Source organism: Delphinapterus leucas, chromosome 13 (genome assembly GCF_059928025.1).
Source record: "Delphinapterus leucas isolate spDelLeu-1000000601 "Yukka" chromosome 13, BTC_Dleu_Yukka2, whole genome shotgun sequence".
Lineage (NCBI taxonomy): Eukaryota > Metazoa > Chordata > Mammalia > Artiodactyla > Monodontidae > Delphinapterus > Delphinapterus leucas.
In genome coordinates, this window is record NC_143141.1 from 64,052,108 (window position 1) to 64,196,286 (window position 144,179).

At 40.2% G+C, this 144,179-nt stretch overlaps 2 protein-coding genes across 2 annotated transcripts; one reads left to right on the top strand and one right to left on the bottom strand.

The window, feature by feature from the left end:
* Positions 1 to 7,658: 7,658 nt before the first annotated feature.
* On the top strand, positions 7,659 to 16,821 carry CYP1B1 (cytochrome P450 family 1 subfamily B member 1). Its single transcript, XM_022574059.2, has 3 exons — positions 7,659 to 8,120; positions 8,698 to 9,741; positions 12,593 to 16,821. The coding sequence occupies exons 2-3, from the start codon at positions 8,699 to 8,701 to the stop codon at positions 13,179 to 13,181; spliced, it is 1,632 nt and encodes a 543-aa protein (XP_022429767.1). The 5' UTR covers positions 7,659 to 8,120; position 8,698; the 3' UTR covers positions 13,182 to 16,821.
* Positions 16,822 to 47,938: 31,117 nt separating this feature from the next.
* Positions 47,939 to 116,993, bottom strand: RMDN2 (regulator of microtubule dynamics 2). Its single transcript, XM_089923267.1, has 13 exons — positions 115,823 to 116,993; positions 109,218 to 109,685; positions 94,646 to 95,350; positions 86,530 to 86,704; positions 85,415 to 85,517; positions 81,406 to 81,466; positions 75,614 to 75,689; positions 74,645 to 74,722; positions 66,094 to 66,192; positions 59,909 to 59,962; positions 59,740 to 59,820; positions 48,245 to 48,294; positions 47,939 to 48,139 (listed from the first exon to the last, which is right to left on the bottom strand). Exons 2-13 carry the CDS (start codon positions 109,667 to 109,669, stop codon positions 48,034 to 48,036), a joined length of 2,040 nt encoding a protein of 679 aa, XP_089779393.1. The 5' UTR covers positions 109,670 to 109,685; positions 115,823 to 116,993; the 3' UTR covers positions 47,939 to 48,033.
* Between the last annotated feature and the right edge of the window lie 27,186 nt (positions 116,994 to 144,179).

Below are 144,179 nucleotides of genomic sequence, written 5' to 3' on the forward strand. Positions count from 1 at the left end.
TAAATGGAAGACACATGGTTCCTGTGGCTACATCTGAGAAGGGGTGGGAGTATGGGCTTTCCTATTTTTCTATATGTTCTTATATGCTGATTGAATCTTTTGCAACAAGAGTCTGTTTATATACTATATGTGTGTGTTTTAAGAATTTACAAAAGAGAAAAATAATATATATAAATTGTATAATATATAACATTATATATTAAATATTTAAATATATGTAATACTGTGGATGTATAATAATGTGGATATATAATATAAACCATAGTCCAAAGATTTTTGGCCTAGAAGTAGTCCAGAGGCCAGTGGTCACCTGGCCACTAGACTTGCTTTCCCCATATTGTTTTCCTGCTCCTGTTCTGGTCTCTGGCCCTCAGAGCCCATGACAGTAACAACATGGCCTCCATGGACTGGAAGCTTCAAGATATGTTTAATAGGAATAAATGTAAAATCTCATATCTAGTTTTTTTTAAATCAATTGCATACGTGCAATTAAAGACTCAGAATGGTTTTAAGTCTTAAAAGATAAAGACTTTAGTTCATCACAAGTTTGGTACAACAGTGGATGCAGATACCTTAAAATAGTCCCCAAACTTAGTCTGCATTAAAAGAAACACTGTGGGAAGTAACCACATCTCTCTGGGCTGGACAGGATGTCACCTTTGGGGTATTGTGTTTAGTTTCAGGTACACACTTAGGCATATTGAAGAATTGCTTTGTCTAGAAGGCACAGATAACCTGGATTAAGTACTAGAAATCAAGTTGTTCAAAGAATGATTGAAAGAACTGGGGCATTTCTTAGTTGATGGGAGGATGGCTCAGTGGCAGCACAAGAGCCATCTTCAAACACATGAAGGGCTGCTGCACGAAAGGGAAACTAGTCTTGGTTTATGTTACTTCAAACGGAGCTTTAAGTTCAGCAGAAGACAAGAACATTCACTCCAGATTCTTTCTCAATGTTGGAAAGAACGTCCTAACATTCAGAGCTTTCTAACCAGAGCAGTCCAACAACACGACAGGACAGTGTTGAGAAATCAACATTTCAATAGTAGGATGGAAAAATCCTGCTGGGGGTTGATGGTCAAAAAGCCAATGTATAATTATCCAGCCCTCATGTTCTCTTTTGGGAATGTGTAGGGTAGGAATAACTGCTTTCGCTATTTAACCACCAATTATTTTCTCAAGCCCTGGATGTGACTACAGTTTTTGACCTGAATTTTTGTCCCTTTGTGGAAAGAGAAGAAAACCTGTAAGGGAATATAGATCTAACCCTAAAAAATAAGAGTTAACGGAGAGAAAGAAGACTGGAATCTGGATCCTCAACCAAGAATCCGTCCCAAGTCTAGAAGCTGTACCAGTCAACACGTCCTGGCTAGATACTGTGATTTAACTGAACCCAAATGTACATTCTGTCTTTTTTTTTTTTTCCTGGTACTTATTGTTGCTCTATGCATTTTCTTGGTAACCTGGTAAATATTTATTTTTGTGAAATAAAATGAAAAACAACATCCTCTATCTGCGTAAAGATTTTCTGTGCTTGATCAAAGAATTAGGAAAGTAAAGTTTTTCTCTGTTGACCAAAGTAGAGGACAGCAGCCCCTCAGTTCCACTGCTACAAAGGTGAATTTCAGGAAGTGAATGGGGGTGGTAGCTGGAGCCTGTGGAACATATTTGCAAAAGCAACCACAGACCTGGCATCCCCTCCCTTCCTACAGAAACAGTGCTGTCTAGTATTATTATTTTTGAGTGTCATTGATGCCTTATTTACATGCGTCACCATCTTTTTACAAACTAGATTGGGGTTTTAAAGGGAATACATAGGGCAATACCTACAAACACCAAGAATGTTAAGTACTGCATCTCTATTTCATTTGGAAAGGAAAAGATTCCCAAATCAAACCGGTTTTGATCCTTGAAAGGGAAGGTGGGAGAGTTAATTCATGGCAGCATATGGATAGACAAAATCCTCTGTAAGAAGGCAATATGATGGTGTTCGCTTTGAAAGAAGGGATGAAGTGCTTTAAAGCAAAGCATCAACTGAGTTAGTGAATGCTTCATCCACAAATATGGCGCAGGAGGGACTCAGATGGTGGCTGAGCGACCAGACTAAATGATCACTGAGGTTGTCTTTCAGCCTTGGTGTTTGATTTTTTGCCCCCTTTTCTTTCCTTAGTTGTTCTGGCTCCCTGATCCCTGTTCTTCCTTTCTTCACTCCCACTTCTCTTGTCTCCTTTGCCCCTACTCTTTACTCTTCTGTGTGAGAGAGAAGGTCAGCAGGAGGATGGAGAGAGAAAGGGAGACAGTGGAAAGCAGAGAAAAGAGTGGGGGTCTCCCAGCCAGGGCAGGTGAGGAAGAGGTAGAAGTGGACTCAAGGAAAGGGAGAACGAAAGAGAATGGGAGACAAGAAAGAGGGAAGAAGGAAGAGCCAGGGGAAGACAAAAGGCAGGGAAGGAAGGAAACTAAAGGAAGCAGGAAGAAGCCTTTAGAGAACAGGACCATTTGCTACACTGATGAAGCACCTCAAACTGGAAGTGGATTATCTCCTTAAAACAAGGACACAATGAAGCTAAAGGGCAGGTATTGTCTGCATCTTATATTCCTCCTCTTCTCAAAAGGAATTGAAGGAGGCTTACAATAAAAGACAGATACACTTGAACCATTCCAAGAGCAAAGGCAACAAAGAAGGTAAAGGTGCTACCAGGTAGTGCTGAGGAAAACTACTGTTAACTGAGCACAGACTTTTTCTTAGCCTTGAACTCCTAACAGCAACATATCGTGGGGACTTTGAACGACATAGCAATCCAGATTCTTTTCATGGTCCTTTCTTCTCAGAGACTCTCAATAAAAGGATAATGAAAGATCATCATGTTATGAAGACATTTCTTTCTTATGCTCTTTTTTTAAAATTTTTAGTAACTTTAATTTTGATATAGTTTCAAACTTACAGACAAGTTGCAAGAACATCACAAAGAACTTTCATTTACCCAAATTCTCCAATTATGAATATTTTACCACGTTTGCTTTATCATTTTCTTCTCTCTCTCCCTACCCCCACTTTGTCTTTTTTCCTTGAACCATTTGAAAGTACGTTGCAGACACTGATGCCCCTTTACTTCTAATAAATACACGTGAAAGTATTTTGGTGGGAAACTACAATAATAAACTACAATAATACAATATAGCTTTGTGGCTTTCACTAATACCAGACTATATGGAAAGAGCTTCATGGGGCAATTAGGTTGGAAGTGGAGGAGGGCTGAGAAACTTGTCTTAAGCTACACTGAATTAGCAAGAGATTATCTTCTTCTTAAGATTTATTGGGTTGGCCAAAAAGTTTGTTTTTTTCCCGTAAGATTATGGAAAAACCAGAACGAACTTTTTGGCCAACCCAATATTTAGGTTGATAAAATTAGCAAAATCTTCCAAAGCTACTTCTACCCACACTTTACATAGGATTGAGAAAACATCAATTATCCATATCAAATAATATAAAAGGCAGGGGAGATGGCTTTGGAAGGTCACGCTCCTGGGACTACCCCATCTGAGAAACCTCAGGGCCACCACTGCTTAATACAAAGGCAGAGAATCCAGAGGATCATTGCTCACATGCATTGTGCTTTGTTGAATCTAAAACACACTTTAAAAAAACCCATTTTAACATGTCTGAAATCAAAATACGTCTTACAACAAATGGTGTAATTACAATTGGCAGTCCTGTAGCCTTTATAGGAGTACAGAAAATAATGGTGCATCCTATAAATGACAGCTGCTTAGATTAGATGAAATAAGATGTATTTTTAGCTCTGTGGTTCTCAGCCTGTGTATTACCAGGAAGAAGGATGCAGAAGCAAGTCAGCTGGAGCACAGGGTTTTGGTATCAACTCCTCTATCCTCTCAATTCCCCTTCACATATTTAAGCTGTAGGATACTGTAGCTGTGCAGTATCCACAGCTCTCCCCTCTGCCATGTCCTTAGTCACTGCAGCCACTTGGTGTGTCTCCTTATTCCTGTTTCTCTGCCTACTAGCATGTGTCTGATTACTGATTCTTGCCCATCCCACATGTCAGACTTGCCAGAGATTGCTGCTTCTACTCCACTGTAGAGCACATTGCTTAGCCATAAAATCGACACAGGGATTATGCTAGAGAGAAATCCCATGAAGAAAACCCATAAGACTGAGCTTTCTTGGCTACTGGTTCCAGGCACAAGGTACCTGTCTCATGTGCTAATTTATTATTATTTTGGGACTGACCCAAAAGGGACTGATGGACAGAAGTGGGATGCATGAGGACTGAGGGTACTCTTATCTTTGGTTTCCTAGCATGTTCCCACCACCCCCATCTCTCCTTTTCTGAAAACAGAACTAGCCCTTTGGCCACAAGGGTGGCCTGATGCCAACCTGGAACAACAGAGTTCTTCCAGGGGCCTGGGTCATGACCTTGAAAGAGACATATTCTCTTTCTCTTGGGGTAGTTAATTTGAGGCTGACCATGGCCAGCTTTCCCGCTACATGAAGAGAGTATCTGGAACGAAGCCCAAACAGAGACCAGCATACTAGACAGTGGGGCGAGCAGCCCCAAGTCCTTCCATCCTGTGAGGTACCACCATTATCCTTCCCTGCACATGAGCCAGTGCATTCCTGTCCTGCTTAAACAAGCTTCAGCTGGATTTCTGTTCTGTGGAATCAATACAATACAGGGTATTTTAAACCTCTGCTTTGAACTATCTCTCTAGCTTAGCTGTTCTTTTGAAAGTTATTTGTACCAAACAATTCAAATTTGAGTTTTGGGAAGGCAAAATCCCCGTATTGTGTGTTGTTGACTGAAAGGAGATCCCTAGGCCTTAGCCACTGGCTTTGGTTGAGGAACTGAGATAACTTAAAAGCCTGATGTGGATTTTCACTAGAGTGAGGGCTCCACCATGACCTGGATCAGGGGTACCCACAGGCCGCTTTGGATTTACCCTTCGTTTTCATCAGATACCAGATGGACCCTCTAACAAAAGTCTACACCGCAAAGCCTGGGAGAACCTGAGGCCCGGCGTTGGGATATCCAGTCATTTTGGCTTCGGCTTGTCATAATTGATAAGGTCTATCTTTCTGACAGCATTCGCCCAACTGGTTCCTCTGTCTTTTGAAGGCATGTCCTACAAGTGCTGAGCCCAAGGCATTATGGCTTGGAGGAGGGTTTGCTTGAACTATTTGCTGTGGTAGAAAGGTATGTATCTAGTTTACTAAAAACTATATGACATTATTCAGGAATTAAACAGGAGATCTTAGGAACAGCTTTGTTTGTACTTTTTAAGATAGAAATTTACTTGGTTTAAAAGCACCTCCATCCGTCTGATTCTGGTAGAGATATACTGTGATAAAAGCTTTCAGGAATGTCGATAGCTCAAAATTGGCATTAGCCCATACACAGTTCTTGTCTACTGAAGTCTAGTAAGAGACTGATACATTGTGACAGTCTTGAATGATTAGACAAAGGTCATACTAAAGCTGGATATTGTAAGGTTGCTACAAAATTCATTTCAAAGGTTATATATGCCAGCACAGCCCTGGGAAACCAATGCTTATTTACTCAGTTGCTCAAAAACTAACTTCCTTACGGAACTGAGTACCCCATCATGAAGTGTAAAATCATTTCCAGAGAACCTCTCAAAAGCTACTGAATGGAGAATTTTACAAAAAGTCATTTTCTTATCAGATAAGATATTTTAATGTTGGTTTCAACCTTTCAATAAGTCAGACTCTTAAGATACCCCTTTATTTTTCTTTAAAATTTAACCAGTTATTCCAAAGTCAGCTATGAAGCAGGCCTCCCTCATTCAAAACCAATTTACCTGCAGAAGGTTAGCATACTATTTCTTTAGGATCCTCAGAATCCTCAATTCTGTAAAACAAAACAAAACAAAACACCCCAGAAACTATTAAAAATATCTGCCCAGCTGATTTTTTTTTTTAAGGCGGGTAGGAAAGAAGGCATTTGTGCCTTTTATCTGAGGATTTCCTTCCGCGTAAACTTGTATGATCGATCTGGAGTGCGACTTCGTGGGTTCAAATTCTGGCTCCACTTCTTACTAGCTAGCAGGAGGCAGGGTGGGAGGGTAGAAAACCGCCCCACTTTGCCCATGCAAGCATTTCAATCATTTACTTGGAAAGAGAAATCATTTAAGATTATATCGTTTGATTGTAAATGTATTACTATAGTGCGTGTGATCTTGGGTAAGTCATATAATCTCTCTGAACCCGTTTCCTCAACTGTAAACCGGGAAACAATAGAGATTCGCAGCGCCGGTAAAGCTCAAAAAGCACAGGGCTGTCACGTGGTAAACGCCCAACTTCTTTACTTACACTTGATAACCCCGGAGGCTCGGAAGTACACTTCCTACCTGGGTAATAACTATACATCCCACCCTTTCTTCGGGCTCGTCCTTTCCCCAACCTTGGAGAAAAGACCATTTCTTTCCCGCGTCTTTAAAATACTTTGTACTAGCTGACTGGAAAGGGCGCCGCGGCCGGGGAAGCTACCGCGGCCCAAGCGCCTTGGGCTTCCCCTTTGACAAGAGAGTCCCCACTCCGAGAGCAACGCGAGCCCAGATGCGGCCTTCGGGTGGCGGCCCAGGCGGGCGCGGCTGTGCGTGCGCCGCGGAGGGTGGTGGCGGTCCGCGCCCGCCCTCGGCCGCCGCCCCCGCCGCTGCCTCGGCGTGTCAGGTGCCGTGAGAAGCGCCGAGGGACATGAGTGGAGCCGACTTTCCAGAAGCGGCGCACGCAAGGCACAGCTCCGCACGCAAGGGGGAGGCGACAGCAGAAGAGATTTTTCAACCCAATAAAGTTCGCAGGCGCGCGGAGATTGGCCTCCTCCTCGTCTACCCCCCACCCCCTGCCTCCTCCCTCCAGGAATCTTCAGAGTGCCCTCCCTCCCCTCCTCTCTCCAGTGTTCGTCCCCGCTTGGCTCCCCCGCCGGGCGCCAGTGCCTCCGACGCGGCCAGCGTTGCCCCGCGCTCTCCAGTGGGCGGCGCCACCTGGAGGAGTTTCTACGAGGGAAACCTTGGGGCCAGCTGCAGTGCGCCAGCGCTGGCTGGCCTTTGTGTGCCAAGGACACTCTGGGCCCCGGGGCGGGGGAGCGGCGTCCTTCAGGGATTCTCAATCTCGCCGCGGTCATGTCAAAACTGACATGACCGGCCGATTTGCTTGCGAGAACGTTAAAATAAAAATAAAACAATTCGGGATGCAGTAAGGCAAACCGCTACCACAACCGAACTTTCTTTTCCAAACGGACAGGTTTCCTTTCCCGGTTCTGGCGCCCAAGGATCTCGAGCGGTTTTCTCTCGGGGAAGGACGCTCAAGCCAGCGAGAGGGAAGGGAGGTCGTACGCTCGGGGCGTGGAGGCGCTCCCACCGAGAGCGCAGGGAGGTGCTCAGGCACCGGGGAAACTGTGCGGCCTCGATCTGGGGCGACTGCGAGAAAAAGTGGTTTTTGGGCAAACGAAAAGTTCACACCGCTGCTTCCAGGAAAGCCGCCAGCTACTGCGCCAAGGCCGTCGGGGCGCTCCGGGGCCGCCTCGCGTGACTACCCGCGCGCGCGCGGCGACCCAAACTGTAGTCCGAGAGGCTTGGACTGTCCCGGCGCGCCCCGCCCCCCGCAAGCCCCGCCCCCGTCAGGTCCCGCTGCCTCCTCCCCAACACAGACCTTAAAAGAGAGAGAAGCGGGATGGCGCGTTTTGACTCTCCCGAGTGACTGTGCAAACGGGCCACGCCTGTGCGACGCCAGCTGTCAGAGCCGTGCGGGGGGCGTGGGGGCTGGGAATTGACTCTGTTCATCGACCCGCAGTCTCAATCCCCACGCCCTGAGAAAACCCTGACTTTGCCGAGGCCCAGGTGCAGCGGGGCTCTGCAAAGAAGACACCTTTCTCCGCCCCCATCCCAATCCAAGCGCCTCTGGCTCTGACGACGCCTAGAGACTCCAGAGTGGGCGCTAAAGTTCCCAGACCTGGCAACAGGTGTCTAGGGCGGGCCTCCGACCTCCTGGAGACACTTAGGTTGCGGTCTTGAATCCCACAAAGGCCCCAATCCGTCCTCGGAGCCGGCCGTCTGGCGCTGCTGGAAACCGCGCCGCCTTGCAGGTCAGTCTGTCAGCGGAGCCGCCTTCCTGCGGCCTCTTGTGATGGATTCTCGCAGATCAGGGGTGACGGGGGGCGCAGGGGCCGGGGTGGTAGGCACTTAGAGGGAACTGAGCGCCACAGCCTTGATGCACTCTTCCTCGCAGTCACCCCAGATCGAGGCCGCACAGTTTCCCCGGGACACAGCCTAAGCACCTCGCTACGCTCTCGGTGGGAGCGCCTCCACGCCCCGAGCGTACGACCTCCCTTCCCTCTCGCTGGCTTGAGCGTCCTTCCCCGAGAGAAAAGGCATCAAGGCCTTGAATTGCAGCAACCGTTACGCGGCTGGGGCGGGGTCGGGGGGAGTCTGGGTCACAGAGAGGTAGAAACACGACCCTTCCCTTCGCTTTTGGGGAATGGGTTTGGGATGGCAAGAGGCGTCTTCAGCGGCGTCTCCAGTGAGCTAGCCCTGACCTGACCTACGCACGACCCCCTCCCTACCCAACAGTGCATGGTAGCCCGAGGCCGGGGGTAGGGGCGTAGGGCGCCCGCCCCTTTCTCTGCCTACCTGAGTGTCACGCCTTCGCTCTTCTCTCCCCAGCATGGCCACCAGCCTCAGCCCGGACGATCATCTGCCGCCTATCCCTCTGTCGGCCCAGCAGACCATGCTCCTGTTGCTGCTCTCGGTACTGGCCGCGGTGCACGTGGGCCAGTGGCTGTTGAGGCAGCGGCGGCGGCAGCCGGGGTCCGCGCCCCCGGGTCCCTTCGCTTGGCCGCTGATCGGAAATGCGGCGTCAATGGGCCCGGCGCCTCACGTCTCGTTCGCACGCCTGGCGCGGCGCTACGGCGACGTCTTCCAGATCCGCCTGGGCAGCTGCCCGGTGGTGGTGCTGAACGGCGAGCGCGCCATCCGCCAGGCCCTGGTGCAGCAGGGCGCCGCGTTCGCCGACCGGCCGCCCTTCGCCTCTTTCCGCGTGGTGTCTGGTGGCCGCAGCCTGGCTTTCGGCCAGTATTCGGAGAGCTGGAAGGCGCAGCGGCGCGCGGCGCACAGCACGATGCGAGCCTTCTCCACGCGCCAGCCGCGCGGCCGCCGGGTGCTCGAGGGCCACGTGCTGGGCGAGGCGCGGGAGTTGGTGGAGCTGCTGGTGCGCGGCAGCGCGGGCGGCGCCTTTCTCGACCCGCGGCCGCTGACCGTGGTGGCCGTGGCCAACGTCATGAGCGCCGTGTGCTTCGGCTGCCGCTACAGCCACGACGACGCCGAGTTCCGAGAGCTGCTCAGCCACAACGAGGAGTTCGGGCGCACGGTGGGCGCGGGCAGCCTGGTGGACGTGCTGCCCTGGCTGCAGCGCTTCCCCAACCCTGTGCGCACTGCCTTCCGTGAATTCGAGACGCTCAATCGCAACTTCAGCAGCTTCGTCCTAGACAAGTTCCTGAGGCACCGTGAAAGCCTTCGGCCCGGGGCCGCTCCCCGCGACATGATGGACGCCTTCATGCTCTCGGCAGGAAAGGAAGCTGCCGCGGGCTCTGGCGACGGCGGCGCGCGGCTGGACGAAGAGTACGTGCCGGCCACCGTCACAGACATCTTCGGCGCCAGCCAGGATACTCTCTCCACCGCGCTGCAGTGGCTGCTCGTCTTCTTCACCAGGTAAAGCCTCCAGGAAGCTTGGGATGGCCTTCCTCCCCTCCTCTGTAAAAGGCAGAATGGAATTAGAATATGCTGAGGTCGCGACTAGCGCGCAGGGAGGGTTTGGGGTTTCGCTCCAGGTTCCAACCTCCCAAATCTGAGACCGCGTCCGGAAAGCGCGACTCAGGAAGGCGCGGTGCTGGCCGAGATGGGCGCGCACGCCCGCCCCACCCAGCGGCGCCCGGATGGCTCCGCATCTCTGATCTTGTCGCTACCCGCTCCGAGGGGGGGGGCAAATTTGTGTGAAACCCCTTGGAAAAGCAAGATTTGTTTTTCAGTGCCCGCTGATCATCCCCGATCTCCCGCACTGGCACAGGAGAAGCAAATTTGGAACGGTTCCGAAGGAAAGGGCAGCACAGTAAAAAAAAAAAAAAAAAGTTAAATAAACACAGCAGCCTAATCGGCTAGGCCAGTCTTCAGCGCGGATCGGAAGCCGCCCGGTCCTGGAGCCAAAAGCCAACCGTTCGTCAGGGCTTTGTACACCGGCAAAGGTAGCGATTGGCGGTCGGGCCTCACGGACTGCTAATCCGAAACTTTGGGAAAGCGGCCAGAAACCAGCGGATTGTGCTGGGTTTCTAAATCCGCCGCGCTAGAAGTGTCAGTGTAAAGAATGGGAGAAGCAGTAACTGTACCGAGCGCAGAGCGGCATCTAGAAAGGCAAACTGGGTATCCGGGAGGCACCTGCAGCCCTCTAGGATCCTTGGGCTCGGCTCGGTTAGTTGGACCCCAGTCGCGGACCTCTGCTAAATTTGTACACGCACGAATTAAACAGGTCCCCGGTATCCCCAGATTGAGCAAATAAAAAATAAAATTTACATAGGGCATAGTTATATTAAAAGATTAGCCGCTGTTTATCTGAAATTCACGTCTAACTGGGCAGCCTGTATTTTATCTGGCAACCTTACCCCAGGGGTAAATGTCTCATTCAAGGCAACTCTTGATTGCCTTGAGACACCAGAAATCCTGGTTGTGCAATTTCTTGGCGCACAGGTAAGCGATAGGAGAAGCTGAATTTGCTGGCCCCCTAGAAACTGGAAGGTAAAAACAACTTCTTTTGTTGTTAGAATCCACTGCATTAGAATCCTATATTTCCTTATGTACTGTACAACTGCTTTTCACAAATCCTTCTTTTTTTTTCTTTCTTTCTTTTTTTTGGTTATATTTAAAATCACTTTTCAGTATTAATATCATGGAAACACATATGGGGGAGGGGCAGAAATCGAAAAAGAGAAGTCAATAATAACAGGTCAGGAAGAAGACAATTCCAGAATGGGATCAATAAGTCCTTTGCATCCTCAGATAAGCATGTTATCTTTTGAAACAGCCTTTCTTTTTTTCACTAGAAACCGAATTGTAAATCGTTCTCCGGGTACCCCAATTGGGCAGCAAAAAGAAGTAAAACAATTTTGGGATCACTTTCAATTCGGTATAGCTAATGAGTCCTTTTTTCTTCTTTTTAGTGAAAAAATACGACAGGGGTTGGCAAATTACATTACCTGTTTTTGTATGTAAGTCTTATGGAAATACAGCTATGCCCATTCATTCTTGTATGGTCTATGGCCGCTTTCACACTACAGCAGAAGGCAGAGTTGGATAGCTGGGAGGCAGAGGGTTTGATCCACAAATCCTAAAATATATACTATCTGGCCCTTTATGAAAAAGTTTGCAGACCCCTGAAGTATGAAGCTAAAGAAGCGATTTTTTAAATCACCCATAATTTCACCACATGTGTGCTTAATTTTTTTTTCAGATTCGCAAGAATTATTTACAAATGTTTTGACTTCTGACATTTCCACTCACTGTAGTGGACATTTCCCTGTCTTTTAAACTTGATTTTAGTAATTTTTTATGGCTACATAACATTTTGCCATAGTAACTGATTGTTATGTACAATCATTTCTTGTGTTTTAATGTTGATTGCATTTTTAAATTTTCAGCTATTGTGGTTATGTTTTTGTACCTGCTAAGTTATTTCCTGAAAATACATTTCTAGATCACTGGGTTTTAAAAGGGTGGGGAGGAGTTACCCTTATAGATCTTGCTTTGTTTTCCGAAAGGATTGTACTAGTTTTATTGGCAACAGTGAATAAGTATTACAATCTGTACCGTAATCTTGTGAACATTGGGGATTTGCTTTTAAATTTAGAAGATATGCAGCTTTATCTCTCGGGATACCAATTATCTTTGTATAAAACGAGAACAGTGTGTCTGCTGGAATTGTCTAGGGAGATGAGGAGAAAAGAAGAACTCACTTTGAGGGTTACATTTTAATTTTTGTGGACCCCGGTGCTTTTGCCTTTGTAGATATCTTACTCAATAAAAATTTTTTAAATTAAATTTTATGACTACATTGGTATAAAGATTAATATATTAAAATTATATACTGAAACATTCTCGTTGACCTAAAAGTTTATTTTCTTCTGATAAGAAATGAATTTTCATGAGTCCCTCAAAAGTGCTGTGGGTCCTAGGCACTGTCCCTGCTGTACCCCATGGAGAAGTCGAGCTTATCCATTGTTGTGCTTTTTCAGGCTGAGAAAACTTAGACCTTTTTTTGACTTATGATGGGAAAGAGAGCTTGAGCCATGGGAGACTTATTACAGGAAATATAACAAACTCCATCCTGTAATGCAGTGATAAATTAGGAAACCATTTTAGATTTTTTTTTTGCTGGAAATCTTAATTCAGTTTCTGATTCAGATAGCCAGTTTAAAGAACAGTGGTATTAAAATAAATTGTAATGGGCTTTCTAGATGAAAGAAGAATTAGTGTTCCTGACTTATTTTCTCTCTCTGCATTAAAAACCAAACAGGTATCCAGAAGTGCAGGCTCGGGTACAGGCAGAACTGGATCAAGTGGTGGGTAGGGACCGGCTGCCCTGCCTGGACGACCAACCGCACCTGCCCTACGTCATGGCCTTCCTTTATGAAGCCATGCGCTTCTCCAGCTTTGTGCCCGTCACCATTCCTCACGCCACCACGGCCAACGCTTCTGTCTTGGGCTACCACATCCCCAAGGACACGGTGGTTTTTGTTAACCAGTGGTCCGTGAATCATGACCCAGTGAAATGGTCTAACCCAGAAGACTTTGATCCAGCCCGATTCTTGGACAAGGATGGCTTCATCAATAAGGACCTGGCCAGCAGTGTGATGATTTTTTCAGTGGGCAAACGGCGGTGCATCGGGGAAGAGATTTCCAAGGTGCAGCTGTTTCTCTTCATCTCCATCCTAGCTCATGAGTGCAATTTCAGGGCCAATCCAGACGAGCCTTCGAAAATGGATTTTAATTACGGCCTGACCATTAAACCCAAGTCATTTAAAATCAATGTCACTCTCAGAGAGTCCATGGAGCTCCTTGATAGTGCTGTCCAGAAGTTACAAGCTGAGGAAGACTGCCAGTGAGAAGCCAGAGGCAAGCAGAAATTTTATAAGTACACAAGTCTTGGGGGATGGAGAGTAAAATTAAGGTTTGCTTTTCTTTTTCCTAGCTCCTCTGTGCCACTTTCTCAATTAGCCTCTAAAGTGAGCATAAACCAACTGACCCACAGATGATGTGCTTTGTACACATGTCCTCAGAATGGCACCTCATGAGCAGTGGGCTGTGTAGGAGCTCCAGGAGATATTTTGAGTCAAAGAATTAAAGGACCCAAAGAATTTTTATACATATATTGAATGTTGGTAATCGTAATTTCTTGAGGGAGCATTCTTTGGAGTTAAAACACACATGTGCATATATACAGAACTACCTAATAAAGAGGCATATTAGTAACCATGCCTTGTCGGGTGGGATCCAAGATGGATGTTCTGTGTGCTGAAGTCTGCTCCATCGAAAACCGTATTAAGCAAAGTTTCAGGAAATACTGTTGAATATGCAAAGGCAAATAATTTCAGTGTAAGACATGTGATTTGGGGTGATAAGCGAAAAAGTAAAGACCAGAAATTCCCTTCTCACCTTTTCAATAAAATAGCTTGGTTAGGCTCTAATATCTATGGATGGATTTATCTTTTTGCCAACTGATGGGCTTCCTGTTACTTTTCTGGATGAGTCATAAAGTTATTTGCTTGGAAAGAAATTAATAGCAGTTGATTTAGTGGGTTTCAGTGATTTCATGAATGTTAAAGTGTAAATTGTAAAAAATTCCAAGTTGAAGTCATACTGCTCTTGGTTGCCAAAGTACAGAATTTCAATCAGAGAAAAAAAAGTTACCAGCTTAGCTAAGCTTTAAGTTGTGTGATTGTAATGTACTGACTTCAGTAAATCTCATAGGTTAAAAAGTCACCAAGTAGTGTTCAATATGGGTACATATATTACATAATTATTCAGAAGCAATATGTATTAGTTATTTTATTATTAAACAGTATTAATTATTTTGGTCAAGAAAGGGTTGAAAAGTGTCTATTATAATGTCACAGCAAATAGAAAAGTACAACTAATTTAACCAATTTTGGTTCAAATACATGGTATGAACTTGATTAAATCAACTGTTTTTGACATCGTGGAAAGCAAGTTGAAGCAAAGTCTCTTCTCTCATCCAAAATTTGAATGAAAAATCTCAAAATTAGATCTGCAAGATGTGTTCCTTATCACTTTATAACATGCTTATTAAAATTATATTCACAATACAGAATCTTTTTTGAAATTGATCTAGTTAATATGTTTTAATTCCAAACTCTTGACGTGCTTAAATTTTAATTTTATTTTAAAGCCACTCTGATTATTGAGTTCTAGGAAGTTACTGGAAATCTGACCATTAGCCTGTGAAAGGCAGAGTGATCGAAGCTGTGTCTGCCTGGGGAATAATGAAAAAATGCAATGAATTATCTGCATGTTCTTTATTAAATAACAAGGGGGGAAATTCCCATTATAATGGACCTAGTTTCTCTTTTAAATGATTTTCAAAAAATAGCATTGGTGTTTGTGTTTTGGAAAGTCAGAATCAGTCTTGGGAGATTGTTTGGAGGATTGCATTGCATTTCAGTGGAGCCAGTCAGATCAGCTGTGCTATTTAAGATGGCCAACCCAGCGAGCAGTCACTTTGGTAACTGTGAAAACATAAAGCTTGAACAAAATATATATGTTCGGTTTATGTAAATAACCTGAAAACCATTTTTAAAAAGTGATGGAAGATTGACAATGTACAAAGTGAAGTTTGGAGTTTTAAGTTTTTTGCTTGCAAACATCCAAAAGAAGTTGTGCAGTGTCCTAAAAGCTTACTGCTTGTTACATTTCATTAAGCTTTTAGGAAACTTTTTATCAAAATTATAAAGGGAGGAGTGTATGATGGTTGTGGGGTCTGGTAAGAGAAAGGAGTGGAAAATAAAAAGAAAAGGAAGAAAGATGGTTAGACATTCTCCTACTCCTTCAAAATTAATTAGTTTGAAGTATGAATATTTAGAAGAAAGATGTTCCACGTGCCAGTGTTGAATCGCAAGTAGATTTTTAAAAATCTACAACATAGCAACTCTATTTTATAATTTGGAATTTTTATTAATAAAAATTTTATATAATTTTAATTAATAAAATCTCACAGCTGTACCTCTTGAATATGAAAACACTGTGCCAGTATTTTTAAAGGCACTAAAGTCAACTGTGGAAATCAGGCTTACCCAATACATTTCAATTTGGGGGGTACTGGCTATTTCAAAACATTGTTACCCACCCTTCCCTGCACCCCACCCCCTGCAGGGCTGAGACAGTAATTTGGCGCTGCCCTAGCCTGCTTACTCTGATAGATGGTGTGGTAGCAAAAGTAATCATGTACCAATCTGGATGCCTGCTTAAGTCAACCGGGTCCAGATGTGCTGTAGCCGGTTTTATGTCTGTAGGCTCGGTTCATCTGGCACTTTCGGCAGTGGGCTGAGGTAGAAGAAAGTAAGGTGGGAGATTTCCTGGTTTATTTAATATGTTTGTAACCCAGTTAAAGGAAAGAAAGCAAAATCAAAAACAAACAAATAAAAATAACCAAATTGGGGGGCTACCGTAATCAGGTTACTAGCTTGATCAGAAAATCTAATATTATTTCTGCCAGAGAAAGAATGTACTTGCTGGTCACCATTTTACTCAGAACATCTAATCCAGGTTATTAAAATAGTTAAAGTATATTGTTTATTAAATGCTTCATTTATATATTAAAGCTTTGACTTTGTAAGGAAACTGCTTTTTTTCCAAAACAAGAGGAAGATGTCTCAGGTTTGTTTTGTGGATTATCTAAAAGCTTTCATGTCTCAGAACTTAGCCTTTACCTGTGAAATGCTATTATGGCCTTACTATTTTCATATCACATCTATATTAGATCAAATAGTTGCACAGCATTATGTATTAATTTGTATGTTTTTTAGCTATGACACAACTTTGTAATACAAAGGTATACTTTAGTAGATGTTTATAATTCAAGGATAACTTCTTATTTAACCTTTTCTTGTTTTTGTATTTTATCATGTATGCTTTCCATCTGTACATAGCAACTGTAATACATAGTTGTAACCGAAATAGATTTGGGGGACACAGCATTAATATGTGGCTTTTACTGTTTGATATACCAAATTTTAAAAATTCTACACCTGTAATTACCTGTAATAGGACACCATTACCAAAATAATAAAAATCACTTTCATAATCTTGTTAGGAAGTTTTACTTTACGTTATAGCAAACACAGTCTAATGTATTTATTTATTTCAACTACTATTTGTAAGTGCTTGACTTAAAATGTTGCATTGTAAATATTTTCTTTCGCCATTCTACATTTTAAGCAGCTTGCCTTTTTCTTTTAAACAGGCTTTCAACATCCAGTCTCCTACCAGATTCTTGATTTCTCCTTATTTTTTTAAACTGAAATACAGTTGGCGTATAATATTAGATTAGTTTTAGGTGTACAGCGTAGTACATAGATTCAATATTTTTATAGATTGTGCTCCATTTAAAGTTATTACAAAATAATAGCTATATTCCCTGTGTTGTACAATATATCCTTGTAGCTTATTTATTTTATACATAGGAGTTTGTACCTCTTAATCCCCAACTCCTATTTTGCCCTTCCCCCCTTCCTTCTCCCCACTGGTAACCACTAGTTTGTTCTCTGTATCTGTGAGTCTGTTTCTGTTTTGTTATATACATTCACTTGTTTTATTTTTTAGATTCCACATATAAGTGGTAACATTTTTGAATTTATAAGAACTAACTCAGAAGTTAAATTTCAGTGGCAAACACCTGGTAAAGTGGCAATTACTTTCTAATTTTGAGAGATTGAATAGATTGAGATTTTAAGATTCTGAACTTATATTTCTGCTTCATCTAAAAAATGCAGGACATATTTTTCCCCCTCAGCAGCACAGCAGTCCTTTTCCTTGAGTATTTCATTCATTCGTTTTTTTTCTTTTGACAGGAAAGCTTTTGTTTTTAATTTGGTTGGTAAACATTTATTCATTCATTTTGTAAGGGACGTGTGCCTTAATTAATAAGTGCCATTAATGTCCAATAAAATAGAATGGATGAGAGTATTCTTTAATACACTATGTGGAAATATTTTTCTGCTGACATTTTTAACCTGGTAAAAGACTTGACTTCCCAGAGCCCCTGCTGGCACTCCCAAGCTTTCACTGCCCCACCCTCACAGATGGCAGGGCGGTGCAGTAATCTGGGGCTGCCCCCTATTTCTTCCAGAGTTTAGCTCCCATTATTGTGAAATCAGGAAAAGTAATTGTAAAGTATAATTGCACACAGTGTCATTGATCCTTTGACTTGAGAACATCATTTTGGAAGCTGAAAGGTATAGTTAGGAATTGGTTTAAGAGAATACTCACTTGTTTTCCAGATGTACTAACTTAGGATCTTGGAAATGGTCATAAAGGTTCAGGATGAATGAAATAAATATTTTCGTAGGAAAAATATTTTTTAACAAAATTGTAATTGGGGTCAGGTGTTTGCAAAAATGTCAAGCAGAGTTGAATTCCACCCAATCAATCTGGTAGAATATAAGACTAGAATGCAGGGTGGGGAATGAATGCAGCTTTGGACATAAAACAGGCGTGAGTGTTGCAAACTCATAGAGATTGTTTCTATAACCTCAAAATCGGTCAGTTTTCCTGCACAAGTGCTACAGAAGTTTTGGCTGTTAACTTGCCCTTATTTTGGTTTAGTGACTCACATACTCTCTGCTCTCAAGTTTTGATCTATTAGTTATAATTCTCGGAGAAGGGAGGAGAAAGAAAAGAAATTAATATATTCAAATATATTTGGAAGCAATTATTTTTAATGGGAAAGATTGGAGGAAAATAATCTAGTTTAAACAGGTAGGGGCAAGCTATGGGTAAACAACAGGTTTGTTTGTAGCTCCTTTATTCACTCACACAGAGGCTACGTGGTCTTCAGTAACACTTTTCAACAGGGGCCAAGTATGAGGGGAAGAAATGAAACTCAGATACGTTTTAAACTAATACTATGTTTCATCACCCTGCTAAGCGCGTGAATGCATCATCACACAACAGTCCTGTGAGGGAGGCAGTAATGTCACGGGCCAAAAGTCTACGTTGAAAAGTGTCAGTGTCTGGATGTTCCCTGGAGATGAACTGACTCCAAAGCCTGCTGTCTTTGGACTAGAGAGCTTGTCACTTACCAAGCTGCCCATGTTTGGGTATACAGGCTAGTCCGTCTGTTTTTCAATTCCTGTGATCCCTGGAGTTTCACCAGCAGTGCCCCTGCTTTGTCTCGGCCACATGCCACAATGACAGTGTAAAGTGCCAGGAAGACTCACAATACTCCTTCCTTCTGAGAGAAGCATCCTCAAGCAAGAAAAAAAGAAGGGTGTGTGTGTCATGCTTTGTTTTTATAATATTAAAACTTCTCTCCCATAATCTGTGAGCCAGGAATTTTTGCCTGAAGGCCATCCATAGGTTGGACCAGATGCCTGATTTGAGAACCCTCTCTGGTAGGAGTGGAGGAGTGCAGCACACTGGATATTGGCTCATGTGACTAATCAGAACCTTTCCTGCTCTCAGAGACCTTGAATAGGATTAAATAGGATACTCTCTGGCTGGAGAGAGAGAGAGTGCGCAAAACCAAGGCATGAATGAGACAGGTGTGTTGACGGGAAGCCTACCTTTGAAAACAGTGTGACTGGAGCTACTGGAACTGGTTTCGGACCACTTGAGATCCCTTTAGGTGATAGAAAGGCTACATAAGCTAACCAACTAAATATGTTAAATAAACAGCACACTATTACACAAATTACGCAATATTCCAGCACACACCTAACAGCCCCTGAGAGCCCTGCAGGTCAGGGGTTAGGAGTCGCTCCACCAGCCTGAAAAATCTTCCAGCTTCTTTAAAAGATTTTTAATTCTGCTTTTATTACTATTTGCCTACTTTTGTTTCTTTCCCTCTCCATCTCAATACTGCCTAATGTGTACTTCTTTTTGTACGCGTTCCAACGAAATGTGTATGATTGTTTTGTATACATGTTTTTTTAAAATTTTATTTATTTTTGGCTGCTTTGGGTTTTCGCTGCTGCGCGCGTGCTTTCCTTAGTTGTGGCGAGCGGGGGCTACTCTTTGCTGTGGTCCCCCCGCCCCCCCGTTCACATTTCACTGCTGCTCGCCTTCAGTAGGCACCTTGGGTCTTCCACTGCCCTTCCCAGCAATCACCCTTTCAATTTAAGCCTCTACAGTTCCCACAGCCCCCAAGCAGATCCAGTTGGCACTCTGCTTTCCTAGCACTTGGCATTGACATTGAGGGAGAAAGTGGGGAAACAGGCTGGATAAAGCAGTGAGAGAATAAGGCTGAATTTTCACTGTCGTGTTTTCCAATGTGGTTTCCAGAAACTTATTGCAGTAAAAAGCAGGGTGAGCCTGTCTGCCACTTAGTTTTAATTCCTAACTTCAAGAGATGGTTCTGGAAACTGCTGTGGAAGCTTGGTTAATATAAACCACCACCAACAAAAAACTGTTCGCCTTCCTCATCGCCCCACCAGGCTCATTTTTTTTGTGACAGTGTGCCAGGCAGTTCAGCTCATGATACAGACTTGCCGTTTGGCTCTGCAGAGTTTAGTACCTTTTTCACTTTCTTTGCCCAAACTTCCCATCACCTCCCTGTAGTCAGAGCTCAGGTTTCATCTTAATAAAGCCTGCCTGGAGCTCTCTGTTTAATACTCAGCCTGGCCCCTTCCCCAGGCACTCTCAACTCCCTTACATTGCTCTTCTTCTGTTTTTCTTTTTTATAGGACTTATCTCCTGTTAATATAACATAAAATTAATCTTTTAATCTCATTCATGATTCATGGTTTATTGTCTCTCTTCTCGAGATCCCACTTCCCAGGGTGTCAATGTGGCAGGGGTGGGCATCTTTATGTTGCTTGGCAAGTGGAATATCCAATCATCCTGCTGCATTTCCTACCCAACAGCCCCAACAAATGATTTGCACTATATTTTAAAGTCAGATGGTGTGATCACTGCCTAAATAATCCACTCACAAAAGGAAATTACTTATTGTCCTATAGACCTGAGCTACCCAATAAGGTAGCCATTAGTCACGTGTGGCAATTTAAATTTAAATTAAATAAGATTAAATAAAATTAAAAGTTCAGTTCCTCACTTACACCCGCCGTATTTCTGGAGCTCAGCAGCCACATGTGGCTAGTGGCTACTGTTGTGGACAGTGCAGATGAAAAACACTTTCATCAGAGCAGAAAGTTCTATTGGACAGCACTGCTATAGATGAATCAGTTTGTCAACTTAATGGATTTTTACTTTTACTCAATATTTAGTATCTACACTGAGTAAGGCACCGTGATAGCTGTGCAGGGAAGATTCAGAAACCTTGCTTCCTTCAGCAAGTGGGTCTGAAGATAAATATAATATGAAGATACATATCAAGAGCCTTGAGAAGAGATGGATAAAGTGCTGCAGAAATTCAAAGGAGGGAGAGATTTGTATTTTCCAGTTCAAGGGAGAAAATCAAGGAAAGCTTCTTGGAGGAGGTGAGTCTGAAACAGAAAAGTGCCTATAATCTCAGTTCTGAAGCACAACACACTCAACACCTCAAGACAGATAAAGGAGAGAACCTGTACCAAGTAATATTCTGGTGGAAAAGTTAACTCCAAACAAGGAGATTAACGGCTATGGTTCCATGGCTTTGGAGTTCTGCTTTTACTTCTCACTCACCTTCACTTTGGGACAACTAGTCCCCACATCTGCAGAAATACAGACTTCTGGTCCTGACATCCTCTGCTTGTGCAGAGCTGAGAAAAGCTGGTGGGGCTACCAAAATTTCGATGGTTGCTTCTCTAATCCTTCCCTTCCGTCTGGAAATTCCAATCCAAAGAGAATCTTCTCCTAATGCTGCTTATCCTTGTAGGACAAAGCTTGACATCTTCACCTAAAGAGTTATGTTAAGGGATGATGAATGATTGAATGTGAATTTCAGACACCTGAGATTCTCCACCTGGGCTCATGTATCCCTTCCCCTGAGCCCATAGGGGCTGACTCATATTAACCTGACCTTCACCCATAGTTGGAGAACCCAGTACTCTCAGTGGAAAATAAACTCAGGTCGGAGAAACAACGCACATGAGGAGCACAGTTATTTTCATAGAAAGACATTAAATTGCTGAGATCTAGTGTGGCTTTCCAGTGCCACCAAGTTCAGTATCTTTTGAGCGTTTGTTCTGATGCTGTTCAGATAGTCTCAGTGGGCTCTATTGGCCACTGGTCATCTTGGTAGACGACTCTTCCATGGTTCACAGCAGAGATCAGCAAACTATGGCCCATGGGCCAAATCTGGCCCACTGCCTGTTTTTGTGCAGCTATGTGAGCTATGAATGGTTTCTACATTTTTTTTTAATGGTTGGCAAAAATCAGAAGACTGATATTTTGTGATACATGAACATTTTATGATATTCAAATTTCAGTATCCAGAAATAAAGTTAGGTAGGAGCACAACCACATTTATTTATTTACTTAATGTCTATGGGGCTTTCCTGTTACAACGGCAGAGCTGAGCAGTTGTGACAGAGACCACATGGCCTGCAAAATGGAAAATATTTACTATCTGGCCCTTTACAAGAAAAGTTTGCTAACCCTGGTCTATACCCTCAGCTTCTCAAGGCACTGACTAATAATGACAATAATCTCCTCATGCTTCTCTAGCACTCGTGGTTGACAAAGCCCTTCCCCATGTCCCTTCCCTTGAGTCCTCCTGGGCTGTGCCAGGGCCCTGGCAGGCTGACGCTGCCTCACAGAGGGACGCAAACCCACAAAAGCAAAACCCTAAGTGAGGTCATTAGGAAGCAGAAGCAGGTCAGAGGCATTTTTCACAAAGGCATTATTCCCGATTGTTTGAAAAATGGAGGCGTTTTCTCATAGACTAGAGAACACAGCAGTTAAATTCAGTCAAAATTCAGACCCACACGTGTACTAACATCACTAAAACAAAACTGAAAAACAGATTGTGTTTTTCACAGAAGCTGAAGTCTTTGCTGAATTATTTTCTCCTTCCTGAACCATTGGGTCTCTGTAATTTTATATTGTTTGAGGGTGTGCCATAGTTTCACAATTCTTATACATAGCCTAAGAAAATGCAACAATCAAATAAACAAATTCATCGTCTTATATAGTCACAGGAGATACTCTGAAATGTGTTTTTGAAGAGTTCTTAAATGCAGAGCACAGTAAATCAAGTATAATTTCACGTACATTCAGGTCAGCCAAATCATCATTTATTCAGCAACCGATTTATGTTTCTTAAACATTGTTAAGCACCGTTAGACTGTTAAAAAATAAAACTGTTATAAAATCAAACACATTTCCTGATTCAGAGGCATTCATCTTCTCTTTGAGGAGAAACACTCAACTCCCCTAACACAGCATGACGGATGCTGTAACAGACATACGTGTCAAGCACCATGGGAATAAAGATTAGGACATACCTGATTCTTCTAGAGAACGTGGGGAGATGAGGATCACGAAAGGTTCCACAGAAGAGGTGCCATGTGAGCTGGGCCTAGGCGGGTGCTTAGGGGTTGACCAGAGAGACACAGAACTGGGGAGAAGAGATGAGAAGATCCTGGACGGGGCACTGAGGTGCGGAAGGGCGTGGCCATCTGCCTTGGTCCTGCTGGAACCCCGTGCACAGTCCAGCGCTGGCATCTCATAGCTGCTCAGTAGCTATCAGTTGAATGAATGAATATGATGTGCTTGGGGGTGGCGATAATCCAGGAAGAGCAAGGGAGTATGTGTATAGACACTCAATAACATGCTACTGGGGTACCATTCTAGGGACTAGACGAGATTGACTTTTAGTTTAATATTTCCGATGTCTGTGGGTATATAAACGGCATTTCTTGGAGTCCTTGGAAATAGCTTGTACTCTTTCTTTAGCAGCATTGCTGAAGCTCTCTCCTGCTCTGATAGACAACGTGCACGTGTTTGACATTCCTGTGAAACCTCCAAAACTTCCCAGGACATTTAAGCTAACTGTATTGAAATACCCAACGGTTAATGATACGTCATAGTGGCCACTTGTTGTTGAATGTTTGGTCTTAGGTAAGACAGGCTGTGGGTCTTTGGCAATTGTATTTGGAAGGCAAGATTTTTTTCTCTCACTAAAAAAAGCATATCTCAATTCATGGGATAACGTTAAATCAATCACTCTCATTTATTTTTAAGGGACATTATTTGTAATTGTCGGCTCTTTATTTTTGGTAACAAATGACTTTCAGTCTCACAATGAATTAAGATACAAGAACTGGGATTAAGAAGCACTGCTTTGAGCTACAACAGTGCCTTGACGTTTGCAGATTGGGCAAGCATGGAGTTAGTGACTTGGGATCCATCCGATTTTACTGAGGCACAAATTCGAATCCCGTGGATAACAAAGCCAGAGTGTGGGCGTGAATCCAAAGTAGCGTTAATGTTTTCTACTTGACTTCAGAGACCCTGTAATTCTTAAGGACTGATTTATTATTTTTTTAAGTCTGTAGAAAATGGACCCAGAAAAACCAGCAACTTTTGGCTATGGCAGTAAAAAGGGAAAGAAGTAGTTTGACAAAGACGGATCTTTAGGCAGGTTTGTAAATGCCTATGGAGAATCATTAAGAATATGAAGCTCACTGAAAATTTTCATATCCACTTGACTGCCTCGTAAGGAGGGAATTCAAAGTCCCACCACCATTCACAAACGCCCGCAGACATATCCCTATTGTATATGAAGAGTTGACTGTACCTTGAGCACTCCCCCTGCAATTTTGATTTTGCATGAAAGGACTGGCAAATCAAAGATAAACATCAAACCAGACTCAGTCTAATGGCATAAATTCTGGGTTAATGGAGAGCTAATGAGGTTTCATGCCAAGTAAGTCTTAATCCTTGTCACCAGTGTTGGTGATGTCTTTCCTGAAGAGGCTGGTTCCTGGGGCCAAGCCAGCCTCACGAGGTCACGTTACAACGTGTTCTCCCCTCTCCACAACTCTGATTCTGGCATTTAGAAATCATGTGCCATTCACAACACTTTCCAGGTAATTTTTCCAGGTGGAAGGTTCTCAAAAGCAAAGGATTACCCAAGAACCTTCTTTGTATGCTGCTTCGCTCTCTCATTTCCTTCTGATTCTCAGGCATCAACCACAGGGGGGTGGCACAACTTGAGTTCCAAAGTTCAGTGAATGTCTCTTGTAGCCAAGAAGCTAGACGCAGGTTAAGAATTACTATTCAATTTTGAATTGTGATGTTTCTGTTAGAGCACATCAGGAGGAAACCATAAATAAAACCCGTAGGAAAAATCACCCCACATTATATAAGAACTCATTTCAATTTCTTAAGCTCATGTCTTTTAAGCAATACCTTGCCTTCACAGAGTGCTCCCAACTTTTTAAGGTCTTTTTATTTTTATTGCCTGATTTTCGATTTATATAGATCCTACAGATAATAACATAAATCATCATAATTCAATAAAATTGAATGTTATTACGCCAATTCAGTAGATAAGGAGGTTAAAGTAATCACTCAGAGCCATACTCTGAAATGGTCCTTTGTTCTTACATTAAGAAATATATGTGGAGTTCATGCAGAATCATGTTTTCTCTCAATTCCAAGTTCTTAGTGACATGACCAGGAGCTCTGTTAGAAATTGAGCCATGATAGGATATCCAGGCCAGCTCTTCTGCCCAACGAAAGACTAGATTGCATCCCAGGCAGGCAGGGCAGAAGCACAATGGACTTTTTAAGGCTCCACAAAAACATCTGAGATCTGAAAATAATGTGCTGGGCTGGTTATATTGCTGGCTTTTTCAGGAATATTCGAGGAGAATCAGAAAGGTTGAGGCTATGTGAGGGGTTACATGTTAGGAGGTATATGGTAGAGGGAGGTATTTTTTCACAGTAGGCGATACTTAGGCATGTGTGTTTGCTGGACATGATGGTCCAACAGGGAGCGGGGAAAGGGTGAGGCGGGGCAGAAAGGAACTGACCGTAGGGGTCACTCCCTGACAAGGCACCGGGGGTGGGATGCACCGCCATGTTTTAAAACTAATTGTTGTCTTCTGATTTTTGCCAACCATTGAGCGACCTCAGGCTGCCAACTCATAGCTTTGTACTTCCCCCAGAATCTTAAGTTGCAATGGATTTGGTGCTAATAAAGCCCCCTTTCCCCATCGCCTATGTGGGTTGGCCAGGGTGTGGTCTAGATGTTTCTACTTACTTGCTTCTCAGGCAGTTCAGCCCCAGAGGTAGCAGCTTTCACGCACTAAGTACACGAAGTGCATGTAATGTTAGGTTAAAAGGTTTCTCCAATCTTGGGTTCAAATCTTGTTTCTACCAGTTTGAAGAAATGTGTGGAATCAATGCAAATTAACCTCTTTAAGTGGCTGTTCCCTCATGTGTAAGATGGCGGGAATAAGCTCTCAAATTCAATGATGGTTGCGAATACTCAAGTAAATAACACACGCAACAAGCTTAGCACCGTCTTTGGAATCAAGTAAGCATGCTGCAGACGTTAGCTTCAATAGGAATAATAGTTATTATTATTGCTAATATTAGGCACAGAGGCTGGGGAAGCAAGATGACAAAATATATTAATCATGGTGTCTGCCGGCAAGGAATGAAAAGTTGTGAGAATTGTGAGAGACATATGTAAACGACGGTAATACAGAGTAAAATTAAGTCATTGTTTCCACAGCCTTTTGCTCTCAGCAGGGATGCAGAGGCCAGTGAGGACCCTGGGGGAGGTGGGTGTCATTCCTGAGGATGCTGGACTGAGCCCCTAGGTGCCCATTTGTTGTGCCTCTTTTCTCCTTTATAGCAGGACTGGTCAGTCCACTGTCAGGGCTTTGTGGCTCTTGCCAGGCCTCTACCTATGGCCCTAACTTTCCTTCCCCACTCCTCTTCCTTCCCCCAACTCTCTCCTTCGTCCCCCACAGAGGCAGAGGGAGAAGGCAGCTCTCCTAAGAAGCTGACTTTCCAGGTCTGATTTTTTTTTTTTTCCCGCCATGCTGTGTGGCTTGCAGAATCTCAGTTCCCCAATCAGGGATTGAACCTGGGCCACGGCAGTGAAAGCCGGGGATCCTAACCACTAGGCCACCAGAGAACTCCCTCTAGGTCTGATTTGCTCAAGCTCAGGGGACTGAATAATAAGCAAAAATTCTCATGGTGTGAAGGAGCTTTTGATAAGCAGCTTTCTGAGAAAGAAGATGAACCTGTGTTCTCCATGTTCTACAGACTAGGAAAAAAACACACAAGATGCTTTATGTCAACAAGCAAACTGCTCAAGATCATCAGCTAAGTTTTATTTTCTTTACATTCCTATCACCTAACACCATGCCTGAGAGGAAGCAGCTCCTCACTACCTGTTTGTTGAATAACTGGAATGAGTTAATCTATTAAGGCCATATATTAAAATCTATTATTGAGCTGCAAATTGATCTCAGGCTGCCATCTCATAGCTTTGTACTTCTCCCTGAATCTTAAGTTGCAATGGGTTTGGTGCTAATAAAGCCCCCTTTCCCCATCACCTATGTGGGTTGGCCAGGGTGTAGTCTAGATGTTTCTACTACTTGCTTCGTATGCAGATCAGCCCCAGAGGTAGCAACTTTCACTTGGAAGGATTTATAGCTACCCAGTGGTTCTATCATTTGTTATTTTTCCCATATGTGTAGACTATAAACTTGAGTCATCGGTTTTGTTTTCACAGCTGGAGCTCAGTTTCAGGCTTTTATAAATCAGTTCTGAGCCTTCTCGGTACTTCATTCCTTCTTAGTGCTGAATAGCATTCCATTGTATGGATATACCACATTTTGTTTATTCATTCACCAGTTGATGGACATGTGGATTGTTTCCACCGTTAACCTCTTATAGATACTGCTGCTATGGACATTCCCATAGAAGTTGACGTGTGGACACCTTTATATAAACCTATTTTTAAATAGGTATTTGCTTTTCTAGAGCACTTTATTTATTCATGTGGACTTAACTTACCATCTGATGTCATTTCCTTTCAGTCTGAAGGACTTCTTTTAATATTTCTTGCAAGAAAGATCAGATAGCAATAAATTCTCTCTGTCTTTGTTTAACTGGGAATGTATTTCACCTTCATTTCTGAAGAATAGTTTTCTGGATATAGAATTGCTGGTTAACAGTTTTTTCGTCTAGGACTTTGGCTATGTCATCCCACTTCCTTCTGGCCTGTATTCTTTCATATGAGGAATCTGATACTCATCGTTGTTCCTCTGTCTGTAATGAGTCTTTTTCTTCATGCTGCTTTCAAGATTTTTCTCTTTGTTTTTGGTTTTTAATGGTTTGACCAGGATGTGCTTAGGTGTGGATTTCTTTGTGTTTACCTTGAGCTTTTTTAAAAAAAATTAATTAATTAATTTATTTATTTATTCTTGGCTGCATTGGGTCTTTGTTGCTGCACGCAGGCTTTCTCTAGTTGCGGCGAGCAGGGGCTACTCTTTGTTGCAGTGTGCAGGCTTCTCATTGCCGTGGCTTCTCTTGTTGCGGAGCATGGGCTCTAGGCACGCGGGCTTCAGTAGTTGTGGCTCGCAGGCTCTAGAGTGCAGGCTCAGTAGTTGTGGCACACAGGCTTATTGATCCGCGGCATGTGGGATCTTCCCGGACCAGGGCTCGAACCTGTGTCCTCTGCATTGGCTTGCGGATTCTTAACCACTGCGCCACCAGGAAAGTCTCTACCTTGAGCTTTTTAGATGTGTAGATTAATGTTTTTCATCAAATTGTGAACATTTCTGGCCATTATTTCTTCAAATAATTTCCCCTTTTTTCTGTTGCTGATATTTCTGCTTAATTAAAAAAATATATTATTCTTATTTTTATGCTTAAGCTTGGTTTCCTTGGGGTTTTCCCTGTGACAACATAACGTAGTGGTCAGACAATGATGCATTAGATGCTGTGCTCAAATACTTTGGGTCAGACAATCTTATATCCTTTGCTGGTAGGAATGCAAAATGGTGCAGCCACTTCGGAAGACAGTTCATCAGTTTCTTATCAAACTGCCTTCTTAACCACGTGATCAGCAACAACATGCCTAGCTGTTTTTCCAAATGAGTTGAAAACTTTTAAAAAAAATAAATTTATTTATATTTTATTTTTGGCTGCATTGGGTCTTCGTTGCTGTGCGTGGACTTTCTCTTGTTGTGGCTCGCGGGCTCTAGGTGCTTGGGCTTCAGTAGTTGTGGCGCACGGGCTTAGTTGCTCCGCGGCATGTGGCATCTTCCCGGACCAGGGATCGAACCCGTGTCTCCTGCATTGGCAGGCAGATTCTTAACCAGTGAGCTACCAGGGAAGTCCAAAAACTTATGTCTACATAAAAACCTGCACACGAGTATTGATAGCAGCTTTACTCACAATTGCCAAAGTGAGAAAATGCATGTAAATGGCTTACTGCAAGGCCAACTACAAAAGGCATATAAATAGTGGACGCTATTATTATTCTATTGTTATTATTCTCTGGTATTATAATTTGTTCCATTTTCCACCTTAAGTCTTCTGCTCATTTGATATGAGATCTTGGACAAATTACTTAATATCTCTAAACCTCTATATTTTTTAACAAGTAAAATGGGACTATTAACATTTTCTTGCATTTTTGTGAAAATTAAGTAATGTAGTCATGTAGTAAGAAATTAAGTAATGTACGTAAAAGATGCTCATTATGAAGCTTGGGACATAGTATGGAATCGTGGTCACACTAGCTGTGTGACTTCAGTCTGTTCACCAGCACAGAATATTAATGCCTCTCTCACAACAGTAAAGCATAAGATCATACAGGCCTAGTGAGTTTAATGAGTGCTTCAAGGTCACATGGATGGTTACTAATGGGCCAGAGCTCAAGCCTAGACCTAGATTATAGGTGTTCAAAATGATGACTATTAATTATAGCTATTATTTCTCTCCCTCTCTCTTCCCACCCACCCCCACCTGAATCTCACACACACACACACACACACACACACACACACACACACAGTCATTCATATGCAGTGAAAAAACTAGATCCCGAATCTTACTACCAGCTTGCCTTCCCATCCCTGGGCTTTAGGCCTGGCATTCTCTGTCTTCCCAGCCCACATAGCCTTTCCCCCAAATTGAAACTGCTTCTTGGGAATTCCCTGGTGGTGCAGTGGTTAGGACTTGGCACTTTCACTGTGGTGGCCTGGGTTCAATCCCTGGCTGGGGAACTAAAATCCTGCAAGCTGCGTGGCGTGGCCAAAAAAAAAAAAAGAGAGAAACAGGAAAAAGAGAGAAAAAAAGCCTGCTTCTTTCTGTTTGTCTACTGGGTACCAGAGCCCAGGGGTCTTCCTCCTGCTTGGAACATTATTCTGCAGTGAAAAGAGGGGCGCCTGCCCAGGAGGACGGTAGGATGGTCCAGCAGAAAGACAGAGATGCTAATGAGTGGGAGGAGGGGGCAAGCAGGGATTGCAGTGTGTATGATCAGACACTGCGCTGCGCACCCTCATGTCCCTTGTTCCATTTAATCCTCACAGCAAGGCCTGATCTTTAGCATCCTGGGGCAGATGGTGACACTGGAGACGTTAAGGCCATGGGAAGGCAGGACCAGCCCAGCATCCCTTCTTGCTGTTCTTCCTGAACCCTCAGGGAACCCATGGTTGAGATGCAGACACAGGATGATTTTCTGGTAAGGAAGGAAGAGGAATCTTCCCTCATCTGGCCTCAAACCTAATTCCTCCCTGAGTGGAGGCCGGACCTTCTAGTTACAAATAGGAGTGAAAGGGAGGGTGAATGTTTCCATCAAAATGGAAATAATATATCAGAGGAGCAGGGTGTGTAGATAGGAGGGACTGTGCCTCTTAGTAAAGGAAGTCGGGGCTTCCAACAAAGAAGTAAGGAAATGCAGTGCCCCCAGGGGTGCTCAAGAAAAACTTGAAAGACTGCATGTCAGCCTCCATCCATGGCCAATCAATGGACTTTGAAACCAGACAGGCCTGAGTTAAAATCAAAGTTCTGTGATTCTCTAGCTGTGTGATCTTAGGCCAGTTAATTAGCCTCTCTGGGCAATAGTTTTCTCATTTGTAAAATAAGAAAAATGCCAATGACTAAAATCCTAAAAAGGCAGCTCTAAAGTGAAGATTGTCCTTTGCAAGATTAAAATCATATATATGAAGTATTGAATAGCATCTGGCTTTTAACGGTTGCTTACAAAGTATAATTATTTTCATCATCAGGAAACTCAAGTCAAAGCTGAGCACAAAGGAACTCCACGCCCTATTTGGCATCTAGGGGGCTTACCTTAGTGGGAAACATGGGCCTGGCCCTCCTAGTGCTGAGGAGGGGCAGAACCTCTCAGGGCAGGGCTGGTATGAGAGATGCCAAGAAATGTCCTTAGGTGTGGACTCCAGATCAGGGGACACCAAGGTGCCTCTTCTCCTACCTGTCCATGATGTACCCGTTGGTCCCAACCCTATGGGCTTCTGAGAAGCACCCAGTGTAATCAACTCACCTTCCATACTGATTCCAGAAGACTTTTACTGGGTGCCTGCTATGTGGCAGGTTTTATTCTATCGATAGATGCTGTGGATACAAAGATGTGTGGCTTCTACTTGGCTGTACCACAGCTCAGGAAGATGAAAGAAGGACACATACCCTGCCCCCAAACGCTGAGGCTCTTACACTAAAGGCTCAGACGGCCCCGCGGCGCAGACAGTGGTAACCAGCCCTGCACCATGCAGGAGACGGTCCTGAATTTCCCAGAAAACAGTGTATACAACACGGGTTTCAGTTTTCTCCTTGGCTCTTTCCCCCAGGTACCAAGACCACTGAACTGGTAACACGGAACTCAGCTTATTTGATTGTTGGGAGAAACAGAAAACACCCCAAGGGAGAGAAGGGCAGAGAGCCTTGTGCAAAGAAAGACTAGAATTAGCAGCCACCTTGCCTCACCCGATGCTCCTGGCGCTGCTGACGGGTGCCCACCACTAACACGAGACCCTCCAGTTGGAAGTCCCCAAGGTCCTCCCCTGGGCTTGGGAGGGTACAACTGGGGGAAGAAATGGAAGAAGGAGAAGAAGCGGTCGAGCGAGAGTAGAGCTGGGAAGAGGGAAGGGAGGCAGGGAGAGTCCTGGACCATCAGGCTTGCAAGAAAGTCAACAACTGCCAGGTTCCAGAGGCTTCTGAAGCTTACAAACACCTGAAAGTATTGCATTTTTATATTTTCTTAAAATTCTTATTCTCTCACCATCTCCTGAAAGTGCTGGACATGATCCTCAGCTGCGGCGGTCACTAGCCCTGTCACGTTGTGTGAGATATTTAACCTCAGGGCACTTGTGTAAAATGGGCATAATGACCCTGTGGGAGGATTAAAAGAGCCACGGGGTGCAAAGAATTTCACACCGTATCTTCTGCGAGCAGTTTGTGGGATTTCATCCTTGAGTTTCTGCCAAGCTCTCCAGACCCAATGGGAAACAGAAAATACCACCAGATAAAAAATGTGAATTCAGGAAAGTCTCACCCGGGTTGGGAACTATGTCGTAAGACCCAGTGAAGCCAAGAAACCTGGCACGTGTTCACCATTCAGTGTGTGTGCAGCACAGCATTGGGGCAATAAAACATGTGTAGGAATGAAAGACAGCTCCTCTCCCAGGACTTATGAGAAGTTCCTTGGATGCTGCCATGCACTTCTGGGATTCTGGGCAGGGAGCTCATGGTGGGGCCTGCTCTGGAGACAGTCATTAAACAACCAGAATCGTCAGCCAGCACTTATCAGATTCTTGTATGTGAGCAGTATCAGTGGCGCTGCAGGGATGTGGGGAGAGAAAGCAATGTGGAAACATCTAGGCAAGATATAAAGAGCCAGAAGATTCTCTGTCCCTCCAGGAGGGAAGCTGAGAGATATTCTCCATTTCTACATGCTCGTTATTTTAAGCACATTTATTTCATCTTCATAACAAAATCCTGCAGAGTAGGAATTTTTATCACCATTTTACAACAAAGAAACTAGGGCTCAGAGAGCTTAAGTCACTTGCCCAAGTTCAGGCACATAGTAAGGTCTGGATTTGAATGAGTCTGAATCCAGGATTTTTTTCTCTCTCCTGCCACCTTTCCCAAAAGCCTACATTTCTGGGAAATAAATGAACTCTAGTGATAAAGCAGTGCCTTTTCCATGTGCTGTGTGCTTGACCCCTTCCTACTCTTTCTCTAGAAATAGATAATAAAGCCACCAGAATCCCTGAGGCAGCCCTGGTTGTCCTAGCACTGCGGTCAGCACAGTGGATTTTTTGCCTAGCTGCTTTCCCTTCAGACTTTTGCAGAAAGAACACCGCACGTGTCAGCTCAGTAGAGCACATCTTTCTGGCTCTGCTTTCTCCCCACAGGAACCTGAGAGTCTGTCTGTGTGTGTGTGTCATCAGACCGCTAAAGAGTCACATATGTCAGCACGGAACAGCGCTTTGATGTGCGCTCCGCATCCGGGAAAGCCCTCGCTCCTGCCCTGTTCTGGCTTGAGCTCCGTGTCTTTCATCAAGTTCCATGGGACGCCTTGCTGCCTGCCAAGATCAAGGCAAATGAAGCAGGGGGCTCTCAGGGTAGACGCTCCTTCCCAGGACCTGCATTTGGACAGCAGCAAGATGCTGATTACTCCATGGCTCTTAACCTTAACTTCCTTTGGGGGAGGGGATCTGGATTCTTGCTGGGTATACGTAGTCTGTGGCTCCTTTGGAAATAAGAGGTGACAACAGCGAGGTGAGTGCGTGTTAGAAGTGAGACTCAACTCAAAGTGAACAATCACCTCTGATCAAAGTTTGCAAAGTATACCCACATGTGTCATTTTACGTCCTTCTTATGTGAACCCTATGAGCCGGACACAGCAGGGAGACTTGATCCAGATCACACAGGAGCCACACTGGGCTCCTGGTGTGGATGTCTTGCAGGTGATGGATGGTCCAGGATGACACATCACATCTCTCCGTGATGAGATCTCCATGGTTGTCTAGCATAGGCACCTCTTTATCTTCAAGTTGGTTCCATCGACAAGGGTTCCCTGGGTGTGTGCCCAGCTAGGCTATTCTCTCCCTCCCTTTTCCTCTCTTTTTCTACCTACCCTTTTAAATTCTGAGGCTGGGTTTCCTTCCTGGTTGGTATACCTTTCCCTGCTGTGGTATTCAGAGTGTATGGCCCTTTCATGAGGAGTTACTGTGTGTAGCTCCAGACACAGCTGTGCACACTTGGACCGTAACCCTCCATGTGACAGGGTTGGTGCCCTGAAGTGGGTCTGAGCATCATGGTGCTATGTGAGGACAGATCTCAAGATGCTGCTGCCCCCTGCTGGTTAAACTAGATCTAAACCAGCCAGTTCAATTTTACAGTCTAGCTTCCCACCCTTCTTTTTCTTCCAGGGGCTCATTGTTTTTTTTTTAGTTGAGGTAACATTGATTTATAACATAACATTTCTATTGATATCCCTATCATGTGCTCACCACCAAAAATTTATTTTCCATCCATCACCATTCAGTTGATCCTTTCCACCCATTTTGCCCTTCCCTCCCACTGTCCCTTCCCCTCTGGTAACCACTACTCTGTTCTCTGTATCTACATGTTTGTTTGGTTTTATTTTGTCTTTGTTTATAAGTTTTTTGGGTTTTTTTTTTGCTGTACGCGGGCCTCTCACTGTTGTGGCCTCTCCTGCTGCGGAGCACAGGCTCTGGACGTGCAGGCTCAGCGGCCATGGCTCATGGGTCCAGCCGCTCCGTGGCATGTGGAATCTTCCTGGACTGGGGCACGAACCCGTGTCCCCTGCATCGGCAGGCGGACTCTCAACCACTGTGCCACCAGGGAAGCCCTATAAGTTTTTTAATATTCAACATATGAGTGAAATAATATGGTATTTGTCTTTCTCTTATTTCACTTAGCATAAAACCCTCAAGGTCCATCCATGCTGCCACAGATGGCAAGATTTCATCTTTTTTTTTTTAATGGCTGAGTAGTATTGCGTTATATATATCTCATGTCTTCTTTATCCATTCATCTGTTGATGGCCAGGGGCTCATTTTTGAATGATCCATTTTACACACCACCTTTATCACATATTAAATTTGCATGTGTATTTGGATGTATTTATGATATTTATATTCTGTTTCACTGATCTGTACATCTATTTATTCACAATACCACTTTAATTATTATAGATTTATAGTACATTTTTCCACATCTGGGTGGTACAGTTGCCCTTCCTTACTTGACTTTTTCAGAATTTCCACAAGGATGCTTGCTGTTTGTTTTTCCATTTGAATCTTAGAACACAATAAAGAATCTTTTTAGTACTTTAATTGGAATTACACTAACCTTATCGATTGAGGAACTTTTGCTAACTTTTAGTATGCTGTCTTCTTAGTCAAAATACACTATGTCTTTCTATTTGTTCAAACCCTTGGAATTCTTAGATTTCTGCTTATCTATCAGGCATGAAACTTAGGTTTACTGCTAGATTTTTGATTTTGTTTTGTGATTATGGTAAAGGAGGTATTACTTTCTATTACATCTGCTAACTGGCTGTTATTTATATTTGTAGTGGTTATTGATTTCTACACATTTTTTACTGCACTATCTCAGTAAATTCTTATTTTTGAAAATAGTTTTGAAGTTAATTCTCTCAGGTTTTTTCATGCACGCAAGTTTATATACCTACATAAATAATGATATTTATTAGCCCTGTTAATATATTAGTTTCAAATGTTCTATTGTAATTGAAGTGTCTTTTCTAATTACAGCTAGTACTTCCAAAACAATATTAAGTAATAATAGTGAAGTCATCCTTATTTGGTCGTGACTTCAGTGCAAATCATTCTAAATTCTGTGTTAATAGCATAATGTGCTCAGATAAATATATTTTATCCTTTTAAGAAAGTACCCCTTTATTTATACTTTGTTAAGAATTCTTTTAATCAAGAAAGGGGGTAATCTCACCCTTTAAAATGTTCTACATGTTGTGTGCTTTATCATGAACATTTAGTAGAATATATATGTGTATGTGTGTGTGTGTGTGTGTGTATATATATATATAATTTATACATAAATAAATGTAAATACATTGGGAGATGCCAATTTTTAAAAGCTAATTCAAGCATGCAATTAAAGAGTTTGGAGACCAATGGGCTTAGAAGATTATAATAAAATAATTTATAGGGCTTCCCTGGTGGCGCAGTGGTTGAGAATCTGCCTGCCAATGCAGGGGACACAGGTTCGAGCCCTGGTCTGGGAAGATCCCACATGCCTTGGAGCAACTAGGCCCGTGAGCCACAACTACTGAGCCTGCGCGTCTGGAGCCTGTGCGCCACAAAAAGAGAGGCCGCGATAGTGAGAGGCCCGCGCACCGCAATGAAGAGTGGCCCCCGCTCGCTGCAACTAGAGAAAGCCCTCGCACAGAAACGAAGACCCAAAACAGCCAAAAATAAATAAATTAATTAATTAAAAAATTATATTAAAATATTAACATTTACCACATATGATGAACTCTTCTTTCCTTTTTAATGCAGAAGGCACTTCTGGATCTTGAAGGCTTTAAGGATCATCATTATGAATACTGATTATCTTATCGGTTGATAGAAGACTGGTTAACTGAGGCTCAGTCATTAGAAGGCTTTAGTTCTCCTCTGAAAAACTTTGATCTTTGTAGCCCTCTGAATGTCCTCCACTGTGTAAGACAGTTGTAGCAAAGCAGCAGTATGCTGGGTTCCCCCAGGCCCCCAACTCCCCATCATGTAGGCACCACAGTATGACAGAGGCAGGAATGGAGCATGAGTCAGTGTGGCCTGCGTCCAGCCTCTCTGGATCACACCTGGCACAAGTAGAGTGTCCTGACTGAAAGATCCCCTTTCTGGCAGAGGCAGGGTGGGAGTTGACACACCTATGGGCAGACCAGTCAAAGGGCGGAAAGGAACCAGTCCTCATAAAGATCCACTGCTTCAGCACAGTGGGACTTCCTGTCAGGGCCACTGCCAGAAGTCTTCCTGAGTAGATAACTCTGAAAAGTAAAGAAACACCAGTGTTCTCTGTAGTCATAAAAAGGGAGAAGATAGCTGGAGGGATAAACATCCCAACCAACAAACTCTTTTTATGGGATGTCTGGCTTTCTGCAAACTTTTACTGAACCAAGACATGTGTTCTTCTAAAATTAATACATGCAGGGCAAAAACTCAAAACAATATGCTGACTTATTTCGTAAAGATAATTCCCAGGCTAACTGTGGTTTGTTTTACATTGTCAACAAGAGTAGGGAGTGGGTGGGGAGGAATCTTGTAAAGTCTTAGAGATGAAAAGTTTGGGTTCACATGAAATGACTGCTCTGAAATCGACTAAATTCAATCTCTGTCTCCGTCTCTCCCTCTCTTGCAAATTTAATTTACCTTTAAAAGGATTTATTGAGCACCATGGAAACACAGAAGCAAGATAAGATGAGGTTTCTTTTAATGTATTTAGGGAATGAATACATGTGCATACGGAGTAGTTAAAAATTCAAAGAAATATAGAAACGAATAACAATATAAGTAGCATACACTGTGTTGTGAGAGGTCAGAGAACTCAGGACTGGTCATTGGGATTGTATCAAGAGGGGCACCTCTAAGTGGAGAAGAATAAGGGAGGAAGGGGGAAGGACACGTGGTTTACAGCTCCTTTTTCCCAGCAATGTTCCAATGCCACAGGCGCAAATCTACCTGCTCAACTTTCGATGCAGGGGATGTCTGAAGGTCTGTATGGATGATCTCACCATGGGACGGGGGGAAATCAGAGCTTCTGTCAGAATTTTTTTAATGTACTGCCCATGTTAAGGCAAGAAAGAAAAAATAAAAACTTGCCAGCAGCTGACAAGGATGCTTTTGGCTGTGGGATTATTGAATTTAGTGTCATGGAACTAGTCAGAGCAATTGAATCACGGAAGGAAGACACCCAATGAGCACATGAATACACTTACCAAGTGACACAACAATTCCACTTCTAGGTTTTTACCCCACCCTCCAAATAAAAACATGTCCTTAGAAGGACTTGTACCTGAATAGTCATGTCAGCTTCATTCATAATAACCCCAACTGCAAACAACCCCAAACAGGTGAATTGAGAAACAATTTGTTGCATATTCCAGCTATGCAATATTACAGCAACGAAGTGGAATGAACCATTGATATACCTAATAAAAACAGATGAATCTCCAAAATGTGCTCAGTGAAAGAATGAGCTCACTTATTCATTAATTGTTAAAAACAAGTAACCTATAGTGACAGAAAACAGATCTGTGGTTGCCTGACCCTGGGGTGCAGGTGGGAGATTGAGTGGGAAGGGACACGAGGGAACTGTCTGGAGTCATGCACATATTTTATACCTTGATTGTGGTAGGGGTGACACTGGCATAAACCTCGGTCTAAACTCATCGAACTGTACACTTGAAATGGTTGCATTTGGTTGTGTGTAATTTATATAGGGGACTGAGGCTGACGCGTAGGCTGGCAGATGTGGTGCACAGTCTGCTTGCTTGGATGATTCTTTTGAGACCTGACTCCATTCACTGGCTCCTCTCTTGATCAAGAACTTCAGTTGGAGGCTTCCCTGGTGGCGCGGTGGTTGAGAGTCCGCCTGCCGATGCAGGGGACACGAGTTCGTGCCCCAGTCTGGGAAGATCCCACGTGCCGCGGAGCGGCTGGGCCCGTGAGCCATGGCCGCTGAGCCTGCGCGTCCGGAGCCTGTGCTCCACAACGGGAGAGGCCACAACAGTGAGAGGCCCGCCTACCGCAAAAAAATAAAATAAAATAATAAAAAAAAAAAACTTCAGTTGGGGTCTAGCTAACTGTGTTCAGGAGAGCATTCCTCCCGGGGCCCATGTGTCCCAAGGAGGGTCCCTGCTCTGACAGCATGTCCAGCCCGAGATGGGGGAGAGAGGTCAGGAGGGGATGTGCAGCTCTCGCTTCCACAGCCCCAGCGAGCTGTCTCCTTTGTAAAGGAGCCCAGTGTTGACCGTACCTAGCTGAGTCAGGGAAAATCCATATAAACTTTCCCCTCACACTGCAATTTTTTGGCCAACTCCGTGAGCCAATTAAAGCAGTCCACGTTTAGGGGGGATTTTCAACTGTGAGATAGATCATAAGATCATAATCTCCATTAAGTATGTTATGAAACAAATTACAATTACGGAACAGTGGAAATTCACATATTTACATCAAAATTAAAAGGGAAACAAAGTATGACTATGAGCAACGTCTTTTGGAGAAATTACCACAACCAGATGTAAGTAAATTGTACCCTAAAGGCACCTTTCCAGGCCATTCCCATGAATTTGTCTTGTACAGGTCCTAAACTCCCTATCCAAAGCCCATCTTATTTATTTATTTATTTATTGGGTCTTCGTTGCTGCGCACGGGCTTTCTCTGGTTGCAGCGTGTGGGCTTCTCATTGCGGTGGATTCTCTGGTTGCAGAGCACAGTCTCTAGGCGTGTGGGCTTCAGTAGTTGTGGCACACAGGCTTCAGTAGTTGTGCCTCGTGGGCTCTACAGCACAGGCTCAGTAGTTGTGGCACACGGGCTTAGTTGCTCCGTGGCATGTGGGATCTTCCTGGACCAGGGCTCAAACCTGTGTCTCCTGCATTGGCAGGCAGATTCTTAACCACTGCGCCACCAGGGAAGCCCTCCAAAGCCCATCTTAAATACTGTTTTCCCGTCCAATGAACCATTTCCCCCACTGTGGGAGACACATGTATGATGTTGGCTAAGTTAACAATTATACAAATTTCAAGAAGTCTATCTTTGTTTGTAGAAGTCAAGCTGTTTAGCTGCCTTAAGCACTTTTTAGGTAAATGAAAACAAAAAAGGAAACAAAGAGTTAGTTCCTGAAGGACATAAAATCTTACATGGTTTAAGACTGATTGTATGGCTCCAAATATGATTTCTTTCTTCATTGCACAGGTCCCGGGCTGGGAGTCAGGACACCGGGGTCTGGTCCCTGCTCTCTCATGAACTAGGTATGTGACCTCCAGCAAATCTAACCTTTGTTCCAGTCCCCTCGATGGTCAGAGAAGGATAGCAGCACTTTCTCAACCCGTCTCAGCAAGTAAAAAGCGTTCATTGAAATATTAGGCATGGTAACACTTAGAAAAATTAAAAGTTTAATACGAATATAAAGCAGGCTTTATTTGGCATTTAAAAGAAAACTTTGAAAATGTTAGGAACATGATATATGTGCTGTCACTATACGTATACGTTGTAGGACCAGGTCTCTCAAGCAATAAAAATCTTCGGTTATCTTTTTATTTTCCAATCTGTTAACAATGAGCGCAAGGGTTAAGTATCCCCCAAAAGCAATACTCACCCCTACCACGTTGTCAGGGATGGTCCTTTAAATCATTTTAAGCTTCACACTAGAGTATTGCAGGAGTTACTTTATTGCTAAAACAACAGACTGAAAACTAAAGTCTAGAAATGGAATAAAATTAAAATTTCAAAATAAAAAAAGTAATTGAGTCATAGAAATGTCACAATGACTAACTCTAGTATGTGGTCTGTATTTCATTGAAGGAAGGCTTTGCCAACAAGATAATTGGAATTAAAAAAAGACGTCTGTATTGCTTTAAGGCGAGTAAGAGAGCATCTTGAATTTGCAGTGGAAGGGCTGGTCTTTGCATTGCCTCAGGCTTGCTGTCTCTTGTCTGGCCCCTGACCTGCCGGGCTTCTCCATCTCCTGCTCTGCCTCTCCCTTCCCTTTGCTCACTTCTCCTCTCTCTCTTTCTCTGCTCTCTCCCTGTCACATCACATCTGAGGATAGAAATGACTCTCTGTTTTCTCTTTTGGGAACCTTGGGAATATGAGAAGTGTTTTTCTCTTTCTTGAGGTGTTTGATTTAGCTTAACACTTGTTACGCGAGTCCCTACAGCTAGACAGGCAACGCGAAGGGGAGGGATGGATGGTCCTTGCCTCGCCTGGCTGAAGATCTGATGGTTGGGCTAAGAAAGAAGCCCAAAAGTGCCCTGCTATTTTGAGGAGGGAGAGAGCACATCTAGTCATGTGGCTCAGGAAGGTTTGGTGGCAGAACTTCCATCACTTGAGCCAGGCCTGGAGTGGCAGGGAGAGATTTCCACAAGTGGGCACTGGGGAGGGAAGGTGGCCCTAGAGGGTGAAAAATCCCAAGCCAGAGGGCAGAAGAGCACCAGGCAGGTCTGAGCAACAATCAGTCCAGTCTGGCTGGAACACAGTGCATGTATGCGGTGAGGGGTGAGGGAGGCCTGCTGGAAAGACAGACTAGGTTGGAGCAGGGGGGCACAGGGCATTCTTGAAGGCCTTGCTGCAGACTCCGGCCTTTATGCTCCAGGCAGTTGGAAGAATATGGCGAGATACTGGTATTAGTCTGCTCTTATTCAGGGCACTCACTTGCCCCCCACCCCCCGCTCCTTGTCCTTCCCCACCCCCTAAGAGCACCCCTGCCCCTGCACCAGGAAGGCTTGAAGAGCCCCTCGGCCTGCAGTGGATGTGGTGGGCAGGGTGACCAGTGAGCACCTTCCACCTCCACATCAGTGGCCCCAGGGACAGCTTGCTCCTGGGGCCTGCACTGAGCTTTACACCCTGACTTGGACTCCAAAGAGAAGGACATGAACAAGGTGCTGCTTTGTCCCCTGCTCAGGGTCCACCACGATCTGGGCTTCCAGGCTTTCTGGGACCTCCTCACGCCTGGGCTGTGATGTGGGCTGGGAACTGGAGGTGATGAGGCTGGGCAGAGCTGGGCTGCCCAGCCTGGCTCACTGTGCTCCAGGGACTGGGGTTCTCCCAAGGCGCACTCACCCTGGGGAAGCAGCACAGCCGGGGAAGTCACCGCACACCGTTAGGAACAGCAAGTGAGGCTGAGAGGAGCTTTTCTAAACCATTCGAAATGAAAACTAAATGTCAATCCATCATGCTAGGGGAAAGACCAACGTATCTATCCAATATCCTCTCTATAGAAAATGATGCTAACAAAATTAACGTCTTAAGATGAAGTGAACAAAGAGTATGTGAGAAAACATAGGAAAAAAGTATCCTAGAGGTGTGCCTCAGAGTTAATAAGTAATAATGATATGTTATTTTTCTCGATTTTGTAATATTTGTGGCATCTGTCAGCTTTTAAAACTTTATAATTGGCTGTGATGTCTCTCATTCGAAATAAAGTTACTTTCATACCTAATTTTGTATTCTTTTTCTTAACCAATACTCCAAATTGTATAAGCTTGAGGCTCACAAACTTGGATCCGTCCTTGGATGACTCCATATTAGCTCAATATACATGCGATTATTTACGACTGCTGGGTACCCTGAGCTCCTAGGACTGAAGAACATTAAGGAAATAAAATGCATTTCAAAAAAAGAGACAAAATAAATAACTGATTTGGTAGCTTGGCTGGAAAATCACTATCTTCATGACTGGAACCTTTTAAAAATTAGGACAGACAATGTTACGCGCCAGACGATTTCCACACTACACCACAGTCTGCCCGATTGGAAGGGGCTGTCCAATGAGGGCTCTGCCAGAGGCAAAGTATGTAATGCCATTTCTACCTGTAAGTTTCAGCAGACTATTTTCCCAATCAGGTTTCCCAATTTAAATTAGTTAGTATATGGCAATACAAAGTAATTAAGGAGGAAAGATATACTTTAATTCTCTATATGCAAACTCTATTGGCCAAAATTTAAGAATGCTATATAAAAGCAAACGAAAAAATTATCTCAGAGTTCTAACCAAAGTCCAATTAAGTAGTTAATTTCATAGTGCAATTGCTCAACTTGCTTTATTTTATAGAATGGATATATTTGAATATTATAGAAACTTTTTTAAAAAACTAAATATGTTAGAGTTTGCTACATGCAAAATCATGGTTTATGGGACTGGAAAGTGCCACAGTTACAACTCTCCAAATTACAATTTCTGTCTTTCAAAATCCAAACCATGGACAATGTATATGAATCAACTGTTTTCATGATATTGGTCAGCAGGAAAGAAAGGACAGTGATCCCTGAGAGACAGGTAATGAACAAAGTTAAGCCCTACAATTGCCCCAGATCACTGTCTGGAGAGAGTTTCCAGGCAACAGTGCACAGCAGGAAAACCATAAAGGAGTCCCACCATCTCCTTGAGTTGAGGAGACAAATTAATCAACACAATGCCAATCAAAGTCCCATCTAGATTTTTTATGTTAGAAATTTAAAAACTGATTCTAAAATTCATATGCAAACACAAAGAACTTAGAATAGCCAAGAGGAGTTAGCAAAGGAACACTCCTGGAGGAATGTCTGATTTTAAGACAGTAGGAAACTAAAGTAACCAACAGAGTGTGGTATTGGCATTATTACTAATAGATCAATGGAACAAAATAGAAAGTACATAAATAGACCCACATATATATGGAAAATTGATTTTTGACAAAGGTGCAAAGGCAAGTCAGTGGAGAAATGATACCCTTTTCAGCAGATGGTGCTGGGACAACTGTATATCCATATACACAACAAATGGACTTCAATCCATAACTCAGACCATATACAAAAATTAACCTAGAATGGGTCACAGATTTAAATGTAAAACCAAAAATTATAACACTTTTAGAAGAAAATATAGGAGAAAATCTTTATAACCTTGGATTAGGCAAAATATTTAGATACAGCACCAAGAACAAGATACATGAACGTATGAATTGTTTTATCAAAATGAAAAACATTTGTCCTGTGAAAGACGCTGTTAGGGAAGACAAGCCACATGGAAAGAAAACACTGGCAAATTACACATCTGATAAAAGACTTCTATCCAGAATATATAAAGAACTCTCAAAATTCAACAAAAAAGAAAACAAGTATATCAATTAAAATATTGGGCAAAAAAATTGAATAGAGACTTCACCAAAGAAGATATATGAATAGCAAATAAGCACATGAAAAAATGCTCAACGTAATTTGACATTAGGGAAATGCAAATTAAAATCCCAAGTAGATATCACTACACACATAGACTAGCAGCTAAAATGAAAAAGACTGACTTTATTGTATAACAGAGAACTACATTCAATATCTTGTAATAACCTATAATGAAAAATATGTAACTGAATCACTTTGCTGTACATCTGAAACTAATACAATGTTGTAAATCAACTATACTTCAATTAAAAAAAAAAAAAAGACTGACCATAACAAATGTTGTTAAGAAGGTGGAAAAGTGGAACTCTCATACACTGCCGGTGAGAATGTAACATCATACTTTGGAAAACAGTTTTGACAGTTTTTAAAAATACTAGACATAAATCAACTATATAATTCAGCCATTCTACTCTTAAGTATCTATCCAAGAGAAATGAAAGCGTATGTCAATTTGAATAATTTATATGAATACTCATATATTTATTTGTAATTATCAGACACTGGAAACTGCCCAAATGTTCATTAACAAGTGAATGGAGGGGAAAAAACCTGTGGTGTATGTAATAAAACACCCCTCAGCAATAAAAAGGAATGAACTATTATTACACACTATGACATGAATGAATCTCAAAATAATTATGTTGAGTGAAAGAAATCAGACAAAAAAGAGAGTACATAATGTACAATCCAATTATATAAAAGTCTAGAAAATGCAATTGCTAGTAACAGAAAACAGAGCTGAGGTTGGAGATGGGAGGTGCAGGGAGAGTCAGGAAAAAGGGGTTGCAAAGGAGCAAACTTTGCTGTTTATTTGTGGTGATAGTTTCATGGAGATATATATCTCAAAACATATCAAATTGTACACTTTAACTGTACATTTTTTGTAGGTCAATTATACCTCAATAAAGCTATTTTTAAAATGTATGATTTGACTTTAGGCATCTAGAGCAAAATATAGGTTTGGGAGCTGCAAAAATCATAGAACATCAAGATATTAACTATATTTGGTTCTAAAATGTGACTTTGTCTTTACTTGTGCAGTGAAATATTCTTCTTAATTGCCCAACAGTAGGTCATATAGTCCATAATGAGGCTCTCCCTACACACACAGATCAAGTGGAACTAGTCATTTACAACAGGTTTCACCATCCTCCCTTTTTTCTCTTTCCTTATCTTGGGTGGAGAAGGTGGAAATATAAAAACAGATTTAATACAAGGCAAGATACACAACAGGTTGTTGGGAATTTATGATGTGAAACCAGAAAATGGGTATCAATATCCAAAGAGAAAAGGAAAGATTTTTCTTTGCTCTCTACTTTTCTTTTCCTTATTTCCTTACTATCCCTCTCTACCCCCCCCATTTTTATACCATTTCTGCCTTTCCCTTCCTTCTTTTTTTTCCTGCTCTCCTTCCACCTTCTGTCTTTTACTCCCTGCATCCCCCCATTTGTTGGCAGGATTGCATGGTGGTTCAGACCACAGCTCGGACTCTGGAGCTGACTGCCCAAGTTCAGATCTCATGCTGTGTTAGGCATGGTATTTAATATCCCGTGCTTCAGCTCCCCTATCTGTAAATGGGATAATAACAGAAGTTCCCTCCTCATAGGGTTGCTGTGAGGATTACGACAGGAATAAAGACACAGACCTACTGGAGAACGGACTTGAGGATATGCGGAGGGGGAAGGGTGAGCTGTGACAGGGCGAGAGAGAGCCGTGGACATATATACACTAATAAACGTAAGGTAGATAGCTAGTGGGAAACAGCCACATGGCACAGGGATAGCGGCTCGGCGCTTTGTGACCGCCTGGAGGGGTGGGATAGGGAGGGTGGGAGGGAGGGAGACGCAAGAGGGAAGAGATATGGGAACATATGTATATGTATAACTGATTCACTTTGTTATAAAGCAGAAACTAACACACCATTGTAAAGCAATTATACCCCAATAAAGACGTTAAAAAAAAAAAAAAGGGCTAACATAGGCAAAACACTTAGACCAGGTAGAACCATGCAAGTGTTACCATTCTCAGACCTCTTTCCCTCCCTCCCATCCTCCTCCATCTATGCCAAACACATTGGACTCCACTCGGTTAAATGGAAAAGGCCCTGGGTTCAAAGACGGGTTCCGAAGGCATGAGATTCCAAGACCTGGTACCTCGTCCTGGCTCAGCCACTCACCAGTTCTCTTAGATATCAGAGACTAAACTGTTTACCGGTAAAACGAGAAGGCTGGTCTAGACGATTGTCTCTACGGTCTCATCCACCTGTTTATACGGCTATTTATAATTCAGAAGTATGCAAAAATTATCAGATGAAAAGCTTTTTGACAACTTTTAGGCACAAGAGAGATTTTCATGTTACAATGAAGGATATTCAGTACTTAGAAAGATAACTAACATTGCAAATTACATGGACATGACAATTGTTAAAATTTTAGTGGAACACTGCGTTACTTCTTGAATGTTTTATGAGAAGTTTTAACATGCACCTTATTATCTTCTGAAATCAAACACATTCAAGAAGTTCTGGATCGGAACTCCCCCTTCCGAAAGCCGTGCGTGAACTCTCTTGAAAGTTTAGGAGTTTGTGTACTTTGTCTGTGGTGCAGGCTGTACCACTGGCTTGGCCTTGGTGACCCACCAAGAGAAATCGTTTCAGAAACACTCGGCAGCTATTCTGTCTTCTCCCAGGTCAGCAGAATGAGTGGTGAGTGAAGCAACTACAGAAGGAGTTCACAGTGGTTCACTCTGTGTGAAATTCACTGGAGTAAGTGAAATAATTTACATATAATGCTGCCATCCGAAAACACTACTCAGCTTTTAAAAGGCGGGGAGGTGGATTTAATGTGGAAACCGTCTTTAGCTGGCTTCATCACACATAGATGCTTTGATTTTATGACTTGATGAAGACTAGCTATGACCAGGCGTGACCCTGGAACAGAGCACAGAACACGGCTTTGATGTTAATTTGAAGGGGATATGGTATTACCATGGTGAGGAGGGAGATTTCCTCCATTAACCTCCTACTGAAAAATCTGTCCAATGTTTCAGACATTAACAAGATTTTAAAGATTCAAGTAACTTTTAGAAATGTTACACTCCTATTGGGTTAAGTCCTTATTCAGGAACTGATCACTCAATCAAGGGACATCAACTTGTCCACTGAAAACGTATTGACTACAAGGACCAAATGGGAATTCTGTTAAAACAAGATTGATTAGGTCTTGTTATGTTTCAATTATGATCCCAAGTCCCACCATCACCAAAGAGCGTTCCCGCTGTTTCTCATAATTCTTAGCGGAAGTCTTTGTACCACTCTCTGCTGGAATGAGCTGCTCCTACAAAGCCTACAATGTGGTTGATTCTACATTATTTTCTGCTGCTAGAATCACCTGTCTTGACTTGCACATTCACCTAGCTGTTTAGAGATAGCTAGAGGTAGCCATGGCCTTGTGGATACTGTGTATCCGTGAGGGTACCTGTAAAACTCTTGTCCCTTCCAGCTAGTAGTTTCAGTGTTAGACCAATTGTCAGAGTTTCGGCAAGAATCAGTTGGATTGATTTAGGTATCTCTATGGGCCGTTATAAAAGACAAGAGGGAGAAACTAGCTCAGATTGATTAACTGGTATCACTAAGTCAAGGCTTGAAATTGAGTGCGTAAGTGTGTGTGTCCGTGCATTTGGGATAGCAAACAATAAATTTAAGCTTTGACCTGATTTCCAGGATAAGGCTGGTTAAAGGGTAGTGGGGAATCTAGAAATCACTGCTAGGTAAGTTCAATTTAAAAATCCTTTTAGAGTCATGTACCAAAATGTTCATTGCAGCTCTATTTACAATAGCCTGGAGATGGAAACAACCTAAGTGTCCATCATTGGATGAATGGATAAAGAAGATGTGGCACATATATACAATGGAATATTACTCAGCCATAAAAAGAAACGAAGCTGAGCTATTTGTAATGAGGTGGATAGACTTAGAGTCTGTCATACAGAGTGAAGTAAGAAAGAGAGAGACAAATACTGTATGCTAACACATATATATGGAATTTAAGAAAAATATGTCATGAAGAGCCTAGGGGTAAGACAGGAATAAAGACACAGACCTACTAGAGAATGGACTTGAGGATATGGGGAGGGGGAAGGGTAAGCTGTGACAAAGCGAGAGAGAGGCATGGACATAAATACACTAACAAACGTAAGGTAGATAGCTAGTGGGAAGCAGCCGCATCGCGCAGGGAGATCAGCTCGGTGCTTTGTGACCACCTGGAGGGGTGGGATAGGGAGGGTGGGAGGGAGGGAGACGCAAGAGGGAAGAGACATGGGAACATATGTATATGTATAACTGATTCACTTTGTTATAAAGCAGAAACTAACACACCATTGTAAAGCAATTATACCCCAATAAAGATGTTAAAAAAAAAAGATTTCCATAAAATGAAATTACAAGATTAAAGAGTTTTTATATTTTTAATGTTGTAGATACACTGTACCAAATGTTTGTGTCAAAATGCCCTCCCAGCAGCAGTGTATGAGAATGGTCCATCTCATGGCATCATTGCCAGCATTGAACGTTTCTTTAAAGGAAAAAAGAAATCCTTGCTAATTTGATGGTAAAACAGTATCTTATTGTAATTTTCTTCACATTTTTAAAATTACTAGTTGTATTTCCCCTTTTGTTTTTCCTCTCCTATCAACAACTCGTTCATGTCCTTTGCCTTTTTTTCCATTTTTCATTCACGTTAATGAAATTATTTTGTTTTGTAAAGTCACCATTGAAGCAGCAATAAAACACTCACTTGAGTTCATTTTATTGAATTGACTTAAATATTTTATTCTGAAGACTATAGTTTAATAGGAAAAATATAAAGCGTACATGTTTAAAGATCATTTTGTAGTGACATTATAGGAAATAGATTCCTCCAAATAACATGATTAGTTTTGTAGTGCTACTAGTGGAATGCCTTCTGCAGAAACGTGGTTTTGCCTTGATATCTGAGCACATTACCCTTACATCAGAAAAGAAAAAAGGATAATAAAAAAACACAACTTTGATTAGTTTAAATTTTAGTAGACCACATCTGATTTGTTGAAGAGCAAGTTCTTTTATTTACCTCTTCAAGGAAGTGTTTATTTTTTTCACCTCTTTCTGTGCATCTTTATCCTATAAAGAAAATACAAATACACAAAAAGATTTCACACATTCAACCTCATACTCTAGGTACTTTGAAGTAGACTTTTGTTGAATGAGGGAATACTCTTTTAAAGACCATTACAAAGAAACTGTGCATTTCTTAGGACCAGGCATGAATCAGATCTCTGAAAATGTAAGTGATGTGGAGAGTGATTTCCAGGCTCTTCCTCCAGCTGCTCTGGAGTGGTGGATACAGGAAGGTGAGCCCCTTCTATAGAAGCTGACACACTGGATCCGCCAGCGTGTTAATGATAACATTGTATTCTTCTTCAACTGTAACATGTGGAAAAGGTCCTGGTCCTAGCAGCAGAATTTGAAGAAATCTGAGATTCCTCTGTAAGATCCAGACAAGATTCCACTACAAGATCCAAACTACCTACTTTATCAGGTAGTTTATATTTAAGATGAAAAATCATGTAATATGTTTTATAGGACTCCACATGTGTTATTTCCTTAAAACAAGTGTGGAAGTTAGGAAGAGTAGAAACAAATTCAGATGGTAAGGTACTCCTATGCGCTTTTGTGTTTAACAGACACTGAGCATCTATCAGAAAGGATTTAAGGAATGTTAACACATTTAAAATAAACAGATGAGGAAAACTGGACAAGGTAGATTTTGGAAGTAGCTGTTAGCCAGATTTTTTTAAAAACTGGAAGTTCTTTAATAGTTTTAATCATAAACATTAACACACTGATTCTACTGTAGTGTCTGATCAACTAGGAGTATACCTTCTATCAAATCAATATTTTTGAAGGTTGTAAGAAAATATGGTTAATGAATCTATGATAGTGATGCATTATTTAAAAGAACTTATAAAAAGCCATAATTCATGTTTATCTTTGTAATCCTAGGGCCAGCTCAGTGCCTGGTACCTAGAAGACCCTAAATAAATGCCTGTTAAACAAGTGGTTAGACACCGGAGCTCAGTAACAATTTCCCAAATCTAGGAACCAATTTCTTATGTAGATGAGAGACTTATTTCAACTAGATGCCTAAAGAAATGAATATGCTCAAACTACAATAAAAGATTTAAAATTAAGATCATGGCTTAGCAATATTTGCCCTCAGGCACCACAAAGAATTCCTTCAACTCCCACCCAATCCAACTGCCAACACACACACACACACACACACACACACACACACACACACACACACCCCTCCCACTTTACCTCCTTCCCAGGGTTTCCACCTAAGTCTTTATTTATTTTTAATGGATAGAGGACACTGGCAGTGCCTTTTAGCTTAAGAAACCCCCCACCAACTAAAAGCAGCACCTCCAGTCATGCTTTCCTCTGTCACTGCCCCAAATGTACCCCCTTCAGATCATGAATCCTCTTCGGTGCTCACCCCAAAACTGCTCTTCTCTAGTCTCTCTTCCCTGACTCAACCTCACACTCCTCCCCTTTTTCCCAAACAGAGCTCCCTGGAACCCCTGTTAGAAGGCTTGTTTTGAAGTCATTTCTGCATAACCAGCAATGTATTTGCTAAAAGAATATTTCTGAGGGGCTCGGGAAGAGGATGAGGGAGTGGTTAGAGCCAGTGGTACAGGATAATTGCTCTCGACCATTTCTTATAGCTGTTAACAAACTCCTGGTCACTCTCCTTTTACTTTTATTTTTTATGACTTTGGTGCCTTGGTCTCCACACCGAGTTCCGCCACCACTGTTGGAGACTTCACTGTTCCCACGGCCCGTGTATCCCAGCCTTTTAGAAGCGTGTCTCCTCGTCTTCCCCACCACGCCCGCGAGTGCACCCTGGGCTGTGTCAGACCTAAAACTGCTCCACCTCTGAAATAGGCATCCTGTTCTCTGAACACTGCCTATCCTTTGGGGTCATTTATCCAATTACGCTCAATACATCAAATTTTCAACCTTCAATAGGTTCATGGAGCGATTTTATCCTTCTTGCTCTCTATCAGCTTTTTCCTGCCTTGACTTATTTTCTACCCACCTTAGATTCCACACCCTCCTACTCTCACTCAAAGACTAAAACCCTTTCTCCCCTGGGGCACTTACCCTGGTTCACTACAAACCCATCGATTCCTCTATCTAGCCTGTGACAAAAGGACAGGACCTTAATGTGCTTTGGATCCCACCGTCTCCGGCTTCCTGGTGACCTAATTTTATCAGTTATCTCCCCCCTCTCTAGTCTTTCTTGAACCCTTCCTTCTTTGCTGGCTCTTTCTCATTACTATTTAAATATGCTCCTAGATTTTCCATCCAAAACAAAACTATTTCTCAATTCAAGCACTGCTTTAACTTCTACCTTACATCTCTCCTCTCTTTCCCATCAAATTATTGGAGCAGTGTCTGCATATACTGACCGGATGTTCTCACCTCTAGTGCTCTGCGCTCTGTTGCCTCCTATACTGTTCCACTGAAACAGGCTGGGTTAAGATCACCAATGACATAGGCATCATTAACTTCATCTGCTCATTACAGTCTTGACTCCCCTAGAGTGTCTGACAGAGTTGACCACTTCCGCCGTCCCTTGGATTCTGGAGTCCTGTCATCTTTGGCCACTTCTTTCAATCTCATTTGTAGGTTTCTTTCCCTCCCATTACACTGGAGTTTCTCAGGGTTGATCCTTTGCCCTCTGCTTTTCACACACTATATAACCTCTCTGGATGATTTCTGCCATACTTGTGGTTTCAGACATTTATATGCCAAATATTCAATCACTTAATGGATCTGAAAATCTCACAAACACAAACTCCAAATGTCCAAAACTGAACTCTCCTTGTCTACCAAATCTGGTTCTCCAATATACCCTGTGTCCATAAAGGGTACTGCCACCTGCCCTGGTCAGGTTCCCATGCCAGAAACCGAGATGTCATTCTTGAGTCCTCCATCTTCGATATCCAAGTCCTGTAGACAATACTACCTACAAATCTGTTGAATCAGCCCTCACCTCTTCACTCCTCACTGCCATCATCTTGGCCCAGGTCATCACCTCATGTTTGTGTCATTGCAGAAGTTATCTAAATTGTATTCCAACTTCCAATTTTGCTCTCCTCCCATCCAAGTCAATCTCCACATGGTAGCTATTATGTCCTTCTAAAAATCTCATTGTTTTTCTTGCTGCTTAAGACCCTCTAATGGTTTTCTCTTGCTTTTAAGAAAAAGGTATACAAGGCTCTCATCTCTTCTCTCTCTCAAGAACTCATCATTTCAGCAATATTGTACACTTGATACAGTGCTTTTTCACATATTTCTCAACTCCAAACCTTTCTATTTATCTTTCTATTTCTATTTAATAAAATATGGTGTGTACACCACCCGCATCAGTACCACCGGGGATATCTGAATCACTTATAAACTGTGCTTGTTTGTCCATGTTTCCATTCACCCTTGCCATGTGGGTACATATTTAAACACAAATAGAATAATTAGAACACATGTTTTGTATTCTACGCTTTTTCCGTTACATTAAAAGGTATTTTCTGATTAAACAAAGTCCTTGTAAATACGTTTAGAGCTGCGTACAAAACTGAAACTGATCAGCTGATCAACAGTGATGCAGTAAAGGAAAATGCCTCAATTACTCACCATAATGTTTCATGGTTTTTTTTTTTTTTGCGATACGCGGGCCTCTTACTGTTGTGGCCTCTCCCGTTACGGAGCACAGGCTCCGGACGCGCAGGCTCAGCAGCCATGGCTCACGGGCCCAGCCGCTCCGCAGCATGTGGGATCCTCCCGGACCGGGGCACGAACCTGCGTCCCCTGCATCGGCAGGCGGACTCTCAACCACTGCACAACCAGGGAAGCCCTCATGATTTTTTTAAAGACAAATACCCATGTATTCGATTTTTCATCAACAACTCTTATTAATCTACTGAAGAGGGGTTATCACATTGTTTATTACATCTCACCAAAATCTGCATTCAACTTTTCTAAGAATGCATCACAGTTCTACATCTTTACATGGTATTATTTTCAGTAATATGTCATTTGGCAGAAGTCTAATTATATGTTGAATTGTGTACTAAAGGGTTCTTCTTGATAGAGTATTTTTTTTCCCTGAGTATGAATTTTCTTATATAAAATCCAGATGAAGGCATTTCTACATTGACTTGAGGCTTAAGGAACTCCCAAGTGTGAGAACTTTAAGGCTAAGGTGAGATCATTTCATTCATGACACTGAGAGTGTCTGATACAGTAAAAGTCCTCATGTGCCCTGGAGTGCTGCTCTATGAGTAATGGGTTTCCCATGTTTATTTCATTGAATTGCTTCTCCAGCATGAATTGTCTGGTATTTCCCAAATGGCTTCCTCCTCCTGGTAAAGACTTGCTGTGTCCCTTCCTGTTTGAGCTTTCTGTGCAGACCAAGGCCTGAGAGATGGCTGAAGGCTGCAGCGTTTCTCCCCTGCGTGAACTCTCTGGTGTCTATAAAGGTTAGAGCTGGGAGTGAAGGTTCCTCCAAATTCATTACGTCTCTAGGGTTCCTCTCCAGTGTATGCTGTTTCATGGCTAAGGTTAGAGCATCAACTAAAGGCTTTACCACATAGATGATATTCTTATGGCTTCTCTGCAGTGTGATTCACTTGTGTCATTTGAAGGATGAATTATTACTGGAGGCATTTCCATAATGATTACAAAGGGTTTGTCTCTGGTGTGAACAAAAGGTAGCTCTCTGGCTAAAGTGTTTCCCACATTCGTTACATTTACGGGGCTTCTCTTCAGTGTGAGTTAACACTTGTTCAGTCAGTGTGGAGCTGTGAGTGAATATTTCCCCATTCTCACTATGTTCAGAGAACTCCTCTCCCGTGTGAAATCTCTGCTACTGAGGAGATGAGAGGCTGTTAAAGGTTTGTCCACATCCGTTCATCTATTCATTCTGCTACATATGAATTTTATGCTCATTCATTCATTGATAACCTCTAGTTAAAGTCTTTGCCCCCCTGGTTACTTTCACAGGGTGTGTGACTCTCCTGCAGGTACAGAAGTTTTCTCCTTTGCAGCATGTCCACTGTATAGTTATCTGAGTAATTTTGAGGCCTTCATTATGTTTCAAGCACTTGATGTTGACCATATTTATGCAAATGTCCTCTTGTAAGAACCCAGACTGGTTGTGAGCTCAGGTTACTCCTTTCTTCCCCAGATTCAAACTACCCAAACCTTTCTGCTGAGACAGCACACTTTCACCTCAAACTGAAGTCATGAGATCGTTCTGCATTCCTCAGTTACCCGACTCGTGGATCAGTTCTAATGTAGAGAAACAGACCTCACCCTCACGAACTTACCGTGACATTAGATGGCTCCTTCCTGCAGATATTCTGCAGGGAAGTTATGTCCTAGTTTTTAAGACTTTCCAGCCTAGACGCTGGCCTTGGGGAAATCTTCTCCCTCCCCCACCTCAGCTCTTCCCCTTGAACCAACTGGGAAGTCACATCTGATTTCAGAGCTCACACCCAAGGGAGAGCCAATGACTGGTGTTTTCTAGCATCATGTCTCTGCACGGCTTCCCCTGAGATGGGTCCAGCAGGCCCATTCTTTCTGAGTAAAGTCCACAGCCATGTCCTCAAAGGTCATCATTTCCTGTGGCTGCAATGCCAAGAACCCAGCTACCACCTGCCTTCCTCTGTTTTCTTACTCAGGGACAGCCTGAGCACTAAGCCAGCAGAGCAGAACTCAATGGACAGAAACCTGAGTGAGTCACATTGATAGTGAGGTTGCTGTCATCACGCACTGCAGCGCAGAGCTTCTTTCTCTCTAGAAAAAGGACAGGAATCCATATTTTTAACAAGCTCCCCATACCCAAGAAAGTCTTAAAGATTTAAACCATTGGGTTTAAATTCTAATTTCCTTAGAATCTCAGGTTACCTATCAAAACCTCAGGAAGGCCTTTCTTAGCCCCCGGTCCAGGTTGCAGTCCCAGTTTTATTTTCTCATAAATCTCTGTGATTTTATTTCCATTACACTCATCACACTTTATTGCTATTACTTGTTCAGTGCCTGCCTTCTCCACTAGACTACAGAATTCATGGTGGCAAGGATAGGATCTGTTTTTTTTCTCACTGTATCCCAAGCCTCTGGCAGAGCATCACCATATTTGCAAGATAAATGAATAAAGGTAATTTTTTTCACTCACTCAAACACACATTCAAAAACATAGATTTATTTGATCTGAGTCAGAAAATATTATGTTTTGATTAAATACATCAATGCTCTCTGCTACAGAGATAAATAAGAGAGAGACTCATTTATATTAAATCATTATGCTCTAAGCATTTGGGTAATGATTTATCAAACATCAACTTTACTAGACTGCATACTGATTAAAAATAACTGATCCCAAACTGATTCTACATCATCAGTTATTTTAAGAAAATTAATTACAAGCAAGGCTAAGAAATTTCTTTAAGGTATTTTTAAGATCAACTTAAAGAATACAGCTAAGGCCATTACATACTGAGAAAGCTTAAGAAATAATATATTTCGAATGCAGATGAATAGAAGGTAGGAGACAAAAGAGTAGAAACAGAGTAACATTGCCTGCCTATAATTCACGAAATGTCTGTTCAGACAGTGGGAGAGTCCACTCTGTCCACTCTGAAATGGCTTTATTAATTGTTTTTTAATGTATAGGAAGAATTAATTCTCCAGGCATGGAGAGCACAGATGAGTTAATGCACAAGATATACATTTAAACCAGAAAGAAATAGGCAAATACGAATTTCTAACAAACGAGACCCTGGACAACACTGCTGGATTTTGGTAAGTGATCCAGCCACCCCTCTGAGTTGTAGCATCCCTAGAACAGGAAGACAGGTGAAGAGTTGTGGACTAACTATACTTTCTAAACTTACCTGAAAACACGATGTCTTAATTAAGATGATCAAATATGAGGTCTTAATTAAGATAGAACATTTAAAGTAGAATTAGGATTTTAGGAAATTCCTTGGTGGTCTAGTGGTCAAGACTTGGCATTCTCACTGCCAGGGCCCTGGGTTCGATCCCTGGTTGGGGAACTAAGAACCCACAAGCTGTGTGGTGCAGCCAAAAAAAAAAAAAGAAATTAGGATTTTATTATTAAGAGTGGTTACTAAGGAGAGCGATGATTCTCAATCTATAGAACAGGTTGGAAATGCAGCCCAGGACTTAAACTACAGGTCATTTCAGAGACAACTACACCACTTGCTAAATATAAAGAAGTTCTTTACTTTCTGCCCTCCCAGAGGCATCTTCTCCCTGTGGTTGTTTCTGATACATTGTATTTACTGTCCAATAAGAGTTTGTTTGCCTTAGAAGAGTGATTAATGTCACTCCAAAATATTATAACAATTTTAAAAGTATTTTTCTTTACCGGATTAGCACATCCCTCATTGTAGCACAACATATCACACAATGCTTTTTATATTTGTGCTTTCTCAGTGTGCTCTGAGTCAATAACTTGGACTCTTCCTCCAGGCAAACAATTTTCAGGCTGCCAGCGTTGTCGTTATTTCACTCAGTGATCATTCTCACACTGCCTTAGACACAGGACTCCCTTTAATTTTAAAAGAAGAAATGTTTCTCAGGAGCTGACATTACCTATCTAGGGTCAAGAAAAGTCCACATGAATAATAAAATACTGTAATTTCAGATTCTGAAACTGTAAAGTGGCTTATGTGCATGAATCTGGGCTCTAGAGGCCCAAGGGCTGACATTCCCGATATTAAGTGCAGTATGATGAGCTCCAAGCTCCTTGATAAGGACAGAAGTCACGTTCACAAATGACCGCGATGCCAGGAAGAGGGTACGAGTGCCACAGAAAGAAGCACAAATGTTATGCAAGTTCACAGGAGGGAGAGAAAACCGATGGCTGGGCTGCCTTCGCTGTAATGAGTGCCAATGCTAGGTATTTTGGAAATAAACAAGTGGGTCAGCAAAATCACTAATGGGATATACTTCAACCTGGAAAACCTTTACAGAGAGAGTGGGTACTATAGATAACTTGCTTCATTCGATTTTCTAACTGAAAAAGAAATTGAGATATTCCTGACAGTACATTAACCACTTGAAAAAAAAACTGCTAGGAATACAAATCACTGGAAAAATTAAGTAATGCGGGAAATATTTGCTAAGGCTGTTGTGCTTATTACATAAATAGTTCCACACTGCACAGCTTTCTTAGTTACATCCATTACCGGTTCTATTTATTACTATTAGCACTTTTATTGAGTCTTCCTACCAGTACTTACTGAGTCCTTGTTATACGCCAGGCAGTACATTTGGCACTAGGAAGGGAGTGATGAATGAAACACACCTGGTTGCTACTTTCATGAACCAACCACACAAATAACTATATAATCGCAACTGTGCTAAATGGCATGAAGGAAAAGTATGAGGTACTTTCTTGCCTGGGAGTGTCAAGGAAATCTTTCCTGAAGAAATGACATTGATGGTGAGGCTTGAAGGTTGAGTAGGAATAAAGCTGGTGAAGGGAATGGAGGGTTTGTAGGGGAATGTTCCCAAAAGGGGGAACACTGTGCCCCAAGGGCGCAAGGCGGGAAAGAACACAGTGTAGAGGAGGGGAGAGAGGGGAACATATGAAGCTTAAGAGATTGGGAGGAGCTAGATCAGAGCCCTGACGGGCATGCTAAAAATTTTGAACTTCATCCTAAAAGCAAAAGGTTTTCAAGCAGGGAAGTGACATGCGAAGGTTATGTTTAATCTGTGGCTTTGGCTGATATTGGGAGCCAAGAATGACTGGGCAGGGGGCAAGGAGCTGTGAGACCAGTTGGGAGGCTCTCATGATCGCAGCTCAGGTGAAAGAGGGTGGTGCCCTGCTTGGAGTGGTGGGTGGAGAGAGAGAGAGAGAGAGAGAGAGAGAGAGAGAGCAGTTGGATGTCTCAAGGCATGTATTAGAAGAACTACGAGAGAGCTTCCCTGGTGGTGCAGTGGTTAAGAATCTTCCTGCCAAGGTAGGGGACACAGGTTCGAGCCCTGGTCCGCGAAGATCCCTCATGCCACGGAGCAACTAAGCCCGTGCGCCACAACTACTGAGCCTGTGCTCTAGAGCCCCTGAGCCACAATTACTGAGCCCGCATGCTGCAACTACTGAAGCCTGCACGCCTAGAGCCGGTGCGCCGCAAAAAGAGAAGCCACCGCGATGAGAAGCCCGTGCACCACAACGAAGAGTAGCCCCCTGCTCGCTGCAACTAGACAAAACCCGCATGCAGCAACGAAGACCCAACACAGCCAAAAATAAGTAAATTTAAATAAATAAATTAAAAAAAAAAAAAAAAGAAGAACTACGAGAACTTGGTGACTGGGTAGACATCTGGGTTTGGGGGCTGAGGGATAAGGATGTGTCAAGGATCATTCCCAGCTTTTCTAATTAGGTGGGTGGAGGTGCTATTTACTAAGAGGGGCAGATGAAGGAAGAGCAGATGCAAAGGTCTGATGACTAGTTGAGTGTGAGACGTCTATGAGTCATCCAAGCAGAGATGTCAAGCAGGCTGTTGGATAATCAGGTCCAGACTCAGAGGAGAGGTCTAGAGACGCAAATTTGAGGACCCCTGGCAGGTACGTAGTATTTGAAGCCATGGAGGGTAGGTTTGGCAGGTAGGGAGAAGGAAAGGGGAGAGAAGACTTAGGGACCAAGGATCAAACCCTGAAGCTGGTCAATATTAGACCGTCTGTGAGAGCGCTGAATGTCATGCATGAACATCTGCATATCAAACCAGGTACCTCACTATCATACTGTATTTTCATCTCCTATTCTAGTAAGAATGCATAGACACTCAGTTTAAAAGGACTGCATGTAACCCAAACTGGCATCGTTCAGGAGAGATGTAAAAGACAGTAGGGTCCCAACCACTAACACGGAGCAGGCAACGAGAGGAACAAAATCTGTTTCCTGCTGAAAAAGTTACACAAACTGTCTTTTAGTTAAAGAGTGCCGTTTTGTATTTCCTATTCACCAATGGAGCCAACTAGGGATTGGAGTTAGAAGGATAACGAACCCCGTAGGAAATCCCAAACATAGAAGCAGGCCAAGTCCTTGCGCAGGTGGCTGCTGCTGAGCCCTGCATAGAGACACAGGCCTCCCGGAACCTGGAAGGTCCTGCGCAGGCCTTGTTTCACTTCCCCTTTCCAGACTTATTTCCCATGACTGCCCTGAATATTCCTTCCACTCCAGGCAAACAAACCTTTGCTTTTCCACCTCTGTGTTTTTGTTCACGGCCCGTGACGTGCTTCGCCCACACCTTCACGTTATATACGTCTTTCCAGGTCCACCTCTGATGCTAGCTGATCTCTTCCAGGTGAAAATAATTTCCCCCTTTTCAATATGTCCATAACCAATTATTTGTGCCTCTCTGAGCACTTCATGCTTTCTACCCTGAGCTCCCTTTATTTGGATATATACCTTATGTTCCCTTCTAGGCTACAGGCTCCTAGAGGGCAGTGGGCATGTCTTGCATGTTTATATTCCTGATCGCAACAAACACTGAAGCCTGTATTGCTCCAACAGCAGAGGAGGAGTACTTATTTCTGAGGTATTTCTATTCAGTTGCGATTCCCAGGCTGATAATGTTTATGTGCTATGAGAAGGGAGCAGGAAAACATTTATTCATTTCCTTTTGTTCCCGCAACTACAGTATACAGGAACACAGACTGAATTGTTAATGCTGTGAAACTCCTAAAACTTACAGCACGTCCAGAATTCTGAATTAGCGGGAAAAAGGCAAGAAGCAATGCGACACCTTCTTTTACATTAATGGTGTTCAAAGACCAGGAAAATGTTAGTACATATTTTTAGTCCTCTTCACGGCCTTCGACAGCCACAACCTGCTGTGCGCTGCGGACTGACAGCGGCAACTGCACAGAGCCTCCTCCTGCTGTAAGGCGGCAGTCTGTCTAGCTTGTTTGCTGCCTACCCCAGTTTAAGCACCGGTTCCCCAGTATCATGCTGTCCTCCATCCTTCCTCATGGGGCCCTTCCCACTCCCTGCTGTGTAACACCTAACATGCATCACGATGTTTTACCTGCTAGCCCACGATTTGTGTGCTCCTTAAAGATACAAGGGGTCTCCTGGGGAAGGGTTACCTATAGCAATTTTTTTTGTTTTTTTTTGCGGTACGCAGGCCTCTCATTGTTGTGGCCTCTCCCGTTGCGGAGCACAGGCTCCGGACGCACAGGCTCAGCGGCCATGGCTCATGGGCCCAGCCACTCTGTGGCATGTGGGATCTTCCTGGACCGGGGCACGAACCCGTGTCCCCTGCATCGGCAGGCGGACTCTCAACCCCTGCACCACCAGGGAAGCCCCCTATAGCAATTTTTAAAACGGCATAGTACATGTTAAATCCAAGTCAAAATGTTTTAGGATAGCAAAAACCTCCAGATGTATCTAAGCCGGTTGTTCATATTTGAGGCTGGAATCGTACTAATAAAATAACAGTGCTCCTTGTCACCGTATGGACTTACCTCTTTGGTAACACAAGGAAGCAACACTGCCATATTACAGAACTTCACAGCAGTATCTGTTTGTTCAAGATCAATATAACACTAGAAATGAAAAAATAATCAATATGAAGCTTAATCACATTTTTGTGTAATGAAGTCAAAGTGATCTTAAAACTGTGGTCTTCATTACCTTGGCCAAGAACATGTAATTGGACTTAGAAAACCCAGGGTGTAGTTCTTCGACCTGATTTTCAGAGAAAACAGAAAAGAGAACAACAGAGAAATACTAAAACAATAAGTAAAGTAGATCTATTTCAATAAATCAGACATTAACCAAATTGCCCTAAGAATTTAGGATGGTTGTGTCACATGTGAATCATTTTATTAGCTCAAGTATCCTTTGGGTAGAAATATAGCTTTTGAGCTTATCCATTAAAATAGAATTATTATTGTGGTCATAAAGTTTACAAAGCAATGAGATACTTTAAGATTTTGTATAACTTGTTATACAAAACAAAGGTATAACCATCCTCTGTATAACCATCTTCCTCACTTCCCCTTCTCTATCTTTTGTGTTTTTTTCTTTCAGGGACAAAACAACTGGTGATACACTCTCCCCAGGACAAGTCCCCACAATCTCTTTGGGAGGCATGAGTAGAACGTGACTGACATCACATGGCAAGCGTCTTCCACTACATGAATATTTGATTTCTTAGGATCTCAACACACTCCGTACGAGCTGAATAGTAACTGAGGTCCATCACATCAAGTTCTTTCAAAGAAAATGCAGATTCTTAAAATAACTAGTCCAAGTAGCAGGCCTCCTTGCAGATTTTAATACGTGGGTATTATAAAGGTACTTTACCCCTCATCTGCTAATGTCTCACGTACCAGCTCCTTTTCTCTATATCTGGTAAATAAGAATTCCGCCAGGTATATGGTGTCGCTACTAGAGAGCTCTTCTTAGAACCTAAGTCAATCTTTGCATCGGAGCCAGGTTTTGCTGTTGTAAAGGTCTATGCAAGGAAGCTCCCAACCCGACCCGGCCCCCAACACAGAGGGACACAGAACCCAAAAGAAGGATACTTTAAAAAATTTATAAAAGTATGCTTGTTTTACAACACACTAACAATCCAGACATTTCCAAAATTAAAAAGTGAAAGTTTCTCGGTTAGAATCTTATTCTCAATTACGATCTCAGCCCCCAGGGGTAACCACTACCAACAGTTTGACAAATGCATCCTACAGACATTTTACCAAGCAGAGTAACCCGCCCTCTCCAAAGGGAACAGATTTTTGAAAAAAAAAACTTTTTAATGGGACCATTTCCTACATATTGGTCCAAAACTTTTTCCCCACAACATACCACAGATACATTTTTGTGTTCACATACAAGATCTCCCTCATTGTTTCTAAGAGCTGCATTTCATACTACACATATACCATAATTAAATTAAGCGTTCTCCCTTAGACATTTAGACTTATTTTTCACTATTACTAATAATGATCAGCGAACATACTTGTTCCTATATGCTTGTGTGCATGTGATTACATGTGTAGGAGAGATTCCCAGAAGTTGAATTGCTGAGTCAAAGGATACATACATTTTAAGGACGGATACTAATGGAGGGGAAAGCAAGACCTAGGGTGCTGAGGAGCGTTCCAACACCCTACAGGAGCACATTCCTTGTAGAGGCCATTTACTCTCTACAGAACCCCAAAGAGAAGGGTCCTGGGAGGAAGAGGAGGACAAAATCTCTTGGGTTGGGAAGCCAGACTGGGTGTACCTCTTTCAGACCGAGCAGATGGACAGTGTGTGGATCTGGCCTAGAACCTGCTAGTGAAGCAGCAAGGCTGCGAACAGACTGAAGGAAGTCCAGTCCTGGCCGGAGTCTTGAAAGTCCTATAGAGCCATCCATGGTGCTGATGGGTTCTGGTCCTCCCACTTCCTCTCTACTTCTCCGGTTATTTCCATTGTCACTCTCTGAGTTTACTAAGTGCATTTCTCGAGCCACGCTAATACAATTTTTGTATATTTACTAAATAAATAAGTCACAGGTATGAAATGTATGGTGTGGGGAATATAGTTAATAATTATGTAACATCTTTGTATGGTGACAGATGGTAACTAGACTTAACGTGGTGATCATTTTGAAACGTATAGAAATATCGAATCACTATGTTGTGCACCAGGAACTAACATAGTGTAGCAAGTCAATTATGCTTCAAAAACAAACAAACAAACTCATAGAAAAAGAGATCAGATTTGTGGTTACCAGAGGTGGGGGTGAGGGTGTTGGGAGGGGAGAGGAATTGGAGGAAGGCAGCCAAAAGTTATAACTTCCAGTTATAAGATAGATAGTACTAGGGATGTAATGTGCAACAGGATCAATATAATTAACACTGCTTATGTTATATATGAAAGCTAAGACAGTAAATCTTGAGTCCTCATCACAAGGAAAATTTTTTTTTCTATTTCTTTAATTTTGCGTCTACATGAGATGATTGATGTTCACTAAACTTACTGTGATAATCATTTCGTGATGTATGTAAGTCACATCATTACGCTGTACACTTATATAGTGCTGCATGCCAATTATACTTAAATATAAGTGGAAGAAAAAAAAAGGACCTAGAGTAAACTTTATTCGATTGTACCTTCTATGTCCAGTAGTTCCCCCAGTTCTGAACAAATCCTATCTAGATAACTTGCCCCAACATATGCACACAGCAGCTTCTTATTTCTTTAATGTTAGAGTTTTAATTCTGCATATACACCTTAACACTTATGTCAAATTAACCAGAATGATCATAAATCAGAACATCTCTTTTTGTACTCATGGTTAAAAAAAAAAAAAAGTCCAAAGGAACATAGGCAGGCTACTAACAACACCTAAGTCCTAAAACGGAGCAAATCCTGACCTTTGCCAAAGGCCTTAGTGGAGTAACAAGGAAAGTAGTGTTACTCAACAGAATGTTCTGATTAAGGGGCAGTTTCTAGCTATGCTCTTATAACACTATCACAACACCTGGCAGAGAATACTGTACCTGTTTACTTCGTTTTGGTTGTCCAAGCTCCCTGGAGGCAGGAGCTGTGTTGGTCATTTGTGTTCCCTTCATTTGGACTAGGTATGTGCTTAATAAACATTGCTGAATAAATTAGCTTTGTTTTTAAAACATCTCATAACCTCGTGCAGCAGCCCTCTGTCATATCAAGGCACAGAAGACAGCTCTGCAGCTGGTGGAACCACTAAGGAAGACTCAGGGATCATGTGACAGCAAACAGTGAGTGACATCAGGGTAGCCAACATTGCCCCACCTGTCATTTACTACACACACCGATCCACTGGTTCTTAACCATGCCATGGGCTGCACATGAAGGACCTTGAGAACTTTAAAAACGCTGATCAAGCTTTAAAAACCCTTACCATATGACCCCACAATTCCACTCCTAGGTATTTGTCCAAGAAAATTTAAAACGTGTCTACACAAAAGCTTGCAAATGAATGTTCATAGAAGCTTTATTCATAACAGCCCCAAGCCGGGAACAGCGAAAACATCCACCAGTAGGTAAATGCATGAGCAAATGGTGGTATATCCATATGATAGAACATTACTAGGCAAACAAAAAGAACTACAGATACCCTCAGTAGAATGACTGCAGCTCAAAACATTATGCTGAGCAAAGAAGCCAGACACACACAAAGTACAAACTCTAAGATTCCATTAATACGAAATTTTCAAATAGGCAAAACTAAGCTATAGTGACAGAAAACAGATCAGTGGTTGCCTGGGGCACGAGGCAGGGGTAACTGACAGCAAAGGGGCAAAGACAGCTCTTTAGGGTGACGGAAATGTTCTGTATCTTGAAATGGAGATGGATATGTGAGTATACCAATTTGTCAAATTTCACTGAACTACACAGAAAATGGGTAAATTTGATTGTATATAAACTATACCTTAATATATTCAGAGATTCTGAAATAATTAGTCTGGGTTGTGGCCTGGGCTGGCGTTTTTTAAAGCTCTCCAGATGATTCTAAGGTATAGACAAGGTTAAAAACCACTGACCGAGGGAATCATGCCATAATTTTGGATGAGGTGGGAAGCATGCTATAGCTTGAAAAAAATTCCAGCAGGGGATTCACAGATGACTCCTGGTCTAAAACCACCTCCCTAGATGCTTTGAGACTGTGGAGGACCAGATTTCACCTGTTATATGAGCAAAATAATAACAACATTTATTTTCAGTTAGTGCATTTAATGTGCTAGACCCTGGGCCAAGAAAATTACATGCATTATTTTATGTAATTTTCACAAAAACCAGATAAAGTAGGTATTATTATGCATGCCTACTTTACAGATGAAAAATTTATGACTGCGAGAAATAAACATGCCCATGTCATACATATAGGAAAAGGTTCGGGTCTCAAACTGTCTGATTCCAAAGCCAGTGCTCTTGATCTCTACAGGACTGAACTGGATGGCTCTGGGGACTCATTCCTGTGAACCCTCTTTGGAGGCATGGAGTGGGTGCAGAAGTTCTACAGTCTGGGTTCCAATGACGTGACTCCCTGTTGGGACCAGGGGGTTGCAGACTCTCCTGGGGTGTGGGATCCAAGGTATGTGCTGCTTCCTTTTCCACTCCTCTCCCGTCCTAGATTTCTTAGTTCCTCCACGCCTTAGCCTCCTCAGTACCCTCAGGTGTTGCAGTAAATACGGGGAGAAGCATTCCTGATGCCTTCTCGCCCTCTTGACAAACACCATGGAACGCATTTCAGACAATCTAAGTCATAACTAAATGGTGAGGTCGCAAAGATGGTCTGCCAAGGTGTTTACATTTTAATGAAGTTAAAACTCTGAGCTTTTATTGAGCACTTATGAGTTGCTGGGCATTCTCTAAGCAATTTGCTTGTATTAACTCATTTAATCTTCACAACAACACTATGAAGGGTTGTTCACAACAACTTCACAACAACAACTATAACCTCCATGTTATCGATTAAATTGAGAGAGAGAGAGATTAAGTACTTGCTCAGTGCTAATCAGCCAGTAAGAAGTAGAACTGGGATTTAACCAGGTGCTCTGGTTCTAGAGTTTGCAATCCTTACCCTACATTATTGTGCCTCTTACTACTTTTATCTGTGTAATACTTCAGGTGCATGAGCACCTTAAGAACTTTCGTGCAGTGTCCTGAAAACCTGACCCTCCAGTTATAACTTTGATACTATGAAAAAATGGGTTTCAAATTCAAATAAATTTTTTGCTAATGAACATAGCACCTTTTATAAGTCATTTATCTTAAATGCACCATGATCTCTATTCTTGTAAAATTTAACATGGGAGAACTAATTCTCAGTGGTAGAAAAAAGGTGACGTGATGATAATGCACTCCTATTTTTGACCTGCCATTGTGTGACATTGGAAAAAATTACATTCCTGAGGTCTTGTTTTGTTATAAAACAAAAGAGATCACACTAAATAAAAAATAAGAAACATACAGCCCTTGTACTTGTATTCCCATACTTTTTTCCATTGGGCTCATGCTTGATTTTAGAATACTTATTTTTTCACTGTTCAGAGAAGTGCAATGCAACATATTTGCCATCTTAGATTATATGATCTCTAAACTCTCTCTCAGTTCTACAAAATCAATCCCTAAAATATAACAAAAAATATTAGCCTGTACAATATGTTGGACAATTACCAAAATCGGAGCCTGGTTTTGTCTACATTGTTACAAACCTGAAGTAGGCAGGTGGTGAAAGAAAAAAAATCTTAGTATCTATAAGATTCCATAATTGGTTCCAGAGAAAGATGAAGCGATTAGCCCAACAGGAAGTTGGTTAAATGGGTGGATGTATTACACATTTTCATGTGTGCATACACACACATTACTATATAGAGTTTTATCAGCATAGCAATTGTACATTTTAAGACAGGAATGAAAACACTGGTTTGGTCTGATGCCCCACAAATATTCCATAGAACTGTCTGCGATTCATAGAGTGACTTTTTAAATAACTCCCCTTCTTGGAAACTTTTAGTTCTTTAAGATGAAACTGGTTCTATATTAGGATAATGAGGAGTATTTAGGACCAAGTCTAATAATCAGGGCATGAATGCTTTTGCACATATTCACACGACCTGGAAAGCTACACTGGATTTGGCAGTAAGGGCTGCCACACCCAGGACCTAGGGCATAACTATGATCTAAGAAGTAGTTTGGACATGCCAAAATGAGGACTCAATCTGGGCTTACAGTTAGAAATCAACAAATGGAGAAGAGAAAGATTTCCTTGACAGCAAGAGTAGGAGAGCCTGGTGCAGATAGGAGCCAGTTTGACACTGAAATAATGGATAGACAAAATGTACCTTAAGGAAATTTTGCAAAGCTTCTTGTACAGTTGCAGATGGTATTTTTCCAAACAGAGTAGCAGCCATTTTTTTCTCAATCCAGCTCAGTTTTGAGACCTGCAAATATAGAGCAAATCACTCTTAGAAAGTTGTTCACCTTTTGAATGAATAATCTCTCCCCAGTTAGATGAGTGTGAGATATCACCTTTATGGTATTAATATTTTGCCTTCCTTTTTTCATAATTCTAACAAACTGTGAGCTCTAAAAGCACTGGTTACCAAACCAATTTGAAATACTCATAAGGTTTGTGTCCAATGAGGGAAAAACGGGGTGGGGGTGGGGATTAACGCTGATCCTCTTTGTTCATGTGCTTCTTGATCCTGAGATGACACATAGTATTTCTTTGCACAGGGTGTAGTAGCTACAAGACCCTACCTTTGCTCTCTTGCCACCTTTTCCATGCTGCCAACCTGACCCAGAATGCAGCATCTCAGAAATGTAAACAGAACGAGGATCCTTAACCCACGAGGAGTGTACAGTGAGGGCCCGGTATAAATATTTATAATTCAGGATAATTTTTTTTAAACCCGATGAACACCAAAATTAAACCTCATATTACCATTTGTTTTTTGCTTTCTTTTTAAATTTTTTCACTCTTCCCAAATACGAATAATAGATATATAACATAAAAGATTAAAAGGATTCAGGGGAATTCCCTGGTGGTAAAGTGGTTAAGACTCCACACTTCCAATGCAGGGGGTCCAGCTTCGATTCCTGGTCAGGGAACTAGATCCCACATGCATGCCGCAACTAAGAGTTCTCATGCCACAACTAAGGACCCGGTGAACCACAACTGAGGAGCCCACCTGCCACAACTAAGGAGTCCAGGTGCTGCAACTAAGGAGCACACGTGCTGCAACTAAGAAGCTGGTGAGCCACAGCTGAGGAGCCTGAGAGCTGCAACTAAGGAGCCTGCTGGCCACAACTAAGACCCAGTGCAACCAAATTAATTAATTAATTAAATATTTTTTAAAAAGATTCAGAAATGAATTCTTAAAAGGGTACTATGCTCTCCCAATGCCATCAAGTGTCTTCCTTCCTAATCCCATCTTCTAGGGTTCTAGGTAGCCATTAACCTCTATTTAAAAAAAAATTATTCCATCAATATTTTATAATAACTATACATGGAGTGTAACCTTTAAAAATTGTGAATTACTATCTTGTACACCTGAAACTGACATAATATTGTACATCAACTTTAGCTCAATAAAAAAAGAAAAGAGGTACAAACTACTATATATAACATAAATAAGCTACACGGATACACTGTACAGCACAGGGAACATAGCCAATATTTTATAACTTTCAATGGGGTATAATCTATAAAAACTATGTTCACTACGTTCTACACCTGAAACTAAGATAATATTGTAGGTCAACTATACTTCAAAGAAAATACGATCCCCCCAAAATTATTCCCTCGCTTTTCTGTATAATGTTAATTTATTGCCATGCTTATTTTTCTATTTTTGAACTTGAAAAAAAAGATATGTTGTTTATTTCCTTCTTTGGCTTATTGTTTTCACTTAGCATTATAGTTTTAAGATATCATCCAGATTGATGAGAGTAACTGAAGTTCAGTCACTTAAACAACTCTGAGATATTCCAGAGTTGTCTATTTAGGTCTTCTGCCCATTTTTCGGATTGGGTTGTTTGTTTTTTTAATATTGAGCTGCATGAGCTGTTTATGTATTTTGGAGATTAATCCTTTGTCTGTTGATTCGTTTGCAAATATTTTCTCCCGTTCTGAGGGTTGTATTTTCGTCTTGTTTATGGTTTCCTTTGCTGTGCAAAAGCTTTGAAGTTTCATTAGGTCCCATTTGTTTACTTTTGTTTTTATTTCCATTACTCTAGGAGGTGGATCAAAAAACATCTTGCTGTGATTTATGTCAAAGAGTGTTCTTCCTATGTTTTCCTCTAAGAGTTTTATAGTGTCTGGTCTTACATTTAGGTCTCTAATCCATTTTGAGTTTATTTTTGTGTATGGTGTTAGGGAGTGTTCTAAGTCCATTCTTTTACATGTAGCTGTCCAGTTTTCCCAGCACCACTTATTGAAGAGACTGTATTTCCTCCATTGTATATCCTTGCCTCCTTTGTCATATATTAGTTGACTGTAGGTGCGTGGGTTTATCTCTGGGCTTTCTATCTTGTTCCATTGATCTATGTTTCTGGTTTTGTGCCAGTACCATATTGTCTTGATTACTGTAGCTTTGTAGTATAGTCTGAAGTCAGGGAGTCTGATTCCTCCAGCTCTGTTTTTTTCCCTCAAGACTGCTTTGGCTATTCAGGGTCTTTTGTGTCTCCATACAAATTTTAAGATTTTTTGTTCTAGTTCCATAAAAAATGCCATTGGTAATTTGATAGGGATTGCATTGAATCTGTAGATTGCTTTGGGTAGTAGAGTCATTTTCACAATATTGATTCTTCCAATCCAAGAACATGGTATATCTCTTCATCTGTTGGTATCATCTTTAATTTCTTTCATCAGTGTCTTAGTTTCTGCATACAGGTCTTTTGTCTCCCTAGGTAGGTTTATTCCTAGGTATTTTATTCTTTTTGTTGCAGGGGTAAATGGGATTGTTTCCTTAATTTCTCTTTCAGATTTTTCATCATTAGTGTATAGGATTGCAAGAGATTTCTGTGCATTAATTTTGCATCCTGCAACTTTACCAAATTCATTGATTAACTCTAGTAGTTTTCTGGTAGCATCTTTACGATTCTCTATGTATAGTATCATGTCATCTGCAAAAGTGACAGTTTTACTTCTTTTCCAATTTGTATTCCTTTTATTTCTTTTTCTTCTCTGACTGCCGTGGCTAGGACTTCCAAAACTATATTGAATAATAGTGGTGAGAGTGGACATCCTTGTCTTCTTCCTGATCTTAGAGGAAATGCTTTCAGTTTTTCACCATTGAGAATGATGTTTGCTGTGGGTTTGTCATATATGGCCTTTATTATGTTGAGGTAGGTTCCCTCTATGCCCATTTTCTGGAGAGTTTTTATCATAAATGGGTGTTGAATTTTGACAAAAGCTTTTTCTGCATCTATTGAGATGATCATATGTTTTTTATTTTTCAATTTGCTAATATGGTGTATCACATTGATTGATTTGCGTATATTGAAGAATCCTTGCATCTCTGGGATAAATCCCACTTGATCATGGTGTATGATCCTTTTAATGTGTTGTTGGATTCTGTTTGCTAGTATTTCGTTGAGGATTTTTGCATCTATATTCATCAGTGATATTGGTCTGTAATTTTCTTTTTTTGTAGTATCTTTGTCTGGTTTTGGTATCAGGGTGATGGCGGCCTCATAGAATGAGTTTGGGAGTGTTCCTTCCTCTGCAAGTTTTTGGAAGAGTTTGAGAAGGATGGGTGTTAGCTCTTCTCTAAATGTTTGACAGAATTCACCTGTGAGGCCATCTGGTCCTGGACTTTTGTTTGTTGGAAGATTTTTAATCACAGTTTCAATTTCATTACTTGTGATTGGTCTGTTCATATTTTCTATTTCTTCCTTGTTCAGTCTTGGAAGGTTATACCTTTCTGAGAATTTGTCCATTTCTTCCAGGTTGTCCATTTTATTGGTATAGAGTTGCTTGTAGTAGTCTCTCAGGATGCTTTGTATTTCTAAGGTGTCTGTTGTAACTTCTTTTTCATTTCTAATTTTATTGATTTGGGTCCTCTCCCTCTTTTTCTTGATGAGTCTGGCTAATGGTTTATCAATTTTGTTTATCTTCTCAAAGAACCACCTTTTAGTTTTATTGATCTTTGCTATTGTTTTCTTTGTTTCTATTTCATTTATTTCTGCTCTGATCTTTATGATTTCTTTCGTTCTGCAAACTTTGGGTTTTGTTTGTTCTTCTTTCTCTAGTTCCTTTAGGTGTAAGGTTAGATTTTTTATTTGAGATTTTTCTTGTTTCTTGAGGTAGGCTTGTATAGCTCTAAAATTCCCTCTTAGAACTGCTTTTGCGGCATCCCATAGGTTTTGGATCGTCGTGTTTTCAATCATTTGTCTGTAGGTATTTTTTGATTTCCTCTTTGATTTCTTCAGTGATCGCCTGGTTATTTAGTAACGTATTGTTTAGCCTCCACGTGTTTGTGTTTTTTACGTGTTTTTCCCTGTAATTGATTTCTAATCTCATAGCATTGTGGTCAGAAAACATGGTTGACATGATTTCAATTTTCTTAAATTTACTGAGGCTTGATTTGTGACCCAAGATGTGATCTATCCTGGAGAATGTTCCGTGTACACTTGAGAAGAGTGTAATCTGCTGTTTTTGTATGGAATGTCCTATAAATATCAATTAAACCTATCTGGTCTATTGTGTCATTTAAAGCTTCTGTTTCCTTATTTATTTTCATTTTGGATGATCTGTCCATTGGTGTAAGTGAGGTGTTAAAGTCCCCCACTATTATTGTGTTACTGTCGATTTCCTCTTTATAGCTGTTAGCAGTTGCCTTATGTATTGAGGTGCTCCTATGTTGGGTGCATATATATTTATAATTATTATATCTTCTTCTTGGATTGATCCCTTGATCATTATGTAGTGTCCTTCCTTGTCTCTTGTAACATTCTTTATTTTAAAGTCTATTTTAGACTGTGTTTCCCACTTAGAGAAGTTCCTTTAGCATTTGTTGTAGAGCTGGTTTGGTGGTGCTGAATTCTCTTAGCTTTTGCTTGTCTGTAAAGCTTTTGATTTCTCCCTTGAATCTGAATGAGATCCTTGCCGGGTAGAGTAATTTTGATTGTAGGTTCTTCCCTTTCATGCCACTCCCTTCTGGCTTGTAGAGTTTCTGCTGAGAAATCAGCTGTTAACCTTATGGGAGTTCCCTTGTATGTTATTTGTTGTTTTTCCCTTGCTGCTTTCAATAATTTTTGTCTTTAATTTTTGCCAATTTGATTACTATGTGTCTCGTCGTGTTTCTCCCTGGGTTTATCCTGTATGGGACTCTCTGTGCTTCCTGGCCTTGGGTGGCTATTTCCTTTCCCTTATTAGGGAAGTTTTTGACTATAATCTCCTCAAATATTTTCTCTGGTCCTTTCTCTCTCTCCTCTCCTTCTGGGACCCCTATAGTGCGAATGTTGTTGCATTTAATGTTGTTCCAGAGATTTCTTAGGCTGCCTTCATTTCTTTTCATTCTTTTTTCTTTATTCTGTTCCGCAGCAGTGAATTCCACCATCCTGTCTTCCAGGTCACTTATCCGTTCTTCTGCCTCAGTTATTCTGCTATTGATTCCTTCTAGTGTAGTTTTCATTTCAGTTATTGTATTGTTCATCTCTGTTTGTTTGTTCTTTAATTCTTCTAGGTCTGTGTTAAACATTTCTTGCATCTTCTCAACCTTTGCCTCCATTCTTTTTCCGGGGTCCTGGATCACCTTCACTATCATTATTCTGAATTCTTTTTCTGGAAGGTTGCCTATCTCCACTTCATTTAGTTTGTTTTCTGGGGTTTTATCTTGTTCCTTCATCTGGTACCTAGCTCTCTGCCTTTTCATCTTGTCTATCTTTCTGTGAGTGTAGTTTTTTCTCACAGGCTGCAGGATTGTAGTTCTTCTTGCTTCTGCTGTCTGTCCTCTGGTGGATGAGGCTATCTAAGAGGCTTGTGCAAGTTTCCTGATGGGAGGGACTGCTGGTGGGTAGAGCTGACTGTTTCTCTGGTGGGCAGAGCTCAGTAAAACTTTAATAAGCTTGACTGCTGCTGGGTGGGGCTGGGTTCCCTCCCACTTGGTTGTTTGGCCTGAGGCAACCCAACATTGGAGCCTACCTGGGCTGTTTGGTGGGGCTAATGGCAGACTCTGGGAGGGCTCATGCCAAGGAGTACTTCTCAGAACTTCTGCTGCCAGTGTCCTTGTCCCCACGGTGAGCCACAGCCACCACCACCACCCCGCCTCTGCAGGAGACCCTCCAACACTAGCAGGTAGGTCTGGTTCAGTCTCCCCTGGGGTCACTGCTCCTTCCCCTGGGTCCTGATGCGCACACTGTTTGTGTGTGCCCTCCAAGAGTGGAGTCTCTGTTTCCCCCAGTCCTGTTGAAGTCCTGCAATCAAATCCCACTAGCCTTCAAAGTCTGATTCTCTAGGAATTCCTCCTCTCATTGCTGGACCCCCAGGTTGGGAAGCCTGACGTGGGGCTCAGAACCTTAACTCCAGTGGGTGGACTTCTGTGGTATAAGTGTTCTCCAGTCTCTGAGTCACCCACCCAGCAGTTATGGGATTTGATTTTACTGTGATTGCGCCCCTCATACATTCTCATTGTGGCTTCTCCTTTGTCTTTGGATGTGGGGTATCTTTTCTGGTGAGTTCCAGTGTCTTCCTGTCGATCATTGTCCAGCAGCTAGTTGTGATTCTGGTGTTCTCACAAGAGGCAGTGAGAGCACGTCCTTCTACTCCACCATCTTGGTTCAGCCATCCACTCTTTTTTCAGTGGATATTTGGGACTTTTCCATTTTTTGCTCTTAGAAACAAGACTGCTAAAGGCATTCTTGTACATGCCTTCTAAAGCACATTTGCAAGAGTTTCTCTAGGGTAGGCACCATTGTCATATGGTAGACAATCAAATTTCAGAGATAATACCCAATTGTTTCCGAGATGGTTGTGCTGATTTGTGTTCCCACAACAATGTAAGAATTCCTGTTGCTCCATATTTTTACATCTCATGCTGATAATTTAAAATTTTATCAAATGAGTAGGTATAAAATGGCATCTTATTTTATTGTCATGTCCTATTATTTCTAATTCAAGATTTATGGTTTTTAAGCTGTTTTGTTTCTGAATTTCTATTACAATTGCTTTATCAGAAAACCTACAGGATATCAATTCTTTGAAATTTACTAAGACTTGCTTCATGACCTCATATATGGTCAGTTTTGTAAACATTCAACATATGCTTGAAAATGTGTATCCTCTAATGGCTAGATACATATTTTCATCTATGTTTATTAGATCAAGGTTATTAAATGTAAGGCTCCAATCAATGTTTTACATACTTTTTTTACATGCTTTTTTTTGTCTTTTGTTCTATTAATTACCAAAAGAAGGAGATAAAAATTCACCACTACGTGGTATCCTTACTTCCCTTCCATGTCTTTTTATCTCTCCTTCATATTTTCTATCTCTTTGTTCCTCTGTGCTGCTTCCAGGCAACATTTTCAGATTTGTCTTAAAGTTTGTTAATTTTCTCTTTAGTGGGGCCTATCTACTACCAAATCTTTCCATTGAGTTTTCTTTTAATGACAAATAATATACTTTTTATATCAAAAATTTTTCCATTGTTTGAAATCTACCTGGTCATTTTTGTAGTCTCATGCTCCTCACCCATTTTTCCCCTAATTCATTTTAGTTTTAAAAACACATTATGTAGGTAGCTGTTTAATATTCTGTATTCCATGTTTCCAAAATCTGAAGTCCTTTCAGATCTACTTCTGTTCTCTTTTTTTGTTTCTTTTGACTGTCATCTATGATGGCTTGTTTCTTTGTATATATTCTATTATTTTTCACTGTGAGCTCAACTCTCCAAGAATGTTCTAAGGCCTGTGTGTGATAGCACAATCCTCCAGGAAGGATTAGTATTACCTTCTACCATTTGTCTATGGCATGAAGATCAGCTTCCATTTGGAATTTAAATTTCCTTCTTGGGCTTTTTAAGCCTAACTGTATAGTGTACATTCAAGTTCCAGACTCATGAGGTTGGGTCAATGGTTTTTAAATCTTAGGGAAGTCCCTTAACTTCATGAAGACTCAGATTCTTAATATTTAAAACTGGCATAATAAAAACTGCTTACAGGGTTGTTAAAAGGATGAAATGGGATAAGAAATATAAAATGCACATCTGACATATACAGCAGGTGTTCAGTAAAAGCAAACCTCCTGCTTCGTCCCTAATCCTCTACAAGCCACAATTAAAAAGCTTCCTATTTTGCCTATCCCAATTTTCTTATTCAGAAAGAGCAGTTCTCTTCAGGATAATTTTTTAATGTAGCTGTTATGATATATTTTCACATTCTGTTAACTTTCCATAAACAGGTGTCATTTAACACATTGGGTCTTAGACTCACCAGCTGCCTTTATTTCTATATGTCTTATGTTCCCTTCTAAATAAAGTTTCTTGAAGAAAAGGACAGCGAGCACATAATTTATGCTTAATAAATTCTGATAAAGGAAAAAAGTTCTCCCACAAAACAGAGCAGTGCACCAATACAGGGGGCATGGGTACTGGTGGCTGATCACCATCTGAGAAAAAGCACATTTAAAGGGAAACAGTGTGACTGCCGCAAGGGGAAATGGAAAGGCAGTAAAGAAAAAAATACATGCATTTATAAAATCATATATTGTGTGTAATTCAATATATAATTATAAAATATATAAATTTATAAACTCAAAATATGTACTGATTTCATCATTTTCTCTATAGTAGGCACTAGGTAAAACAATAAAAGAATAAGTCACTGAAAATATATCATATAATCAGAATATATTCAAATAAGCTTTACAGATAAAAGCTTTCAACTTACAGTGTAACAGTATCTTCCCTTGAGGTAATACAAAAAGGGTTCCTCAGGTAAAAATTCGATTGCTTTATCTAGATGCTCCTGAAAGAAAATCCAAAAGAAATATCTCCCAAGTTTCAGGTGGTGTTGAGTAGAACTCTGCCTAGTAAATTCAAAGGGACTTTATAATGTTGTTTTGTCTCCCTCCTCAATCTTTATTATTAATACAATTAAGCTTCTCAATAACTCAATCATCAAAATGCTCACAACTAGAACCAGAACTGTGATTATGATTAAATAAGGCTACAGAAAACGTCACCTTAAAAATAGAAAACATCCAAGTCACATTTTTGTCTGCCCATGACTTGCCTACCTAATACTTATTGATTGAGAGGCAAACTTACAAATGTCATCTGATGTGGGTATAATGGAGAAAAGAATAGCAGAACTAGGTGATAGAAGAATCTACTCCCCTGACATTGTCAAATGGTTATAGGGAGCTGGAAAACAAAGAACTCTCTGCCCATTCCTAAAATTATTGACCCCGAGGGGTTATTTACTGAACGATTACAACTACAGGCACATGATAAATAATGAGTATGTGCATTACTTATTTTATTCCTCTATCATGGCAAATTTAAGCCCTAGATTGAATTCTACTCCTACCAGCAAATTAATATGTATTAAATGTTAACTAATTAGTGCCAGCCATGTTTATGATGTTGGTGTGCTCATGACTAAAAGGCTAAGCCTCCACCTTTAAAAAAATAATACTCATCTACTATGTGACTTCCTTCAGGATCTATAATAATAATAATAATCCTTAATCACCCAAAGAGTTTGTTTCTTTTTTGGCACAGTACTATTTAAAGACTGTCATTTCATTTAAGTAAAAAAGATAAATTCCTAGAGATAAGTCTATTGAATAATTTGATTTATACTTGTGAATGGAACATACAGCTACAGTAAAACATTTTTAATATCAAGAAATACCTTGAAGCGATATCCATAGTTAATTTTGTTTTGTAAGCCCTCAAACTCAGATACATAGCCACACAAAACCGCATACCTGAAAAGGATAAAAACAGTGACATTGTGTAAACTTTTAATCAAATACCATGAAATTTAACATTAAAAAAAAATCTCTAAACCATTCATTAATATTTAACAAAAGTATTCATATAGATGAATAAATAACCAATGTTTGACATTAACATGAGGCCAGTTTCCTCAGCTATACCTGGGGATACTAACACCATCTATCTCATATGTGTGCTATGAGGGTAAAACATCTAAAACGTAATTGCTTACAATAGTGTCTGGCCTGGAGTGAGTTCCAAGAAAGATTAGCTGCTGCCATCACCTTCATCAACATCAGAGTCACAAAGAGACCCTCAGAAAAGTCTATTCACATAAGTATTAAACTGAAAAATACATTGTGTCAACAGATTCCTGCTTCTCTTTCGTAAAAATAAAAAGTTCAAGGCCTCCTTAATGTCATTTGAAAATTAAAATAAATATCATGACTAAAAACAAATACTAATATCAAAGGTAATTTTAGAATATGTTTTTTCAAAAATTCCCCATGTCCTTCAATCCTTCCTTGGAAACACTGCATTCATTACTAGAAGAGTGCATCCCATGGATTCTTTACTTTTTTTCCCTTGGGAATATAAAATTTACATAAATAGTTGACTATAAATTATGTACAATATTTGTTCAGCAACTTGCTTCCTCTAAAAATTGGGCACAATACTTGTTCAGCAACTTGCTTCCTCTAAAAATTGGGCACATATTACTTTTTACATTCAGACTGTTTCTGTCTGTGCAAAAGTATTCAGAGTGTTTCTGTCTGAGGCAAAATATTCATTTACCTAAATAATTCAAAAGTAGGCCTTAATTTTCACTTGCACTGTCATTACTGAAATGAAAAATGTAATTTTGGGTGTTATTTATCTTGATTGTTTCTGTGGATACACATAACTTTCAAATAAAAAATTGAAGTGAACAATTTTCTTAATTTGGAACAGTTAGACCATTCCTGAACACAAAAGATCACATAATTCACACAACTTATGCACAACCAATAAAATGGCCACTTTTCAGTTATAAGTTTTTTTGACCTCTTAATTTTCATTAGAAAATCAATAATCTCCTAACAGTAGAAGCAAGAGTTATGACAAAAGTAACCTATTATGATCTGAGAACTTACCTAGGTAAGGAGATACTACTTAAATTACTATCTTAAATACTATCTTAAATTACTATAATACATTTATCACAACTGTACTAATATTGATATACAATATTGAAAATTTTCAAAATGGACCAATATTAATATATTATTGTTAACTAAACTCCATGCTTCCTTCTAATTTCCATCTGTTTTTCCCTCACGTCCTCAAATTTTGACATTTTCCTCTCCATCCCCCCTTCCATATTTATCCCTCTTAATTCACCTTGTTCAGTCTCTTTCAACATGTGAAAATCTTTTAATTACTATTGTCATCCATCATACACTCTGTTCTTCCTAATTTTGCATCACTTGCAACATTTATAATCATACCTTCCACATCTTCACCCACTGAAAAAAATTACTGAACACACTAGTGTCTAAGATCTAGACCCGGAACTCTAGAATCATGATATTGTCAACAGTTATTCTTTTGAATGATTGAGGCTCAAACCCTTCTGCCAGCACGGGTAACAAAGAACCTTACCCATATTTTAACATCTTGTCCCCAAGAATATTATGAGTGAACTTGCCTTAAAGCCTTCCTTAAATCCAGATATATTAGCTCAATTTCCCTACTCTATCTACTAGCAAAGAAAAAACAGATCATCTCACATTTTTAGAAAAATCTGTTGAGTCTGCTTGAACTTCATCACTCACAGAAAACCCAACTATTTGTGCTGTAATCAAAGGAAAAGATTCTATGTTCACTGATCTATAGTGGTGGAATCAATCTTCTATTTTTTGAAAATCAGAACAACTTATGCACATCTCTAGCTTTTACAGAGCTCTCTCAGCATGTTCTTTCCCAGTTACTCTGAGTGAAGAAAAAGAAAAAAACGTGACTTAAGAAAACCATTATATGAAATATGTACATTTTCCCTTATAAATAATCTGTCACCAGAGTCTTATGTTTTTCATAATCATTTTGAAGTCTGCTTCTTTCAAGTCTAAAGTATTATTTATCTTCCTACATGTCATAAATTCAAAGTTTACCTGAACCACTTTTCCTCAAAGGATCATCACTTCTTTTCTGGCAATCAATTCCACCTATATCTGCATGTACGTGTTGTTTTCCACACTGTTTATCTTGGAAAATGTAATTTAAAATTTTATTTTGTAAACTCTCAGGTTGATGGGAACTATGAAGAAAATTAACACACAAAATGGTCTATTACCTCCATCTAGAGGTTGTTCTGTGTGTTGACAAAAATTCTGTATTTTCTTTGCATCTATAGTGAATATTTTAATAACTGACAAACATCCCTGTCTCAACAACTAGTAAACAACTACTAAAACAACTCCATTAGTTTCCCAGTAGCATTTTTGATTTAGCACCAATGTTATTTATACTGTGAAAAAGCAGAGGAAGAGTAAATAATAGATGAAATACTGAGTACATACAAATATAAGATCTGGTTTTTGTTTTTCCACTTATTGTATGACCCTTGGTTACTAATCACAACACCACACCAGACACACATACACTGCACCACACACACAGACGGCCTTGCTTTCTATAAAATGGAAACAGGTTGTTCTGTGAATCACATGCTAGAAGGCATGGGGATATAATTTGTGAACAGTAGAGCACAACAAATATGTAAGACATTATTTATAATTAAGGTCAGGCCTATTTGGCTAATAAACTGCAAATCCATTGGTGATTCTGCTCTCTTGATTCTAGAAGTATTTTAGGCTGGTACAACAAAAACGACAGAATTATATAGAAAGCTTATGTAGCCTGAAAGTTACAGAGCAATTTCATTTTGGAAAAGATGATGATGAAAAACAAGTCTTTAAAATAATATTTGTTTTTCAATTATTCCCTCCATATCAACCCTTTATGATAATTATTTCTAATGATTGCATCTTTTATTTCAAACTGAAGGCTTATAAACCATCACAGAACCCTGTAAACTATGGGTCAGCAAACTTTCGCTGCAGGGCCAGGTAGGAAACATTTAAGGTTGTGGGATCAGAGAGTCTCTGTTACAACTGCTCAACTTCATTGCTATGTACAAATGCACAGGTGTGGCTGTGCTCCAATAAAACTTTATTTACAAAAGCAGGCAGCTGCATTTGGCCTAGAGGCCATGTCTTGTCATTTATGCTGAATGAATGAGAAAAAGTCGTAACGTACTGAAAAAAATTCCAGCAGGATAAGACATTTTCATGACATTTTATTACAATTAATTATAGAATCAGTTAATCTAAATTTCACACATTGCTTCTCAAGTCAAAGTCTTAATTTCTCTTTTTTCATCACCCTAAACCTCTACTACTGTATTTAATTGAATGAGAATTCTTGTATTCAGTAGGTACATCATAATATATTTTATGAATTAAGATAAAATCACATTGCTGTACAACAGAAATTAATACAACGTTGTAAATCAACTATACTTCAATGAAATAAAATTTAAAAATTGACATTTGAATTTATTAAATTTTAGCAACTGATCAGACTTTAATTGTTTTTTAATTAAAAACTGATACTGAATAAAAAATCATGTGAAACACAATTGGATCAGTACTCTGTGTGTGTCTGTGAATAAGATTCACCCTCGGGGTTAAATCCCACAGTTATAAACAAGGCAATTAGTACACAACAAAATGTGAAAAAAGGTGAACAAAAGAGAAGTGGTCAGATTAGTGGAAGACAGGCTGGGAAACCCACTGAGTAAGAGTTAAGCATAATCTGTCCTCACAAGGTAAGTTTAAGGTGCTTATGAAGTCTTCAGAGAAGATTCAACATTGTTCCTTTATGGAAATTTGGAAGTTCACACTGATAAGTGTCCTCAAATTGAGGGTTAACATCAAATGTACATTTTTAATGTGATTCTCCATGGATGCAGAAGTTTGTATGGGAGAAGGAAGAGGACAGCAGAGGAAGAGGAGGGGGAGGCTCAGAGTTAAGAGTAGGGCTTTGGTGTTCTTTCTGCGTCCAAATCTGGCTAACCAACACCCAAACATCTCCATTATCGAAAGAGATGAAGCAAGTATAGCTTGATCAGTATAAATTCATTACAGTTATACTAAAAATGGAAGAACAGAAGTACTTTAACACATTAATTTATTATTATCAGTATTATGCAAATTAGGTGAGGAAGGTAAAGCTGGCTATAGAAATAATAGCCAAGACGCTTACATACTGGAGAAATGACCTTAAAGATATCTACCAGGATGTTACTTGCAAAATTACCTTTCTCCTAGAGTTGTGGCAGAGGCACTAGGGCACAGAACAATACTTTATTAGGTATACTCTGGCTCCTAAAGCAAGACACTCTACTAACCATGCATGACATATTAGTGAAATGATTCACAGGTTCTGCCAGGTTTAGCCCTTCACCCATCTCCAGACTATATAAGAGAAGGCAAAGAGTTCGCTGAAGCAGAGAGAGACCTGGAAGGGGGATTTCTGCGAATAGAACTACTAGGGTACTTGGGTTCCACCTCCCACCTTCTCATGCGAGATGGAAGAGGGTAGCCTTGTTTCTCATTTTAAGTGATGGCAGCTTCAAAAGACCTATTCTTATTTTGGCATGTCCTTTAGAGTTTGGGGGACATAAAAAATGTTATCTGATTCCTGCCCAGGGAAGTTTTAGGATGAGAGTGTGTGAGTGGTGCTCCCCCTGCTGGTGGCAGTGTAAAGGAACAGGTCTGCTTTGGAAAAATCGTTTGCACTTTTGAGTTGGTGGGGCAAAAATGAATTTCCTGGAGGATAAATGTGGACCTGCAGAAAAGAAGTCATTTTGAGAGAGATTTGCCTAAGACTATCCCAGAAGAATAAAATAATCCCAAAGAGGGGTGGATTTCTGACAATCTAGGTCTGAGAGAAGGGTCAAAAATAAATTTATGACTATGTCTTCCTAGCACCTAAAGTACCAATATTACTGGGGAGAAAAAATAACTAAGAAACTAAGAAATGCTATAGAAATACAACTATGAGTAAAATGAAGTGTTAATTAAAAACAATATTTTTCTTCTTATTTCTGTTTTATAATTGTAAATATACAAAGGATCCAAAACAAAACATACTCAAGAATAAATTTTTTTGTCCCAAAGATATCCACCTATACCCATCCAACTAATTAGATTTCCTTTGTTTGAGCTTTCTTATATTAGAAATGGCTTTCCTTTGACTTGTGGAATTTGTATACCTTTACTCATCAAGGTATAATGGCTGATGTGCTTTTATTCTTCTCTCTGTGTTTCATTTAGAAATGTGGCATCACTTTAGTATTTGTTTTCAAACAAAATGTTATATTAAATTAGATTTAATTAAATTTATCATGTGCACAGTTATTGGACTTGGTGGATTCAGTTATGAATTCTTCAATGAAAGTTTATCTTAAATATATTTAAAATATATATACTGAAAAATACATGAGAATAAACAGAAAAAGAACAGTCACTGTGCTATATACTAAATATTCTTTTTAGTGAATGTGACATGTTAAGTGGGTCAATAATATTTTAAAAATCCATTGCAATTTATAAAGAGGCATATCAGAATTTTTTAAAGGCTGCATAAATTCTATGTACTTACCATAGATGACAATGTCCATTCATGGGTGCTCTAGTAATAGCTTTTTCACCTAATGTCTTTCCTGAAAGATAAATGCACTTACGCTTATTACCTTCATCTGAGTTGGTGGGAGGTAAATTACTGAATTTAAGCCAGTAGTTCCCAAAGTATGGTCCCAAGACCAGAAGCCATCACCTGGAATCTTGTTAGAAAAGCAAATTTTGGACCACATGAGGGACTTGATCATAAACTCTGAGAGTCAGCAATCTGTGTTAACTAGCCTCTAGTGATTCTGATGTATGCTCAAGTTTGAGACTCACTGGGTTAAGTGATTTAACCAAGTGCAAGGGAAGTCATTCAATCATTATTTAGAAGTGTTAATAGAAATTGTTTTGTAATTAACTCAACCAACATTTACTGAGTGCTTTCTAAGTATCATATTATGTGAGCCTCTGGGAATAAAAAGTCAAATAAGACACAGTTCTTGACTTCCAAGGATTCACATTTCAGTAGGCAGTAGGTATATAAACAAACGAATTATGTGCAAAAAATAAATACAAGGTAAAAAAGAGAGTATAACAGAGAATGGAGAGAGCAACTCCATCTAATCTATCTAAAGGGGTAAGGGAAGATGTCCCAGAGCTCTTGTCTAATCTTTCACAATAATGAGCAGGCTCAGTAAATAAATAATTCCCCTAAATAATTTTACTTAGTTTTAGAATAACTTTTAATAACCCATTAATTTTTGGATAGAGGTTTGTCTAACCCAGGGCAGTGGACCGGTACTGGTCCGCAGTCTGTTAGGAACCAGACCACACAGCAGGAGGTGAGCCGCGGGCGAGTGGGCAATGCTTCATCTGCTGCTCCCCGTCGCTCCCCACCACCCCCCCCTCCCCGGGGGAAAAACTGTCTTCCACGAAACCGGTCCCTGGTGCCAAAAAGGGTGGGGACCGCTGGTCTAAACCACATTCTGAAAATCTTTCTCAAAAAGTGGTTGTTTTATTTTACACCATCTCCTTTTCCCTGCTTTAATTTTTTTTTTTTTTTTGCTTGAAGAGACTATCCAATACAAAATGCTCTTCTAAATAACTAGTTTAGGTAATTTTTATAAATAAAGATATTTTATTCTAAAATCATTCTCCTATTTGTTAATTTGCTAAGGTGGTACTTTATAGCTCTGTCCATTAAGAGAACTACCCTGTATAGAAATCTATATAAACTGGAAAAAAACTAAAAGGAAGTATTTTAAAATAATAACTCATAGTACATTGTGGGCATATATTAAAAGAGTTAGTAATTTGGTAATGAATGATCGAAAAACATAAATACTTTTAAATGTACAGACTTTAAAAACTAAATCAACATTTTCCCTACATTGCCAAATGAACAAAAATAGCTTTTAGGGCACTGCCACAAGCTTAACATAGAGGTGATTCCATCGCTCTGAGAATATAAGGGAGCTGGGTACTACACAGATTGGTTTTGCAGCCTCATTTATGCAGCTTCAGCCTGAAAGGAAAGCTATCTCCCTTACAAAATTGTATTCTGTGATCTGTTTGTGGCATTTGTATCAGTCATTTAATTCTGAAAATTACAATGATGTTCTTTTAGATATAAGATTCATATTTTATTTGGAAGACAAGTATGATCAATCACAGTACATCCACAGATGTACTGCATAATGGTATACCCCAGTTAGAGGTTTAGGAAAGAATTCTGTACTCTTCAGTGATCCAGTCTTCCCTCGGCATACAAGTTCAAACATACTGTTATGAGCAATAACAGCACTCTTCCTCCCTTGTACTGGGTGCCGATGCCCGTCAACTCCAGTCTCCAATGTCTCAGCTCCAGTGTTCTTTGCCATCACCTTTGCCAGGCACTTACTACCTGTGCATTGAATTACAATTGCCTGTCTCCATATTGATCTTGTCTGTAAGTTCCTTAGTGTAACACTGTCTTGATCATATTCATGTCCCTCCTTTTCTCCTTCCCTCACCCCTCATTTTAACTTTGCTCCTAGACACGGTGATTTCGAATAAATATTTTGAATAAATAAATAAAAATTTCTCATAAATATTTCTTGGATAAAAAAATAGGAATTCTGTTAAATTTATTTCTATAACTGCATGAACACATCTGAGGGGTCACTGTTTTTTCTTTGATACTATAAACTTTTCTCTTTTTTGAATATATCCTGTCTCAATCCATGCTCCTTTCTTGTACTCGGGTATGAGAATTCGGATTTCCTCCAGCCTGCTTCTTTCTCCATTTTCACCATCTCATACATTAACTCAGTTAAACTCTCACTCCATTTAAAAATACAGATCCCAAGTAATTTTACTATGTGAGACTTACTTCCAGAAGAAAGAGTTCCCTGCATCAACGTTCACCCCCGCCATCATATCCTCCTTTCTGTTATAACCTCTCTTAATATGCCACATTCTTCTTTACTAACAACTTACTTCAGTATGTTTCTTTATATGTAGGATTATTTTAGTAATACTATCTTCCCCACAAAGCCATGAGCTCCTTGCAGTCTGAGAACATGTCTATTTTGCTATCATATTTCTACCTTCTAACACAGGAGGAGCTTTAATGCCCAGGGCAGGGAGGTGCTCAAGAAAAAAAATACATTTAATATATATTTTTACATTATTTAATATATATTTAATATTGACGGATGTTGGAACAGTTTACATAGATATACTCTTTCTCAGTAGATATAAAAATAAGTTAGTTTGTTCTCTTTGGCTAAATTTTTATTTCCCTTCAAGTTAATAAATCTCTTCCCTAGAATTCCATTTTGTTTATGGTCTGCAAGAAGGATTGCTACAGAAAAACTGCCCCACAAGGCTGATGAGGAATATGTAAAGAACAAGAAGGGGAATTCCTTCCATCCTCTTCCCACTAAGAATTCAAGAACAGAGGCCACTTGGCAAAGAAACCTACAAGCGGAAGAAATGTAATTTCAAGGAACTTGGAAATATTTCCTTCGTAGAAATAAAAATGACAGGGAACTAGAGTGGAAGGAGATTGGCAGTATCATTATCTTCTTGCTGTTTCTTCCTCATGCTATCTCAGAGAAGGAAAGCTTGGAAAAGGGAAGACTTTGGAATTTAAAAAAAAAAACTAAAGAAGTTTTGATGTCAAATTACTATCCTGAAACTTAGGGGGTTTTTTGCAAGAAAGAGTATGATACTCAGTGAGAGCCAAGGTTTATATATATATCAAATTTCACATTCTAGCTGTTTTTCTTTTGTTGTTGTTACTTTGGAAAATAGAGGACAGTATAATGAACAACTATGGACTCATTGCTCAGCTTAAACAATTAGCTAAAACAAGCCTTAAACAAGATTAGCCTTAAAATAAGGCTAATCTTGTTTTATCAAGATAAATTTTGAAAAAAACGTTAAAGTATGAGTAGTTATTTCTTTGTGGTACCTGGAGTTCTACGTTACAGGGAGTAAGGAGGGTTATTTTAATTGTGGTGAAAGACTACTGCTATTATCACTTCTCATATTATTACCACTTAATGTCTCATCTTTCTGTGATTTTATAAACTTTAAAAGCTGGAATTTGAGTTTTTCAGTTGCCTGTTCTAGTATGCTCAAATATTTTTTAAGAACATGTACTTTTATTCTAAAAAAACCTTTCTGGGGGCCTCCCTGGTGGTGCAGTGGTTGAGAGTCCACCTGCTGATGCAGGGGACACGGGTTTGTGCCCCGGTCTGGGAAGATCCCACATGCCGCAGAGCAGCTAGGCCTGTGAGTCATGGCCGCTGAGCCTGCGCGTCCAGAACCTGTGCTCCACAACGGGAGAGGCCACAACAGTGAGAGACCCGCGTACCACAAAAAAAAAAAAAAACAACAAACCTTTCTGTCCTTAGACTATACAAGTACTAGGATATGTTGAAATAGATTAAACATACTTGTTTTAGGTAAGATAATTTAGCTTTAATTAAAATTCATTAGTGGTTTACTATAGATAATGATTACTACTTGAGGATAATTAATATTTACAAAATACTTACCAATATTAGCATAATGCTTCTTTTCTTGTGCATTTGTAGATAGCTCATACATGTCTCCATAAGCACGAGCAAACCGCCAAATAAACTCTATTTCATCTCTAAACTGAACAGACAGAACTGCACATTAGATAAACTCAGAAACGTGACCAGACTGTTTTCCACTGCAACTTTTAAAAAATTAGGTAAACTGGTACTTAGAAATGACTGTATCTATTCATGTGCATATCACACTTTAAGTTCAAATATTCATGGCTATAAAATGTGACGTAATGTAGTGTTACATTTGGATCTTAAAACCAATGAATATTATGCAGACACCAGCTCCACACCTACAAAGACGAGAAACTTGATAGGTGTCAGAATTTATAAATTCTCTCTGGGTTGTAGTATCCTCTCCTTGTTTTCCTTTCTAAGTTATCTATTATTAATATGATGCTTCAATGGGCATTTCAGATAATATCTGTAAGTTATCAGAGATTACATACATTCAAAAGAGGAGTCACATTTTTTACCTAAATTACCTAAATACAATCCTGGAGATTTAAAAACTTTTAGGTAATGCGTTTAGAGTTGCTAAATCCTCAAAGGTTAGACTTAAATCTCTCATGGGAAAGAAAAAGATTTATTGATCTTTGTGATATTGCAAAACCCACCGTTTTTTTTTTCCTTTGGTGGTGGTGGGAAGGATGAGCTTTCCCAATTCAGCCCAGCATTAAACACTGGAAAACGATTACTGGTAGGACGCAGTGAAATACTAATGGCTGTTATATTAGTAATTGTAAGATAGCGAGCTTAAAATGTAGCTTTTCCTCCCTCCAGAGAAGCAGTATGTCTTATTCTTTATCTGTTACCAAATATTTACGAAATATATCAGATTGATAAAATCGATGTCAGTCTGTATAATCATATCTCTGGTTTTCATTTTTATGACCTTAGAGCCTAATAAACTCTTACATTTACTTTTAAAAAATTGTAGTGATATTATAAAAAATGTACATCAATCATTTAGCTTGTGTAAACTGTGACACAATTGTTATGGTCATAACATGAATGGGACAGTAGATTAAATAAAAAATTAAAACTATACAAGCATGTTATTATCACATATTTCTTACCTTTTCTTTGTGGTCACAAAGTAGTTCAAAACTCTCCATTTTTCTGGACTCATTCATACGTAAATTATCAGCCGTCTGAATAAGGGCATCTAAATTTAATTCCTCTACATGAGTGTTAAATGCCTTAGGGAGTGGAAAACTCTGTTCTTCGGTATCAGTATTAGCTGTAATATACCTAAAATTGCAGAAATAATCATCAACTCTCTGTAAAGTTATACTATAATGGATAGAGTGATCCTTTTAAAATGTAAGTCAAATCATTTCACTCTTAGGCTTGAAACCCCGTAATGGTGCCCCTTTTCACTCAGAAAAAGCTTAAGTCCTAATAACAGTCTATGAGGCTAGATGAGATTTGTCTCTCCCAGCTCAGTCATCTCTCTGACCTTGTTTCCCACCACGTTTCTCACTCAGTCAATTGTATGCTGGCTGCCCAGCTGTTCCTTAAACAAGCCAGGGACACTCCTACCTCAAGACCTTTTCTTGCTGTTCCTGCTGATGGAATGGCTCTTCCTTCAGAAGGGGACATAACTCACACCCTCATCTCCTTCAAGTCTCTGTCAGTGTCATCTTCTCAATGTGACCCATCCAGACCACTCAGTTTAATGCTGCGACCACCACGCTCCAACCTCCCTGTATATTTCCTTCACCTCCAGTCTCCCTTATCATGCTTGATGTTTTTTTCTGTAGTACATACCATCTTCTAATATACTTTACTAACCTACTACATGTGCTATTTTTGTCAGTATCTCCCCCACTAGAACGCATGCTCCCTGACAATAGGATTCTTTGTTTTGTTAATTGAGGTCATCAAGTGCCTAGAACAGCACCTGACACATAGTGGACACGCACTGAATATTGCTGAATGAATGATACAGAGTTGTAGGAACTCAGCCGGCACTCAGATATATATATTAAATATATATATAATATACATCTATGCACACATATGTATGTATTTTTATATATACATATGCACACACACACACATGTTAATTTGTAGTTCAAGACGATGTCCTAACTCTTAGTCTTTAAAAATTCGCGCTGCCTCCCACATTTCCTTTTTGGTAGCATACAATGCAAACAATTTGTTTTCATTTACTTACACATGGTTCTGTTCTAAAAAGATTTTAAGGAGGTATATAAGGATATATAACATATAAGAGAACGAATCAGAAGTGGCAGGAAAAGATAAAAACAAGGCCAAATGTGAATGAGGTCAATAAAAAAGTACATATGCTTTAGATATCTATACCCTTGCTACAAAGGCACAACACAAATGTGGTTCTACATCTTCCAGCAGCTAAAGCAGTCACAGTTCCCAACAGATACTAACAAAGATAGAAATGAAGCAAGTTCTTGAGAGAAATGCACTTTTTTCCAATAATAAGACTCAAATTTCCTTCAAAGTCCTTACAAAGAAGACACTATGTGAAATGATGCTCAACTTCTTCAACAACATTATCAGTGGCAACTTCATTCTTCTAATTGCTCAAACCAAAAAACTTAGAATCATCCTTGACTTCTTTGTCTCTCCTAAGCAACCTTCAGAAATTCCTGTTAGTTCCATCTTCAAAATATATCCAGAACCCAGCCACCTCTCACCACCTTTACCCACTACTCCCCTGGTCTAGACCACCATCACGTTACCTGGATTATTGCAATGGCCTCCTATCATGTCTCCCTGCTTTAGTCTTTGACCATTGTAGTTTATTCTCAACATAGGAGCCAGAATGGTCCTTTAAAAAGCTGACTCAGATCATGTCACCCTTTGCTCAAAACCTTCCAGTGGATGACCAAATCAGAGTAAAAACCTAAGTCCTTAGAGTTGTCTACAAGACCCTACATAATCTAGTCCAATACCTCTGACCTCATCTCCTACCACTCTCCTGCTTGCTCAGCACTCCAGGAACTCTGGCTTCCTTGACATTCCTTGAACACATCAGCCATGTTCCTGCTTTAACATCTGTATTTGCTGTCCTTCTGCCTGCTATGTTCTCCACTGGATATCCACATAATTTACTTCCTCACCTGTTTCACACCCTTGTTCAAACATAACCTTCATATTATTGCAGATGATACGATTATTTACATAGAACGTATTAAAAAAACCCTACAAATTATGAGACTAATAGAGTTTACCAGGTCGGCTGCATATAAGATTAAAATATGAAAGTGAGTTTCATTTTTAATATATTAGCAGCAAAAAGCCTAAAAAACAAAATTATATAAAATACTTTACTTACAATGATCTCAGAGAATATCAGACACCCAGGAATAAATCTAATAAAACATATGTAAAAATTCTATGGAGAATATCATAAAAGATATATTAAAAGATGTTTATAAAAGAACCTAAATTCATGGAAAAATATATCATGTTCATGGCTAGAAACAACTCATATTATAAATAAGTAAATTCTCTCCAGATTAATTCAATGTAATTCCAATTTTATAAACGTCACCAGAAATTTCATAAAATTTAATAAGATGATTCTAAAAGTTACATGAAAAGGTAAAGAGCCGAGAATAGTCAAAGCACTGTTAAGAAAGAGAGCAGGGAGAGAAGACTTACCTCACCAAATATTAGGACCTATCATGCAGCTATAATAATTAAAGACAGTGTGCTATTGGTACAAGGATAGATGAGTGACTGACAGAACAGAAGAGAGCCAAGAAACAGCCTCATACGCAAATGAAAGTGTGGTATTATGACAGATGTGACATGTCAGATTAGTGAGAAGTTGACAGACTGAGCTGGAAAAAAAATGGTTATCTCTACGGAAAAAGTTGAAATTGAATCTCTGTCTTATAATATTAAAAGTAACTCTAAGGTATAAGGATGGTATAAGGAATTAAGTGTTAAAAATAATTTTGTAAACTCTAAATGGAAAATATAGGTGAATAACTTTTAGTCTTTGGGGCAAGAAATTTTCTTAACCAAAATACAAAAGCATTAGCTATAAATGATTATTAATGATTATTAATTATGAATGATTAACCAATTTGACTATATTAAAATGAAAAACTGTTGCTAATCAAAAGATATTTTCAAAAATGCAAAAACACAAATTAAAAACCAGGAATAGATATTTTGTAACACGTACAACTGGAGAACATTAATATCAAGAATACATAAATATTTTCTAAAATTCAATGGAAAAAACACAATAAATGCAACAGAAATAAGCTCAAAAGAGGTTTTCCCAAATGAAAAAAATACATATAGCCAATAAACATAAGAAAAGATGTTCAACATTCACTAGCGATCAGAGAAATACAAATCAGGACCACAGAGAGATATTATTGAGACCTGTTTCATTTACAAAATTTAAAAATCTGACAATACTATATGTTGGAGAGGAAGTCAATCCACGGATCTGATGTGAATGTAAACTGGTGAAACCAGCTGGGAAAGCGCTTTGGCATCATCTATTAATATTGAACTTTCACATATCTGAGGACTCAGTAACCAAGTCTCTGGCACATGTACAAAAGGAGGTAGGTGTAAGAATATAGACAACAATACTTTCACAATAGCAAACCCCAGGAAACAACTGAAATGCCCAGTCAAGAGAGTGGATGAATATTACCCAACAGTCAAAATGAAAGAAATACAGTGATGTGCAAAATAGGGAAGACTCTTAACAACTTATATTAAGTGGAAAAATAAGCTCTTAAAATTATATCCAACATGATCCCCTTTTCATAAAACAATCAAAATTCAATGTTATTTTTAAGGAATATACACATATGCAATAAAATTATATAAAAAGGACAGCGAGGAATGAACAATATAGAGTATAGACTCAGGATGATAGTTACCCTCAGGTGAGGGGAGGCAGGGAGCCAAATGGGTTCATAGATGCTTATTACATTATTTATAATAACAAACTAAATAAATGAGTAAAAGTGGCACATGCATGCACCAGTAATCAGTGTTTGCATGAGCTAAAGACAATTTTTAGTCCAATTCTATGCACCTGAGATATAGTAAGAAAATAATAACTAAAAGAGAGTAACTGGTTTAATATCAGACAATATTATTTAAACTAAGACCCACTACATTGTACAATTTAGAAGGGTGATTTTATGGTATATGATTAATATCTCAAAAAAGATGTTATTTTTATAAGAAAAAAATTGAATACTCCTATAGCCATTAAATAAATTAAATCAGAAAGAGAGAGAGATAGACAGAAGGGGGGGGACACAGATAGCTATATAGTGAGTTCTATCAATATATGCAAAGAAGTACTCAAATTCTTCTAAGGAATTGAAAAAGAGGAAACATTTCTCACCTCATTTTATGAAGCTAGTAAAACTAATACCAAAACCAAACAAGTATAGTATAATAGGAAATGAAAATTATAGGCCAATTTCACATATAAACATAGATGCAAAAATCCTCCAAAATATCAACCAAAAAACTTCAACACACATGAGAGAATACATTGTAACCAAATTGAGTTTATCTCACTAATTACAAGCACAGTTAACATTAGAAAATTTCTCTAGCATAACAGATAAAAAGAGAAAAACTGTATGATCATTTTAGCGGTTACCAAAAAAAGTTTTTTCAGTAAATTCAACACCATTTCAGCACAAAAGAAATACCAAATGTATAAACAAGGAATAGAACTTCTTATAATAGAATATAAACCAAAAACTACGATACAGTTCACATGTAATGATGAAACATTATAAGCATTCTCCTTAAAATCAGAAATAGAAAAGGATGTCCAATATTGCTGCTTCTACTTAGCACGGAACTGCAGGTCCTGTTAGCACAATATTAAAAGAAAAACAAGTCTTAATAAATTTTAAAAGATTAAAATCATACAAAGTATCTTTTCTGATTGTAATGAGATGAAACTAAAAATCAACAGTAGAAGGAAAACTGGAAAATCCACAAATGTGTGGAAATTAAACAACACACTATTAAACAACCAATGGGTCAAAGAAGAAATCACAAGGGAAATTAGCAAGTTATCTTGTGTCAAAAGAGAATGAAAACACAACATATCAAAGTGTATAAGGTGTAGTGAAAGCAGTGCTAAGGGGGAAACTTATAGCTGTAAAATGCTTACATTAAAAAGAAAGGTCTCAGATCAACAACCTAAATTTACACCTTAAGGAACTAGAAAAAGAGCAAACTAAACCCAAAGCTAGCAGGAAAGAAATAATAAAGATTAGATCAGAAATAAACATAATAGAGGGTAAAAAAACATAAAATCAATGAAACCAAGAGCTGGTTCTTCAAAGATTAACAAAATTGACAAACCTTAAGCTAGCTTGACTAAGAAAAGAGGAGAGGAGAATCAAATAATTAAAATCAGAAATGAAACAGGGTATATCACTACCAATTTTACAAAAATAAAAAGAATTATAAGAGACTACAGTGAAGGATAGTATGCCAACAACTGGATAATCTAGTTGAAATGGACAAATTCCTAGAAACATACAACATACCAATACTGCATCAGGGAGAAATAGAAAATCTGAACAGATCTATAACCAGCAAAGAGACTGAGTCAGTTATCAAAAACCTCCCAGCAAGGAAAAGCCTAGGGTCACATGACTTCACTGGTGAATTCCACCAAACATCTTGAAAAAACAAAGTTAGAGGTCTTACACTTCCTGATCTTAAAACTTATTACAAAGTTACAGTAATCAAAATGGTGTGTAATGGCATAAAGTCAGACATATACATGAAAGAAATAGAATAGCGAGTGCAGAAGTAAACACTCACATACCCGGTCAAATGACTTTTGACATGGGTGCTAAGAGCAATCAATGGGAAAGAACAGTCTCTTAAAGAAATGGTGCTGGGAAAACTGGATATTCACATGTAAAAGAATGATGTTGGATCCCTACCTTATACTATATACAAAAATTAACTCAAAATGGATCAAAGACCTAAGTGTAAAATCTAAAACTATAAAACTCTTAGGAGAAGACATAGAGGAAAAGCTTCATGGCATTGTATTTGGCAATGATTTCTTGGATATGACACCAAAAGCACAGGCAACAAAATAAACTGAACATCAAAATTAAAAACTTCTGTGCATCGAAGGACACAATCAACAATGAAAGGTAACCCACACAATGGGAGAAAATGCATATCAAAAACCACAATGAGATACCACCTCACACTCATTAAGATGGTTATTATCAAAAAACCAAAAAAAAAGTGTTGGCAAGGATGTGAAGAAATTGGAATCCTTGTGCATTCTTAGAGAAATATAAAATGGTGCAGTTACTATGGAAAAAAGCATGGCAGTTCCTCAAACAATTAAAAATAGAATTAACATATAATTCTGGGTATATAACCAAAAGAATTGAAAGCAGGGTCTGGAAGAGATATTTATACACTCATGTTCATAGCAGCATTATTCACAATAGCCAAAAGGTAGAAGCAACCAAAGTGTCCATCAACAGATGAATGACTAAGCAAAATGTGGTATATACATACAATGGAATACTATTCGGCCTTAAAAAAGAAGGAAATTCTAACACATGCTACAATATGGATGAACCTTGAGAACACTATGCTAAGTGAAATAAGCCAGTCCCAAAAAGACAAATACTATATAATTCCACTTATATAGGGTACCTAGAGGAATCAAATTTACAGAGACAGAAAGTAGAATAGCAGTTGTCAAAGGCTAGGGGAAGAGAAGATTGGGGAGTTATTGCTTAATGGGTGTAGAATTTCACCTTTACAACATGAAAAGAGTTCTAAAGATAGATGATCACGATGGTTGTACAACAATATGAATATACTTAATGCCAGTGAACTTAAAAATGGTTAAGATGATAAATTTTATGTGTATTTCACCACAACTAAAAAATTAAAATAGAAAAAATTATGATACATGCTAAAAGGAGGAGGAAAACACAAAAGTAAAAATATCTTAGTACAATGATATAAATTTAGCGGGCATTTTATTATGACAAATAATTGAAAATAATACAAATTTCTTTCCTCTACAAAAATCAATTATATTCTAAGTATTTTTAATTGCTTATATGCATTTTCTATTTGTTATTGTGATAAATATATTTATAAACTTTGCTTAATATAATGGAAAAAATTTAAATTTTCACATCAAAAATAAAATTTTGGAGACACTTTTTAAAATAAAAATTTCGGGAAAAAATCTGAAAATTTTCACTTTTACAAATAAAAAGACAAACTCTGATTTCAGAGTTTTCTGAATTCTAAGACATATACATAAACTAACGTGTATTAAAACTAATTAAAATATCTGGTTTCAACATATTCTGCCTATTTCCACTACAATATGTTTTAACTTATGACTTGATCCTTGTACTAGTAAAAACATTGTCTATCAGTGGGATGTCTGGCATGAGCTATAGCTAGCAAGGCTGATATAAATGGGAATTTGTGAACTGATGAATATAGCTCTATAGATTATAGAGGAATACTATCTTAATGATTAGAGTAGAATAAAAGAAGATGTTAAACCCTCAAAGACTGTAATACATTTAGAAGACCTAAAGCTTGATGTTATTTTCAGACCACAAAAGTATTACAACAGTCACTCAGAAATTTGGGACTAGTCAATCTATAAGCAGTAAATCTGTTAAAAGCCTGAAACAGATGAATAATCTTTGATTTCCATACTCCAATAATGTTAATAAACTATCTTTCAAAAAATACAGAAATTAAAGTTAAATTTAGACTGCAATGTAGAGCCCTTTTTCAGAATATGCAGTGAAGTTTAGTAAGGGAGGAGACCTCTATGAAAACTGAGCAGTGATTTCTACAGACTATATAGTATGCCTGGTGGGAAAGCTTCTGATCTAAGCTGCCCTTCTAAGGGAGGGTAAAGTCTGAGGTGACCTTATTTTAGGAATTTCATTAGGTGAAGATTTGTCTTCATCTTTAGACGAGATAGCATTGTTTTCATCTTCAAAGGGATCTGAGGTAACTCCATTTTGAGGTGGGGTAGCATTTTTATAAAACGAAGTAAATCCAACATTACGGAGAACAGGGAAAGTTACACTTTGAGAGGGATGATGTTGCAACATAGCTGGAGAATTATTTCTACTGCGACTTTGAAAAACAGGATGAAAGGAATTGTTCCTTAACTGCTCTCTTTCTTGAATATCACTGGCAACTCCACGTTGTTGAGAGGAATAGGAAGTAGTAGTTGGAAGAGTAAGCATGGTCGCTGTGCTTTGATAGATGTTAGCGACAGTGTTCCGACAGGCTGAGGAATTAGCATTTGTTTCAGAATTCATAAAATATTTAGTGTTATATTCAGGAGAATAAGAGCTTATATATTTTCCAGCATCAGTAATACTCAAGTTTTTAGAAATGATTTCAATTTCATTTGGATTAAATATGCATTGACTTCTTGATTGAGGATCAAAAAAATTACTAGCACTCTCATAACAGGAAATTATATTTAGTTTTGGGGCAGAGAAAAGACTTCTGGATCTAAAGCGAAAATGTTCTGAGGGCGATTTTAAATCACTGAAGCTTCTTTTTGCTTCAGAATCAAAGTTAGCTCTACTTTGTCCAGAATGAAGGGAAGCACTGCTTTTCTGAAATTTAGCAAATAAAGAATGTCTTTTTCCAAAGAAAGATGAGTAAGAAGATGTATTTGATGAAGAAGAGGCAATTTTACTTCCTCTAAGTGAACTGGCTCTATGCATGAAAGGAGGATGAGCTGTTTTAAAATCAAGAGATTCTGGTGGTTGAATAATAGAAGAGGCTCCAGGGTGCAGGGGGTCTGAAGAAACTTGATCTGCAGGACATTTCGGTTGGAAGCTCTGGTCCTCTTTGCAGCAGCTAGAGTGAGAAAAGTGTCAAATGAGGAAAAAAAATAGGGAGTACAGGTGGAAACCTGCCAAGCCTCCTGAAGAATGGCCACCTTATCAATATGGAAACAATGTAAGAAATTAAGACAGCTGAAGTTGGTAGCCACATAGATGTATCCAAAAGAATGCCTAAGTCTAAAAGATTATTTCTAACTACCTACACAGTACCTGCCCACTATATTAAACCTTGGGAAGATAAATTGAAAGGCTCAGGGAAGCAGGCACAAAGAAAAGTAAGGGAAAACATATGAGGGGGCACCGAAACAAAAGGATTCCCTGAAGGTAAAGGTAGAACTTCCCTGTTTTGAAAATAATTAAGTTATAATATCTGTTTGAGACTATTAAACTACTATATTTAAAGGGGTTAATAAGTACTATAAATTTATACCCTGCTGACTAACACATTTTAAAATATTAACCATGGATAAAGTAGAACCTCTCTGGAGAGAATATTCCAGATAAATATCCAGATATTCCAGATATTCAGTTATTGTGGGAAACTAAAGGAAACATTAAAGCTTGGTTTATGAGTATTTCAATGTTCTTTAGCACATGAAACATAAGGAGAAGTGTTTTTTTATTTTTAAAGGCTTACCTTAAGCATTGTCCCATACTGAATTTAATCCAAAGTAAATCTCTCCCTTCCTTTCTAAGCCATCATCTTTAAACTGTAAAATGCCCTGTGTAGGTGGAACAGGTTAGAAGCTGAATGCTTAAGCTGCATGTAGAACTAACATGGCAATAACACAGAATATGATGATAGCAGATTCTAGAATCTAATGACATCAGTTTAGAATAAAATTGTTCTGTGGCTCATCTCTCTGAAAAGCTGCACTTCATGTGACTGTGGAATGTGTATTCTAACTTCATTATGTTCAAGGAGACAGCCAACAAATCAAGGGACAAGGAAACAGCAGGATGGAAGCAGTAACATATACGATCTCTTACAATCCTTTACTTGGAACTCTCTAACTCGCTGCCCTCCACACCCCTAGCCTACTAACTCATTCTTCTTTCACCTGAACACTTTTTTTTTTTTTTTTTTGCGGTACATGGGCCTCTCACTATTGTGGCCTCTTCCATTGCGGAGCACAGGCTATGGACGCGCAGGCTCAACGGCCATGGCTCACGGGCCCAGCGGGTCCACAGCATGTGGGATCCTCCCGGATCGGGGCACGAACCCGTGTCCCCTGCATCGGCAGGCGGACTCTCAACCACTGCGCCACCAGGGAAGCCCTCACTTAAACACTTTTTACCCCAGGGTTTTACACCCTCTCGTGATATGGAAAAGTTACTGTTACAGACTTTGGTCTGAAGATATATTAAAAAGAAAACAACAACAAAAAAAGAAAAGAAAGCCTAAATAGCAAATGTCACTGCCCCTCAAGTGAAACAAGCTAAATTTACCTTGGCAGTAAAGCATGCCATCTGATTACATGGGTCACTTGCACAGATTATGGAGATCGGCTGTGCCACTGTTTATAACCCCTTGAAACAACTTAAACCCATTTTAAGACAAGATTAACAGAGCTATTAGAAAAGGAATATTGCCTTCTCCTTTTCCAAAACAACTTGGAGAACTGTCTATATAAGAGGTATATGTGTATAGCCACCTATGACATAAAACATACCCTCAAATATATATATTTTAACTTCTCAATATCCTATACACCCTACTACAACCCCCTGTTTTTGTTCCCTTTCTAACAACCTTCTTTGGGAAACCCTTGAACAAATCCCCCTTCTGAGGCTAAAAGCTCTCTAATTCTCACCATACAATCGTCAGTTTGTAATTTGATTTCACCCAACATACAAGCTAATGAATTAATCTGTTCCTGTTTCATGGTTGCTGGCAGAAGACACACGATTTTTGTGTAAGAGACCGAGGACTTTATTACTCACAGCAAATTAAGCAATGTGATCACCAGCTTATTTATGTTGGTTCTCCTTGACCTCAGGACCCACAAGGGCAATGCATAGGGCCCAGACACTCTTACATTCGCAGTGAGCTGCATTTCAAAGAAAGCAACACTGAGCTTAGGGAATCCCCCGCTTTTATAGCAAGCAGTAACCAAATCTGCTGTTGGTCCAGAAGGGGACATTACCTTATTCCTCAAGGCTTCTCACCACAAGCCAGAGAAATGGCCTGGATAAAGAGTGGCTACACAGACCTTACCCCCTTCACAAAAATTAACTCAAATTGGGTCACAGACCTAAATATAAAATGTAAAACTATGAAGCTCCTAGAAGATAACATAGGAGAAAATCTAGATAAATTTGGGTATGGCAATGACTTTTTAAATACAATACCAAAGGCATGATCCATGAAAGAAATAATTGATAAGCTTCTGCTCTGTGAAAGATAATGTCAAGAAAATGAGAAGCTACAGACTGAAAGTATTTGCAAAATACACATCTGAAAAAGGACGGTTATCCAAAATCTACAAAGAACTCTTAAAACTCAACCATAAGAAAATGAACAATCTCATTTAAAAATGAGCCAAAGACCTTAACAGATACCTCACCAAAGAAGATATGCAGATGGAAAATAAGCATATGAAAAGATCCTTCACATCATATGTCATTAGAGAAATGTAAACTAAAACAACGAGATACCACTACACACCTATTAGAATGGTCAAAATCCAGAATACCGACAACACCAAACACTGGGGAGGATGTGGAGCAACAGGAACTCTCGTTCATTGATTTTGGGAATGCAAAATGGTACAGCCACTTTGGAAGACAGTTTGTAGGCTTTTTACATAACTAAACATACTCTTAACCATACAATCCAGCAATCAAGTGCTCTGGTATTTCCCTAAATGAGATGAAAACTCATGTCCACTCAAAAACCTGTACATGGATGGTTACAGCAGCTGTCTTCATCATTGCCATAACTTGGAAGCAACCAAGATGTCCTTCAGTAGGTGAATGGATAAATAAATTGTGGCATATCCAGACAATGGAATATTATTCAGCACTAAAATGAAATGCGCTATTAAGCCATGAAGAGATACGGAGGAAACTTAAATGCACATTACTAAGTAAAAGAAGCCAATACAGGCTACATACTGTATGATTCCAACTGTATGACATTCTAGAAAAGGCAAAACAGTGGAGACAGTATAAAGATCAGAGGTTGCCAGGGGTTTGGGGGGAGAGAGGGATGAATAGGCAGAGCACAGAGGATTTTTAGGGCAGTGAAAATACTCTGTATTATACTGTAATAGTGGATACATGTCATTATACATTTGTCCAAACCCACAGAATGTACAACACTGAGAGTGAACCATAATGTAAACAATGGACTTTGGGTGATTATGATGTATGTACCAATGTATGTTCATCAGCTGTAACACATGTATCACTCTGGCTGGAGCTGTTGATAATGGGGGAGGCTATACATGTGTGAGGGTAGGGATTGTATGGGAAATCTCTGTACCAACCCCTCAATTTTGCTGTGAACTTAAAACTGCTCTAAAAAAGTAAAGTCTTGGTTTTTTTAAAAATTAGGGGAAAAAAAGGGTGGTCAGGGCCTTACATTCTTGATTCTTGGCATACCTAGCAAGATGTGTAAGTGAATAGGAAGCCCAAGGAGGACTGTCTCTCCTTATAGCAATCTATTATTTGCTTCCCTTTCTTGTGAGATTATTGTCTATTGTTCCTAAGTCACATTAAGGTCTGTGAGTACCTCTTCCAAAAGGACATCTTTTGCAACTGAAACAATGGATTATATAATGCTTATAAAGTTTCTATTAAAAACTTCTCTTTCCAAAAGTAGACCAGTTTGTTGTTTAACATTCCCACTAAAGGCCTCTAAAAGAAGCACTTGCCCACTGAGCTACCCCAAAGGAAATGATGAAGTTATGACAATATCTCAATGCTGACAAATACTTCTGCCCAAAGGAGGTAATGAACGAGGTCAGATCACTCCCCTCCTCACCCCACTGAATAAATCTACAATTATCAATTAAAAAAAAGTGTTTAGGTGTGCATGTCTGGGGGGTGGGGAAGAAGGTCCAGATCTGCACAGACGTTTGAAAGGAAAAGAAATTGCATACTAGCATGAGTAATATCTAAAGGTTTTGTAATATTTTTCTGGATAGAGTACTTATCTAAATCTCTAATCCTAAAATCACCCCCTCATTGCTTATTTTTAAGAGAACCTTAATTAGACACAGCCCAGAAGTTAGTAAACTGTCATAACAGTAAGCATTTAAAACAAGCTTCTCCTTCAATCCCTTCCCAATTCTCTTTTTTCTATCAATTCCATGTTCCCAGGTACCTTCTGCATTCATCATGTCCTATGGTTACCTAAACCTCTTCCTTTTTTACCTCAGCCGCTCTATTCCCATCAAGACTAATACCTCATCATTATATTCCTCACTATGCCTCAGGGACATCTTATTTATCTATAACTATAATTGCTAGTAATTAAAATTATAATCCTGTCATGATATCTCAGCTGAAAGTTAGAAAATCTTCTAGAACAAAGCTTCTCAAACTTTAGGGTACATCAGAGTCACCAGGAGAGCATTTAAAAATACAGATTCCTGGGCACAATGCAGAATCCCAGAGATTCGGATTCACTAGGTCTGGGGCTGGTCTTGAGAATCCAAATTTCCATCAAGCTCCCAGACTAGGTGGGATATGGATGCTGCTGGCGCACAGACCACACTTTGAGTAGCTCTGATCTAGATCATCTTGGTAATAAACAAACCCTAAAGTGACAGTTAAAAGGAACCTCACAGCAGCTTCCTACCTGAGCTGGAGTCCAATAAGGACAAGGACAGTGAATGCTATCAGGACTGAATGTCCCTCCTTTCTTGGTGCCTAGATGCTAAGACCCTTTAGGGACCTAGCTTACACTTGAGGAGAAGTAAGAGGGAGGAAGAAGGGGAAACCCTGAATGTGACTTAATCTTTAACACAAAATAACTAGCTCTAAACTAGAATTGACAGAGTTAACTTGAATTGGCACATTCAGATTTTCCCACATCAGCCAGATTTTCCCACATCAGCGATAGTGAGCTACTCTGAATTCAGTTATAAAGTACAGTTACATGTTTAGCTGATCTGAGTGTAGTGAATGTAGATTATTCAATCCATTACATGATATGAATGATAGTTATTTGTATATTTACCAAATATACCTAATTATGCAAAATAACAATAATGTTCATCACTAAATTACCACCAGGTTAATTATTTTCTTTCATTACAATATTAAACTCTAACCACATACGTTCACTGTTTGTAGTTACTCAGATAGCATGATTATCTATGTGATTTGAAAGGTAGAAAAAAATATGGCTTGAAGATCACCAAATAATTTCATAGGTTATTTCTGTAATTTCCTTATCCACTATTAGTTTCTTTTGAAAGAAAGGTTAATAAAATTAACTCACTAGACAGTAATTACTAAATACAGTCTAGTAAAGAAACAGCACATAGTCAAGGGTTTGAACTGATCTAATAACAAACAGGAAATAGTTTTTAAAACAATAGAAGCAAAAAAAATACACATTTTAGGTCAAGAAATAAACACAGATGTGTTCCAGCAACATTAGAAGACTTATTTCCTTATCTATACACTCGACATCCTTAGCCTTTTGCCTCTCTATCACACTCACCCTGCAAATCTCCTAATTTGAATCAATTAAGCCCTCTGACTCCTCCACTTCTATATATGAAAGGTCAAGAACTAGTGAAAAGATGCGCACTACAGTGCAAACTGGTACACAGTCTTGAACCTCAGTTGGAGCAACAGTCTGCAGGGTAATCCTTACCCATGTTCCTAGTTAATGTCCCCTTCCACTCCCCACAATGTCTCTTCAGTACTTTCTTTGGTCATGTGTTCATTCATTTATTAATATAAATATGTAACGATCATCTATGATGTGTCAGGCACTGTGCTAAGCACTGCAGACATCACAGTGAACACATCAGTGCAGGAGTCAAGAATCTCTATCTTCGGGCTTCCCTGGTGGCGCAGTGGTTGGGGGTCCGCCTGCCGATGCAGGGGATGTGGGTTCGTGTCCCGGTCCGGGAAGATCCCACATGCCGCGGAGCGGCTGGGCCCGTGGGCCGTGACCGCTGAGCCTGTGCATCCGGAGCCTGCGCTCTGCGGCGGGAGAGGCCACAGCAGTGAGATGCCCGCGTACCGCAAAAAAAAAAAAAAAAAAAAGAATCTCAATCTCCTTCCTCACATGCCTTAGTATACTTTCCCTTCCATTCTAGAAGATGACCTATGGTCCTTCCCTGAGAAAACTAGGGTGATAAGGAAGGAACTCTTTCAGCTTCTGGTCCTTACACCCACAAAGGTATCTACCCCGTATTTCACAGAATCAAAACCACCATCAACTGCAAGAAAGGAAAAAATGTTGCCAATTAAACTATGACACAGTGATATGATCTATTAATTGGTGGTAAGATACATCTTGACTTAGGAGATGTTAAAATGTGAAAGGTTCATCTTATAATCAGTGACGTACAGTATGTCTGACCCCACACACTCCTCCTTAGGTTAGGTTAGGCCTTCAAGGGCACTCAAATGGAACTGAGGTGACTGTTATGGTACTTCGGTAGCCAGGCACCTTGGGAGGTAAAGTCTGAGTTCTGCAGGCACTTCACACACATATTGGCCTTATCCCCCCTCCCTTTATCTCCTAGGATAATGTTTTTAGAGCACTGACACCTTGCACTTTCTTAACTGGGGATGAGGAAGAAAAGAGGCAGTGTAGCATGGTGTATAGACTCTGCCTTTTACCAAGGAATTACCTAATCTTTCCCAGACTTATCTCTAGAATGAGGATAATAGTATCATCTTCCTTAGAGAGTTATTGTATGGATTAAAGGAGATAACGAATATAAAACATTTAGAACAGGATCTGGAACAAATTTTTGATGGAGTTGACTTTCATTTTCTTCTGTAATATCTGTGCACAGAACTGGGATCTTTTTCTTTCCCTTATATGACACATAGAATTATTGTAATATTTAATGCATTGTATCTATTGGTCCTGGGCATTGAAGAGGACACTTAAAGATCTAAGTTTTATCGTTGGTCCCAAGAATCAGGGGCACCCAGATTCACCTGTGGACTCACTAGTAGGAGGAATGAACATAGTGCGCTTCAAGTTGTGAACAAAGCATAAGAAGCAAGATCACCAGGTGAGGCTTCTATAGACAAATGTCTCCAAATTGGAGGCAAAAGCCAAGAGAATGGAAGTTCAACAGGTGCAGGGACTTGTTTGTTGCCACTGCACCACCTACAAGAGTGTAGCTCATAGTCAGTGGTCAATAAATATTTATTTTAGAAATGATTTTGCAAGCTTGTTCTACCTGTCTTTCTTAATAACCCACTGGTTATTATATATATAAATGTTATGGTAATAGAAGCACTGACCAGGAATAGTGTAATGTAATGTAATAATGTAATGTAGAATATGGCTTAAGCTATGTAACATTTTTTCCTAAGCTAGAACTATCTTACTTGGAGTGGGAGTTTTAGAGATTTTACATTGTCAGTTCCCATTTTTACCAAAATACTATCGTGAGGTTAATAAAATTTCCCTGGAGTCTACAAGTGATACTGTTCTCTTTCTTCAAAATGTTAGCTCAATACCTAAGCTGTACTGCTGCTAACAGGGTCAGGCCACACCTTGTTTCATGGGTTATTTCCTTCATTTCCCCTTTGTCTTCATTTCTGACTTAATTCCTCTCTGGTATTTTTACTCACTCTCTATATTGGCTTCCTCTCTGCAGCCTAAAACTATGCTCAAGGGCCCCCCCCCCCACCCTGCCCTCACCCCAGCTTGAAACAGGAGGGTTTAGCATCTGGCTCTAGGATGCAAGAGTACCCCGCACTTATTGTTTGTTCTTGGCCTTTGGGGCTCTGGTTGAAATAGACTGAGAGTATCCCTCTTTAACATTGTGTCACATTTTGTTAAAACTCTGTTTTACTTGTGAGCCTTTATCTTATGCCCTGCTGTATTTCGAGAGCCTATACAGTACCTACCACAGAGAAGACACTCTCATCAAATGAATAAAAGGGACTTCAACTGTTAGTGCTTCCCTTCCTTTACTATTACTTTTTTAAAATAAATTCATAGAAGAAAAGAGCTAAATGGCAAATAAACTATGAAAAGCTACCCAATCTTACTAATGCTCAGGGAAATGTAAACTGAAATAATGATTACTTACCACATCATCACCATCAGTTTGGCTAAAACTAAAAAGTCTGATAATATAAGAATTTGTATGGAAAAATAAGAATTCTCATACACTGCTTATAGGATTGTAAATTGGTATACTCTGAAGGATGATTAAGTAATAGAAAATAACAGTGTATTTAGTCTATAACTCAGCAATTCCACTTCTAAGTATATACTTTCAAATTATTCCACATGTACATAAGGAATTATGAAGAAAGGTGTTCAATAAAGCATTGTTTATAAAAGCAAAAAAATGGTGACCTAAACATCCATCAATAGGGAACTAAATTTTTTTTTGAATTTTATTTTATTTTTTTATACAGCAGGTTCTTATTAGTTATCTATTTTATACATATTAGTGTATATACGTCAATCCCAATCTCCCAATTCATCCCATCACCACCACCCACCCCCCCCAAGAGGGAACTAAATTAAGTCATATTATTCATACAATGGAATGCAACATAGCAACTGAAAAAAGTGAAATAAGTTTACATATATCAATATGGAAAATTTTCCTTAAAAAGTTGATGCATAAGCAAATTACAAAGTGTTATGTACCCTACAATGCCATTTATGTAAAATTTAAAAACCAAAATCCATTTATTCATTGTGTATGTAAACAAGTGTATGTAAGAGTGCATTAAAACTTTCAAAGGAAGATTGCACGCCAACTTGAAGATAATGACTACCTCTGAAATGAGTACAAGAGGATCTCAATTGTATGTGTAGCATTTCATTAAAAAAAAAATCTGAAACAAAAAAAATTTTTTTGTAATTCTTTACTTTTACAACATGAAGGGATACAGAATCACCATACCCTGAATATCTGAATTTGTCTTTCTCTCAAGGCCTTGAAAAATTGAAGTTCAACGCTAAACCTGACTTGGAGGAAGTAGATAGTGGTAAAAATAAAAAGTGTAAATGAACAAAAAGCAAAGTCTATATTTTGGCTCATGAAAATTAAAGTCTAAGAAGTTTTAAATAAAACCTCAAAAACCTGCATCTGTCTGTGGTCTTGCTTTCATGACCATCTTCTATTATTTATAAAGTAATATCATCTAAGGTACTAGGTATTATGGCTTGTATTGTGCTGGTGCTCTTTGTGGGTAGATTTCTGGGGTTTCTTTTTATTTTCTTTTCAAATAATCAGCAATGTGTCTGTTGATACTATCTGAAGGTTATCATGTGAACTTAATACTAAAATGAAAATACCAAGTCAAGAAAAAAATCAAGAAGGCCCATAAGGTGCTATACAACCTTGCTCACCTAACAGAATTATCTAATTTTCAAACTCATGTATTCTCTTAAAGCCCACATGAAATGGAAGAACAATGAATTTTATTATGGGGTAATACTTTAACCTAAACTGGAATAAGATTTAACTTCTGAAAGAGAGGTTTCTGAAGCTTTATATACCATTGTGATATAAATAACACTTTTAAACCCATGGTTTGATAGAGCAATATAGCTAAAAGGTTGACAGAAGAAAGAAAATTGGGCAGCTTAAAAAAGAAAATGAACCAAAAAGTTTTCAGAAATAGGGAAAAACTTAAATGTAAACTGAAAACATCAATGTGAACTAATGACTTAAAAAATATTTTAGGGCTTCCCTGGTGGCGCAGTGGTTGAGAGTCCGCCTGCCGATGCAGGAGACACGGGTTCGTGCCCCGGTCCGGGAAGATCCCACATGCCGCAGAGCGGCTGGGCCCGTGAGCCATGGCCGCTGAGCCTGCGCGTCCGGAGCCTGTGCTACGCAACGGGAGAGGCCACAACAGTGAGAGGCCCGCGTACCGCAAAAAAAAAAAAAAAAAAAAAAAATATATATATATATATATATTTTTTTTTTTAATGATTTTTCTTTATCCTGTCCCTAAAGGGGCCAAAATAGCCTCTGGTATCATCCTGCCTAAAAACAGTACTACCCTACACTCCCGATTTTGGTATCTAGTACTATTTCTCACAGAAATGAACCAATGCTGCCAGGACGGTAGCTGATTCCAAGTCTTGGAGCAGGGGCCCAAACCAAAATCAGTTGAAACAATATTACCAAGAAGCAAAGATGCCTTCCAAGATGTTCACGCTAGTTCTAAGAAGGGAAAAGAACCCTGGCAGGCCCACTGATGAGCCTGCCAGGGTCATGAGATTTTGAGCCTTTAGTCATCATCACCTCCACAACTAATTAAATGAAATTAGCTGAGACGAAATAAGGCATAAATCCATAAGTCCACGATGATACAAAGAGAGGCATGCAGAAGATTCTAATAATGTTTACAGAAAATGCATTCTACTGATCTACCCACTCAAGTTTTAATCAACAACGAAGAATATAATTAGATGTTTTTCTTTTCGTGTGTAAAACTAATAATATCAGCCAATTGTGATTGACATCTATTTTACTAAAAGAAGTCAAAATCTCTAGGTGCCTCTTGCAAAGCATAAAATTTACATATGGAACATGTAATTGTCATTTGTTGTTTTAATTCTGCTATCAAGGATACTATGTATCAAGGCTACAACCCATCTTAAATGTGGTAATGGGATTATGACTGTATCTCACCATGACAAGTTGTTTCTGTCCCAAGCAGGTTATAAGAGGACATGCAATCTAAAATTGAAACAAATATATTTTATAAAACCTTACTTTCAAAAAAAAATGTTTACTTATTTAAAAAGTTTGTTTCTAGGTGTTTATTTAGAAAGATGTGTTAGATCTTTCTGTATCTTATTCCTTTCAAAACAGAAAAAGAAACAAATTGTTTTCATTTCTTTGCTTTTGTTTATTTTTCTAAAGTAGAGCTAAGGGGGAAACAGTTTCTCTCCCTCTATTTATTTTTAAATTTTTATCTTATTCTGGATTATAGTTGATTAACAATGTTGTGTTAGTTTCAGGTGTACAGCAGAGTGATTCAGTTATACATATACATGTATCTATTCTTTTTCAAATTCTTTTCCCATTTAGGCTATTACAGAGTATTGAGCAGAGTTCCCTGTGCTATACAGTAGGCCCTTGTTGGTTACCTATTTTAAATATAGCAGTGTGTACATGTCAGTCCCAAACTCCCAATCCATCCCTCCCCCCACCCTTCCCCCCGGTAACCATAAATTTGTTCTCTAAGTCTGTGAGTCTGTTTCTGTTTTGTAAATAAGTTCACTCATATCATTATTTTTTAGATTCCACATGTAACCGATATCATATGGTATTTGTCTTTCTCTTTCTGACTTACTTTGCTTAGTATGATAATCTCCAGGTCCATCCATGTTACTGCAAATGGTATCATTCTTTTTAATGGCTGAGCAATATTCCATTGTATATATGTACCACATCTTCTTTTTCCATTCAACTCTCCCTCTGCTTTCAATGCCATTCATTGTCCATTATTGTCTAGTCCATTATTAGGGCTCTAGTACATCTACTCTCGTACTCTTGCTAACAAAGGCACCCAGGATCAAGCAAGAGAAGGGGATGTCTTACTTGACATCAACCTTAAAGTTTTGATATGTCTAGTTGTTTTTAGCAGTATGTGACTACTATTCATAGATTTCACAAATCCCTCTTGAACCCACATAAAAAAATTTATGTCTACACCATTACTTGAAATTAATTAAGTCCCATAATTATCTTCTTTTCATTTGTCCTAAACTTATCCTAATCTTATCAAAGGTTGCCTGTCTTTCTAGAATACTAGAATTTCTTGAGCAAGCCTGTGCTCAGCTTAACCAGGGTCTTTTAAGATTAAGGGCCATTGATCCTTTTGGCCTAAGGTCCTTCATCAGGGCTGCCATCTCTTCCCTCAGTCTAGCAGATCTTCTCTGGCTGGTCTTTAGTTCCACTATGTCCCTTCTAAGATGTGATTGCCAAAACTGCACAGAGGACTCCTGGTGAGGAAACACCACAGATCTACATAACGTAAGATAACCATCGGTTTGTCTTCAGTAACTCTCAATGATGCGCAATGTTATGGTTGGATTTTTATCATTATCAGAGTCCTAAGCTGCTATACCCATAATAATTAACAAGTGTCTTTTCTGAGTTACAGTTCTAAATTATTTAGAACTATTTTAGATTCCTTTTAAACATTTCATTGCCCGGACTTCCCTGGTGGTGCAGTGGTTAAGAATCTGCCTGCCAATGCATGGGTTGGCATGGGTTCGAGCCCTGGTCCAGGAAGATTCCACATGCCATGGAGCAACTAAGCCCATGCGCCACGACTACTGAGCCTATGCTCTAGAGTCTGTGAGCCACAACTATTGAGCCCGCGTGCCACAACTACTGAAGCCCATGCACCTAGAGCCCATGCTCCACAAGAGAAGCCACCGCAATAAGAAGCCCACGCACCGCAACGAAGAGCAGCCCCCGCTCACCACAACTAGAGAAAGCCTGCGTCCAGCAACGAAGACCAAACGCAGCCAAAAATAAATAAATAAAAATTAAAACAAACAAACAAAAACCATTTCATTGCCTATTTTAAAACCAGTCTACAACTTTTCCTGTTGTTCAGGAACACAAATTTTTAAGACCTTCTTGTTATCTAGATCTAGCATTTGTGGCTCTTCTCTCTCTGAAAGATTTTTCATAAGTTATTTCTCCAGTTCTATATAAAGATGCTAAGTAATTCCAGTCCTAGCATTGATCTCAAAGACCTCATCAACCATTTACATCACCCTTACATTTACATCAACCATTTACATCACCCTTAAATCCCTACACTTTGTTTCCTCTTTCCAGATCCCCTCTCCTTCTTCTGATTCTATAGTTATTTAGCAGATCACTCATTAATTCAAGAAATAGTTACTGGCATCTACTCAGTAGGAGGCAAAATAATAGGTGTTAGGAATACGATGACGCAAACATAGGGTCCCTGCCTTAAAGAATTTCAGGCTATGCTACATTCGCTGGTGCATCTTTATTTACTTGCCTATTTTACTCCTTAGAAACACTAGTCAGGCACAATTCCTTTTTTCATAAATCATTTGTTTTTCCCCTAAAGAACATTATTTATGTTCTTGATTGTAGAATTCAATGAATTACCCATGCAAGGATGAAACTGAGTCACTTGTACATTCTCAAATCTTTTTAGGTCTGCACTGCCCAATTCAGTAGCCATTAGTCCCATGTGGCTAATTTTAAATTAGTTACAATGAAATGAGATTAAAAATTCAGTTCCTCAGTTTCACTAGCTACATTTCAAGTGCTTAATAGCCACATGTGGCTACTGGCTACCATATTGGGCAGCACAGATTTGGACCATTTCCATCATCACAGAAAGTTTTATTAGACAGTACTTTTTGGACAGTCCTTATGCAAGGGGTCACACAGTGGCCACATATAAAAACAGGTTACACATTTTGGCAAACAATCACTGTCTTCCTCAATACTCATGTGATGCCACCTAGCACTAGAGTAAGTTACATTCTTTTTGTCATTGAGGTCTAAACTAAAATACTGACCTCTATGGAATAGGGTTTTAATTGTAACATAAGACAAAATAATCACTCCTTTTTATGCCTTCTTAGTAACAGAATATATGACTGGGAATGTATAATGAAAGTACCTAAGTAATAGCAATAATGCAATAAATAATCAATTCAACATGGGAAACATCTTAAAGAATCTTACCCTCCTTCACTTTCCGCTTCCTCTGAACTATTACTTGTTGCTGAACTTTGAACTGTGACAAGCCTTCTTTTTCTAGCTCTGTGCTGAGGACTTATCTTGTGAACAGTTATCTTCCCTCCAAGTTCGCCTTGGATATATTCCTCCAGCTTTGGAATGGCTTCTTTAAGAACTCTGATTTCCTCTTTGAGTTCTTCCATATTTGTCAGTAATTCATTTATCTTCTCCAATATCTGAAGTTGCCTTCCTTGAAAGATCGCTGTTGTTCCTTGGCCATTAGGCATTTCATCTTGCAAAGGCATCAAATCAAGTGAATTACCCAGAGAAAGAAATTTAGGTAAATCCATTGCTGTCCTTGGTTTACGAACCTTGTGGTACCACAGAAGCAGCAAGCTGATTCCAGTAGTTCCCACCATGATGCCAAGTATCATTTCTTTGTTTGTGGAACGAGGCATTTCCTGGTTTTTGTTTCTAAAATTAAAAGTATAAATGTAAATGAACATTGTTTCTGTCTTTCCCAAGACAAAAATATTAGGGCTTTTTCAATCAACAAAAACCAAGTCTACCTCATCACAAAAAAATTTAATAACACTTGATAAATCACAAACTAAAATAAACTATGAGTAATTGCCTCTATAATGTATGTGGCTGAATAGAAATACTAACTGTATGGATATTACTGACAACCAGTGTAAAGTATCAACTGTAATTCAGAATTTGTATTCTACTTCTGATCTGAAATTTACTCTTTACCATATATTTTTAAAGGGTATGATAGAGGTAAAAGCATCATTATAAATTTCTGAAAAAACTATTTAAGAATTCAAATTATGCTTAACTGTGTCTGAACCTTTTATTTGTATAAAATTAACTAGTGTGCTAATGTCTGGGTTTTATCTAATCTTTAAGGAAAGTCCAAGAAAAAGCTCTTCCTTGGCATCTAGTTAACATTCTGTACTCCAATTTAGAGTGATAAACATTTTAAAATGGGCTTTGAGATATAAAATATACAAAGAGTTGTGGCATGTTTGTAACCACCTCATCTCTTTTATTCAACATGGAAAGCAGAGATGCTAATGTATGTGCAGGCTTTACCTCCTTTCTTCTGACCTGGAATTCTTCTGCTTCTTACATTTCTATTTCTGTCTGAGGTCTTAATGTTTTTATTTTCTTTCAAGTGTTCACTTATTTTTAAAGTAATAAAAAAGTAATTTCTTTGACTCCTTTCTCCTTCTGAACTTTCACCATTTTGCATCAAAGACCCAAGCTTTGGGCTACACAGGCCTAAGCTTCCATATAAACTTATAAACTTCCATATAAACATAAACTTGTTGCATATAAACTTAGCTACTTTGACAAAATGCACCATAATCTTTCTTTACTTCATCCACTCTTCACTAGTTTTATTGCTTATCACTGTTCTTAAAGAAGGCCACTAAAGGAAAACAATAATATAAATCCCCCTTTCCTTCTGAGACTTTAAAATGGCAATGAGTATATAAATACAAGGATAAACTTTTGTAATGAGAGTAAAATATAATAAGGCTTTTATACAGACTTTGAAGTTTCCAAAATTGTTTTCCCATCAATTTCCCCTATTTTATAAACAGGTAAACACCTGTATTAAATTTTGTTTGCAACTTGGGAGAAATGATACAAATAATGGTAAACTGTCTGTTACGAAATTAAATTTGCAAATATTTCGGTTTGTTTTTCCTGACACTTTCTCAAGGAGCAAGTTATTATAGCACTGCCACCCTTAATCCCTGATAAAAGGGAAACAAAGAGGAAAGTACTATGATCTCCCCAGGTTTCCAGTTGGAGGCAATTTCTGGACTATGGCACAGGGAAGGGAAAACCAAACAGAGCCTGGTAATCTCACTGAGTTGAAAAGAGATCAGAGCTCAGAGAAACTGAAGCACCCAGAATTTGTGCCCACTTAGTACTGAAGATGAGGGAGTTATGCAGAGAAAGAGTTCCAGAAATACGCATAGGGCTATTCTTGAGTCTTTTTTTTTTTAATTTTTAAAAATTTTTATTTGTTTATTTCGGCTGCACCAGGTCTTAGTTGCAGCACGTGGGATCTTGGTTGTGGCATGCAGGATCTTTAGTTGTGGCATGTAGGATCATTAGTTGCGGCATGTAGTGTCCTTTTAGTTGCAGCCTATGGAATCTTTAGTTGTGACATGCAAACTCTTAGTTGTGGCATGCATGTGGGATCTAGTTCCCTGACCAGGGATTGAACCTGGGTCCCCTGCATTGGGAATGCGGAGTCTTAGCCACTGGACCACCAGGGAAGTCCCCCTCCTTGCACCTTTAATTGAATACCAATCTGCACATGCATAGAGTGAAACCCCACTGAGCCAGGCAAAAAACAATTTCAAGGGAAAGAACAATTACCAGGAAGCTGTACGCTGAACTATTCCTAAAGATTACACAGAACTGTAAGTGTTCAAGTGTTTACCATCCAGAGTGTAGAGTGTGTATGAGTTACTTGAGACTTTCAGTAGAGGCTTCAGAAGGGTAATGGCTTGCTAATGCAGCTAAACTAACACTAGAGTTAAGGCTATTTAGACCTGCTCTAAAATAGATTAAAAATGAGCCTTCAGGGCTTCCCTGGTGGCGCAGTGGTTGAGAGTCCGCCTGCCGATGCAGGGGACACAGGTTCGTGCCCCGGTCCGGGAAGATCCCACATGCCGAGGAGCGGCTGGGCTCGTGAGCCATGGCCACGGAGCCTGCGCGTCCGGAGCCTGTGCTCCGCAACGGGAGAGGCCACAACAGTGAGAGGCCTGCGTACCGCAAAAAAAAAAAAAAAAAGAGGCTTCAAAGGATCAAACTGATTCACAAGTAATTTAACTGCCTTCAGTAGAAAGTCCAACACTCTTTACAGGAATAGAAAAAATCCAGAACTCAACAACATAAAATCACAATGTTGACCATCTAATCAAAAATTACTAGACATGTAAAAATGCAGGAAAATGACAGAGGTGATATAATTAGCAGATAAGGGTTTTAAAACAACTATTACAGATATTACGTTCATTATTTAATATAAATATTAAAAATATGCTAAAGGAAAACATAAACATGACGAGGAAAGTTATAGAAGGCATTAAGCAGAACCATATAGAACCTCTAAAGATAAAAAATAAAATAACTGAAATAAAATTTTACTAAATGAGATTAACAGCAGAGAAACACTACAGGAAAAAAAACATATCAGCAAACCCAAAGACATAACAATAGAAACCATCTGCTATAGAGTAAATATTTGTGTCCCTCCAAATTCATATGTTGAAATCCTAATCCCCAAGGTGATAGTATTGGATGGAGTCCCTTTAGGAGGCAGAGCCCTCATAAATAGGATTAGGGCCCTTATAAAGAGACCCCAGAGAGATCCCTTGTTTCTTCCACGACATAAAGTTACAGCAAGAAGGTGCCAGCTATGAACCAGGAAGCAGGCCCCCACAAAACAGTGAATCTGCCAGTGCCTTGATCTTGGATTTCTTAGCCTCCAGAATGATGAGAAATAAATTTCTGTTTTATATAAGCCACCCAGTCTACAGGATTTTGTTATAGCAGTCCAAATGGACTAAGACAGCATCCAAAATGAAGCACACAGATTTTAAAAAAAGACTAAAAAACAAACAAACAGAAAACCAAGTAGAGCCTATAGGGTAATATCAAGCAGTCTAAAACATATATAATTAAAGGGAAGAAAAGGAGGGGTAACAAAAAAATTTGAAGGAAAAATGGCCAAAAAAATTCCAAGTTGGACAAAATCTATAAACCCAGAGATCCAAGAAGGTCAACATAATCCAAGAAGAATAAATTAAGAAAACCAAACCATGGCAAAACATTATTAAAATGCTGAAAACCAGTGATAAAGAAATGTGAAAAGCAGCCAGTGATGGGGAAAAAAAGACATATTATGTACAGAGAAAAAAAGATAAGATTACAGCAGACACTGTCTCCAAGGCATCACCTCAGAAACTATTCAAGCAAGAAAACAACAGAGTGACCTCTTTAAAGTGTCGAAAGAAACTGTCAACTTGCATTTCTACACCCAGTAAAATACTTTTCAAAAATGAGGGTAAAATAATGAATTTTTTAAACAAAGAAAAGTTGAGAGAATCCATTACCAGCAGCCCTTCACTACAAGAAATGCTAACAGAGGTTCTTCAGGCAGAAGGAAAATAATAACACATAGAAACTTGGATCTATACAAAGGATGAAGAGCACCAGTAGTGGCAAGCATGTGGCAAAATATAAGTCATTTTTCTCATTTTAAGATTTATTCATAAAATATTTGCTTATTACAGCAAAAATGACAATAACATATCATGAGGGTTTTATCATATGTAGAAGTAAGAAAGTAGGACAACAATAGCCCAAAGGCTGGGAAGGGAAAGAGAACATACTGTTGTAAGGGTCCTAAGTTTATAAAGCAGTGTTATAATAAAGAGCCACAGTTGTCACAGCAAAGGAAACCATAAAAAAGACGAAAAGACAACCTCCAGAATGGGAGAAAATATTTGCAAACGAAGCCACTGACAAAGGATTAAGCTCCAAAATATACAAACAGCTCATACAGCTCAATATTAAAAAAACAAAACCCAATCCAAAAATGGGCAGAAGACCTAAGCAGACCTTTCTCCAAAGAAGACATACAGATGGCCAACAGGCACATGAAAAGCTGCTCAATCTATCTTCTATGATTTCAATGCAAATCGAAACCACAATGAGGTATCACCTCACACCGGTCAGAATGGTCATCATTAAAAAATCTACAAAAAATAAATGCTGGAGAGGGTATGGAGAAAAGGCAACCCTCCTACACTGTTGGTGGGAATGTAAATTGATACAGCCACTATGGAGAACAGTACGGAGGTTCCTTAAATAGCTAAAAATAGAGCTACCATATTGAAATATGACTTCAGAACTGAGAAAATCAACTGGGAAAAAAACTAAAATCAATGGAGCAGGTATTTGTTTTAAATAATCACAATTAGAGAATAATAGTTCAAGCTATGTTTGAGTTTTATATCAGTATAAAATGAATGTGCTTCTAAGCCAATAATTTGCAAAATGCCACTCATTAAAAATCAGAACACCTGCTTGCCTGCAGTATAATTTCAAAGGTTATATTACATCATTTACATAACTTTAATACATTTAATTATCACATTAGTAGTAGACACTTGCACTTTAGTATAAAAACACAGTAATTTAAAAATATATTGACTAGGGAATTCCCTAGTGGTCCAGTAGTTAGGACTCAGTGCTTTCACTGTTGGGGCCCAGGTCAATCCCTGGTCAGGGAAGTAAGATCCCATGGCATAAAGAAAGAAAGAAAGAAAGAAGGAGAGAGAGAGGGAGGGAGAGAGAGAAGGAAGGAAGGAAGAAAGAAAGATTGATTCTTGGTTTAAAAAAAAAAAAAAATATATATATATATAGACTAGATAATCAGATACTAAGTATTATTCCTGTCACATTTCAATTTGTAAGGTGCTAATAATAATGTAAAATAATAGACATTATTTAATTATAAATTATTGGCATCTAAAATTAATGGGTAATACATAATTAAAGGTTGTTTGCAGAGATGAGAATTAAGAATTTTGCTGAAATAGTAAATCATCAAAATGTTGACTCTACTGAAATTTCTGCATTAAAATTCCTTTGTAGAACCCGTCATAAAACATTAACTTCAGAAAACATTTAATTTTCATGTTCTAGTTTTAATTAAAATTAATGTTTAGAAATGGAAATTATGCTTTACCAAGTTACTTACAATGCTTTCAGCAATATTTAGCATATATATTCACTTAATTCATCATCAGACTCGTAGGAGGAAATACATAAAATATAGAACTCTGATAAACTCGGAAGATGGATGAAAATTTTTGCAAGGGTAAAGGCACAATATGGGCTATAAACGACCCTGAGTTTTAAGTTTCCCAAGGGAATTGCTCTGAGACCTTGAATTAGCGATTAGATTCTCCACAGCGACCTGGATAACTTGATACTTTCTAAGTGAATTCTAATACTCATATTTCTTTCGGTTTTCATTTTTTTTCCTATTTTATAATTTCTTTTTCATTTAGGGCTCCCTGATGTTTGGCTTATTTGCAAATGTTTGTCCCACTGAAAATCTAGCCTTCATTTTGTGTAAAATAGGTGGAGAATCTGATTAAAACAAAGCAAAACAAAACAAAAACGTTTGCTTAAGTTTCAAAGGTAAGAAAGACCCAGGGAGCCCAGGTGAGAAGCGAGCAAGTGTCTCCTGCAGAAACTCATCGGCGTTTGCAGGGACCCGACAGGCCGAGGCAGTACCCTGCCCGCTCCTCACGCACCCCACGCCGGGCGCCCGCGCGTAAATACTGGCGACCTCCGGGGTTGAAACTTCCCAGGCACCGGCTGGGCGAGGGTTGCGCCAGGGTTAACTGCTGCAAGCCCGCTCTACCGCCCTGAGGAGGATGCCCCCCAGGCTTGCGGACGCCTAGAGGACGCCCGCACGACCCGGAAGTGCGGTGGCCGCCGCCGGAAGTGCCGCCTCGATCCTCGGCCGCATCCCACCCCGGACAGCCGAGATGCCCACTGCCCACCTGTGCAGCGCGAGTTCTCGCCGCGCTGGCCTCTCTGCTGTCGGACACCGGTGACCTGCCGACGGGGTGGCTGGGAGCGAAGCGGCGGGCGGACAGTAGTCCCGGAGCCAGTGGGTCCAGAGGTCCGGCGCCGCGGCCGCCTCGTCCTGACCCAAATAGCCGAGGCGCCGGGGGAGGAGCCCGCGCCGCTCGCCCCGCGGTTCCCGCCTCTTCTCGCCGGGCGGTGAACTCACCGGGGCGGGCTCCCCGAGCACCTTTTACAAACGGAGACAAGTGCGTTCCGCCGGGCGCCTCGGCCCGCACCGGACTTTGCTGCCCGGGTGCCGACTCCTTCAGAGCTCCTCTCCCCGCCTCGACCACCGCGCCCTGGCTCAGGGCCAGCGCGCCCGGCCCGGCGGGAGGCTCGGCGCGCGCTTCCTGCCTCCAGCGCGCTTTCTCCCATCACTGCCGCTCCCGAAACCCACCCTCCCTTCGGTTGTTTCCCGCCCCAAACCCACCCCCCTGCCCTAGTTTCACCCTTCTTCTGTGCCCCTTTCTATACACAACCTTGAACCCTCCGTACGACAGAGTCAAACGTGTACGTCTTGCATCACTTACTAATCAAGTTATCCTAAGTTCACTTTAACTCACTTTCTCTTTTAGTGAGCTAAATCCCCAGCCTCTCCGTCCTCCCCTCAACCCCACCACCATTCAGAGTTGCCTTTAGGCGAAAACCACTATCTTCTCAGATGCCCGACATTCGAGATTTTACCCACCTTCGCTTTCTGTGGTTTGTATAATGAAAATAAAATGCTGCCAAATGAACTCTTAAAAACTGCACATTCACTCCCTTCTGTATTGTCCTCACTTTGAGCTTTAAATTTAGGCTTGCAGTAAACAGTCTTGAGTATTAAATTCCCTACCAATGTGCTGAATGGAATTAAAAACGGATGCATTCCTATTTATCAAAAAACAAAACAAGCAAAAGAACTCCTCTAAAGAATCAGAAGGCTAATTTCACAATCCATACAGAACTATTTACTAATGGAGATTCTACAGGATCTTGAAGACCATAAAACGTTTTCTGAGCTTTAAGCAAGCTGCATTGAAGAATAAGTAAGTCTAGCCACATCATTTTATTAAAACTAAGTTATATTTTGGAAGGCAGCAGACTAATACTTAGCCTCTAAGATTTGAAACTATAAAGCACTCCTAAGAACCACTTTCATTCACACTTTGTTATGGTTTACAAAGATATTACAATATAATGCTAATGTTTGCTTTATTTAAAAAATACAACATAATATAAACCTGTCTAGCAGGGTGATCTCTTTTAATGAGATTTCTTTCCAAAAGAAACTTTACTGTCTCTTCAATAACACTTAAAAGAAGCTTGAAGCACCTTGAGATTTAAGCTTGTCCAGAAGGAGTCCACTGAGTTGTTCACGGCTGCATCCTCAGCACACAGCACAGAAGAGGTCTGCAATAAAAACGTGGAGTGTGGGCTGAGAACAGGGCTTTACCAACCCTCTGCTCCAAAAGAAAGATGTCAGCTGGTACAGACGTGTTCTTCAAGTTCAGGGAGTGGGGTAAAATAGCTGGACTCTTTCTGTATGCCTATGTAACTAACACCTGTTCCCCTTGATTCTGTTTCTTGATCAGTAAAAATTATCTGTGAGGTAGAAACTCACAGAGCGGTGGCCATTGATCTTTGGTAAAGTTAAAACTAAAAAGTAAAGAGACGAGCTATATTCGCCAGGCGCTGTTGTAGGGATGACATAAAAAGGAAGGAATTATTCTACCTATCTCTACTAGGAATGTGGTCTCAAAGGAATGTCTGAAGGGGAAAAAAAAATCACTAGGAATCTCAGAGATGCTGTTTTTCATGGACTGAATGTTTGTGTTCCTCCAAAATTCATTCTATTTAAGCCCTAATCCCCAACGTAATGGTATTTGGAGGTGAGACCTTTGGGAAATAATTAGGTTACGAGGCTGGAGCCCTCTAGAATGGGATGAATGCCCTTATAAGAAGAGACTAGAGCTCTTTCTTTTTCTACCATGAGAGGATACAATGAGAAGCCATCTGTCTGCAACCCAGAAGAGGACCCTCACCAGAATCCAACCCTTCTGGCACTGTGATCTCTGATTTCCTGCCTCCAGAACCATGAGAAATAAATGTTTGCTATTTAAGACAGCCATTCTATGGTAATTTTTTATAGCAGCCCTAACGAAGACACTTGTATTCATCACAACTAGCACAGCATTACAGTCAGCTGACACCTCTGGTGTACAGGCACTTCACAATTTGTCCCCACCTACTTTTCCAGCTTTTCTCTACCATTTTCACCAGACATCAATCCTTCACTTCACCTATAGGCAAACTACCTTATTTTCTTTCCATAAATCACACGTTTCCCCAGTCTCTGTGTTTAGACTGCTCTCTGTGTCTGGAATACCCTACTCTTTGCCACGTGTCAAAAAACAATTCATCCAGTTTAATCTGCATCCCTTGAGCAGCTACTCTACACATTCTCCTTCTCTCCCAAAGAAGAATTCCTCCAGGCCCCGCCAAAACTCTGCAGAAGGATAAGGAGTTTCCATGAGTAGAAACCCCCTCCCTGCTGGTTTTCTGCACCCCGCTCTCATGTACACTATTATTACCGCTTGGTCAGTGACTGTTGTGCCCTTGAGCTGAACATCTTGAAGGCAAGGATGTATTTATCTTTGTATCCCCAGTGACTGGCACAGTGCACATACTCTATATAATAAATAGTTGAAAAAAATTCTTTGAAAGTATATGTACACTCAAGAGGGAAGCATTAAGAAATCTGCCGTCTTTTATATGGTAGGAACATGAGAAGTGTATGTCAAGTGTATGTTGGAGAGGGGGGTTTGTTTCATTTTTATTTCTTGGCTTTTATCTAAGTGGTTTATATCCAGGAAGAAATTGAATGACAAAGCTGGTGGAGGAAGGAGCCATCCAAGCATAACTGAAGCTCCGAATTGCCCAAATTAGGTCTGTAAATTGGAGGGAGAACCAACAGCCACAGCAAAAAGACTGATTAACTCTTATACTCAGTTCCTGCTTCATTCTTTATATGAATTATCTTATTCCATCTTCCCAGCAGTCTACTGAGGTAAATTACATTACAGGTGAGAGTTTGCTGCCTATGATGGAACATTGGAAGGGGACTCTTCATAGCACCTTTTGTAAGTACATCATAGCACTTCTCATAGTGTTCTGTCTGCATCTCCTACTTCAGTTACTTGGGGTTCAGCCTTCTCTGCTCCCTCTATGGGAACTGAACCTCCAGACAGAGCACTTATCCCATGGAGGGCTTCCTTGTAGGGGTCTGCCATTATCTCTAAACCACAGGGTATAAAATTATGATGGTGGGTCTATCACGTTCACTGTAGGCTAGGAATAGAGTTTGGGGAAAAATAATCCTGTGTCTAATATTAACAGTTTTGGGCTTATTTTAATTTTAGGGGATCCTTAGAACACAAGAAGATTATTCCCAAAATTTCTGAAAAGATACCTATGACTAAATTGGACCTTCCAAGGGAAAAATGCCTTTTTTGAGAAAGGTATGAGGATAAGTTTATTAACTATTTCCACAAGACTAAGCAATTAGTGTAATAAATTATTAATCACATAAATACAATAAAATAATTGACCCAATATTCCTGTACTGAACGAATCTTTTTTTTTTTGTTTGTTTGTTTTTTTGTTTTTTGTTTTTTTTGCGGTATGCGGGCCTCTCACTGTTGTGGCCTCTCCCGTTGCGGAGCACAGGCTCCGGACGCGCAGGCTGAGCGGCCATGGCTCACGGGCCCAGCTGCTCCGCGGCATGTGGGATCCTCCCGGACCGGGGCACGAACCCATGTCCCCTGCATCGGCAGGCGGACTCTCAACCACTGCGCCACCAGGGAAGCCCCCTGAACGAATCTTAAATGGTATTTTTAAAAGACATGTATAAGAGGTTAGAAACAATATTTATGTTATATAATTTAGCAATTCAATGTTGAATCAATTTGTTAAAAATATAACTACCTCATTAAAGTATAGAATTCTTATAAGAAAATTTTGTTTTGTTAGAAAAATTAAGTTTTTATTCAATGTCATGTTCAGAAAGGCATATACATTGCCTGATTGATACTAACTTTGGTCAATGATTATCAGCAGTTTTTCCATGACACATAAAGATAGGAATGAAGATTCTTCAGATATTCCAGGAGATTTTGTAAGTCACATTATTACACTGAGTTTCTGAAGTCAACCTGTTAACAGCTTTGGATATTCTCTAAAATGGAACTCAACAAAGTCATAGCAAAAAGTCACTTTACCCCTCCCTTCTGTGTTCTTTCTTCATCTTGAGAGAAAATGTTCAGGGATATCTTTGACAGTATGTATGTCAGCTTTATAAGTCAAGGTCAGTTTCATTGTTTGTGGCAGATTGAAAAAAAAGTCAAGTGTTGGTCAGTTAGACAAAATATTGTTACAATATATGCATGTATAAATTAGTTAAAATAACTGAATAGTTTTAATTATATATATAAATTAGAAAAAAAGATTTCATTTAGGACTTGGATGGCAAGTCAATTTTGTGTAAGGTTCTCCTGGGAAAAAAAATGGGGTTAGCAGTTTTCCAGACCCACTGTTCTCAGACTATCCAAAGAAAAGTTATTTTCCCCTAGGAACAATATCTTTCTAGAAATTGTTCAGTAGATAGAGGCAGCCTCTTGGTATGCAAATCAGTCTATAAAGATGGTCACTCTTCTGATGCAGTAAAGACACATTAATTAATCAACCGTTGTTAAAACTTTTTCTATTTCATAAAAGTTGTATTCCTATCTTTATAATTAAGACATATGTTTGGACTCTCATTGAGAGAAGTGAATCTAGAAAGAGATGAAATTCACCACTATGATGATTTTAGAAGAAAGCTTGTCTCATAAAGCAAGTGACCAAGCCATTTGTATTGTAATAGAAAATAATTGTGGTTTGTTCAGAACTGAGAACATATCATAAAGTCATGCTATATAAATCGTGGTTTGTTTCCTAAGTAACCCCATAAAATCCTTCATAATCCATAGGATATTATGCTCTATGGTTTTCACTTGAATTCTAACTCAGAACTGCTGATGTCAGGAAATCATCTATCTGTGCTATGGCCTTGGCTGCTTCCACTTAAAAAATAAAAAAAGTAACCTTGACCTTGCCAGCTGCAGCAGCTGGTAACTGTCCAATGAGAAGAGAGACCCATCCTCCAGCTGCAATGTCTGCTTACCAGCTAATGCAAAAAACTCTTACCACCAGCCACAGCCTCTGCCAGGTTTCTAGCAATAAAGGAACTACCCATTCAGCCATGGGGCTCTTTGACTTCTTCACATGAAGCAAAACAACCCTTCCAATCCTCCTTAAAACAAAAAAAGACAATTCTGACAGTAATGACATTTACTTTCTCTCTTGGTAACAGAAACCTCCCATTTCTCAAATAGAAGGGTACTGAGAGGAACTTTTCTTCTGGACATAATGACATTGTACAGGAAACACAATTCAGGAGGTGTCTGTATTTCATAAATGAAAGACTGTTAACAAACTAATATGAATAATTTAGTTATTTACATACGGACATTTTACGGAGTGAAAATAGCTTCAAAATTTTTCATAAAGCATTTAATTTTGAGAATCCAACTTTAGACATAAAGGCACTTCCAGTATTTTCCTCTGCTAAATATTTGCTATTATGGAGACATGACCATAATTAGGTATCATGATTTTTCTCCTCTTTTTAAGGAGTAGAATCTGTAAAGATCTTTCATCAAAATAATTTATTGCTACTGTGGCTTAAGTTATGACTTAAAAGGCATCAAACACCTAAGTAAAAAATGAAAATTTTAGTTGATTCAAGTACTTTAAAACATTTTGGTACTACCCGTTGTCTTTTCTAAAACCCTGCCTCTCCACTCGTGTTACTATCGTATCTCACATCCATCACTATCAAAAACTATAAGAGAAAATTTTCCACCCACAGCCTTCACTTCCTGGCTTCTTACCAACTTATCGGCTCGCTGCAGAAACCACTAAAACTGCACTGACGCTGCTCTCGCCAAGAAGGACAAGGTCTCCTGATTTCCCCAGATAGTGGCTTTTCATCTCTTTAGAGAGTTTCTCAACTTCAGTACTATTGATTTTTTTGGACTGGAGAATTATTTGATGTAGGGAGAATTCTCTGTTGTGGGATGTTTTAGCAGCATCCTTGGCCTCGACCCCCAAGTAAGTTAGTAATAGTAAGCACATTTTCCTAGAGAATTAAACACAGCTGAGCAATGCCCCAGCATTGAAAGAAGGTGCTATAAATTCTTAATTTATAAGTTTTGGATAACTTTTCTTAAAAGCATGGGCCATGTCTTATTCATTTTTCTACCCTCAGTACTTGATGTTCAGTAATATAGATCTTGTATGAATAAATAGATTGATGGATGAGTGAAAATATCTAGGCATCTGAATTTTTCACTTTTCAACCAGAAGCTTTGGCAAGTTTGCACATATGTGACCAGCCTATGTGATTGCTTAAAAAAATTATTTTAATTGTCTAATTCCAAGTAAGGTAGCTTAAAGAGAGAAAGTCCCATTGGCCATGGAACATGGAATTGTAGAGAAGCTGAAAAAGGAGAAATGAAATTTCTGAAATTAAAAAGAAACTTTTGACTTCACCTCAGATACCTAAATCTTGCCTAAAGCCAGCTCTGTTTACCAAATGGCTTTTCTCATCACAATTGTACTATCCAGGTTTTGGAATTCTTTCAAAATATATGTACACTTTAAAATGTTTTAGTGTCACTGGTTTCTGCTTTGCAAGGCCCACTAAATCTTCTAGATAGCATTTATAATTAAAAAGACATTAGTAGGTATTAATTCTATATTCATTTTAGCAAGGAATAAACAGAGGCTCTTATAAGTTAAAATCACATATCTAGAAATGGTAGATTAAAAATTTGATTCCATGTTCTGTGATTCCAGACTATACACTTAATTAAAGCTATGGTGCTTTAATAAAAACCAAGCTGGGTAATGGAAAAAAAAAAAAAAAGACAAACTGAAAGATTGGGATATTTATGTGCATATAAAGCAACTGGGTTGCTTGCTGATTAAAGTAGATTCTCTGACCACCAAACCTTCAGATTCTTAGTTCTGAGATGGGGTCCAGGAATTTGCATTTCAAAATATCATCCTGAGTTGATGTTGCATGAACCACCCTTTGAGAAACATCGCATGTAGCCAAATTTCTAAAGTAACAATGACATCAAACAGCCTTATTCTAAAGGCACAACTGCTGAATCTGGTTTTTATTCACTTTTGGTCTTTTATGCAAAAAGGTGTTCAAAGACCATGTGGAAAGGAACCAAATGAAATTCTGGTTTTGGAAACTGAGTACTTCATTGGGGGTTTTCCTTGCTATTACTCCTGAGAGAGAGAGAGAGAGAGAGAAGAAAATAGTTCCCTTTCTTTCAACACGAGAGGAAACGGGCCCGCTTTTCCAGTGTCTTCTGACAGGTGCACCCCTGGCCCTGGGGCCTGTTCAGCAGCTCTCAGCTCACGTGTCCTAGCAAGCCTTCAAGAGATGAGATGAGGCAATGATCACATGAGCAGCACCTGCTCTTTCGTTCTTGGCCAACGGGTTTAGTGCTGTCATCCAGGTTAATCATTTGTATCACAGTCGTTCTCTGCTCGCCAAATTCCTTTGCTCCCACCACCTAATTCTCAGGATATGGATAACCAGTGAACACAATCAAAGATTTCATGCAAGAGGTATGAGAATGCTTTCTGCCTCCTTTTATCAGACACATAACACTTTGCAATCATGGCGCACTTGGGAGCATTCAAAGTGCTTCCACGTGTTTGTGTTATTGTCACCCCAACCTCTGAGATGGACAGAGCATGGATTTTCATTTTTACCTCACAGATGAGGATACAGGCTCTCAGCGACTAAGTCACACAGTAAATAGAAACTCAGAGCTCTGGACTTTCCTAGTGGCGCAGTGGTTAGGAATCTGCCTGCCAATGCAAGGGACACGGGTTCAAGCCCTGGTCTGGGAAGATCCCACATGCCACGGAGCAACTAAGCCCGTGAGCCACAACTACTGAGCCCACGTGCCACAACTACTGCAGGCCATGCGCCTAGAGCCCGTGCTCCACAAGAGAAGCCACTGCAATGAGAAGCCCGTGCACCGCAAGGAAGAGTAGCCCCCACTCGCCACAACTAGAGAAAGCCTGCGCGCAGCAACGAGCACCCAACACAGCCAATAAATAAATAAATTAATTAATTAAATGCTCCTCACTTATGATGGAGGGCTCTTTCTTGCCTGTCCTGCTGAAGCCTAGTTGCTAGTGTGCATTTCTGCTGTGTGTTGGCTGGGCAGTGAGAGCTAGTGTAGGCTCAGACAATGGGTGTGCAGAAGGGGTAAGGCAGTGTTAGTTTATGTTTAATACACAAAATAATAATAAGTTCACTGAAGTTTCCCCCTTGTGCATTACTTATTTTACTTATAGGGAAAGAAAACTTTAAAATATTAAAGAATAAAAATGCTACCCCTTAAGCTGGGACGAAGTGTGAGAGTGGCATGGACATATATACACTACCAAATGTAAAATAGATAGCTAGTGGGAAGCAGCTGCATAGCATAGGGAGATCATCTCGGTGCTTTGTGACCACCTAGAGGGTGGGATAGGGAGGGTGGGAGGGAGACGCAAGAGGGAGGCGATATGGGGATATATGTATATGTATAGCTGATTCACTTTGTTATACAGCAGAAACTAACACACCATTGTAAAGTAGTTATACTCCAATAAAGATGTTAAAAAAGAAATGCTACCCTTTATTACTGACTAGCAAAATACTGGATGCTGTTTCATAGTTTTCTTTTATGAAATGTCTTCCAAGTCTTGACCTTAAAGATGACAAACATGTTCATTATCTTCATCTAGCACTGATTTCCAGTTTCCTTAAGATTATTTCCAGTCCAGTGCTTTTGTGGCAATCACAACTTGTTAGATCTTTGTTATAAGGTTCTGTAGTGTGTTTTTAAATTCATAGACTTAAAATTAGAAGGGATTTAGGGAGGTCACGTAGGTGACATCTAAAGGAGTATTTCTAGGGTTCTACATATAAAGTCAGAGGCCTTGTTGGGGGTGGGTATGCTTGTGACCATTATTAGCACAGCTTGGGGGAAAATCTGTTGCACTTTACCCAGATAGAGCAAGCACTTACACTTTCAAATGAAAGCTTGGGATAACTGACAAGGATGATGTAAGTTTGCAGGTTCAAAACACTGGAGCAATTGGAAATTTACTTTTCAAAACATTGCCTCAATTTCTAACAACGGTTCTCACAAAAAGGAGGGCCTTTTGAAGTATATCTCAGGAATAAAAGAGTGATAAAATTCGGCAGCTTTTGAACTTTTGTGATAACCAGAAAAGATAAGGCAGGCTCACATTCACCACATGAATTGCTGAGAAACCATTCTCATGATTCCAACTCAAAGGGAATGTGCCTCTCAGTACTTTTTGATTATCCTGAACACTACGGTTTTATTAGACTGGGTTTCCTCAATCATCAATTAGATCATTGACGAAAATCACACAGGGGATAAATTCATTAAGAGTTGTTGTAGGAAAAGCAAAATGTAAAGAATGAAAATCTAGGTGGAGATGGGATCACCAAACAATAGCACAGAGGCCACATACTCTGTCCACACGTATTATATGTTTACAATATCTAAATATCCATGATAGTAAGTCTTTTATTTGATCTGTCATGGTACTATGCAAAAGCCACGTAAAAGCACTGCAAACAGAGAAACCATATCAGGAGCGGAACTAGAATTGGAAGCAAGGCACGAAGAGGATGGTACTGAGAGGATAGAGCCTTCTCTTGTTGGACATAAACATCTCACGGAACGTCTAACTCAGAATAAGACACTGCAACACAAAATGCCAAACACATGTCTCTCTTGCTAAATGAGTAACTGCTAATTCTTTACTAGTTACAGTTTTATCCTACCTCTAGTTTGCCCTCCTTGTATGTGAGATTTATTAAGATACCCTTCCTAGAATTGCTCCCTCTTTCTGACAATGCACACTCTAGAGCATTCCTTATACCCTCCCGAAGATTACCCAACCCAAACCCAAATCCTATATGTTCATTCTAATAACCTCTTTCGAGACACCTCACCATCAACCCCAGGTGTGCTCCTGGTGGTCTTTTGGCTGGAGAGCATTGACAGTTAAATTATTAAATTCTTTAAATATCAATAGGTAGGTAAAATTTTTTCATACTGGAATTCTTGGGTCAAAGGGATAAATGTTTAAAATTGTGATCAATATTGCCTAATTGTCCTCCAAATAATATTCAGTTTTAAATGCTTACCAGCAGTTTTTCTATCAGTTGTTAGCCTTTTCTTATGGTTGTGCAAGATTTTCTTTGTTACAATAACACTGGTTACAATAAACCAGACACTCTTCTAAGTGTTTTCCATGTTATAAACAAACTCTTGTTAATCCTCATACCAAACCTGTGATGTAAGTTCTATTATCCCCATTTTACAGATGAGAAAACTGCCGTGATTAGAGGTTATGCAGTTTGTACAAGGTCACATGTCTGGGAAGTGCTCGAGCTGATATTTGAACCAAGCAGTGTGAGTCCAGAGCCCCTGCTTATAGCCACGATGTCATGGTACTTTATTGCAGTAATGGTAAATGAGCAGCACCCACATGAAGAAAAAGTTAAAGCCCTAGTGAGAGACATAAAAATAGGCTGGAGTAAATGAAAAGCCATTCTATATTCCTGGATATAAAGATTTACTATTTTACGGATGTTATGCTTCCTCACTTGAATCCACAAAATTTCAACTCAAAACAGGCCATTCTGGAGTATTTTACAAAATTATTTTAATGTTCAACTGGAAGAACAAAATGTATGAACAATCAAAAAAAAACTCTGAACAATAATAATGAAATTAGACCATCTCTACCAATTATTAACGTTTACTATAAAATGGATACAACAGCACAGAATCAGTGCAGGAATAACGTAATCAGCCCTGACCATGGGCTTTTCACCTCAATAAGCCCTAGTGATTCTCAACCCAGTGACAATTTTGACCCCCAGGCGAAATTTGGCCATTTCTGGAGACACTTTGGTTGTTATGACTGGGAAGAAGCTATTAACATCTAGGAGGCACCGGACGGAAAGCTGCCAAACTTCTTTCAATGTTCAAGACGGCTCTCCATAACAAAGAATTATCATTTCCGAGTGTCACAGTGCTGAGGTTGGGGAATTCTGCCCTAGGTGAATTTTAGGGGTAGGAGGCTGTGTCATAACCCCTGAAATCACATCATTTAGGCACCTATTTAAATTTGTCTTTACATCTAGAGTCACTTAGTACTGGATCCTGTTCATGGAAACCATTTCCTGATTTCTTTCTGAAGACTTTATATAAACATATTCCATAGATGCCTTTGGGGGTCTTGAAAGGAAAAAGTTCATGTGACTTAAAAGATTTTGCTACAAGTCTATGAACTGAGACTGTCTGTTTATAACCTATGCTACATCCAAGGGTCCACCGTGCACCTACTATGTACCTGGCAAGGTTCTGGAGTCTGGCAAGACACACGGGGTGACTCAGGGCAATGACATTCTCATGGGGAGACACGACAGACAAACCAGCAACTCTAAAATATGCTGGCAGAGCTAATGGCTATGGTAAGCTGAAATAGGGCAACGTGACAGAGGGGCAAGTTTAGACTGGATGGTCAGAGAAAACCTTATGAGGAGGAAGGCTCCAAGCTGAGACTCAAGTGAAGGACAGCACAAACAGAGGGAACAGCTGGGCAAAGGCGTTTAGCTGGGGATGAGCTTGGCATGTTAGATGAACAAGCAGAAGGCTGCTGTAGCTGCACCACTGTGATGGAGAGACAGTGGTACAGGATGGGACTGGAGGTGTAGGCAGGGACCACATGCTAGAGACCATATAAGAAGTTTGGCTTTCATTCTAAGTATAATGGGAAGCAGGAGAGTGCAAGGATCTGGTTTTCATTTTTAAAGAATTGGCCTGGATACTCTGAGCATGGAGTAGAGGACAAATGTAGAAGGAGAGAGTCCAGCTGGGAGGGGTTTCAGTTCATCCAGTGGAGAGGCAATGGTGGTGTGGACAGGGGAAGTAACAGGTGACATGGAGAGAAAGTGTGCTGGGATTTGTGCGTGGCTGGGAAGACTCATACCAGGTCTGGCAGAGTCCTAAAATTCAGATAATGATGTGTTTTCCCAACCTGTGGGACTTACTGCTTCTAAGTTCAGTGGGTAGAGTATTTGTTCTTCCACCTTTGTTTTTTTTTTTTTTCTTCCACCTTTGAATTCTGCAAATGTAGGAAATTTCACTGGTGAAAGTCACATGCTCACCATTAGCAGCTGTAAATCTCTAGATAAAGGATGGTGATACTAGAAGGGAGGGGGTGAATAAGGGTGGTAGCAAAGAATGTATTTGATATTTTGTGAGTTTGTTTGGCCACATGCTATAAATGTAATAAGCTCTGAGAATTTTTGCCTGAAGGAGAAAAGTGGAAAATACATATCACTCAGGAATGCTTTTAACCACAGGTAACAACAATAAAATAATCCAACTAACAGTAGCTTTAAAAAAAAAAAAAAGCAAGTGGTTGCTGGCATTGATTCACCAGTCAATGATGCCATCAAAGGCCAGACTCTATCCTCTGCGTGATCATCCACAACATTGGCTCTTGGTCCTAACGCTTGACTTGCCCAAGGTGGGAAGAAGGGAGAGACATGGTGCCAGTTATCAGGAAAGAAAAGCTGTCTCAGAAATCCTCATGAAACTTATGCTTGTAACTCATTGGGGCTGGAAATGGAACACATAGACATTTCTAGTTGAAAGAAAAGCCAGGAAAGGGGATTTTCTGACCTCCAGAGTGGAAGAACGGAAGAGTGAAGGAGATTGTGAATGGTTTTGGGTTAATCAGCCAACGGGGTCTGCCACTCTGACCAAGTGGCAGGTGAAGTGTGTAACCCAGATCCAGAAGCGGAACTCTGCAATACACAGAAAGGGATCTAAATTCCTACTGTATGTACTGGCTGTTTTCTCAGTCTCTCCCTTGTCTTGGTACAATACTATCTTAATGTTTCATGTCATACGATAACATATTAATGCAATTATTGAGAGTTCTCTCGCACTGAAGAGTTTTTAAGCAATATCATTGTCTCTTCAATCGCGTATCCTAATTTTTAGGTGCAATTTAAATGCTCGATTTTCATACACTATGGATTCTAAGAATATCTTCATATGAATTGACGATTGCTGGCAAACTCAGGCAAGATTTCCTTCTGAAATAAGAATTCTTATGTATTCTGTGGTTTATGTAAAAGCCTATGGTTTGAGATGCCTTCAGCAGGATGGAAGAAGTGGACAAGAAGAAAAAGAACAGAAAACATAGTAACCAGGTGGTGAGCACTTTTAATGATGAGAGCTCTCAGGAATATTGTCTTGAGGGTGTTATAGAAGGTAGATGCAATTAAGCTGTAAGGAAAGAAATTGGGCCCGGGGAGTATGGTTTTTGCAAAAGAGGGGAAATATAGTCTTTAAAACTAGAAAGTTAAAACATTAGGAATCATTAAATGTAAACTAAAATTTATTTTTTATCTTTAAATGTTTAAAATAATTGTAATGAATATCTAATCATAGTGTCTGGATTCTCATCTGCCTGATTTTCCCTGTCCAATTTTTCTAGATCCAAAGAATCACAGCAGGAAAATTAGAATACAAACTAAAACATTTTTATTCCATCGTCAGAGCTTATAGGACAGTTCTGCCATGACTTTTAATGTATTGCTTGGACATCTCTGGCTGCAAGTAACAGAAAACCAACATGAAGTGCCTTAAACACTCAAGATTTTTATTATCTCACATCTTCAAAAGTCTGGAGGTTAGACTGATTCAGCACCCTAACACTATCATTAGGAACCCAGACACTTTCCATATTTCCATGCTGCTACCCACAGCATATTGACTTTCATCCTAGGCTTGTATCCGCATGGTTGCAAGATGGCTGCCACACCTCTAGGAATCATGCCCTCTCACAACTGCCTCCAAAGGCAGGAGAGAAGATGGAGGCTCTCCTCATGCATCACTTTACTTCTGTGAGTGAAAAAGATTTCCCTAGATGTTCCTTATATCTCAATGGCCTTAACTTATCATCCCTGTGCCATAGCTGAAAGGGAGCTATTTTAGAAAAATTAGTAACTGTTATTTGCACCTCTGTTGTGGGAGGCAGGCTCTTTCAAATGGCAAGAACAGGGAGGGGAATGGCTATTGTTCAGGGAGCCTTGTGGGTAAGAAAACAAAATTACCTCATTAACAGATTTGGTATCTTCCCTCAGATGCGTCAATAAAAGTGAGTCTGATTTCTAAACCTGCCTTCAAATCAGAATAGTTCAGTCTCAGGTATTTCCTATCTTCTGAGAGTAATTCTAGCTCATTAACTGCCTTCGGAAAATAGAATGCTGATCGTGAGCCTGAGCTAGCTCTCCTGCTAATACTTTTTCACTTCAAGGAGTAATGAATGCCTGTATTAAAAAGGAGGATGTGTTCCAGCAACATATTACATTGCCAGAAACATCATTAACAGAGACCTAAATAATATAGAGGGTCAAGAATCCTTAATCCCTTAATCCTGGCTAGCAGTGCGATGGGAGAAATCAAAATTGCCTACTCAAGGTAACTCAGTTACTTCCAGATGTTAAGTCTGGGATTCTTCCCATCCCCGTTCACTTTCTCTCTCTGGGTTCATGCTCTGGCTTCAGCTGCTGGTGTCTCTGGTTATTCCCATGGTCTTTAGTTTCGAGGTCCGGCATTTTGTTTCTTTTGTGGCCCGATCAGAGATGATGAGATTTTTCTGTTCTCTGGCCCTCTCAGCACTCAGCTCCCTCCTCCTACTCCATCCCTAGGGGTTTCAGGAACTCTTACCTGCTTTCCTACCTGGGTGGGGTAGCAGAACTTTCTGAGACAAACTGCCCTATTCATAAAAAATAATGGTGCACAATTAAGCATCACTATCTAAAAAGAGACTTCCTGACCATGAGATGCTATAAAATCTCTAATTTCCTTTTGCAAATTTGCATGAAAGTTGCGATTATGATAGAGGAAAATAAGAAATAAGCATTGCTTCACACATACAAGAACTGCTCTGGGAAAGCAGGAAGAATTCAGTCCTCTTTTCTTAGATAAGGGAACAAAGTCAGAGATAAGATGTTGCCTTGGGAAAAAAATGTTTGCTTTCAGTGTTTCTCCTCCCGGGAGCCTGACTAGTCTTCGGGGATTCAATACTCAGAGCTGAACCTGTGTGGGTTTCTGTGCCAATAAGCTTCACGTATAAAGCATTCAGCTTCTGAAATGAAGAGCTGTGAGATGCTAAGTACCGCCACGCTGAATCAGTGCTGTGGGCCCTGAGTGGCATGGGGGCTGTGGAATGAAACCGAATTTCTTGTTTAAAAAAAAAAAATGGAAAGAAAAAGATGATTGATGTAGTTTTGCCACAATTTTTAAATGTTTCATGCGGTTTAAAGGAAGAGTTTTGAATGATGACAATCTACATGTTTCGATACACACCGTTTTGCAAGTTAAAATTTAAGTTAAAAAGAAGTTTCTCATGGATATCAATCTATCAGGAATTTTTCTGTGGGTGGTGGTGGCTGGGATGCTTTTAGCCTTGGGCTGCCTTGATGGAATAAACCTGGGAGGGAGACTTGGGCTGCTGTTTTGGCCTCTGAAATTGATTTACTTTGTGACCTCAAGTAAGTCACCTTACAGGATTTTTGTCATAGTGAGTCAAGGACCTATCCTTGACGTTCACTGAGCAATAAAGCAGACAGACATGTTCGCTGAATGACTGGAACTTCTCAGAAGGGCGCTGCTGTAGGAAGACCTCACATGACTTTCCTGTACACTCGTGAACCTGGTGTTGACCCATCAGAGCTGGAAGAGGCCTCTTAGACCATCCAGCCCAGCCCTCTCATCGGCAGATGAGGAACCCAGAAGGGGGAAAATAATTCTTAGCCAGGTCACATAGCCAATGAATGCAGAGTTGGGCTCATAACTCAGGTTTTATGGTTACTGTGAGGTTTTCATTTTCTCCAATGTCCAAGTGTGAATAAAGAGTTTGTTTTATGGTTAAATGCAAGGTGAGTGTGCTCACAGTACTATCAATAACTCTCCAGGCTCTATGTCCTAGAGAACAGAGGGATGACTTAAGGGAACGTCCCCAATGAGTCAGGCAAAGCCTGCTTTGTCCGCCTGTAGTCCCTAGGAATGAACCATTGTGACAGCCCTGGGGCTGATGCCTTCAAGCAGGAGGTAACCCAAGGAGTGGTCCGTGCTGCCCACCACCGAGACTTGACTAGGGAGGGCAGCACTGAGGAGGCAAGTCAGCGCTGAGGGTAGGAGCAGAGGCCTGGAAGCGGGCGGGGTGCACAACGCGTGCATAGAGGGCTTCACAGCAGAATGATATCAAGCCCGTCACATGTTTCTTGTTTTTGGTTTGTCTGTTTTGTTTTGCTTTCCTGGGGCACTCTGAAGAGTTTCTTTCAGGAATTCAACCATTACATTTGAAGCTTGTGACTATGTGACACCTTATTAGAAAACAGTGGTCTCTGAACCAGGGAGCCTCAACTCCCAGACTTTGAGTGACAGTAGATGGATGTGGATAAGACAGTGTCTCATGAAAGTGTGAGAGGAAGGGCAGGGAGGAGGGGGAGAAGGGCAGAAGGGGAGTAGACTAAGCAGGGGTCTTGGCTGACTTGACTGACAGGTGTGATCCCTGCTTGAAGATTGCAGCTGCTGGGCCAGAGTCATGATGGAATTTGGAGACGGTCAGAATGGAGTCAAGCTGGAGCATTCTCTAGAGAGTTCCTGGGGAGCCGGCTGCTTAGAAAAGAGCCTTTGTGCAACAGTTGCTGCCCAGGGGTCTGAGTAACTCCACCCCAAAGATACAGCCCTTTGAGCCCTAAAAGGTCTAGACTTCATAATAAATAATAGCAAATACTAGTTATTAAGCACTTCTGTTGAATGTGTTACAGAAGTGATTTCTTTTTCATGCTCTGTCTCATTTCACAATCACAACATACCTTGAGTTACATATTGTTAACCCCATTTTACAGATGAGAAAATTGAGGTTTAGAGACATTAAAAGAATGTCCCAAGACCACCCAGCATATAAGCAAGCAGAGATTCCAAATCCAATTCTTATTCTAAATGCACATTTTTAATCATCATACTTCACTCCCTTCTGCTGGGCAGGTTATGACCTCCTGAAGAGGAAGCAGGGACTTAGTCACTCAAGAGAGGTCAGTGGCCGTGCGCAATAACAGGGTCTAACTTCAGGATTCTTACAGGGTCTGAGCTGGAGATACAGGTGGGGCAAAATAAGTGGGAATTCCACACACTTAAAATATGCCCCTGGGGTCTGGTCCAGGATCCTCCTTTGAGTACACCAATTCCATGATTTTTTTCTGCACCAACCTGCCCATTACAAGCTCAATGTGAGGAATCAGAAACTCTAACTATTTGAGGAAGGAAGACAGAAGAAGGAGGAGGAAGGAAGTTGGAGGTGGGAGAAGCTGCAGGCACTGAGCATGTTCAATGAAGCCTCAGAGCCTTCATCTGCCTCAGGGCTGCGGTCCTCTGTGGCTTTGGGGCTTAGCTTCTTTACAGCCCTGGTCTTGTGGAAGTCACGGGCAGGAGAGGATCCTGCAGGAGAGCATAGGACCAGGGGTCTAGTTAGACCACAGATGCTTGTTCAGGCAGAAAAGGAGACCAGGTAACATAGGGCAGGGGTGTGAGAATGGTGGGTCCAGATAGCGAGGCAGGATCCAGAGTTAGAGCATCTCTGTGGGCAGGAGGGTCTGGAGCAGATAGGAGGGGGTCTGTGGGTCCCTGAGATCATCTCTGTCAGGAGCACAGATAAGTTTCAGGAAAGTAAGCTGGAAGAGAGCACTTAGGACTTCAACAGAAATACCAGACAAGCTAGTGGGTTCTAGCTGCCATGTCTTGGCATCTAGCCCAACCATGCAAAGTCCTCAGAGCCACCAGCAACTCGGGACAGACCACTGATCCAGGGCAGAATCTGCTCCCTTGATCATTTTGGCTGGCTTACTCAGCTCAGTTTGGGTGGAAAAACTGGCCATGAGAGGGCGGTAGGGAGCCACAAATGCCCTGAGATTATTGCCGAGGACTAAGTGCTCTGTGGTGGCCCAACATACGTAGGTACAAAATTACCTGGTCAAAATGACACTGATCCTCAGCCAAACCCTGGACATTGTGATTCTGTAGCCTGGGTGGGGGCTGGCAGTCTATAGTTTTAATACACGGCCTACGTGATTCTGATGCAACAGCTCCACAGCTGGCTTTTGGGAACTGCTCCCCTAAAATATGCAGAACCTTCTATTCAGCTCCCTTAAACCAAATGACAGATACTATTGTCAAGAGAGTAATATCTGTTAAAATATTTTATTGGAAAAATGGATCACATAACAATAAGTATATAAAGCATATTCTCATTTCAAAGAAGATAATAAAGCAAAAAGCTATGCAAATATTTCTTGGAATAAAAAGAACTTTAGAAGCCCCAGCACTGTGTGCCCCTCTCATCTCATGTTCCCTCTTCTCCCCAGAGGTAACCTTAATCCTGAGGTTTGTGAGAATGGCCCCCTTCCTTTTCTTTAAAGCTTAACACCTCTGTTTTTATCCCCAAATAATGTACTTTTTAAACTTGGGCTGATTTTGAATTTTAATAATTATTATTTTTTCCATTAACAGTATGTTTGTGAAATAAATACATGTGAATGTGTGTGTTTATAGTTCATTACCTTGTATGGATATGCCTACATGGATTTATCTCCTTTCTTGATGGACATTTAGGGAGCATCTAGGTTTGGGGTTTTTTTTTCTTTTAAGAACAATGCTGCTATGAATATTTCTACACCTGGAGAATTCTGCATGGGTTTTTCTAGGACATATATCCAGGAGTAGAATTGCTGGGTTTTAACGTATACACAATAAGCACTCACCATAAAAAAAAAAAAAAAAAAAAAGACTGTTACAATTTGATCACATCAAAATTAGGAATTTTTTTAAAGATAGTGAAAAGACAAGCCACAAACTGGGACAAGGTTATTGCAATACATATAACTGACGAATGACAAATGTCCAGAGTATATAAAGGACCATGAATCAATAAGAAAAAGGCTGATAACCTAGTAGAAAACTATGCGAACGTCACATGCACTTTACAAGCAAGCAAATCCAGAAGGACACTATAAATATTAAAAAATGTCCAACCTCATTAGTTAACAGGGAAATGCAAATTAAGGCCACAGGGTTATATCCGCACATAGCTTACAGATCGGTCAACGTTTAGGAACCTGCTAATGACAAGTGTTGTGAAGTTTTGGGACAACAGAAACTTCCACTCATTGCAGAGTAAATGGTTATAATCACTTTGAGACACTCCAACATTGTGTAAGTAATCTTCTCGAGGCTCTAGGACAGGTTGAAGAAGGCAGTGGAATCTGAGAAGCCAAGTGTCCAGCACTGAGGTAGGCTATCGAGGGGAACTCGAGGAGGGGTCTATAGTAAGCTCTTGCCTTGGTGTAGCTATAGCCTCTGTGAGCTCACAGCCAAGCATCTGATGGGAGGCCTGGGTCTGCTATGGACCAGCGGGGCCTGCAGTGTGGAAGAAGAGCCAGATGTGGAACAGAGGAGAGCGAGGACCCTACAGGGCACCTCATCTCACCACAAAGACCCGCAGAGAGGAATGGCTCCTGCTTCACTCATTCCTGCATCCCACATCTTGTCTAAGTTCATCTCTTGGTCAACTCTAATCAGGACTTACAGTAAAGGGGATTCTGGGAAATGTAGTTTCTCTCTGTACTAGTCTCCTATTACCACTCTAGCAAATTGCCACAAACTCCCAGGCTTAAAACAATGCAAATTTATTAGCTTGCCATTTTGGAGGTCAGAAGTCCAAAATGGATTTCACTTGGCTAAAAGCAAGGTATCGGCAGTACTTGACTCCCTCTGGAGACTCTCAGGGAGAATACAGTTCCTTGGCTTTTCCAGAGTCTCGAGGCGGCCTGCCTTCTTGGCTTATGGCCCCTTCCTCCCTCTTTAAAGCACACGGCTCCAACCTCTGCTTCTGTTGTCACATCTCCTTTCTGTTTCTGATCCTCCTGCCTCCCTCTTATGAGGGGGGTGATTATCTTAGGCCCACCTGGATAAGCCAGGATAATGTCCTCATTGACCCTTAATCACATCTGCTAAGACTCCTTGCCACGTAAGGAAGCATAGTCATAGGTTCCAGGGATTGGAACCTGATATGTTTGGGGGGTTGTGATTCAGCTACCACAACAGCACAGTCCAGCCACCTTCCCCCACCAAACAGGGAGTCTTTCTCACTGGAGGTTTTTCAGTTTGCTCACCTAGGTTCTCACATAATGTATGACCCTCTCCTTTCAGGGGTGCGTTGTGCTGGTAATTTATGAATCCGCTCATAAGATCTTTCTGGACTTCCCTTTCTCTCTCAGGCCCTGCTGCTGTCTCATAGTTTGACACACCCACCCATACTCTGAAGTTGTGGGAATTCCTTTTCACCTAGCTTTGTTGAAGATGTTCTCAGTGTTCTTCTTTTATCGTCCTAGACGGCTTTTATGATTTGGGGAAATTAAATACAACTATGCTGACACCAAATTCTTGCTCTCTGAATGATCTGCACTCTAGCCACGGTTCTGAACGAAAGGACAGAACAGCATTTTTTTAATATTGAAGTTAGAAAATAAGTACAATGATAAAAAATTAATGAAGGTTTTCAAAAGACCCTCTCTAAGAATGGATTTCCTAGTCAATCTCTTCCCAAACCATCCCCTAAAAATATGACTCAGCACTGTACTTCAAAGCTAAGTAGTTATTTACACTACTAGAAATAAAATTGAATGTGAGTGTGATGTGGCCAAGATACCCTCCATTATGGTCAGAAATGAAATTGCAAACGTTTAGGGTCAAGATATCTTCTCAGTTGAAATATCAGTTTTAAAGATTTTCAAACAAAGTGGTTTGATTTCTTACTGTCTGGAAAGTGTTTGGCTTAATTTCATCCCAAATGAGATTTTTCGACTGTAAACCACACGGAAGGAATCCCTTGGACCACCTATCTCAAAGCTTCTGCTTGAGACCACAGAACATACACACACACACACACCATTTGAAGTGTTTGCCTAGCATATGACCATCTCTGTGGTTATAATTTTCAGATATCTATTTCTGTACCCTTTTATGGAGAATTCAAATCTCTAGCAAAAAATATTCTTTAAAAAACCCTACTCATTGCATTTGGGCAACCACAGACCACCTAGAGGGCTTTCAAAGACCAGATTTTCAGAAACTGTAATTTAGAACATAAGAGGCATCATGGTGTCTTGAGTTGAGGAGGACCGAAAAGATACCTGGTACAACCTCCCCCCGGAAATCTAAAAACTGATAAAGCAAGCAATTTGTATTGATTCAGATATTAAAAATGTCTTAAAAGTCATTAACTCTGGAGCCCAGATGTCAGCTAAGACCTCCTTGCCCTTTGGGGATTTAGGAAACTTTCTAATGGAACTTGGCTAAGCTCCTGCATTCATGAATGTTTCTCTGTTTTGCCTTCCCTCAACCTGGACACTCAGGCCCTTGGAGTTTTCTGGAACTGGTCACTCTCCTCAGTCATCTCTTGGAGTTAATGACATCACGGGAGGGTCCTAAGGGGTCCTATGACACCACTCCATATCCTGCCATCTCCTACACCTTCCCTCCCCTCCTCCCCTCTTCCACCTTCTAAATCCACCTCCATCCTTCCCTAGGGAGCAGACAATCCCACCCCCTGGCACTGTATGCCCTTCCCACGTGGCCTTGGTGCCATCCACCACCCACCCCCTCCCTGAGGCTAACCTGCTCGGAGAGGCCCTACTGAGTATTTTCCCAACAAGGATGGACTCTTCTGAAGAGGAGTTCACCTGCCAGCTGCTGAAAGAATAAAAATATCTTCATCTCCTTATATACATGGCAGGTAAAATGATCACCAAATCATGAAACTACATGAAAAGTTATTTAGTCTCATTTTCCACAGAGAAAAATCCACATAGAGAAATTCAGACAGACAGGTGAGGACAGATGTGAGGGTGTATAAAGGCTTCTTCATAACTAACTCCTTCCCTTAGCGGGTTCAGCAAATGTGCGTTACTTGAATTTTATGCCTTTCCTAGAGCTGCAATCAGAGTAGGTGGCTCTCCCAATACTACAATCAGAATAGGTTACTCTTCTTCTGCATTCTTTTCCAATCCTGGGAAATCCTTCTTCTCATTAACTAAATCTGTCGTGCTATTCTTTCTCCTTGCTTATAGGAACGCATCCAGACAGGAAACTTTCTACTGCTAGGTTTGGCATTTATTTCACTTGCTATTGAAAAGGCAATGCTGCAATGAACTGCACTCATCTGGTATTCCCTGTGTAGAGAAATCAGTAAGTTCCAACGACGAAAAATAAGATGGGGTCTTATATTTTTCTTTAAGAGTTTCATGTATACGTGTGTTATTTTACTGACAAGGCAGCGAGTTCCCGGGACCCTGTCTTATACTTCCTTTCAACCTTCCCCTAATCTAGCATGCTGCCCCTACTTGCTTTAGAAATGAACATAAATCGCTAAGCTTCACTGGGCTGCTTCCTACTAAGTCAGACAAAAGAGGGCACTGTCTTGATTCAAAGGACTTTAAGAAGCAACATGATGTAATAGGAAACATTGGGATTAAAGTCTGAGGGCCTGACTTCAAAAGGGCTGCAGGCGGGTTATCGAACCTCTCTGAGTTTCTTTGGTTTCCTTGTTTATAAAATGACTAATAATAATTACTACCCAGCATAAGGCTGCTGTGAGAATCAGATATAATTGGGCATATTAAATTTCTTTGCAGACTGTAAAGCATTTTACAATGTTGAGATATCAAGCCAGGGTTTAGCCATCAATACACCACATAGGATGTGAAAGGAAGGAAACATGGATCCAGGCAATTCTCTGAGTCTTCAGGTGCATTTCTGTGGACTTGACCCTCAAATCCCTTCCTCCAGCTCTATTTTTCATACAAATCTTTCCTTTATCTCCAGCAGTAACCTTGGGTTTGTGATACATTGGCTGTGGCCTGGGTCAACAGAGTAAATCTGAGCAAGCAGCTTAAACTCAGCCCTCATGGAGGGAGGTCCCACCGAGCTATGGATTGTCCAGGAGTGATCTGTTTGCCTTTCCAGGGCTGCAGGCTCCAAGCTGACCCCTGTAGGTTGTGTCTTTTCTTTCTTTCCAGTGCATAGAATGAGATGCAATCTGGACAGCCAGACTGGGTTGGTCACAGAGGCCCAAGCAAATCTTCCTCTCTGTGACCCAACCAAACCCTCCAAGGATGGTCTAACCAATGTTCCCTTTGTGGACTCCAGGGGGCTCGATTGCCAGATTTGTCAGGGGCCTGACTAGGGTGGGCACAGAAGTATTTTACAAAGGCCACAGGGCTGGGTTGGGTCTGGAAGTCCCCTGCTGGGTCAGGCATTTGCCATTTAGTTGCTAGATCCAGGGGGAACGGAGAGGGACAGCAAGAGTCTGGACAGTGAGGGTAGGGAGGAGGGGGCTGGAGGGGAGCCCTTAGGGGACATGGACCAGCAGCTATTTACCAACCTACGAAATAGTACAAAAGTTTTTAGATATATGAATACCTGGAATGCACTTATGGGGTACGTAGGCTGAATACCAGCCCAGGGATTAAGATGCCTTCAAGTCTGTTCCCCTGGGTTCACAGATAAGGAAATTGAGTAACTGGGTCAAGGTCCCTCTTTACTCGGAATGGCTTCTTCCTTGCATTTTCTCTGGCCAATTGCCCTCAGTCATCTGGGCTTCAAAGCCTGAGGCCTGGTTTCTATGGCAACCATAAAACAGATATTACTCTGGGACAACCCTTTATTTCACCCTTTATTAAAGTCTTTTCACTGGCACCTTGAATTTGATTTCCTAACACATTCTACTTTTCCTTCATCAGTAATTCACATCAAGAAAACTTTATTAAGCAGTTACTGTGTAGACGGGGCTAGATTCCACAGGAGCTACAGAGGACCAGAGAGCTTTGGAGTTTAAGGAGGCCATAGGCAGAAGTGGACATAGGTGTCACTGGCGGGAGCCCAGGAATCTCTGAAACGCTGAGCTGAGAGTGGGGAGGAGCCTGCACAGCCTGGAGCACCTGGACAGGTGTGGAGGCCAACAGATGGAGCCTGGAAAGAAATGCTCATCCCAGAAAAGATGGGCCTGTGGGTTTACAGGTTAAAGTGGATGAAACCAGAGAATTCAGCATTGAGAGCAGATACAAATGGTGGCAGTCAGGTAAGGCAGTAGTTTTTTAACTTTTCTCAGAAGCAAATCTTAGGAGAAGCTGAATATAAAATGGACTAACTCAGAACTGTGAAATGGGGGTAGGGTAGGACGGAGAACACCGTGAAAGTGCAGGGCTCTCGGAGCACAGTTTGGAAACCACTGGAAAAAATAAGGCCCTTGGGGGCTGGAGGATCTTGCTGAATAGCTCCTACACCTCATTCCAGGATCCCCACAAGGAAGGCCTCAGGCTCCTCAGACCCTGGGACATGAACTCGGGTGAGAGACTAACTGCAAGAGACTTAAGGAAACACCAAAACGCCAGCTACTCGGTTCTCCACAAGAAAAATGGGCTGGACCATTTACACATGTTCCCTGTAGTTAAGCTATGTGACAAACTAAGTCATAATCAGAAACCACTTTATGACTTCAGCATAAGAAAACATGGCCACAGGTTTGGAAATATTCAAAGTCCGTATCATCAACATTCTCTTTCCATATAGACATACATATATGGCAGGACATAATCAGAAGGAATCAGTACAAGGGAGAATTAAAGAAATCAAATGTTTAATTCCATCAAGCTAAAATATCCTGATATTTCTATCTTCTAATCCAGTGGACTTCAAACTTCATTGATTGCGTACCCCAACCAGCAAAAACTGTTGGAGCCTACATTCCTAGTATATGTATATTTATGCCTTACGGAAACTTCTACTGATATTTTACATACTAAACATTAAAAAAATTTAATTTAAAATGAAAGGAAAAATTCTAGTATTTTCCTCCTCATTACAGTGGAATATCTAAGTGATCTTTTAATGAAGGAAATGGCTTTCATACCCATGCATTTGCCATGTGTGAATCTTCTTTCAATGGAAAAATTCAAAACATTCTAGGGTGCAGATGCATAAGGTGTTTGGTGATAACGTTTCTCCAGTGTGCTCTATTAAGATCATCACCTATCTCAGTGGTTACCTGTGTCCTCACAATATGTAGAAACTGTGCTTCTAAGCTTCTAACTTTTGTGTTTGCCCTTTGATCTTCTCTACCGTTGAAGAACATGCTGCCTTCCTTGCGTGGAAGTATTATGATCATTAAAAATATTGAGGACATCAAAAAGATAAGCAAGTCCGGCTGCCCAATTTACATCTACAAAAGCTGTAACTAAACTGGTTTCTTAATTCGCAGAAAAGTGATGAGTTTATTTCATAGGTCGAACGTTCTTGACTTGATGGAGATTTTCCCCTCGATAACCATCACACCTCATCGTTATTGTCACGGATCAGCACCTATATTAGCGCATAATAAAGACAATGATTTGAATCAAACATGTTGACCTTGATGTCATTCCATTTTTACAGTACCATTAAGCACAATGTGTTAGTTCAGCCAACTTTTAAAAGATTTTTAATAAAATTTTCTTGATGAATAGAGCAGTGAGTTGATTCATATTCACTGGTGCAAACTTCTTGGTGCTTCTTTGCCCAAGGGAGTATGAAGGTGCTGGTTGTCTAACCTACCCAACCAGCTTCTTTCTCTGTTCTCTGTCCTAGCCTTCCCTGGGTCTAAAGAGAAAGACTTTCCTCTCCTCTTTTTTAGTTTCCTATATGGACTTTAACGGTCCTGCATGGACTTTCATATGTGAAAGAAGGAAAAAAAAAAAGAATTTGGAACCGTTTCTCTTACTATGAATTAGGCCTACTTTTCAAGCTTAGTGTTTTGCTGCAAAATCCTATTTTAAATAACTAAAGCTATTATTCACATATCATTTTTTTCCACTTTGCATTACTGCCGTAACAATCTTAATCTTAGAGCCAGACGATGCCTCAGGCTGCCTAGGGAGAAGGGCATGTACCCGCAACATGTGAAAAGAAAACATGCTAACATTTTTCAGTCTCTTTCTTTACAGAGCGTCATCATTTGGCTTCTACAGAAGGCTTCGCAGTGTAGTCTAGAAACCGTGGTTTGCCTGCCTGACGTTTTAGCCATGCAGTGCTGCAGCTTTCAGCTCTCTGAGGATCTGTCTGGCTTCTCTGTCATGATTAGTGTTTCCCCCATCATGCTCCATCTACAGTAGTTCTGGGCTTTGCTCTTTAATCTCTTCCTATTCGCTGCCACCAGGGACGCTCTGACCCAACACAGGAAGTCCTTAATTCGTGAATGGTCTGTGTTTGGAACGTCTGTAAGTGTAGCATTTGAAACCCAGAACTCATTTTTCTGCAGAGAGAATGTTAGAAGTGTTTGTTGGGTCTCCAGGTCAACCCACAAAGCCCCATTCAACCCCTAGTACAGGTAATGAATTTTCCCTTCTCTCCTTTTGTACATCATAGCTGGACCGAATGTCAGAGCTGAAATGGAATTTAGAGCATCGTGCTATACTCTGGTAACAGAGTTGCTTTCCACTGTATTCTATTACAAATACCCCACATTCCATCTACATTAGATGTTAGGTAGGGTCCTGTGGTCTCACCTGGAAACCCTTTATAGCATGGTAAAATTGAATAGTTATAAAGCAGGAATAGTTTTGCCGCAGACAACTTCACCTTGACTAGTTTTCTTTATAACCTTTGGGGCATACTGCAAGGACTAGTGTTTGTCAATGATGTTGTTACATCTACGTACACAGACGTGGCCAATCCTTATGTACCTTAAATCAATATGATCATGGAAGCCATCACTGGGAAAACCAAAGGGCTCAGGTGTGGGAAGGAACACCTTGTGGTGTTTACTGAGCCAACCATACTTCTATCTTAGGGCTCCTCATCGTTCCTGTCCTCTTGTCTGGAATGCTTTCCCCCAGAAATCCTCAAAAGACTTCCTCAGCTCTTTACTCAAGTATCACTGCTCAGCGATGCGCTCAATGCCTGTTGTATCTAGACCAGCACTTCCTGGCACCCTGACTTCGTGCTCCTGCTCTGCTTTTCTCCATAGCACTTCATTTGATTATTTGTCAAATTCCTTGCCTGCCATTCCACTCCCAACTTCCATGGAAGCTTCATGAGTGTAGGATTTTGTCTTTTTTGTTTATTCTTGTACCAACACAGCCTAGAACACTATCCAACACACAGTAGGAGCTCAGGATATATATATATATATTTTTTTTTTTTTTGCAGTACGCGGGCCTCTCACTGTTGTGGCCTCTCCCACACTGCGGAGCACAGGCTCCGGACGCGCAGGCTCAGCGGCCATGGCTCACGGGCCCAGCCGCTCCGCGGCACGTGGGATCTTCCCGGACCGGGGCACGAACCCGTGTCCCCTGCATCGGCAGGCGGACTCTCAACCACTGCGCCACCAGGGAAGCCCCACCTTTAGTTTTAAATGCCACTTTGACAATGCAATTTTGTGATTTGTATTTTATCAGTTTCTAATTATTTATATTTTTGAATCTCAGTAAAATTTTCTCACATTCCCTACAGAAGAAATTCGAATTAAAAGAAATTCTCTTTGGATTTAGTTATTAAAAAGAGGAAAGGACAGCAACTCTAAAGTGATTTGTCTGTAAGGAAATACCTTGAGGACAATTTTTAGCCAACCGGATTCAGTTCAAGTCAATAAATCTCAAATGAGTAATTACTATGTGCTGGAGTGGGAGAGAATTTAAGGTCCCCATCTACCTCTTCATCCTGGCAGAAATGATAAGTAATCATTTTTCATTCATCCATTCATTCATTAACAAGCATGAGTTCTGCCCTTGAGGAATTCTATTGCAGAGAGAAAGACACCTCTAAAAATCCATTAGTAACACAGTGAGATGATAGTAACAGAGGTTTGTACAAGATGCTCTGAGGACTCGTGGAACTGTAGGTTCATCATCCTTTTCATCCATTGCATATCAAACTCTCTAAGAGTCTTCCTGAAATTACTTTCAGGAAG

Coding starts and splice junctions, on each gene's coding strand:
- CYP1B1 (XM_022574059.2), top strand. CDS start 8,699: ATGGCCACCAGCCTCAGCCCGGACGATCATCTGCCGCCTATCCCTCTG. Junction 9,742..12,592: donor CTGCTCGTCTTCTTCACCAG/GTAAAGCCTCCA, acceptor AAAACCAAACAG/GTATCCAGAAGTGCAGGCTC.
- RMDN2 (XM_089923267.1), bottom strand. CDS start 109,669: ATGCCTCGTTCCACAAACAAAGAAATGATACTTGGCATCATGGTGGGA. Junction 95,351..109,217: donor GAAGCGGAAAGTGAAGGAGG/GTAAGATTCTTT, acceptor TTCTCACTCTAG/CTGCTGCAAAGAGGACCAGA. Junction 59,963..66,093: donor CTTTGCAAAATTTCCTTAAG/GTACATTTTGTC, acceptor TCTGAAAATCAG/GTCGAAGAACTACACCCTGG.